The 144,179-nt window shown below is 36.5% G+C and overlaps 1 protein-coding gene across 14 annotated transcripts; it reads right to left on the bottom strand.

Moving 5' to 3' along the window:
* Window positions 1-56,349: 56,349 nt before the first annotated feature.
* LOC18443577 (CwfJ-like family protein / zinc finger (CCCH-type) family protein) lies at window positions 56,350-134,556 on the bottom strand. Of its 14 annotated transcripts, none has more exons than XR_016056027.1 (11): window positions 134,398-134,556; window positions 134,008-134,272; window positions 110,300-110,427; window positions 99,543-99,664; window positions 93,904-94,021; window positions 84,890-85,133; window positions 84,712-84,795; window positions 84,070-84,409; window positions 65,434-65,620; window positions 63,777-63,922; window positions 56,350-56,652 (listed from the first exon to the last, which is right to left on the bottom strand). XR_016056027.1 is itself a non-coding variant. In XM_088867509.1 (10 exons), exons 1-10 carry the CDS (start codon window positions 134,470-134,472, stop codon window positions 56,527-56,529), a joined length of 1,899 nt encoding a protein of 632 aa, XP_088723635.1. In that variant the 5' UTR covers window positions 134,473-134,556; the 3' UTR covers window positions 56,350-56,526. The 14 variants fall into 14 exon arrangements, 7 of the variants coding, with proteins under 7 accessions (XP_088723635.1, XP_088723636.1, XP_088723639.1 ...); XR_016056026.1 differs by having other exon boundaries at window positions 65,434-65,530; XR_016056025.1 differs by having other exon boundaries at window positions 65,374-65,620; window positions 84,712-85,133.
* Between the last annotated feature and the right edge of the window lie 9,623 nt (window positions 134,557-144,179).

Below are 144,179 nucleotides of genomic sequence, written 5' to 3'. Positions count from 1 at the left end.
TGCCATTACAAAAATACAATTTAGTGTTTTTAATACTATATTAGAGTAGATAACCACCAAGGGTAAATGGGAAAGAAGTAATTTGCAAAACTTGTACATGTGAAGATATTCTACTTTATCAAAGCCAATCACTTTGTAGATCTAAAATTCCAAACCAATCAATTTAAAGATAATATTCTCTTCACACATATGTGTGAATATATTTTTCAACTCAAATTTGAAAATCTATTTTCTCTTTAATATCAAATATATAAATTAATTAAACTTCACACATGTCAAGCACGGCCCACGTTTGAGTTAATTAAGACGTGATAAAAATGAGGTGCTAAGTTATAACACTATATAACAATATATAACAAGACACCATAACACAACCCCTTTTAAAACAAGCAACCAAATACCAATCTGGTCCCTCTCGCCAAGGGATTAGCGCCCAGTTAGGCAATGATCTTGAGAGAGGCGTGGGGTGCCACATTTCAGCCCTATGGCGACTCGAATGCCACATGACACTACCAGCTCAGGACTACAGTGGAACTTGAGTCAAACAATTTGAAAACCTCATTTTTTAATAAATAAAATTCCGTAAAAATTCTCTAAAACTCACAATAAATATTTAAAGTATTTTTGAGCAATTATTAGGTTTTTCTCATTGTTATAGAATCGGACAAAAGGTATAGTAAAATCTCAGGCTAATAACTCTAGGTATCGAAGTACGCCATTGGGCTAGTCCCTAATGATTGTTCCGCCGAGTCTCAGATCGACCCAATAGACCTATGTTCCGCAGTCTAAAGTAGGGACACATAATTGGCCATATCAAAGCCGCTGAGTCAGAACTTTCGATCATCCAGCTCTCAATGGATTACAGGTGTACCCTTGTGAGACATGATTTAACTCAATTACAAGGGTCCTTTCAAAGCACATGTGCACTGGCTCTTTCAAACTCGGACAATGCATTTGGAAGAGTGGCTTCTCATACGAAATGAAAATGCATATGTGATGTAATGGTCTCGTGTCAAGATACGGACTTATGTTCTATAAGTCTTGACCATTTCGTACAGGGCGAATACTTAATAAGTACTCGGGTTCTATTTTTTTTGTTTGGATTCTCCAAGCTCTGGACGATCGAAGCTAAACATAAGGCTAACCTATAAAATCCTGACTATGAGGTGACCCTCACACCTTCTTGAGGAATTACTTTCTCAACACGTGAACTCTCGATACCTCATGCGAACTAGGGGAAAAAGAATCTGGGCTCCATTTCGCAAGGCGCCAAGATTTCAATCTCTCAATCGCTCCCACTGAATGAGAGACCACTAGAATTTAGGCCATAATTGGCCATATTTCCAAAAAGAAGCATGAGAAAATGTAGGAGTTTTGGAGAGAGAAAATGTGGGTGGGGAAGGTCTTTGGTTGAGGGAGAGAAGATCTCGAAAAATTGAGGCTCCAAAAAATTTTCATTTTTTATTTTATAAAAATATACCCCTAAATAACTGAATCAAGATCTTTAAGAGATGGGTAATTTAGGCCAATTTAGTATTTACATCACTTTCTAAATATCACCTACTATTTTTCAAAGGATCTTTATATTGTTCTTGGTAGATTTTGCTTGAATTTCTTGTGTTATATATGTTTGTTGTAATTGTTGTTTTCCACTCTTTACACCCACATGCACGTGTACTCTTTTCTACACACAAGCACCTACAAAACGATTTCAAGCTTTCGAAAACCTTGACGTTGGCATTAAAGTCGAGAGGGGGCACCAAGCTCTTAGAGTTGGTACACTTAGGAATGTGTAACTTTAATGTGAGCCCATCTGCTATTCCTGCTTCTAAGAACACCCCGTATTGAGTAGAACCCCGTAGCACGGCCCATAAGGGTTCACTCGAGAACTACGTGGGATTTGTATATTTATTAATTTTTTATATTATCTCATCATAACTTAATAAACAATTTAAAAAAAAAAAAAATGGTTACTTTAAGAGCTACACCTAGCTACCCTTATGGATAACTACATTTTTAAAATAAAAAAGGAAAAAACTAAGATTTTTTTCCCAATTTCTTTCATGTGATTCTTCCCTAGCCCCAAGAGAATAAGTGAACTAGATTTAAGCAAAACCATTACCCCAAAGACCATATAAGTAGGGGAGGGCAGAGTGATGTAGCCATCTACCCAACGGCCCACCAAGTGCTTTTTCAAAAAAAATTTACTTTGTCCCTATCCATAATGAGCACACGCGTGATACCTAATGAGGCATGCCTTTGAAAATAACACCATCTACCTATTATTATTCATCAATAATAAGTGGAAAATGTTTATGTATGGCATCAACTATCAACTCTAAAAGTAAAACACAGCTCAAAACCTAACATAAAAGGTTCTAGTCCAATTGGTTATCTCAACCTCGAGATTTGAGGATAGGAGAGAAAAATGGATTTCAAAACCTAAGATTTGTACATCTTATAACAAATTATCCAGAAATAACAAGAATATTCTAGACTTCACTCATTCCCAATTCAAATTTGCATGCATTGCATGCTTTAGACTCCTCTCTCTCAATCTCGGTACTCCTTTCTCTCAATCTTGGAATTGTGGCTTTGGAACTCTACACAATTTTTTTACATCATTCCAAAATTACCCTTAACATAACTTTTCCAAAATATCCCTTACATTTAAATCTAATGCCCAATATACCCTTGAACATAATCAAGCTTATTTTCAACATGGCTGAGATGGAATGTCATGCCTCTATACTATTTAATTTTGTTAATTTTTTAATAAATATTTTGACCCCCAATTTTGGGCGTCCACTCCTCTCTTAAACTCACATCTACAAAAAAAGTATTCCTAATAAAATAAAATGGCCAAAATACCCATGTCAGTTTTAGGGATATCTGGTCTTTTTATTTTATCGAAATTATTTTTTTAACATTTTTTTTAGGAGTGCCCTATTAAGATGATGGCATGTACCAAATTTCATATTCATATAACATGTACAAAAAAATATAAATAAAATACTCTAAGGCGTTGGGTCTAGATCAAACGGTCAGTAACTCGCTTGATCTTGATCTAATTGGACAATTGGATGAGGAGAATATACAACTTGTATACAATAGAGGAAGTATACAAAGCTGAAAATGTAATGAATAAAGGTCGTTTATTTTAGCAAGAAGAAAAAATGGCATTAGATTTTGGCCGAAGGTGAATTTGTTCAACCCAACGTTTTGTCTAAGCCTTATCATCATTAAATGAACAATTCAATAAAAATCAAAATAAAAAAACTAAAAATAACAGATTTTGAGTTCTTAAAAGGGTTTCAACTGGCCACCACAGAAGTGGATGATCGATACAAAATTTCCAAATTCCAATGTTATCCTGAAAAATCTTTTCTATTGGCTACTTGTTCGTAGCCAAGAAGAAGTATGGCAAGTTTCAGGCTATATAATTGTCCCTCAAAACTCAAATAGGTCGGAGTGCAAACAATGTTTTTTTGAAAAGTATAGAATAAGGCATTTTAGTGTTATTTACCCCCAAAAAAAGAAGTCAATCTTTTGTATAAGGAGATCACATTTACTAATGGCCACTAGATTTAAAATCAGGTAATTGGAAATAGAGGATTTACAAACTCAAAGTTCAAAAAATATTTATTTTGATATTTACAATACATCCTAGGCTTTAGGATTTGACATCTGACCATTTTCAGTGATCCTGGCCTCCTTGTGCCAAAAACCAATGGTCATACAATGTATAATACCTTCATTTATAGAACTTTCAAAACCATATTTAGTACTTATAAAATGTGATTTTCCATTAACGTTTCCATTATTAACGAAAGCAACGGATGGAAGAAATCATATAGGTCCGTTGTATTTGATCGAATAGGTGTGCTCTCACAAAGCACAAAACTTCTATAAAAAGGTACTATGAGACTATTTAGTTTTTGTATAAAGAGGTCACAATTGTTTCTAGCCATTCGATGTGAAATCTGATAGATCAAAGTATGTCACAACAATTACAAAAAATTTGTTTTGAACTTTGTATCCAAATAATGATAAATCCTCAACTACCCGATTTTAAATCTAATGGTCAATAATAATTGTGGCCTACTTGTATCAAAACAAATAGCCTCGTTGTATACATTTCCGTTAATTATTGATTATAGTTACTATTACTAGTTTTTATTACCATCAAATCTCTAATCCAACGATTGTGCATCTCCAATATAACCCATGTAAACTCCTACTTGATCATTGCTCAAGGAAAATAATCCCTTTTTATTATGCAGAATAATGCCCTTTTACTATACAAGATTATCATAGAAAAAACCTGCTTGTCTCTTTAGATGGATCAAATTTGAGAAAAAGACATCCCGGACTCTACTGGATGCTTGTGCCTATCCTCCATGCCATGAAAATTTATGTCAAGCTTCATTTCTTGTATATCAGCAGCCACCACGGCCGCCGCCACCTGCGTTCACACCAGAGTCTCTGCGTTTTGTTGTACACTCTTGGTTTCCGTTGAGGGAAACTATAGTCAATTGTAGGTTATGCTACGATCTCGAGAGATTGTGGGTATGAAACCATAGATAGGTCCCACTTGTATATCTTTTCTCATCTCAGTTAATGGAACATGGTTAAATTTTATAATTGGCGAACCAAATTTTCAGCTATTAATCCGTTTAGGCTGCGTGGTGAAACTTCTCCAACATTCATGAATTCTTGTGGCCATAAATGAAAATAAAGAGAAAAAAAAACACCATCCTCTAGTGGTATTTGCGAGAGAGAGAGAGAGAGAGGCGAGAGAGAAGATGGAGAGCGGGAAACGTTTTGCAACTGTTTAGGAATTTGAGAGAGAGAGACGGAGTTTTGATATTGAGAGAGGGTGTTTTGACTTGGTTGTAGTTATCTTTGTATTCTCTCTTTTTATTAATAAAATATGTTACTCTTGTCAAAAAAAATAAAAAGAGAGACGGTGTTTTGAGAGAGAGGGAGACGACGTAGAAATGGGAACTTTATCCAATAGTTTGGGTATTTGAGATAGAGAAATGGAATTTTGAGAGAGAAAGAGAGAGATAGTGTTTTGGGTGTTTTGACAGAGAGAAACAATGTTTTGAGAGAGAAAGACGGTGAAGTTAACATAGAAAGAAAAAGGTAGTTGAGAGGGTGTCATTTTACTATTTCTTTGGGTCAAAAATATACAGTCAAGGGTCCAGGGGGTTAGAGGATAAAAAAAGACAGAGACACTATGATGCAAGTAATATTCTGAATCATTTGGTCTCATGAGAAATAGATACCAAAAATAGGGGGTGCAATGATTTTTTCCTTTCTTTTTTTCATTTGAACTTTAACAAAAGTTTCATCGAGTGAATGAATGGAAGCAAAGTATAAGTGTCTCTCCCCTCGACTCTCTTACTTTCTCTCTCTCCAACCAGCTTATCCAAGATCGCTTCTCTCATTTCTAGCTACATCCTCATTATTATTATTTTTCAATTCTTGACTGCTATGGGATGGTAATGTAGAAAACTTATCATGCTATGACCCAAGGAAACCAGGGGATTTCCATAGTATAATATCATATAGAGGTTACAATCACTGATTGTCATCAGATGTGAAATTTGACAGTTTAGGATGCATCACAAAATTCAAAAATATTGTTTTCTAACTTTGAGCCAATCAAACCACGCGATTTTACATAAATGGTAATGGTTGGTATGACCTCTTGCAGTAAAGATAAATAGGCTTATTATATACTTTTCTGTAAGTTATATATGTAAAAAACACATAAAAAGTTCCCTATTTGGAGTGACCTCTTTTTACTTTCCCTCATTTGAAGTTTCGCCAAAAACTACTCGAATTACAATTCAAAATATAAATAGGAAGAGTACCTAAATTATGGGAATTATTTTATTGCATAAATAATTATGAAAAATATTGCCACCAAATTTATATACAATTCACTGTATTTCTATTGAATTCAACCAACTTGTCTTCTTTTTGTATTACCCCCATATTTTACGTGAGAATACCAATATCATTCAAAGAGAATATCCTATTTTCATCTACTTTACACCTAAATAAAATAAAATTTCCCTACTTTGAGGAAAAATAATTAAAAAATAAATACCAGCCACAATTTTCAAATTCTTTCCCATGTTTTGGGTGGTAATTACAAGGAGAATCTATGCACCTACCAAAGCACCCATCTAAAAGATAGATAGAAAATGGGCAATCTCCTTTAAGAAAAGATATATATGAAATCTTGTCATTTGCTTAATTAGCCAAGTATTTTAAAATACTTATCTTAGGTTTAGAACCTGGAACAACCAAGGGTATTTAAATCATTTTGCATGTGCAATTTAAGGGGGTTAAATTTCAAAAGGGAAAGGTTTCTATACTTCCCCTATAGCATAGAAGATATATGCTTCCCCTACCATCCAGCAGTCCAATTTTGATCTAGAGAGCCACTCACCGTTTGATCTTTGATCCACCATCTTCTCATTGGTACGTGTCATCTTCTCATTGGGGCGAACCTATAAAAAATATTTAAAAAAAAATTTTGATAAAATATAAAGACCAAAATACCCCTTGAATCTTTCAAGGGTATTTTGATCATTTTATTTTATTGGAAATATTTGTTTTATATTTTTCACTAGTGCGAGCTTAATAGAAGATTGGACATACAAAATTCGGTGTAAAAATAGTTTATAGAAAAAAAATTAAAAAAAAAATAGTGTAGATAGGTGACATTGTCATTGGGGCAATCATAGCCCTCTATTCAGAATGGACGGTTGGATAAGGGGAAGTATATATGTTTTATGTTGTAGAGGTAGTATTGAAAGCTTGCCCATTTCAAAATTCCCTCACTTCTTCTAATTCCAAACTAGGAACAAAAGAAATTTGGGTATTTTTTAATAAAGCATGGAGGAAATACCCAAGATACAAATTTAAAAAAAGTAGCAACTCTACTTGGGAATAAGTCAAATAGCCTCTCTTATATACCTTAACAATTTTGAAAATACCAAAATTAACCTTATTACAGGATTGAAACATCAATAAGCAAGGAGAACTTGGTAATTTGACTCACTCAAGTTATTTGAGCTAAATGATCTAAATACCTTTGCTTTTTCGAGATTTCAAATCTAAAACTAGATTTTTTTTTTAAAAAAAAAAAAACTCTTCTTTTTTTTTAAGAACTAGGAACAAACAACAAAATTTTGTATTTGATCATATTTAAATAACCCAAGTAAATTGATGTAAATACTTGGGCTTTTACCAATTTCTAAAGTCATAATAAGTATTTCCATTTTAAAATACTTATCTTAGGTTTAAAACCTGGAACAAATTTCCCTCACTTCTTCTAGTTCAAAACTAAGAAAAAAAAAAGGTGATTGGGAATTTTTTAATAAAGTAGCCAATGAAATACCCAATATACAAAATTGTAAAAAAGGTAGTAACTTTGTTTCTGAAAAAGTTAAATTGTCTCTCTTATATACCTCAACAATTTTAAAAATACCTAAATTAGCCTTATTATGGGTTTGAAACATGAATAAGCAAGGTCATATTGGTAATTTGACTCACTTAAGTTATTTGAGCCAAATGATCTAAATACATTTGCTTTTTCGAGATTTCAAATCTAAAACTTGACTTTTAATTAAAAAAAACTCTTATTTTAATTTAAGAACTAGCAACAAACATGAAATTTTTGTATTTGGCCATTCTTAATTAACCCAAGTAAAATTATGTAAATATTCATTCTTGTTCCAATTTCAAAAGTCGAAATAAGTATTTTCATTTTAAAATACTTCTCTTGGGGTTAGAGCCTGGAACAAACAAAGGTATTTAGGTCATTTTGCATGTACAATTTAAGTAGGTTAAATTTCTAATTTGCCTCGCTTCTTCTAGTTCCAAACTAGGCAAAAAACGGAAATTTGGGCTTTTTTAATAAAGTAGCAGTGGAAATATCGAATATATTAAATTTTAAAGAAAATAAAATTTATATAAATAATCAAATGAAAGAGCACCTGAAAAATTTATTAGAAGTGGTTGTTTTAATGCTAGAAAGCCCTCAATTAAATCATCTCGACCCCAAGATATATGGCTATGAGAAAAAATTGATTTCAAGCCTTGGAAATAGTGGATTTTGTAATGCATTATCTAATCCATCAATTTTCAAAGCTTTTAAGTGTTCATAGATCTGCTCGATCCAAACTATTTTTTAATTTAAAAATTTTATTATTAAACATAAAAATAAAGTTTTAGACCATCACAAAGATTTTTCACACTAAAACAACACTTTTCGACACTATGTAAAGGTGAGTCTTACTTTTATTGATTAGGGCCTCCGCCATATACAAACCACACCCCATTTTAAAAGGGTGAGATTTGTATAAGGTATCAACCTTAAACAATCACGATAAGGTACACCTTAATATCTCATTAAAAGACGTATTCGGTGCCAAAACTCTTACCATGACTTAAATATCTATTTTTAACCCCTATATTGAAACTGAAAGCTCCGAAAAAGTGACATTGTAGCAGATTTATCAGCGTTTGAAAATGGACGGTCTAGAAAATGTGTTACAAGATGCACTATTTTTAGGACTTGAAATTTATTTTTTGATCCCTATCCTAATATATCTAGATCAATATATTATAGTGGGTAATTTTCTAGTGATGAAACAACCTTTTTCGATGGGTTTTCGAAGTGCACCATAATTGTTAACACCTTATATGAACATTTTCCATTTTTAAAAAGTGACAACTTTGTCTGTCAATAAGTCTATTTAATTTTCAAAAATTATAACGATATAATAAAAAATTGATTTGCTTAAAAGTAATTATAAGAATTAATATGCCCTAGATGATAAGCGCAGCTTTCATTTTGATGCTCGAATTTGAAAGATCAATCTGAAATTGTTCTTAGTAGTTTGTCGTATAAATGCATGAAAGCATGAGGTGGGTCCAACAAAGCTTGAACCGACCGGGGCCCAGTCTGGCTCCAGCCTAGTCCCATTCATGTTGAATTGGATCCTGTCACTAGTAAAAAGACACATGCTTTGCACATGTGACAAGAGAGCATAATGCATATAATGTAAAATGAAAATTTTCAATTCCAAAAAAACCAAAAAAATAAGCTACGACGTAATGATTATTAAACTTCATGGTATCTTAAAAAAATTAAACTTAAATAGTAACGTGATGAGAAATCAATATACTTCATCTACGTATGGGGCCATTGATAATATATAGCAATCCTATACAATAATAATATTTTAGGTGATAAGAGGGTAGTTGAGATAAGGATGTTGAGATAGATGAATGGCAATACAAAAATGAAAGAATTCGAAAAAAATACATATAAGGGAATTTAGAGGTGACTCTAATAGGTGATAAGATGAGGCAAAGTAGACTTAGGTGGGCTAATCATATGCAAAATCAACCTAAAAGAATACCTCTCAAGAGGGGCAATTTAGTTGAAGTGGAAGGCTCTAAAATAGCACGAGGAAGGGCCAAAAGGATATAGATCGAAGCAGTGAGAAGAGATATGGTGATTTGACTGAGAGTATGACCCTTGATACAACAGAGTGGTGAAATAGGATTTATGTAGCTGACGCCAAATAGTTGGGATAATGCTCAGATGATTATGGTGATGAATATAAAATATATTAAAACTAAGAGAAAATTACTCCAATATCCTCCAATTTTCCATTAAAAATCCCCTCTTTCACAATTTTCATTCATACCCAAAAGCTTCATTTTTGCATTTTTGTTCGAAATTATCCTTTTTTCAAGCTTTCAAGATAAAAAATAGTCATATTCTGTATCTCAAGTATTTTCTTATTTTCAAAATTCAAAAATACAAATTAAGCTTCCAACTAATTTTTTGGATTTTCAATATCTGAAAAACAGCCATGTTCAATATTTACTTGCGTTTACATTTTTTTTGGATTTTTAGAATCTGAAAATAAAATTTTAACGTTTTGTGGCTAATTTTAGAAATTTACTAGTCTTAAGATTTTAAGGCTATTCTATAACAAAATATTTTACTAAGTTATAGTAAAAAATAAACAATAAATCATTTTTTAAATATACTGAATGTATTCTATGACACTAGATATTAGAGCAAGATATCCTAAGTTCATTTAGATCTCTTAACCGCCCTGACCTAGCCAAGCTGGAGTTGACCTGACCTAGCCGATTTTGCAGCCCCACATTGTATACACGGCCATATGCCGGAAGGGAACTTACATTGGAGGCTCATAGCTTTTTCTTTTTTGTTTTTATCAGTTTTGGTACTTCACAGGTAGAAATCCAACTTGAGATATAGCGTTGCTAAGGTAGGATTACTAATCACTTAAGCCCAAGACCGGTTCCTAAAAAATTGTGCTTTGGTGCTTGCAACTCTGTTGATTTTAAATTGGGGTTAAAAAAACGTTCTTAGCATCATGTGAATAGTGGTCCATTGTGTTAAAATATTTCCCACTGCTCAATAAGCATATTCTACATGCTCACACATTGCTCAATAATCTCCGCCAGCAACTCCCCTTTTACAGAGCCCATCATTGCCACCTCCATGGTGGTTCCAGCGTTGGGACAAACTCGATGCATGCACCACCTTCTCCTACTATGTTGCCGCTGCCTCCTCCTCCTCCTGCTCTCGCTGCTGCTTACTCTTTGCCATGATTCTTGGAGGATCTAATGGACCAACAACAACAAAAAGATTTTTCTAGTGCATGGCTAACAGCGATGGTTGCAGAGACTCCGGTGTCAACTCATACGGCAGCGGCAGCCGCGGTATACATGAAATGAAGCTTTCCATAAACTTTCATGCCATGGAGGATAGGCACAAGCATCCGATAGAATCTGGAAAGTCTGTTTCTCAAATTTGATCCATCTAAACAGGCTGGCAAGTTTTTTCTATGATAATCTTGTATGGTAATTATTCTGCATAATAAATTGAGATTATTTTAAATGGGATGGTAGTAAGTATATCATTGACTAAACTCAAAGTTCAAAAATAAAATTTTTGAACTTAATGACGTTCTAAGCCATCAAATTTGATATCCAGTGGCTATGATTGATCGTGACCTACTTGCACTATTGGTAAATAGTCTCATAGTATGCAATCCCTAATTAAAAATGGAAAATTAAATGGTACAACCCAAGCATCACTAAAATCCTTGGCCCTTGGCAGATTGAGTACCCAAACCCCTTGTAAACATTGAAATGACCATTTCCATCACCAAATAGGGAATCGAAGCTCCTAAAATGGTGCAAATGGGTGGATCTAGTGTCCATTAAAATGCCGGTTCACATCTTATCACTCAAGATGGAATACCTTGAGTTGTTATTTAATATTAGAGAAAGTTATATAAATCATGTCTCATTTTTTAAATTTAAAAATAACTTTTTATATTTCTTATTTTTCTCTCAAGTTCCACTTTTTGAAAGGATACAATCTATTTGGTAGAGATAAATCTTCCCCACCAATAATTGTAATTTTGGTGCTAGTGTGTTGGTTTATTAAAACTATTCTTGCTTCCTGACCATGAAACCCAAAACATAAAAATGGTGTATAGATTAGATGGATATGACCTTCAACACCCCTTGAAAAATAATAGGTGACGTTTAGAAATGAGTGTGAATGTAAAATTGACTAAAACTTCTCCCTCTACGATGGTTATAACACAATTTTAGAGTGCATTTCAATAATTATAAAATATATATTTTAATAGAGTAAAACTTTTTATATCATAACGAGAGGTTGCCACAGGTTTTCATTGGACGAAAAACCCCAAAATTCCACTTTTTCTCTCTACTAGCGGTTGTAAATTCAATGGAGTTTATCTTGATAAATGTGCTTATGAGAAAAAAATTCAATGGAGTTTACAGTGATAAATGTACACTTATGCATAGAAAGGACAACCACCATCAAGATCACCATCAATGGAACTCTAAAAGCCTTAAAAAAAACGTTGAGTCTGTCTCTCTCTTCAATTTTATCTCACAAAGCTCTAGAAAAACGGGGCACCCATTTTCTAAAATAGTTCAAGAGTTTAGATAGTTAGGGTTTGAGATCTCATGATGTGCTTTTATAACATGGGTGTAACCTTTTACTCTATCAACACCCTTGATGTACTAATCCAAAGGCACATGAGAGGCTAATGTACCTAGCCACCCATCCCCATCCAACCACTAGAAAGAAGGGATGGGATTTCACACTATTATCACTCATCCTAACTCTAAGTTATGTCACTTTACCATTTTGTCCATGACCTATGCTTTTTTTCCAATTGTATCCAATATGCCAATACAAATTCACCCTTAGTTCTTTTAATAATGTATTAGAGTAGATAACCACTAAGGGTAAAGTACAAAGAAGTAATTGGTAAAGCTCACACATGTTCAGATATTCTACTTTATCAAAGCCAACTACTTTGTAGATCTAAAATTTCAAACCAATCAATTTAAAGATAATGTCCCCTTCACACATGTGTGTAAAGATAGTTTTCACTCAAATTTGAAAATCTATTTTCTCTTTAATATCAAATAAATAAATTAATTAGACTTCACACTTGTCATGCATGGCCCATGTGTGAGTTAATTAAGACAAATGATAAAAATGGGGCCCTAAGTTATAACACAATATAACAAAATATAACAATATATAACAAGACACCACAAAACAACCCCCTATAAAACAAACAATCAAATGCCAATCTGGTCCTCCTGCTTAAGGATCAGTGCCCAACTGAGTGGTCATCCTAGAGTGAGGCGTGGGGTGCTACATGGTAGCCCTATGGCCACTTGAATGCCACATGGCACTACCAGGTCATGACTAAAGTAAAATTTGAGTCAAACAATTCGAAAAAACTCATTTTTTTAGCAAATAAATTTCTTAAAAATTCACTAAAATTCACAATAAATATTTAAAGTATTTTCGAGTACTTATTAGTTTTTTGTCATCATTATAAAATCAGACAAAAGGTATAGTGAGATCTCAGGCTAATAACTCTAGGTATCAGATTACTCCAATGGGTTAGTCCCAAATGATGTTCTCACGAGTCTTAAATCAACCCAATAAACCTATGTTCCACAATCTAAAGCAGGGACACATAATTGTCCACATCAAAACAGCTGAGCCAGAACTTCCGATCATCCGGCTCTCAATGGATTACATGGGTACACCTGTGGGACATAATCTAACTCAATTACTTGGGCCCTCTCAAAGCACTTGTGCACTAGCTCTTCCAAACACGGATAATGCATTTGGAAGAGTGGTTTCCCGTATGAAATGAAAATGCACATGCCATGTAATGGTCTCGTGTCAGGATACAGACTTATGTCCCATAAGTCTTGACCATTCCATATAGGGAAAATCCTCAATAAGTACTCGGGTTTTAATTTTCTCTTTTGGATTCTCCAAGCCCTGACCGATCACAGCTAAACATGAGGCTAACCTAAAAAATCATGACTAGGAGGTGACCCTCACACTTCCTTGAGAAATTGATTTCTCAACACGTGAACTCTCGAGGCCTCAGGCGTACTCGGGGTAAATGAATCTAAGCTCCATTTTGCAAGGCGTCAGGATTTCATTCTCTCAATCGCACCCATTGAATGAGAGACTATTGGAATTTAAGCCTTAATAGGCTATATTTTCAACATTCTCCCACTTGGCCATTTGAGGTCGGAATATATCTTTCTCTCTCATTATCGTTCATAACAAATCAAAGCATTCATACTCATCCTTGGATTTATCATTCACAAGCAATAGACAAAGTAATAACAACTATGTCAACCTCCTTAAACCCATCCCATGAACATGCCTCATAAAATCACTTGCCCCCAAGCCCTTAGTTAATGGATTTGCATGCATAGCCTAAGATGAAATATACCAACTTCTACTTCACCAGCTGCTATATCTTCCCTTACTCTATGATATTGGGCTTTAATGTTCCTTCACTTTTTATGGAACCTTGGTTCAACTACCACTGCTATTGCAGCTTGATTGTCACACATGATTCTAATAATTCCATGCTTTAGAGGGTTGAAGTTACGATGATTCAAAAACTTCTTATTCCAAATGACTTCTAAAGTTGCGGAACTTAAAGCCATATACTCGGATTCCATCGTTGATAGGGCTAAAGTATCTTACTTCTTGGTGCGCCAAGAAAAGGCACCACCCCCATAAAGAAATAGATAACCTGAAGTGGATCTTGAGTCATCCAGGTCTCCTTGATAGTCGAAGTTTTTGAATCCCAAAACTTTAAGCTCATTTACATTGTCATAGGTTAATCCATAGTCAAATGTTCCTTTCAAATACTTCATGATTCTTTTCTGACTTTCCAATGTTCTAATCCAAGATCACTTTGAAATCTACCAATCAAGCTTTGAGAAAATGCTAGATCGGGTTTAGTTCCCAAGGTTAAATACATTAGTGATCCTACGACACTCTTGGAATTCTTTCCATTTTATTTCTCTCAAGATCAATGTTTGGTTTCATATTAACATTTAATTTTCCTCTCCTTTCCACAGGTGTATCTATAGGCTTGGATTCACTCATATCAAATCTCTCAAGAACTTTCTTGGAATATGTAGATTGAGATAATTGAATAATGTGGGCTGCTTTAGCTCTTATAATATGAATCCCTAAAACATACGAAGCCTCTCCCATATCTTTCATATCAAAGTTACTTGATAGCATTGCCTTTGCTACTAGCTATTAGAATATCATCCACATATACAGACATGAAAGTAATGTCAGTCCCACTAATCTTACCATACACACAACGGTCATCCTCATTTTGTTTGAATCCATATCTAATCAGGGTTTGGTGGAACTTGAGGAATCATCTTCTTGAAGCTTGTTTGAAACCATAAAGTGATTTGTTGAGTTTGAACACGAACTTTTCCTTTCTTTTCACAATGAGTTAGTTCATGTATATATCCTCTTCCAGGTCACCATTTAAGAAGGCGGTTTTCATAACCATTTGATGCAATCTGGGTCAACGTAGGCTGCTAAGGATATGATCATCCTAATTGAAGGCATTTTTGGCAACAGGTGAATAAGTGTCAAAAAAATATACCCCTTCCTTTTGAGTAAAACCTTTTGCTACAAGTCTTGCCTTGTATTTCTCAATACGCCCTTCGGAGTTAAGTTTCTTTTTGAATATCCACTTGCATCCAATGGATCTAAAGTTAGGTTGCAATCAGACTAACTGTAATATATGGTTCTTTATGATTGAATTTATCTCATCTTGTATGGCTTCCTTCCATAACTTATGACCCGAACAAAACATAGCATGTAGGTAAGAATAAGGTTCATCATCGGGTTCCTCACTAATCCTCTCATAGTCCTCCTCAAGGTAAGGGAAAAATGTAGGTGGTATCCTAATTCTCTCACTTCACTTAAGTGGGATGGTTTCAATTTTTTTGTTACGCTAAAGCTCACGAAAGTCTACTCTCTTTGGGTTAATTCTCTCTTAGGGAATTCATCCTCAAAGAAATGGGGGTCAAGGCATTCAATCATATTACGATTAAAGAGGTTATAAAACCTAAATCCCTTCCCATGGCATGGGTATCCTTTGAAAACACATTTTTATGGTTTTATGATCAAGTTTGGACCTATTTTGGGACGGTATGAGAACATGGGCTGAACATCCCCAAACCTTGATGTGCTTTATTGAGGGAGGTCGGCCCATGAAGAGTTGGTAAGGAGTTGATTGAATTGCTTTCGTGGGAGTCCGATTAAGGACATATGTGGCGGTTAGAATCATATCCCCCCAAAACTCTAATCCAAGATTAGCGATATTCATCAAACATTGCACCATCTCATCTAGGGTCCTATTCTTTCTCTCGATAACCCCATTTTGTTCAAGTGAGTAAGGCATGGTGGTTTGGTGGACAATCTTATATTGGACACAAAGATCTTGGAAGGCTTGGGAGGTGTATTCCCCACCCCTATCCGATCTAATGTTTCTGATGGTTCAACCTAACTTCTGTTTTATATTGTTGGAATATGGTTATGGCATCACTTTTGTTTTTCAAGAGATAGGTGTGACAAAAACGGGAGTGATCATCAATGAATGTTATGACGTACCTCATGTGCCCCATGGTAGGCACACTCATAGGTCCACACACATCCGAGTGGATCAGTTCTAAAAGACTAGAGACCCTTTCAACCTTATGGTGGGACTTCTTTACCATCATTCCTTTAAGGCAAGCCCCGCATCCATTGTGAGAATCGATATTCATTTTATCAAGCAATCTTTCTTTAATCATAATATGCATTCTAGGTAGATTAATGTGACCTAACATTAAATGACATAAACTAAAATTTGTAAATCATCACCCATGTAAGCAAACTCCTTTTTCATTTTAATTTCATAAAGCCCTTGAACCAAGTGGGTTACAACAACAAGTTCTCTATTAATAAAGCCATCATGCACATAGACTCTATCCTCCTTGAACAAGAGCACAAACCCGGCTTTACTCATCTTGAAAACCGAGATGAGATTCTTCCTCATCCCTAGTGTATAGAGGGTGTCCTTAAGCATGAGAGTCTCACCACTAGCGAGCTCTAACACATAGTCCCTTTTTCCTAAGTCCCTTTCCCTTTGATTTCCACCGATATAAAGAATATGGGTGATGGGTTTGATATCATAAAACCTTCTAAATCCCTTCATAGAATTTGCCACATGGATAGTAGCCCCTGAGTCAATAACCCACACGTCCGCCTCCTCATTGGTAATCAAAGACTCATGGACCACGCAAACTCTCTCTTTCCTTGGTCCTCCATCAGTATTAGCTTGAGGCTTACCGGTATTAGGCTTAGAAGTAAAATGAGGATTTTGTGGATGAGGAGGACACCTACAAAACTTTTGGGTATTCCCGTATTTCTTGCATCTATAACACTACACCTTCAATAATCTTCGCTTGAGGGCCAAACCAAACTCCCACCTATCATCAAAGGTGTGGGTGGTGGTTTAGGACTAAAAGGCATGGGGCTAGCATGATTTGGGGGGTAGGCATGGGTTTTAGGAGGGTAAGGTCTAAATGGATAATGGGAGTAGCATTTTCCCTTTTGCTTCCCCTTCCCTTTCCATTTTCCTTTTCCCTTTCTTTTCTTGTTCTTAGCATTATCACTCCCACTCACTATCACATTACATGTATTTTCCATAGAAGGGTTAAGAAGAGAAGAAGAGATAGGAGTAATGAGTAAGCGAATAGAAGAAAATGAGGGTAGAAGAGATTTTACAATATATAGACCATGGACTATGGTCCATCCATTGTCATTCTTCTTTGTTCTTCTCCTTCTATGAAAAATGCAATCTCCTCCACTGTTGTAAGTGCATCTTTGGCCATCAAATTGGCCACAAAGGTATCCCATGAGGGTAAGATCGAAAGCACAAACATCGTCTTTTGTGTTACCTCATCATATGAGTGACCGAATCTCTCACTCTCTTTTATACAACTCTTGAACCCTCTTAGATAATCACCCACTTTGGTGTGATCATCTATTTTGCAACACATGAGATTTCTCATTCTAATGATCCATTGAGCAACATTCGGTGTGTCATATTTTTTTTCATGCTCTCCATAACATCTTTGACACACACAAAATTCTCATACTCATTAACCAAGGGATCACTCATGATTGCAAAAATAATGTTCATGGCACTTTGGTTTTTGTTATGTCATGTCTCATATGCATCCTTAACAACTTGAGGAGCATTGATCGAGGGAGGATTAGGTAGTCTAAAAGTCAATAATGGCAATAGACCTTCTTCATAAAACACAACCAATTTTCCTTTTCCATTCAAAGAAATTGGTTCTATTGAACCTCTCCTCCTTAACAAATTCGGTGAGTATCGAACGGGCTGTCATGGGTTCCTATTTGGATCTCTATTGTCCCTGTAAAGACCCCAAAAGAGGTTGTCAATGAGCCTAGCTCTAATACCAATTGATAGTGGATACAAAGACTAGATCAAATTTTCCAATCGAAAAACAAGGCAAAATGGACCTTCAACAAGCCACTTGCTTAAAACCAAGCTAAGTGAATAAGTTACAATCATTTAAATAAATATACAATCATTTCTAGCCATGTAAAACCACTGTAAACAAACTCAAATACCAACCCCTTATGGAGCTATTACATATAAAGCAAGACTAGCTTATGAATTACACTTTCATAACACAAATTACAAAACTATGTCCCAAACCTTAAATACAACATACAACTAATCTAAAAAAATATATAAGAAATAAAATCAACTAAATAGGGAATAATAATTCAAAATTAAAGTTGAGAAGCCATGTGTTGAACCCCTTGTGACGGGGCCACGCAATCGGACCCTATAAGGACTTAATTTTGTCCCTTTAGATTACACAAAAGTGGTTCAATCTCACAAGAGTGTCTAATTCAAATGGGAAAAAATTACACACCTTAAAATCACATCTTAATAACTCAACACACTGGCGTTATAATCCAAAATAGGATGCAAAACGTTTGAATCGAATCGGATAAAGAAGAAGAGAGTTATAGCCAAACTACATACGGTTGTCGCTCGAACCACCTAAACAGTCTTGTATGAAAAGATTATGAACCCCCAATAGGTAAAAAACGAGACGAAAAGTTTTTGAAAATTCAGTGACACACTGAGACTAAAGTAGTTGATGGATTTGCAGCAAAGAAATCAATGGATACTATGCATGATGGTGGATTTTCATGCATATAAACAATAACTCATGAAGGACCACACTAAGAATAAGCATGATGAAAAAGATGATCAAATGATAATTCTAAGATCAATGAAATTTTTGTAAATTCAAAACTCCATCAACTATGGATGCCAAGAATATGAACTTATGAGAAAAAAAACTCAATAGAGTTTACCTTGATTAATATACATTATGGACTTAAGCATAAGAAATGATGATCACCATCAATGGAACTCTAAAAGCCTTTAAAAAAAACATGGAGTATCTCTCTCTTCAATTTTATCTCACAAAGCTCTAGAAAAAGGAGGCACGCATTTTTCAAAATGGTTCAAGAGTTGAGATAGTTAGGGTTTGAGATCTCATGATGTGTTTTTATAATATTGGTGTAACCTTGGACTCAATCAGCACCCCTGATGCACGAATCCAAATGCACATGAGAGGCTAATGTACCAAGCCACCCATCCCCATCCAACCACTAGGATGAAAGGATGGGATTTTACATCTTTATCACTCACCCTAACTCAAAGTCATGCCACTTTACCATTTTTTCTTTGACCCATGTTTTCATTCCAATTGTATCCAATATGCCATTACAAAAATACAATTTAGTGTTTTTAATACTATACTAGAGTAGATAACCACCAAGGGTAAATGGAAAAGCAGTAATTTGCAAAACTTATACATGTGAAGATATTCTACTTTAACAAAGCCAATCACTTTGCAGATCTAAAAATCCAAACCAATCAATTTAAAGATAATATTCTCTTCACACATGTGTGTGAATATATTTTTCAACTCAAATTTGAAAATCTATTTTCTCTTTAATATCAAATATAAAAATTAATTAAACTTCACACATGTCAAGCACGGCCCATGTTTGAGTTAATTAAGACGTGATAAAAATGAGGTGCTAAGTTATAACACTATATAACAATATATAACAAGACACCATAACACAACCCCTTATAAAACAAGCAACCAAATGCCAATCTGGTCCCTCTCACCAAGGGATTAGCGCCCAGCTGGGAAATGATCCTGAGAGAGGCGTGGGGTGCCACATGGCAACCCTATGGCCACTCGGATGCCACATGACACTACCAGCTCAGGACTACAGTGGAACTTGAGTCAAACAAATTGAAAACCTCATTTTTTAGCAAATAAAATTTCGTAAAAATTCTCTAAAATTCACAATAAATATTTAAAGTATTTTTGAGGAATTATTATGTTTTTCTCATTGTTATAGAATCGGACAAAAGGTATAGTGAAATCTCAGGCTAATAACTCTAGGTATCGAAGTACGCCATTAGGCTAGTCCCTAATGATTGTTCCGTCGAGTCTCAGATCTACCCAATAGACTTATGTTCCACAGTCTAAAGTAGGGACACATAATTGGTCATATCAAAGCCGCTGAGTCAGAACTTTCGATCATCCAGCTCTCAATGGATTACAGGTGTACCCTTGTGAGACATGATTTAACTCAATTACAGGGGTTCCTTCAAAGCACATGTGCACTGGCTCTTTCAAACTCGAACAATGCATTTGGAAGAGTGGCTTCTCATACGAAATGAAAATGCATATTTCATGTAATAGTCTCGTGTCAGGATACGGACTTATGTCCTATAAGTCTTGACCATTTCGTACAGGGCGAATATTCAATAAGTACTCGGGTTCTATTTTTTTCTTTTGGATTCTCCAAGCCCCGGCCAATCGCAGCTAAACATTGGGCTAACCTATAAAATCCTGACTATGAGGTGACTCTCACACCTTATTGAGGAATTACTTTCTCAACACGTGAACTCTCGCTGCCTCATGCGTACTAGGGGAAAAAGAATCTGGGCTCCATTTCGCAAGGAGCCAAGATTTCAATCTCTCAATCGCTCCCACTGAATGAGAAACCACTAGAATTTAGGCCATAATTGGCCATATTTCCAACAAGAAGCATGAGAAAATGTAGGAATTTTGGAGAGAGAAAATTGGGGTGGGGAAGGTCTTTGGTTCAGGGATAGAAGATCTGGAAAAATTAGGGCTGCAAATATTTGTCAATTTTTATTTTACAAAAATATACCCCTATAACTGAATCAAGATCTTTAATAGATGGGTAATTTAGGCCAATCTACTATTTACATCACTTTCTAAATATCACCTACTATTTTTCAAAGGATCTTTATATTGTTCTTGGTAGATTTTGCTTGAATTTCTTGTGTTATATAAGTTTGTTGTAATTATTGTTTTCCACTCTTTACACCCACATGCACGTGTACTCTTTTCTACACACAAGCACCTACAAAACGATTTCTAGCTTTCGAAAACCTTGACGTTGGCATTAAAGTCGAGAGGGGGCACCAAGCTCTTAGAGTTGGTACACTTAGGAATGTGTAACTTTAATGTGAGCCCATCTGCTATTCCTGCTTCTAAGAACACCCCGTATAGAGTAGAACCCCTAGCACGGCCCATAAGGGTTCACTCGAGAACTACGTGGGATTTGTTTATTTATTAAATTTTTATATTATCTCATCATAACTTAATAAACAATTTAAAAAAAAAAAAATGGTTACTTTAAGAGCTACACCTAGCTACCCTTATGGATAACTACATTTTTAAAATAAAAAAAGAAAAATGTAAGATTTTATTCCCAATTTCTTTCATGTGATTCTTCCCTAGCCCCAAGAGAATAAGTGAACCAAATTTAGGCAAAAACCATTACCCCAAAGACCATATAAGTAGGGGAGGGCAGAGTGATGTAGCCATCTACCCAACGGCCCACCAAGTGCTTTTTCAAAAAAAATTTACTTTGTCCCTATCCATAATGAGCACACGCGTGATACCTAATGAGGCATGCCTTTGAAAATAACACCATCTACCTATTATTATTCATCAATAATAAGTGGAAAATGTTTATGTATCGCATCAACTATCAACTATAAAAGAAAACACAGCTAAAAAACCTAACATAAAAGGTTCTAGTACAATTGGTTATCTCAACCTCGAGATTTGAGGATAGGAGAGAAAAATGGATTTCAAAACCTAAGATTTGTACATTTTATAACAAATTATCCAGAAATAACAAGAATATTCTAGACTTCACTCATTCCCAATTCAAATTTGCATGCATTGCATGCTTTAGACTCCTCTCTCTCAATCTCGGTACTCCTTTCTCTCAATCTTGGAATTGTGGCTTTGGAACTCTACACAATTTTTTTACATCATTCCAAAATTAGCCTTAACATAACTTTCCCAAATATCCCTTACATTAAAATCTAATGCCCAATATACCCTTGAACATAATCAAGCTTATTTTCAACATGGCTGAGATGGAATGTCATGCCTCTATACTATTTTATTTTATTAATTTTTTAATAAACATTTTGACATCCAATTTTGGGCATCCACCCCTCTCTTAAACTCACATCTACAAAAAAATAAAATAAAATGGCCAAAATACCCATGTCAGTTATAGGGATATCTGGTCCTTTTATTTTATCGAAATTATTTTTTTAACATTTTTTTTAGGTGTGCCCCATTAAGATGATGGCATGTACCAAATTTCATATTCATATAATATGTACAAAAAAATATAAATAAAATACTCTAAGGCGTTGGATCTAGAACAAACAGTCAGTAACTCAATTGATCTTGATCTAAATGGACAATTGGATGAGGAGAATATACAACTTGTATACAATAGAGGAAGTATACGAAGCTGAAAATGTAATGAATAAAGGTCGTTTATTTTAGCAAGAAGAATAAATGGCTATAGATTTTGGCCGAAGGTGAATTTGTTCAACCCAACTTTTTGTCTAACCCTTATCATCATTAAATGAACAATTCAATAAAAATCAAAATAAAAAAACTAAAAATAACAGATTTTGAGTTCTTAAAAGGGTTTCAACTGGCCACCACAGAAATGGATGATCGATACAAAATTTCTAAATTCCAATGTTATCCTGAAAAAATTTTGCTATTGGCTACTTGTTCGTAGCCAAGAAGATGTGTGGCAAGTTTCAGGCTATATAATTGTCCCTCAAAACTCAAATAGGTCGGGGTGCAAACAATATTTTTTTGAAAAGTATAGAATAAGGCATTTTAGTGTTATTTACCCCCAAAAAAAGAAGTCAATCTTTTGTATAAGGAGATCACAATTACTAATGGCCACTAGATTTAAAATCAGGTAATTGGAAATAGAGGATTTACAAACTCAAAGTTCAAAAAATATTTATTTTGATATTTACAATACATCCTAGGCTTTAGGATTTGACATCTGACCATTTTCAATGATCCTGGCCTCCTTGTGCCAAAAACCAATGGTCATACAATGTATAATACCTTCATTTATAGAACTTTCAAAACCATATTTAGTATTTATAAAATGTGAATTTCCATTAACGTTTCCATTATTAACGAAAGCAAAGGATGGAAGAAATCATATAGGTCCGTTGTATTTGATCGAATAGGTGTGCTTTCACAAAGCATAAAACTTCTATAAAAAGGTACTATGAGACTATTTAGTTTTTGTATAAAGAGGTCACAATTGTTTCTAGCCATTCGATGTGAAATCTGATTGATCGAAGTATGTCACAACATTTGCAAACAATTTGTGCCCAAATAGAGATAAATCCTCAACTGCCCGATTTTAAATCTAATGGTCAATAATAATTGTGGACTACTTGTATCAAAATAAATGGCCTCGTTGTATACATTTCCGTTAGTTATTGATTATAGTTACTATTACTAGTTTTCATCACCATCAAATCTCTAATCCAACAATTGTGCATCTCCAATATAACCCATGTAAACTCCTACTTGATCAATGCTCAAGGAAAATAATCCCTTTTTATTATGCAGAATAATGCCCTTTTACTATACAAGATTATCACAGAAAAAACCTGCCTACCTCTTTAGATGGATCAAATTTGAGAAACAGACATCCCGGATTCTACTGGATGCTTGTGCCTATCCTCCATGCCATGAAAATTTACGTCAAGCTTCATTTCTTGTATATCAGCAGCCACCACGGCCGTCGCCACCTGCGTTCACACCAGTGTCTCTGCGTTTTGTTGTACACTCTTGGTTTCCGTTGAGGGAAACTATAGTCAATTGTAGGTTATGCTACGATCTCGAGAGATTGTGGGTATGAAACCATAGATAGGTCCCACTTGTATATCATTTTCTCATCTCAGTTAATGGAACATGGTTAAATTTTATAATTGTCGAACCAAATTTTCAGTTATTAAACCATTTAGGCTGCGTGGTGAAACTTCTCCAACATTCATGGATTCTTGTGGCCATAAACGAAAATAAAGAGAAAAGAAAACACCATCCTCTAGTGGTATTTTGCGAGAGAGAGAGAGAGAGAGAAAGAAAGGCGAGAGAGAAGATGGAGAGCGGGAAACTTTTTGCAACTGTTTAGGAATTTGAGAGAGAGAGAGACCGAGTTTTGATATTGAGAGAGATGGTGTTTTTACTTCGTTGTAGTTATCTTTGTATTCTCTCTTCTTATTAATAAAATATGTTACTCTTGTCAAAAAAATAAAAAGAGAGACGGTGTTTTGAGAGAGAGGGAGACGAGGTAGAAATGGGAACTTTATCCAATAGTTTGTGTATTTGAGATAGAGAAATGGAATTTTGAGAGAGAAAGAGAGAGATAGTGTTTTGGGTGTTTGAGAGAGAGAAACAATGTTTTGAGAGAGAAAGACGGTGAAGTTAACATAGAAAGAAAAAGGTAGTTGAGAGGGTGTCATTTTACTATTTCTTTGGGTCAAAAATATATAGTCAAGGGTCCAAGGGGTTAGAGGATAAAAAAAAGACAGAGACACTATGATGCAAGTAATATTCTGAATCATTCGGTCTCATGAGAAATAGATACCAAAAATAGGGGGTGCAGTGATTTTTTCCTTTCTTTTTTTCATTTGAACTTTAACAAAAGTTTCATCGAGTGAATGAATGGAAGCAAAGTATAAGTGTCTCTCCCCTCGACTCTCTTACTCTCTCTCTCTCCAACCAGCTTATCCAAGATCGCTTCTCTCATTTCTAGCTACATCCTCATTATTATTATTTTTCAATTCTTGACTGGTATGGGATGGTAATGTAGAAAACTTATCATGCTATGACCCAAGGAAACCAGGGGATTTCCATAGTATAATATCATATAGAGGTTACAATCACTGATAGCCATCAGATGTGAAATTTGACAGTTTAGGGTGTATCTCAAAATTCAAAAATATTGTTTTCTAACTTTGAGCCAATCAAACCACGCGATTTTACATAAATGGTAATGGTTGGTATGACCTCTTGCAGTAAAGATAAATAGGCTTATAATATACTTTTCTGTAAGTTATATATGTAAAAAACACATAAAAAGTTCCCTATTTGGAGTGACCTCTTTTTACTTTCCCTCGTTTAAAGTTTCGCCAAAAATTACTCCAATTACAATTCAAAATATAAATAGGAAGAGTACCTAAATTATGGGAATTATTTTATTGCATAAATAATTATGAAAAATATTGCCACCAAATTTATATACAATTCACTGTATTTCTATTGAATTCAACCAACTTGTCTTCTTTTTGTATTACCCCCATATTAGGTGAGAATACCAATATCATTCAAAGAGAATATCCTATTTTTATCTACTTTACACCTAAATAAAATAAAATTTCCCTATTTTGAAGAAAAATTATTAAAAAATAAATACCAGCCACAATTTTCAAATTCTTTCCCATGTTTTGGGTGGTAATTACAAGGAGAATCTATGCTCCTACCAAAGCACCCATCAAAAAGATAGATAGAAAATTGGCAATCTCCTTTAGGAAAAGATATATATGAAATCTTGTCGTTTGCTATTATTGTCAAAAATGAAACGAGTGTGGGTTGGCAGCCTAAAAATCTTTGGTTGCTTATTAGAGAAATTAATGGTGCTGAATCATCCTAATTAAGAAATTAATGGTGTTGAGTCATCCTTATTAAGAATCCTTAGCCCTAACATAATAATTTCAAAGTTGCCCTCCAACAAATAAATTCCCGAATTTTATACAGTAAATATATATAATTTGCTTGCAAGTTTATACTGTATGCACATAGCTCTCTGTCTAGCTCTCTCTTCCTCTCTATATATATATATATACTGTATACACATAGCTCTCTGTCTAGCTCTCTCTTCCTCTATATATATATATATATATATATATATATATATATATATATATACTACAAGTATACTAGAATGGTTTACACTAATGTAACTATACACTTTATCTCTGGTTTTCCTCTATATATAGCTAGACATTTCTCTCTAGTTGAAGCACATAAATCATTTGGAAGGTGCTCTCTCAACTATGACTTGCATTGTCATAGTTGAGAGAGCACCTTCCAAGTCACAGCCTTCCATTATCAATGATGAGTAGTGGTGATCGATGTTATGTTTGTCGAACCCCGCACAAAGCGGACTCAATTGGTATGTCACAATAAGTTTGTTGTCCGATTGCCAAAATACAATTAGTTCAATCCGATCACGAAAAATACGAGTCTACATTTATACTTCACTTCTTATTTCAATTTTTTGGCTTTTTTTGCACAGGGTACTACAAATCGGAGACACCATTTCCACCGTTGACACCATTTCCACCGTTGACAGCCAACAATAGCTTCATCAAGACAACTACTTATGGTATAATATGTTTCTTCATACGGTAAACCCTAAACAACATCTGGGCTCGCTTCCTGCAATTTGTTTCGTGCAGGCTTTGCGTAGTATATGTCCCATGAAGAAAAAATCTGCATGTCTACATGCAAGTCTAAACAAACACAAACACAATCATACACGCATTTATACATGCCTCCCTCTCTATGTGCACAAATTGCATATGCAGTACCATAATGGGACCAACAAGTCCACACCCTATGAGGATCGGAACCAAACTGGTTTGATCTAGGAAAAATTGAATCCTAAAAACAAAGCGTTTTTTTTTTTTGTGTGCAGTTTGTATAGGGTTGCAACCGTATTTGTATAAATAACGTTGCGACGCTCCATATTGTCTATTTTAGTTTGACAGTGTAGATCTGGCACATCTTTTAAGGCAATGTCAAAATGTAGCATGTTTTTTAAAACAATGTTAGATCTATACTTTTCCAAATAAAATAGACAGTGTGGATTGTTTTACAACCTTGTATAAACTTTCAATTGCAATTTTATTTGATTTTAAGGATTTTATCTTATTCTAATTAGAAAAGCCTAAACAAACGCTTCTAATTTCAGTGTTTAATCTCCTAGTTGGGAATTTTAGAATTATTTGCATTGCAATTTTACTAGAGTTTTTGGATAATGAATGTTTCCGTAGTTTAGTCCATAGCTCTTTGCTATAAACTGCTTGGAGATGATATATTTATCTGTTATAAATAGAAGATGTTTCCTTAACTATGTTTAGAAAGATGATATGTGGCCTCTTTCTAGTTATTCTCTAACCATTGATAAGCGACAAATCAGTGAACTTAACCTTGAGCTACAATTTAAAAAATACTTAGTTTGTTTATTATGACAGATGTAATACACAAACAACGTGTTACATGTATCTGAGCCCCATGTTATTAGCAACCAATGGTTGAGAATTTAAAATGAGACATTCTTTTACTCGAGCCCATCAAAATGGAGAAATGTGTTCTACTAAAAATTTGTGGTCGTGGCACATGTAAGATATTGTTTGTATGTTATGCGTATTACAACACTTTGTCTGTTTAATTTGATAGAGAAAATTAAGGGAAAATTTTCATATGTGGTGCCACCCACATAATAAACATAGATCAAACTACGTACGGATACTTTAGAGGGGGCAATTATCAAATGGAATGTCATTTGCTCGAAATTACCAGCACCACCCCCTTTCTCAACGGTTTTTTATTTTTCCTAAGTTACCCCCTGCAATGCAAACATCGGATAAGGGTTTATTTTTTCCCCATGCTATTCGGCATTCTCAATACTGGACAGCAATCTGCTATGTCCCAAATTAGCGAGCCCTCTTTGAAGGTAGCCGGCTCATCCATGGCACCTCACCCTGCAAATCTTGAGCGCAGAGGAAAGCTTTCGCACTCATCAATTAATCTCTATATTTCTCTCTCTACCTCTCAATCTGTTGTCCCCAAATAGAGACTTTTGTTGCCTTCCGCCTACAACCCACACAGTCCAAATTTTTGGTATCCCACTCAGAAGGTCAGGGATGTCAATTTTGGGATCCTTGGCTCTGTAGGAAAAAAGCTTCTGATTCTTGGATGTTTTTCAGAGGCATAGGGTGTTTTTCACTACATAAAGTAGTTATTATGACAAATTGTTTCTCTTATATACCACAAAACTATTGAAAAATACCTAAAGTGCCTCTATTATGGATTTGAAACATGAATGAACAAGGACATATTAGTAATTTGACTCACTTAAGATTTTTGAGCCAAATAATCTCAATACCCTTGCTTTTTCGAAATTTCAAATCTAAAACTTGATTTTTAATAAAAAAAAACTCTTATTTTTGTATAAGAACTAGGAACAAACATGAAATTTTTGTATTTGGCCACACTTAAGTAACCAAAGTAAAATGATGTAAATGCTTATGCTTGTTCCAATTTTTGAACTCATAATAAGCATTTTAATTTTAAACTACATAACTTGGGTTTAGAACCTGGAACAAGCAAAAGTATTTAGGTCATTTTGCATGTTCAATTTAAGTGGATTAAATTTCAAAATTCCCCCACTTCTTCTAGTTCCAAACTATGAACAAAGAAAATTTGGGCATTTTTTAATAAGGTAGCTGAGGAAATACCCAAGATACAAAATTTAAAAAATGTAGCAACTTTCTTTGTGAATAAGTTAAACCGTCTACCTTATATACCTCAACAATTTTGAAAATACCTAAATTGGTCTTATTACAGGTTTGAAACATGAATAAGCAAGGACATATCGGTAATTTGACTCACTTAAGTTATTTGAGCCAAATGATCTAAATACTCTAGTTTTTTCTAGATTTCAAATCGTAAACTTGATATTTAATAAACGAAAAAATAATAATCATAAAAAAAAAACTCTTATTTCCATTTAAGAACTAGGAACAAACAGAAAATTTTTGTATTTGGCCATATTTAAGTAACCCAAGTAAAATGATGTAAATACTCATGCTTGTTCCAATTTCTAAGCTTGTAATAAGTATTTTAAAATTAAATACGTATCTTGGATTTAGAATATGGAACAAGAAAGTGTATTTAGGTCATTTAGCATGTGCAATTTAAGTGGGTTAAGTTTCAAAATTCCATCACTTCTTCTAGTTTCAAACTAGGAACAAAGGAAATTTGGGCATTTTTTATTAAGATAGCTAAGGATATACCCAACATAAAAAAAATTTAAAATCATAGCAACTTTGTTTCTGAATGAGTTAATTCGTCTCTCTTATATACCTCAATAATTTTGAAAATACCTAAATTGGTCTCATTATGGGTTCAAACATGAATAAGCAAGGACACAATGGTAATTTGACTCACTGAAGTTATTTGAGCTAAATGATCCAAAATAATCTTGCTTGTTTGATATTTCAAATTTAAAACTAGATTTTTAATATAAAAAAAAAAACACTCTTATTTATGTTTAAGAACTAGAAACAAAAATGAAATTTTTGTGTAAAGCTATACTTAAATAGCCCAAGTAAGTATTTTAAAATACTTATCTTAGGTTTAGAACCTGGAACAAACAAGGGTATTTAGGCCATTTGGTATATGCAATTTAAGTACGTTAAATTTCAAAAGAAATTTGGGCATTTTTTAATAAAGCACTGAGGAAATACTCAAGATACAAAATTTTAAAAAGGTAGCAACTTTATTTGGGGATAAGTCAAAAAGTCTCTCTTATATACCTCAACAATTTTGAAAATACCAAAATTAACCTTATTACGAGTTTGAAACATGAATAAGCAAGGACAAATTGGTAATTTGACTCACTTAAGTTATTTGAGCCAAATGATCTAAATGCCTTTGTTTTTTTTAGATTTCAAATCTAAAAGTTGATTTTTAATAAAAAAAAAACACTTATTTTCATTTAAGAACTAGAAACAAACAATAAACTTTTGTATTTGGCCATATTTAATTAACCCAAGTAAAAGGATGTAAATACTTGTGCTTTTTCCAATTTCTAAAGTCGTTATAAGTATTTTCATTTTAAAATACTTATCTGAGGTTTGGAGCCTGGAACAAATTAGGGTATTTAGATCATTTTACATATATAATTTAAGTGGGTTAAATTTCAAATTTCCCTCACTTCTTCTAATTCAAAACTAGGAAAAAAAAAAAAAAAGGTAATTGGGGATTTTTTAATAAAGTAGCCAATGAAATACCCAATATACAAAATTTTAAAAAATGTAGCAACTTTGTTTGTGAGTAAGTTAAATTGTCTCTCTTATGTACCTCAACAATTTTGAAAATACCTAAATTCGCCTTATTATGGGTTTGAAACATGAATAAGGAAGGACATATTGGTAATTTCACCTACTTAAGTTATTTGAGCCAAATGATCTAAATACATTGCTTTTTCGGGATTTCAAATCTAAAACTTGATTTTTAATTAAAAAAAAAAAATTCTTATTTTCATTTAAGAACTAGGAACAAACAAGAAATTTTTATATTTGGCCATACTTAATTAACCGAAGTAAAACTTTGTAAATATTAATTCTTGTTCCAATTTCTAAAGTCGAAATGGCTATTTTCATTTTAAAATACTTATCTTTGGGTTAGAGCCTGGAACAAACAAGGGTATTTAGGCCATTTTGCATATACAATTTAAGTAGGTTAAATTTCTAATTTGCCTCACTTCTTCTAGTTCCAAACTAGGTTAAAAAGGAAATTTGGGCATTTGTAATAAAGTAGCTGAGGAAATACCCAATATACCAAATTTTAAAGAAAATATAATTTATATAAGGGTGAGGCCCTAAACAATCAAATGAAAGAGCACCTCAAAAATTTATTAGAAGAGGTTGTTTCAATGCTAAAAAGCCCTCAATTAGGTCATCTCGACCTCAAGATATATAGATATGAGAAAAAATTGATTTCAAACCTTGGAAATAGTACTTCTTGTAATGTATTATCTAAACCATCAATTTTCAAAGCTTTCAAGTATTCATCGATCTGCTCGATCTACACTAGTTTTTAATTTTAAATTTTTATAATTAGATATGAAAATAAGTTTTTCGACCATCACAAGGATTTTTCACACTAAAACAACACTTTTTGACACTATTTAATGGTGAGTCTTACTTTGATTGATTAGCCCTCCGCCATATACAAACCACACCCCATTTTAAAAGGGGATAAGGTACACCTTAAAATCTCATTAAAAGATGTATTTTTTGTGCCAAAACTCTTATCATGACTTAAAAATCTATTTTTATCCCCTAAAATGAAATTGAAAGCTCCGAAAATGGTACAAATCTAGCAGATTTATGAGCACTTGAAAAACTTGAAAATGGAAGGTCTAGATAATGTGTTACAAGATGCACTATTTTTAGGACTTAAAATTTATTTTTTCTTTCATATCCAAATATATCTAGGTCAAGATAATATAGTAGGTAGTTTTCTAGTGATGAAACAACCTTTTTCGATAGATTTTTTAGATGCATCTTACTTGTTAACACCTTATATGAACATTTTCCATACCTTATATGAACATTTTCCATTTTTAAAACGTGACAACTTTGTCTTTCAAGAAGTCTATTTATAATTGTCTGTCAATTATAACGATATAATAGAAAACTGGTTTGCTTAAAAGTAAATATAAGAATTAATATGCCCTAGATGATAAGGGAAGCTTTCATTTTGATGCTCGTGAATTTGAACTATCAATCTGAAATTATTTTTAGTAGTTTGTCATATAAATGCATGAAAGCATGAGGTGGGTCCAACAAAGCTTGAACCGACTGGGGCCCAGTCTGGCTCCAGCCTAGTCCCATTCACGTTGGATTGGATCCCATCGCTAGAAAAAAGACGCGTGCTTTGCGCATGTGACAAGAGAGCATAATGCATATAATGTAAAATGAAAATTTTCAATTTCAAAAAAGAAAAAAGACAGGCTATGACGTAATGATTATTAAACTTCATGGTATCTTAAATAAATTAAACGTATATAGGAACGTGATGAGAAATCGATATACTTCATCTACTTATGGGGCCATTGATAATATACGGCAATAGTATATAGTAATAATATTTTAGTTTACAAGAGGGTAGCTGAGATAAGGATCTTGAGATAGATGATTGGCACTACAAAATGATAGAATTCGGAATAAATACATCTAAGGGAACTTAGAGGTGGCTCTAATAGGTGATAAGGTAAAGTAAACTTAGGTGGGCTAGTCATATGCCAAATCAACCTAGAACAACACTTCTTAGGAGGAGCGATTTAGTTGAAGTGGAAGGCTCTAAAATGGCACGAGGAAGGGCCAAAAGGACATAGATAGAAGCAGTGAGAAGAGCTATGGTGATTTGATAGAAAGTATGACCCTTGATACGACAGAGTAGTGAAATAGGATTTATGTAGCCGACGCCAAATAGTTGGGATAATGCTCAGAAGATGATGGTGATAAGAGTAAATTACACAACTATCCTCCAATTTTCCATTATTATAAAAATCCCCTCTTTCACAATTTTCATTCATACCCAAAAGCTTCATTTTTTCCTTTTTGTTCCAAATTATCCTTTTTTTAAGCTTTCAAGATAAAAAATAGCCATATTCTGTATCTGAAGTATTTTCATATTTTCAAATTCAAAAATACAAATTTAAGCTTCCAATTAATTTTTTGAATTTTCAATATCCTAAAAATAGCCATGTTCAATATTTAGTGTGTTTACATTTTTTTTGGATTTATAGAATCTGAAAAAAAAAATTTAAGGTTTTATGTCTAATTTTAGGAATTTAATGGTTTGAAATTGTAAGGCTATTCTATGACAAAATATTTGACTAAGTTATAGTAAAAAAAGAAGTCATTTTTTTAAATATATTAAATGTATTCTATGACAATAAATATCAGAGCAAGATATCCTAAGTTCATCATTTAGATCTCTTAACCACCCTAACCTAGCCAAGCCGGAGTTGACCTGACCTAGCTGATTTTGCAGCCCCACATGGTATAGACGGCCTTATGCCGGAAGGGTACATACATTGAAGGGTCATAGCTTTTTCTTCTTTTTTTTGTCTTTTTTGGTACTTCACTGGTAGAAATCGAACTTGAAATGTAGCGTTGCTAATGTAGGACTACTAATCACTTAAGCCCAAGACCGATTCCTAATAAATTGTGCTTAGGTGCTTGCAACTCTGTTGATCTTAAAATTGGGGTTAAAAAAACGTTCTTAGCATCATGTGAATAGTGGTCCATTGTGTTAAAATATTTATTACTTTCCAATTTTCTGTCATTTTATTTTAGTAAAATTATCAAAAATACCTTTTTTTAGGTTAATACAAATAAACCTCAAATTTTCTAAAACCTCATCCATAACCCTTTTCACCACTTTGTACGAATTTTTACTAAGATACCTTAAGAGAAATGTTAGTTCCGTGAAGGCATCACGGTTAACCAAGATTTGAGATGGTCGTGGAGGGTTCAAACACTGTTGGTATGGAGCTTAAGCCATCACGGTTCTATTAGAACTGTGACGATGGGGTAGCATTAGAACCAGCACGGTACCACAGATCTCACACCAATGTGACACTATCAAGGTTTAATTAAAACCATGATAGTTAAACAACCATCACGGTGCTTTAAGTGGTTATAGCTACAAAGTTACTTAGAAACGCAATGACCATCACAGTTCTAGGTTATTCATGATGCCTTTATTGACCTAAGATTATTGTGAAGGGTATTTTTGTCAAAAGAACACAGACAATGGTGAAAAGGGGTATGAATAAAGTTTTGAAAATTTTGGAGGTTTATTTTTAATAAAAAAAAAAAAAGGATATTTGTGTTAATTTCCATTTATAAACTTTCATAAAGCTCATATTCATGAGGCCCACATTAGAGGTTGTTATTCGCAGGGAAATGTTATAGGACTTTCTATAGCAGTCACCTGTTATTCAAGCTTCAAAAAAAATGTTATATCACAGATATTTGGGAGTACATCAAGGAATTGGACAATATCTAAACCTATATATATCTGCATTTACCAATATTAACTGAGAGATCCTATATATTGGGTTTTATATTGGTATATGGACTCATCCCATACTAACCTTTCAAAACTTTCTAGAATGTATAAATGTATTTGGTAAGTCATGGCACTATAAAGGTGCACTTCATTTCTCACCTGAAATGTAGTCTTAGCACCTAAAATCTTACAAATTGATCATCTTGACCTCAACAATTGTGGCTTTAAAAAGCAGGGGTCTCAACTTTTGAAAATATCTATCTTATAGCATGTTCTTTGGACGGTCTGCTTTAGGTGCTCACATATCCACCTAATCTACACCATTTTTTATGTTTTGGGTTTCATGGTCAGGAAGAAAGAATAGATTTTGGTAACCAACACACTAGCATCAAAATTACAATTATTGGTGAGGAAGATATATCCTTATAAAATACATTATATCCTTTCAAAAAGTGGGACTTGTGTGAAAATATGAAAAAGAAGAAATTATTTTAAAATTTTAAAAATAAGACATGATTTTATGTAACTTTCTCTAATATTAAATAATAACTCAGGGTATTCCATCTTGAGTGATAAGATGTGAACGGCGTTTTAATGGACACTAGATCCACCCATTTGCACCATTTTAGAAGCTTTGATTCCATATTTGGTGATGGAAATGGTCTTTCCAATGTTTATGAGGGGTTTGGGTACTCAATCTGACAAGGGTCAAGGATTTTAGTGAAGCTCGGGTTGTACCATTTAATTTTTTAGGTTTAATTAGGGATTGCAAACTAGGAGACTATTTACTATTAGTACAAGGAGGTCACAATCAATCATAGCCACTCAATGTCAAATTTGATGGCTTGGTTTCTCACTAAGTTCGAAAATTTTATTTTTTAACTTTGAGTCTAGCCATTGATATACTTACAACCATTCGATTTAAAATAATCTCAATTTATTATGCAGAGTAATGCCCTTTTATAATACAAGATTATCATAGAAAAAACATGTTTGCCTCTTTAGATGGATCAAATTTGAGAAACTGACCTTCCGGATTCTATCGGATGCTTGTGCCTATCCTCCATGCCATAAAAATTTATGGCAAGCTTCATTTCTTGTATACCGCCACCGCCGCCGCTGCCGCCACCGCCGCTACCTGAGTTGACACTAGAGTATATGCAACCATCATTGTTAGCCATGCATTTAGAAAATCCTTTTGCTGTTGTTGCTCCATCGGATCCTCCACCATCCATGGCAAAGAGTAAGCAGCAGGAGGAGCAGGAGTAGGAGGAGGCAGCGACAACAGAGGAGGACGAGGTGGTGCATGCATCGAGTTTGTCCCAAAGCTGGAACCACCATGGAGGTGGCGATGATGTTGGGCTCTGCAAAAGGTGAGTTGCTGGTGGAGATTATTGAGCAGTGTGCGAGCCTACAGAATATGCTTGTTGAGCTCGAGGACGATGCCGTAGCTTCCGAGGATGGGGTCTCTTGCTCGTACATTTGCTTCTTGTTCAATGGATATCATGGCGGCAACCCTTTCGCCAGGCTTTTCGAACTTAGAGATGAGCTTTATGACGTTGCTGACACCAAACAAGTGTTGGACATGAGGAAGTTGCTCATGCGGTCGGGTGGGAAGAAGGGGGCCATGGGGCAATCCGGTATGCACTTGCGCCACTGGTAGCGGCACGATGCACATTCCGGGTTCTGGTTCAAGAACGACATGATCTTGCAGTCCTTGTGGATTAATCACTGAGTTAATATCGGTCACCATAGACACAGATTATGAGCCATGCGATAAATGCCTTCCTCTGCAAAGAAAGATCAAGAGAGGGGGAGGGGTAAGCTTGGCTTAGGTTGTCTCGCAAACATCATGTAGACGCACAACAATATTATTTACTTTTGGTATAAGGAGATCACAATCATTATTGATGATTACATGTAAAAACAGATGTTTTGGTAAGGGTGGCAATGTAACCAGACCCGACGTCTAGACCTGACACATGTCTGGGTAGGGGTCTAAGAATTACACCTGGCGGGTCGGGTTCAAGTCCAATATTTGTACACGAACACTATTCAAATTTGGGTCTAGGTCCATGTGGATCCAATCCAAATAGTGCTACTATATAAATAGCATTTAATATGTAATGTTTTAATAATATTTAATTAATATTTAAATAAATATAATTATATATTTTAATCATAATATTTAAATGAGGGTGTGGTTTCTATAAGGTTGCAACTTTAAATAATAAAGCGCACCTCCAAATGTTATCATAACATGTAATTTTGGTGTAAAACATTTTTAGGATTATCTCAAAATCGATTTTTATCTGACTCCAAAAACTTCACACACTCCCTCTTCATCTCAATAATCAATCCCCAAAAATATATAATGTAATTTACACCCTAGATATGGTCAAAATGAGCCCTCCTCCAACAATGAATCTGGACTATCCATTTGGTGAATTTCAATATTTAGACCTTTACAAATCCAAAAATCATTTTTTCTTTTTTAACATTGTTCATCTAATGATAATAAAGCCATTAAAAAAATATGGAAAAGGAAAAAAAAACTTATGACCTAGATCTAAGCATACCACTAAAATGGATGACCTCTGTTAAAAGAGCTAAAAAAATACTTTCTTGGGTATGTACTCAAATTTGGTTTATTTGGTATACAATAAAAAGATTATATGCTTAAAAAATAGAATCAAACAAATGGTCGTAACATCACTTTTTAACATAGTTTCATTATATATATATATATATGGGAGTCAATGCTATACGCCCATACGCGAATGGCTCAGATTGAATCGGGGCCATTCTATGGCTAATCTAACGATCACGGATATCCGATAGTGTTTGAATTTTAATTTTTTTCTACAAATCCAAATTAATGAAATTTTAAGGTGTGCGCTCTTCTCATCAAGGTGAACCTAATAAAAATATTTAAAAATAATTCACAAAAAAATAATTGACCAAAATATCCCTCAAAATGTTTTAGCATTTTTTGATCAATTTATTTCAAGTAAAATTTTATTTTGATATTTTTTATAGATTCGTATATTTTTTAAAAACACTTATCCAAAATTTCAAGTTATTTAGATTTGAAGAAAAAATATTAAAATTCAAAAATTATCGGACATTTATGATGGTCAAATCGGCCCAGATTCAATCTGGGCCATGGGCATTTATTGTAGTAGTATGCACCTGAGCGCACAAGATCTTTTTCCTACCTATATATATAAATGTTGAGGTTAGCCCACTAGCTCATATCTACATATGGGCCCAACGACCCAGATTGAATCTGGGCTGATCTGACGGTCACAACATCATTTAATATTTTAATTTTAATTTTTTTTCTACAAATCCAAATCACTTAAAATTTTAGGTGTCCATTCATCTCATCAATTTGCTCCTTATAAAAATATTTAAAAAATAATTCATAAAAAATAAATAGATCAAAATACCCCCAAAACTGCTCCTTTAGGTTATCAGGGAAGGGATTGTATACTATGAGATCATTTATCTTTAGTACAAAGAGGTCGCAATTACTCATAGATATTAGATGTCGAATTGGATGGCTTTGGGTGTGTCACAATGTTTGAGAAAAAAAAATTAACTTTCAGTCAAGTCAATGACTCACTCACAACCACTTGATTTTAAATTTTATAGATAAGAGTGCTTGTGACGTCCTTATACTAGACACAAATAATCTCTTTATGCAATTTTCTATTAGGGAATAGTTTTATTTTTTTTGTTTATTTCCTAAGGGTTTGGACTACAGTTTAGTAGTCCTAGGGATCACTAGGTTAGTGTAGTCCAGGAGTTAAGTTTTGGGAGGGGAGTGATTTATTATCACCAAATCATTGTAATAAAATGAAACCACACTTTTCAAAAATCATAAATGTGGCATTTGTATGATGCCAAAAACTTCACACACTCCCTCTTCATCTCAATAATCAATCCCCAAAAATATATAATTTAAATTACACCCTAGATATGGTCAAAATGAGCCATCTTCCTACAATGAATCTAGACTATCCATTTGGTGAATTTCAAGATTTAGACCTTTACAAACCCAAAAATAATTTTTTCTTTTTTAACATTGTTCATCTAATGATAATAAAGCCATTTAAAAAATATGGGAAAGGAAAAAAAAAATTTATGGCCTAGATCTAAGCATATCACCAATATGGATCACCTATGTTAAAAGGGCTAAAAAAATATTGTCTTGGGTATGTACTCAAGTTTGGTTTTTTTTGTGATTGGTCATTAGAATAAAAAGATTATATGTTTGAAAAATAGGATCAAACAAATGGTTGTAACATCATTTTTCAAAATTGTTTCATTACATATATATATATATATATATGGGTGTCACTTTTCTACGCCCATACGCGAATGGCCTAGATTGAATCTGGGCCATTCTATGGCCGATCTGACGCTCACAGATGTCCGATAGTATTTAAATTTTAATTGTTTTTTTACAAAACCAAATCACTTGAAATTTGAGGTGTGTGTTCTTCTCATCAAGGTGAACCTAATAAAAATATAAAAATAATAATTCGGGAGAAAATAATTGACCAAAATACTCCCCAAAATTTTTGACTGTATTTTGGTCAATTTATTTCATGTGAAATTTTATTTTGATATTTTTTGTAGATTCGCATATTTTTTAAGAACACACTTCCAAAATTTCAAGTGATTTGAATTTGTAAAAAAAAATTTAAATTTAAACAATATCGGACATCCGTGATCATCTGATCGGCTCAAATTCAATCGGAGCCATGGACGTTTACTGTAGCAGTACGCACATATATATATATATATATATATATATATATATATATATATATATATATATATATATATATATATATATATATATATCCTACAAATCTAAATCAAGTCGTACCTAATAAAAATATTAAAAAATAATTCATAAAAAATAAATTGATCAAAATACCCCCAAGACTTTTCGGAGGTATTTTGGTCAATTTATTCTTGTAAATTATTATTTTGATATTTTTATTACATTCTACTATTTTTAAAAAATACACGCCTAAATTTTCAAGTGATTTGGGTATGTAGAAAAAACATTAAAATTCAAATACGAATAAAGTCGTGACCGCCAAATTGGCCCAGATTCAATCTGAGCTGTTAGGCTCATATGTTGATATGAGCTAGTGGTCTAACCTCCGCATTTTTCATATATATATATATATGGGTGCGGTTTGTATAGAGCCGAGGCTCTAAACAATCAAATTAGAGCCCACTTACAAATAGTGTCGAGAAATATGGTTTCATTATTGGAATGTTTTGTGATAGCCTTAAATTATATTTTCATATTTAGTTATAGAATTTAAAGTTTAAAAAATAGTGTATATCAAGCAGATCTACGAAAACTTGAAAGTTGACAGTCGAAAATTGTGTTACAAGATGCGTTATTTCCAAAACTTGAAATCTTTTTTTTTCTCATGTCCATGCATGTTGATATCGTGATTATCAATTTGATGATATTTGGGCATCAAAACAACTTCTTCTAGTGAAAGTTTTGAGGCAGGCTCTAATTTGATTGCCTAGAGCCTAGGCTCTATATAAACTTTTCCCTATATATATATATATATATATATATATATATATATATATATATATATATATATATATATATATATATATATATATATAGAGAGAGAGAGAGAGAGAGAGAGAGAGAGCAATGATCCAATGCAACGGTTGTGTCATAGTATAATGCAACGACACTTCTAGAAAACCATGTTTGTGATATTTGTATGACTCCAAATTTTGCGCACATTCTCTTTCATCTCAATAATCAATTCCCAAACAAAAAAAAGCTCAATTTGAACCCTAGATATGGTCAAAATGAGTTTTCTCCAAAAATGAATCTAGACCATTCATTTTGTAAATTTGAAGATCTTAGCCTCTATAAACTCAAAATCATTTTTTCATTTGTAAAAATTTCCATCTAATGATAATAAAGCCATCCAAAAAAATTGGAAATGAAAAAAATCCTTCTAAGTCTTAGATCTAAGCATTTCACCAAAATGAACGATCTACGTTAATTGGGCAAAAAAATATTTTCTAAGTTGTGTTTTCAATTTTTTCTTTTTTTGTGATTGTTCATTAGAATGAAAAGACTGTATATTTCAAAATTTGGATCAAACAAAATGGCCATAAGATGGTTTTTTAAGGTTGTTGCATCATATTAGTATACAACGGTTGCATGAAATCATTGCTTGTTGCATCATATTAGTATACAATATATATATATATATATATATATATATATATATATATATATATATATATATATATATATATATATATATATATATATATATATATATATATATGTACATATTTGAAAAATACTATGCAATGCCTATAGGCGAAAATGAACAGTGATTTCGCCTATGCTCGTCACCATCCAAAGTTGATCGCACGATCACAGTTATTTGGTAGTGTTTTATTTTTTATTTTTTTTCTTATATCATTCTTTAACCCTATAAAATAAGGCTTTTGTACACATATTTTATGGGTTCAAGGGTTCTGTAATACAGTTATCGTGGGTTCTGTAATGTGTGTTTTGTGATACATCTTTTATGGGGTTTAAGGCACAAAAATACAAAAAACGCATAAATTTTTCATATGGTATCAAAGTCAGTTTAATCTGTGAGCCTAAAGCCCCTCTGTTATTCTGCCATGTTGATCTGATCTACAAGTGTTGCCTTCAGCTACTCGTCCAGCCACACAAATCTCCTCAGCCACTCACATAGATCTTCAACAGCTTGGATCCTATTCTAGCTCTCTTGGATTTGCTCCTTCAATCTCGTCCAGCCACATGAGACAAATCTGTCAAAACCCACCTCTATAAAAACCCTTTGAAAACCACCCAGATCTATGCCCTCTTGCTCCTTTGACATTCAACAAACCACCCAGTGAACCCATTTATGCCGCCTCTAAATCGACCCTCTTTGAAACCCGCTCTAAATCTCTAATCTTCTTCATCCATGTCCGAATATGAAAATCTCACAGAAGTTATTGGTTGAACACATTTTTCTACGCCTTGGGTCCCGATGCGAAATAAAAGAGAAGCCGGTCAATAAAGCCCTGAGATGTAGTGTAATTTTTTACGATTATAGAATTGCCCCATAATGGGTTAAAATCTTCCTAAGCACTTCAAAATGCCACCTGTCAAGTTTCGTCATAACTCGACATGTCTAAGAAAGCACAAACAAAGAAACAATTTTGGAAAAATCAGCCTCTAACACCCTAAAATGGACCCCATAACTAGAACTCTATTTACGGTGCGTCAAACAGTTGTGGGACCACCGCCATTGGATCCGACATGGTCGAAAACCCTTAGGGGTCAAGTTTCGGCTTAAATGGATGTTTCAGGACAAAGTTATAGGAGAAACATTAAAAATGGGTAAGCCGCACGCTATTCCCGTGCAGCCTCCCTGCACCAATCTCCATTAAAGGAGACTGGCTTACACAGTCGCAAGTAGCAACTTCGAACACTCGTATCTCTCTCGTCATGAGTCGGATCACGTTCAAATTTTGCGAGCGTGTTTGTTTCGTCAAGACGAGCGTTTTGAGATATTTGCACGCTCTGTGACAATGCCCAAGCAAGGAGAAAAGCTAGAGAGAATATGACAATTCGCAAAGACAGTTGCAGGAAAATCCGTAGTGGCACGACCCACTCGAGCAGCCATATCATGACGCTCGCATATCGGATCGAAGCGAAACCTGTTCCATTGCATGCGTATGGTCCGAGGCTAAATCTAGATCGAACCCCTTACGTGATGAACAGTCGGATTTCACATGCAAAGCCGATAAAGTTGTTGTAAATTCCGGCCGTCGGAATTCAAGATCTTGCCAAAAAACCAAGATGACGAAATCTTCGTCCAGGCACAAAGTCAAGTTGCGTTGTGCAATGCGATCCTGATGGCTTGCTTAATGCAATCCAGCGAAGAAATCACAGAAAAAAAATCAAGAAACGAGCACACTGTCGATCGGAAGTTTCCAAGATTCATGCAATTTTCAAGTTGTGTGATCGTGGTCTTAAAACGCGATCTGTGGCTCGAAAGTAATCATCTTTCAGCCAAACGAGCGCCGGAGCAACCCTAAATTATCCATGGAAGAACACGCACGTTCTAGGGCAGCAGCAGGGACTGTTTTGAAATTTCATGTATTGTTGGGCAGTGGAAAAACCGTCATTTTGCACCCATTTTTAGATTCTTTTTTAATTCAAATAACTTGTAATTATCATCAATTAAGCTAGATTTTGGGCATCCACCCATGTTTTAGGCTCAATTCTACAAATATATGCTAAACCTAATTGTAAAGGGCTTCCCTCTGTCTTCGATTTCATGAATAAAATTTGAGAGTTTTGCATTGAGATTGCGGGCACGTCTTGGAGAGAGAGAGAGGAAAGAGAAGAAAAAGTTAAGTACCTTTCAATAAGGTAACTTTCCCTCTCCTCCTCTCTTCTCTCTCTTTCTCTCCTCCTCTCTTCTCTCTCTTTCTCTCTCCTCATCTCTTCTCTCCCTTCCTCTTCTTTCTTTCTCTCTCCTTTGTTTTTGCTCTCTATCTCTCTCCTCTCTACCTCAAACATGCACGATAGTAACCATCACTGTGTGTATCTCTCTCGTTCTCTCTCATCTTCTTTTTCCTTCTTTCTCTCTCCTCTTTTTCTCTCTGTCTCTCTCTCTTTCTCTTTCTTTCTCTCTCTTCACTCAACATTCACAGCAAGGGGCCATCGTCGTGCATGTTTTTCATTCCCTTCTTTCTTCTTTTTCTATGCTTTCTTTCCTTAATGATCCCCCTTTCTTTCCTAATCTTTCCTCTCTTTCCTGACATTCTTTTCACTTTCCTTATCTCTCTTCTTTCCTTCCTTTCTCTTCTTTCCTTCCTTTCTCTTTCCTCTCTTTCCTAATCTCTCTCTTCTTTCTTTCTCCATATTCTCTCCTTTCACTCTCTTCTTCATTCATGCATGGCAGAGCTTATCGCCAGGCATGATATTCTCCCTCTCCGATAGCATGTACGGTGAGTCAGGTCTTAACCCGAGTGGCAGGTCGGGCCTCTGTTAAAGTTCCTCTTGCCTCATGTCACACGCGACGATGCACATCACTGTGCATGACACTCCTTTTCCTAAACTCTGATAAGGATATTGGACCAAGCCCTTTCTCGAGGGGCGGGCTGGGTCGTGTCTGGGTCCCTCTCGACACACACGGCAATGCCTATCATCGCGCATGTCTTCTTCTTTTCTCCTCTCTCTCTTGTCTCTACCCCTTGTCATGGATGGCAGAACCCCATCGTCATCCATGTCTTCTTCTTTCTCTCTCCTCCGTCATAGACGGCGGAACTCCATCGTCGTCCATGTCTTCTTCTTCTTTCCCTCTCTTCCGTCATGGACAGTGGAGCCCCATCGTCGTCCATGTCTTCTTCCTCTTTCTCTCTCCTCCGTCATGGACAGCGGAACCCCAATGTCGTCCATGTCTTCATCTTCTTTCTCTCTCCTCCATCATGGACAACAGAACCCCATCGCTGTCCATGTCTTCTTCTTCTTTCTCTCTCTTTCATCATGGACGGCGGAACCCCATCGCCGTCCATGTCTTTGTCTTCTTTCTCTCTCCTCCGTCATGGATGATGGAACCCCATCGTCGTCTATGTTTCTTTTCCCTTTCTCTATCCTCTGTCATAGACGGTGGAACCCCATCGTCGCCCATGTTTCTTTTCCCCTTCCTCTCTTCTCTGCCATAGACGGCCGAACCCCATCGTCATCCATGTTTCTTTTCCCTTTCTCTCTCCTCTGTCATGGACGGTGGAACCTCATCGTTGTCCATATTTATCTTCCTTCATCTCTCTTTCTCTTCTTACTTCTCCTTTCTCTTCCTTCTACCCTCTTCTTCCCTTCTTCAGCTTCTTCTCACTTTTTGTCTATTTTCTCCCTTCTTCTCTTCTTATCCCCTCTCTTATGTTTTCTCTCTTATTTTCTCATCCTTTTCGCTCTCTTCTCTTAGCTTTTTTTTTCTTTTTTTCTCTTCTTTCTTTTTCTTTCTTCTCTCATATCTCTCCTCCTTTCTTCTTCCCTTTTCTTCTCCTTCTTTCTTTCCCTCTTATTTGACCAAGGAAGGTTAAGATTAGCATTATCATGATTGTCCCATAGTCGAGCAATATTGTCGTTGTGTCAGTCTGAGTTATTGTGTCCGTCTTGCTACCACGACAGACGAGTCATTGTGTCGGGCTGGTTGGTGTTCATTATGTCGTCGAATAGTATTGTTGTCGTGCCAGTCTGAGTTACCGTGCCTATCTTGCTATCACACCGGGTCAATCACTTACTGGTCTAACCACTGTGTCAGTCTAGCCACTTGATCAAACTCTTCTCTTCCCTTTCCTCTATTTTATCTCTTTCTTCTCCTTTCATCACCCCAATCTCTATCCTCTTATCTTTTTTTCTTCTTCTTTTGAATGCGCATGCCAGTGTGCATTCGCCCAAAGACAAGGTGGGATCCCTTGGCCCACTTGTCTTATAAGATTAACCATGTGTGTGTGGTCGCAAAAACATAAGAGTACAGGTTAAGGAGGCGATTTTGAATCAGTTGAAGGACTAGGAGGCTTTCTACCATGATCTAAGAAGGCGCCCACGGAGTCAGCCTGAGTGAGTCACGGACCCAAGTGAGGTGTGTCCCGCCTCACATCAAATTCCTCTCTCATCAGTTGGGGTACCTACCCTTGTTTCTTAACAAGGTTCTCGAGAGAGAGGTCTCAAGTCCCAGGTTTTCTTTGAAACTTGAAACACATGCCACCAGGTTAACCAGACCAGGGGGGCAAGATCAAGGCATCTAACCAGCTACATCTTCTTCCTCAAGTCCCTCTCTCCCCTCAGATTTGAGTGATCTCAATCGCCTAGAGCTCCTCTCTGAGTCATTTTTTCTCTTATGTTTTTCTTCTCTAGATCTTTTATCAGTCGACGGGCTTTCTCTCCACAATTTCTTTTGATCGGAATCAATTACACCTCTGTTGGTCTTCCTCTTTTGTTGGGTTTCATGTGAGACCTTTGAAAAAGTTGTGATATTACCTACCTCTAGGGCTCTTGCAAGAGGAGAGAGTGAGGGGTGGCGTACAAAAGGGAAGAAGTGAGGAGTGGGTGAGAAAGAATAGTGACAGTAGGGCCTCATTAAAAGGAAGAGAGGTTTCCTTATTCCCCACTTCATGATTTGAAAAAAAAAAAAAGAGGGGGAGAGAGATTTGTTATCTTTTGGAGAGAGAAGGAGCGAGCATCCACTGTTTATAATAGTGATGGACCAATGGTGTAGTGATGGATCATCAAGATATGAGTTTATCTTTGCTCTGCCTGTTCTTGTCGATAAGATCAAGTTTGTAACTCTATTACTTGATCCTGATCATTTCTATATGATCAAGTTTGTTGTTTTTTACTCCATCATGTCTAATTATCTGCAGGTTGTATCGCTCTCGAATTTGCACCGAGTTTTGTTGGCTTTTCCAAGTGTCATTCTATTTTCTCATTTGTCTCAACTATTTTTTTGTCTCTAACGAAGATTTAAAGTATTTGTTTGACTGCTTGAGCCCCTTCTGATCTGACTGTCTGCTCTTGATGCCTACTGATATGTTGTTACTCAAACATGCTTTGTTTGAGGCTTCTATTTTTGGGGATTGTTGATTTGCCACTACTCGAGCTTCTTTTGTTCCTACGATGTTTCTGAGGCTTGCCTTCTGTTGTCCGAACTCCAACTGCTCTTTCTTAAAGGATCTTGAGTTTCAGGGGGAGTGTGAAAATATACAATATTGTTTTGCTACAGCTGTACTACTTTCGACTTGTATAGCATGCCACCTTTGATAGACAATTGTCTTTGTTGACTAAATTGTCTGTATAGGTTGTATACCATTCTTGTAACCTACAAAATAGTTATCTTATACACATATTTTGTGCGTTTTAGGGTTCTATAATATGGGGGTTCTGTAATACAATTATCGTGGGTTCTATAATACATATTGTATGGAGGATTAAGGCCAGAAAAACAAAAAACACAAAAAAAAATTCACAATTGCGAACTATATAAACAAACAGTGCGACGGGATAGTTGAAGCGTGAAAAAATGTAGGGATTTTGGAGAGAGAAAATTGGGGTGGGGAAGGTCTTTGTTTGAAGGAGAGAATATCTGGAAATTTTGGGGCTCATAAATTTCTATTTTATAAAAATATACCCCTAAATAACTGAATCAAAATCTTTAAGAGATGGGTAATTTGGGCCAATTTTCTATTTACATCAATTTCTAAATATCACCTCCTTTTTTTCTAAGGATCTTTCTATTGTTCTTCCTAGATTTTGCTTGCATTTCTTGTCTTATATATGTTTGTTGTAATTGTGGTTTGCCACTCTTTACACCCACATGCGCGTGTATTCTTTTCTCATACAAGCACCTACAAAACCATTTCAAGTTTTCAAAAACCTCGAAGTTGGCATTAAAGTCGAGAGGGGCTCCAAGCTCCTAGAGTTGGTGCACTTGGGAATGTGCACCTTAATGTGAGCCCATCTGCTATTCCTGCCTCTAAGAATACCCCGTATTGAGTAGGACCCCATAGCATGGCCCATAAGGGTTCACTCGAGACCTATGTGGGATTTGTTTATTTATTAATTTTTATATTATCTCATCATCACCTGATAAATAATTTTAAAAAAAAAAATGGTTACTTTAAGAGCTACACCTAGCTACCTTTATTGATAACTACAGTTATAAAATAAATAACGGGAAATCTAATATTTTTTTCCTAATTTCTCTCATGTGATTGTTCCCTAGCCCCGAGAGAATATATAAACCAGATTAACGCAGAAACCATTTCCCCAAAGACCCTATGAGGGCAGCCATCCACCCAACAGCCCACAATATGCTTTTTCAAAGAAAAATTACTTTGTCCCTATCCACAACGAGCACACGTGTGATACCTAATGAGGCATGCCCTTGAAAATAACACCATCTACCTAATATTATACATCAATAATAAGTGGAAAATGTTTATGTATCGCATCAACTATCAACTATCAACTATGAAAGTAAAACACACCTCAAAACCCTAACAGAAAAGGTTTTGGTGCTGAAAAACCCTCCAATTGGTTATCTCGACCTCAAAATTTGAGGATAGGAGGAAAAATGGATTTCAAAAACTAAGACTAGTACAGCTTATAACAAATTATCCAGAACATCTATTTTCAAGATTTTCAACTCTTTATGTATCTTCGTGATCAGGACAATTTTTAGAGCTTCAAATTTGGTACTTCGGGGTAAAAATAGATGCTCAGACCATAATAAGAGTTTCCAACACTAAAACTACATCTTTCAATAAAGTTTTAAAGTGCATATTATTTTGTTTGTTTAAGGTTGATGCTTGATGTAAACTACAATGATAAATACTTTGGTTTTATCTGCCACTTCTTTTCTTTTCCTTTTTTTTTTAAAAAAAAAACTCCTTCAATAGTTTTACTTTTCCATTAAAACTTATCCTTTGCATTTTCCATGTTAGAGGGTTTAGCTCCAAAGGGTACACGAAAAATAAATCCCAAGGAAGCATTTTGATTTTCTTCTATGCAACGCGATCCTAACCCATAGATTACAGATCCTTCCCTAAGGACAAGTCCAAACCTCATTCTAGTCAATACCTTATAAGTCCTTCCAACACAGTCCAGTGTTGCAAGGAGACATCTTTTCGGCATATGTGCATGACACACTCTCACCAGAGGGCCGATTCTCGGATGGTTATCTAGTGCACCTATTATGAAATGGTATAATGACTTGGCCCTTGTTGTCTGCAACCAACCATCGCACATAAGGGTCACTCACATTCCCCTGGTCAGCCACCCTGGGCACAACTCTAACCTGATCAAGGGATGACCCCACATCGAAACTCATATCAGTTGTGCACAAATGCTCAGGACTACGGATTTGAGACATCATCATGAGAGTAGCTAGTGAAAACTAGGGTGAGTCACGACATTTATGATGCCTCACAGTCCACCCTGGACTACACTCCCAGTGGAGCTAGCATATCATTATATAAATAATTGTAGTGTGTGCTCTCATAAGGCCTTTAAATGGTCATATATGTTAAACATCTCCCATTTGGCTTTGAATGCCATAGAATTACTCTCCCTCACTCTCTCATCACCATCTCATGTATATGTTTGACAAATACATTCGCCACCAACCTTCTGGTCAAATGATCTCCAAGCAGAGCCTCTATGGGAAGATACATGACCTCTGTCTCTCCGAGGCGGCCCTTGTTCTGAATGTAGTAATAATCTATCTTGATATGCTTTGAATTCTTGTGAAAAAGGGCCTCGGGCTCCTTAGTCACATAAATGGCATACTAGTTGTCACAAAAGATTCTCGCAAGCAAACTTCTCACAGGCCCAAACCTGAGTTGATTGAGAAATTTATTTATCCACACACCCTCCTTGGTTGCCAAACAACACACCACGTACTCAGCTCTATGTGGAAAGGGCTACAACATCCTGCTTTTTAGACATCTAAGCAATTGCCTGACCACCTAGCACAAAGACATAGGCTGATGTCAACTTCATGTCATTGGGGTCTCCTTGATAATCTGCATCTAAATGACCCTGTATGATGTGTCCGACCTTCCTCCATACATTAGTACATAATTCACAACCCCTTTTAGGTATCTCAACACTCAATTAACCACCTTCCAATGTTATAGTTGTGCAAGCTCAACAGATACAAAAAGATACTTGTAGCTAACCAAATTAGCTGCCATAGTAATAGGTTGATCTCCTCTGCTAAGAACCTGTTCTTGCACCATATTTATCCATTTCAAACTTTTTTAATATTATTTTACATTAGGTTTCTTAGGAAAGTTGAACAGTCTAGTTTTGTCTATTTCTTGTTATCTTTATGCCCAGTACATATGAAGCTTCCTCTAAGTCTTTCACATCGAAGTGTTGCAAAAGGATTGCCGTGGTCTCCAACATGAGAGCCATCGAGCTACTGACTATCAACATATCATCCATACAGAAAGAGATGAACACCACATTGCTCCCACTTATCTTGACATAAATGCAATATAATCTTCCTTGCTAGAGGTAAAACTTACTTTAGATAAAGTTGCTTGTAATTTGATGTACTGTTGTCGTTAAACTTACTTAAGGCCATAAAAGGATTTACGAAGCCTACAAACCAAGTCCTTTGTTTCCTTTCTTTACAAAGCCCTATGGTGTTTCATATAGATTTCCTCCTTAAGCTCCCCATGTAGAGAGGTTGTTTTCACATCCATTTAGTGGAGCACAAAGTTAAAATGGGCTGCTATGGCAATTAAGGTCCTAATGGATGGAAACTTAGCAACTAGAGAAAAGGTTTTATTGTAGTCTACCCCCTCCCTTTAGGTGAAACCTTTGGCTATAAGTCTAACTTTGTATTTCTCAAGTTTCCCTCAAAGTTCAATTTCTTCTTGAACACCCACTTGGATCCTATAGGTTTTCGGTCATGAGGTAGAGGTTTTAGTTCCCAAAACTAGTTTTCAATGATAGAGCATGCATGGCATCTCTACCCATTGGGTTTTCTTAGGATAGGACAAAGCTTTTTTATATGTTGCAGTTTCATTATCTGGTTCATCCCCAATTCTCTCATAGTACTCCCCCAGGTAGGTCAAGAACTCAGGTGGTCTTATAGTTAGGTTGCTTCTCTTAAAGGGTTGTGGCTCAGGTTCTCGAGTCTGAACCATGTCACTAGCTATCTCAAAGAGATTGAATTTCTTGTGATTGCGCTTTGCTTCGAAAAACTCAGCCTCGAAGAAGTAGGCATCCTTACTCTCCAGGACCACCCCTTCTCTAGGTTGAAGAAATAATAGCCCTTACCATGATCCTATAAAGATATATTTCACGGTTTTGGGATCATGTTTTGGTTCTATTTAAATATGGGATGAGGACATGGACTGAACACCTCTTCACTGTTACATGGTCAAGGGACAGAGCACGACCAATCAATATCACCTGTGGAGTAAATAGGGATACTTTAGTGGAAGTACAGTTGAGGATATATACTCCCTCCTATACTGCTTCTCCCATAAATCTAGGGAGAGGTTTGCATGCCCCATCATGCTCTGCACCATTACTACCAAGGTTTTATTTCATCTCTCGGTGAGTCTATTTAGTTGTGGTGTGAACTACTGGAGAGTTTTGAGTGAGCATATAGCAGATATCTTCATCATAGATGATATATGTCATCTTCTGCTTCGAGGAAGAGTAGTTGGCTCCATCGAATCTCTCCGATCTTAAGAGTTCGGCCATGAAACTCTTTGCCGTCATGTTTCTTGGTGCAAATTAAAAAATATATATGAAAAATAAGATATAGATGGCATCAAGAAGTCCTAGCTCTGATACCAATGAAAGGACCATGTGACCTAGGTAAGTATATATCGATTAAAAGTTCTCTTTCTTTTCTTTAATTTTACTACCCGGATCACTTACATGTGTCCAAATACAACTTTAAAATCAAGTACCAAAGTATGCGAAGGATTTTCACTTGCATGCCATTAATATTTTCATTCAATATATAAATCTGAAAAATTACATAAACCTTTATATTAGTTCAAGAAAACATGGCAGAAGTCAATACCAAATACCTTGCATCGAGTTACCCCCCAAAGACTTCGTACACCCCACACCAAGTCTCCTCCACTAATGGCATACAAGATTTTGATCCGAATATTATCTCATAATTTGAGAAGCCTAGGCAAAACCTCTTGAGAGCATGATATGGGATAGAAAAAGATCTCAAAGCACAAACACAATCACATGCACTCTCTCTAGTCTAGGGCGTGGCCCCCCTAGTGACTAGGGCATACCTCTTAGGGTTTCACCACACACACAATACTTTGGAAATCCTAAAACAAAGAGAATAAGAGAGAGAGAGAGAGGGAGAGAGAGAGAGGGAGAGAGAGGGAGAGAGAGAGAGAGAGAGAGATACTAAGATACCTACTTAGAAGGGAGAGGGAGGCCAACCTTTTGTCCATGTAGAGAATACACCCCCATAGATAGTATTTATATAGAGGAGACTACGGTTTTGGGACTAGGGTCTTGTTATCATTATGAGACTTAATCTTGACCGTAAGTCTTGAAGAACCATGGGGCAAAAAGATCTTAGCACTTCATTCCTTATATTAGCCATCATGATTAAAATAATGAGCTAGAATCATTATCCCTTAGTTTCAATAACTGTATTCCCATCAAATATTTTTTTGGAAAAAATACTAGATATATCTTATTTAATTTTCATCAAGGTCTACACTTTCCTCTTTTAAAAAAATCAACCTTATTTCACAACACTTTCTTACTTTTAAAACCATTTAGAATGCTTACTTAATAAGCTACACAATGAGGAAAGAAAGATGTGGGCCATGCCACCTTGTGTGGCCCTATGTGGGCCCTATGCCCCCACCAAATGGGCTCTTATGTGGTGGGCCCAAGGCTCTAATAGGCCCCACACCCTCAAATAACTTTTACATCAATAAAAATGATTTCTAGAGATCAATAAATATTTTTTCTTTCTCTCTGAAATAAATAAATCCAAAAAATTAATTTTAGCTTATTTAAAAAACCATTTCACTAAAATAAAGTATCCAAAGAGATCTAAAAATTTATTCTAATAGTATAAAATATAATTAAACATATTAAAATAAATTTGACGGGAAATTGATCCAAAGAGTTAGGAATATCACAAATATATTGAGGACTTCATCCCTTCTAGAAATCGCATCTCACTATCGTCTTCTCAAACTGATCTAACAATTCCTATGACCCACAGCCCATCATAGGGGTTCATGCTTGGACTATTAAAGTCAGCCAATAAATGAAGGAGACATGATCCTAGCCCATGAATTATAGGTCTTTCCCTGATGACAAGTCTTGCCATTCTAACACAATACCTCATAGGTCCTTCCAACACAATTTAGTGTTGTAGGGATACATCTCTTCGGCACATATGCATGACACACCCTCACCCAGAGGGTTGTTTCTCATACGGCTATCTAATGCATATGTTGTATGATGGTAATGATGAGGATTTTCCCATTGTCCTCTCTGACTAACCACTGCACACAGGGATCACTTGCCAACTACCCTGGGTACAATTCTAACCTCATCAAGTAAATGATCCCACATTGAAATCCTAATTAGTTATGACAAATACCCAAAGCTACGGATTTTGGACATCATCTTGTGTCTAACCAATCAAAACTCAGGTCAGTCAACATCAGTGATGCCTCACAGTCCGCCCTAGACAACACTCCCACTAGAGCCATCATATCACTATGTGAATAATTTCAATACATGATCTCGTAAGGCCTTTGAATGGCCACATAACCCCAATTGTTGTATCCCATTGGGAACTTGTTCATCTTTCATTCTGTAGATGACATGGAGGTTTTATTCTCAGATATCCACGAATCTTCTTAGCCCCTAAGCGGATATCTACCACCTCCTCAACAATGGTTGTTGAATTCCTATTGAACACTCTCTTTGAAGAACCTGAATTGTAAAACCTAGAATCATTCTTAGCTTCCTAATCCTTTACTTATTTGCTTAAGTTGGCTAAACTCTTGCTTAAGTCGGCTAAACTCATAATGGTTTTCCCTATGAACGACTGGCTTTTATTCATGAATCCTTGGACCGTTGAAAGGGGCGCCTAAGCGAGATGTGATACCCCACTTGGCTATTGAAAGGGGTGAGTAAGCGATCACCCTAATCTTTTTTGTGGTCTTTTTCATTAAGAACTTCATGTTGGTCTAAAGAAATTGATGTCCTTGTGGACTGTTCGAGCCATCAGATAAGCGTGAGCCTCACTAAGTGTCTATATTATATTATTTTCATTTTCACAGTAGGCTGCCCCTATCAAGTGGTTAGGTGGGACTGCAATTATAGGGTTTTCTTCATTGAATGAAGTTGTCCTTATCAAGTCGATAGATGGGATTACCCCTATTGCATTTTCATCGGATGGGACAATCCCTATCAAGTTGGTGGATGGGATTGCACTAGTTGGAACTACTTCATTGGTGGGCACTTGCATGCCACTAAGTGAATCATTTTGAATATAGGGTGCCCCGATTAATGGACCCATGCCACTGCCCCTGTTGATTTCTAGAGAATTTTTCTGTCTAGGGGATGACATGATTAGGCCTTCAATGTCTGGCTCTTCATCCCAGACGAGTGAATCATACGGGAAATCTTGTGAAAGCAGTTCTGGCGATCCCCTTAGAATTTCTAAGGGTTGGACTTCTTCGACTAGTTGTTTAGGGGATGAGTCCTCCTTTTAACTCTAAGTCTTCTTCCCCTTCTTCAATCTTTTCAACTACCAGTCAAACTTAAGAAAAAAACATGTCTGGCCCTTTTGGATTTGATAGATTGCCCCCAAATATGTGGGTTGCCTATTACATTTACTTGAAAGGCTGACATGATTGGGCCCTTGACCTTTGTACTGCCATGTCTGCCAGGGACATCCTAGGTCCCCTATAGGCTTGTATCTTCGATAATAATTAAGGTCCTTCGTGAATTGCATTAATTTTCCATTGTTTTTTTATTCATGGAACTTGGGCTGTGATTTTGAGGAACCCAATCCATAGAATCTTACATGAGCTTGAGCTCTGGTCTACCTTCTTCTGGATGGATGGATTGGACTTCCATAGGATTATATGTTTAATTTCATTAAAATAAGTATGTGATTCATCTGTCACATCCTCTTGAAAGAATGGACTAATCGGTTTATTTGCCCCTATCCTATTATCGATGATGGGACATCACAACTCTCTTGTGGATTCAAAGTTTCAATCAAGCTTGGAATTCTTTGTAGGTTAGTTTGTGTTCTCCGCTTCTCTTGGATTGTGGATTCTGGGCTAAAATCACCCTTATCATATTTTGAGGATCCAACCCCAAGATCTTGAGTGAACTCATGCGCATCTTGTACTTTTTTCCATTGGGTGAATTATTTGATCCATTTGGGCATTGCACTTTTAGCACTTTCTGCTTCCTCTTTTGGGTGATGAATGCTATTTGGATGCGAACTTTGTAGGATCCTTGTGCCAATTTTTATTATAGAGGTAGTGTGCTCCTTTTGTATGTTGGTCTCTTCCAAAACTAAACTAGCCCCCGAAGGTTTCATTGTGTACTACAAACTCAGAGCTAAAGTAATTCTCATCATTTGTCTTTAAGAATCCCTATCCACTAGGGCTTGGATAAAGTTATCATTTTGATCTACACTTGAGTTTATTGGTCGGCTTCTTCCCGTGACCCAAGGTCATATTAGGTGATCTTCAGGCTTGGACACGGATCTTCACTTGTTGACCTTTATCATATTAATATCCACCACAACTCTCTTTATGTTGCTTGGTGGTATCATCTAGTATCATCTGGCTTCCCTGAGTTTGCCATGAATGAGCCCTATCTACATCCCTGGGCCATTTCGAAGGTGATTCCGAGTTAGTGAGGGCTTCTGGCTCTCCAATCATCAACTCATCAAGGTATTATCAAGTAAAGCTTCATCACGGTCGAGCTCTTACCCTAATATCGCTAGTGACTGGTCTCTAGCCTTATCCTTTGCTCTCTCGTAGCACTGCATTGATTCAAACGAGAAGGGCAGAGCGCTCTTGTTGAAGAAGAGATCATATTCAGGAAATGCACTCTCCATGGCCATGCTGATCTTGGAAGATTCAGAGAGCAGTCAACAATCCGTATTGTCACATTCTTGAATCTGATGGCAAAGTAAATGAATGATTCATCAGGATTTTGCCAGGTAGCAATGAACTCGTCGAGGATCATCAACTTGAGCTTGGCCCTACGATATTGTATAACAAATTGTCACAATAGGTTGTCGCGGGTCTGGTTTGGGAAATTGTTCATGACCTCGCGACAACCCCAAAATGTATTAGCCCATCGCCTAAGTTGGAGAGGCCAATTTTCTAAGGAGCTACGGAGGGAAGAATCATGAGGTAAGTGGTGACATGACTCTGCGTCACCCTGTCCATTGGACTTTTGAATTCAGGGAACATGAACCTCGGTAGGAGACTCTCAACATCTCCTAAAGAGTCCTTTAACATAGGACTTCAAGGGATGAATATCTAGAATGCCCCTCCTTGCGACGTTATATTTAAAGCTCTTTAAATCAACTTTAAGCTCGCTAACTCAGCTGACTGGCTGGTAGGAGTTTCACCAGCAGGCTGGTTACCTAAAGCTATTTGGCTAGGTTGCCGAAGTGGGCTAAACCGTAGAAGGGGGATTGGGTGGAACAGCTTTGACCGACACAGGATATGGACCTGGGGAGCAATCAGGATTGGCTGGACCTAGGTTCGTGGCACAACTAGATGGGCTGCACCAAGGAATTATATGGGTAAGCCTGCAGCACAGCCTAAGGTGGCAAAGCTGGAGGCTAGTAGGCCGGACCCGATCAAAGCCAATTGGACTGGTTGGTAAGGTTGCGCCACCGGGGGCAGCCTAGATTAGCTGAACCGGTTGGTAGTAAGTTTGGGCTGGTGGGACAATATGAGCCGACTGAAGATAGGTCTCGACTAGTGGCGTAGCCTGAACTGCCTGAGTCAGAGTGTCGTAGACTTAAGCCTGTGGTGCTGGGGTAGGCTGCATCAGAGACTGGTAGGCTTGTGTTTGTTATACTGACCTGGGTAAGTTCCCCACCCGACCCCCAACAAAAAAAATCGTCCACCTACGGACCACGTTTGGGGCCCATGGGCATCAAATCCCCATATGATCCCGCTAAAAATGGTAAATATGGAAGATGATACAATACCACGTGGCCAGAGTATGAAAAAAATGTTAAAAATGGAACCCTTAATAAAAAAATTCAAGGAAAAAATTTATATAGAGCCGAGGCACTAAACAATCAAATTAGAGTGCACCTCAAAATTTTTACTAGTAATGCTCAAATATCCTCAAATTGATCATCTCGACATCAAGATGCATGAACAATAAACAAAAAATAGATTTCAAGTTTTGGAAATAGTATCTTGAAATGAATATTTGGATCATCAATTTTTTAAATTTTCAAGTTTTCATAGATTTGCTCAATCTACACTATTGTTTAATCTTTAAATTTTATAATTAGAGATGAATATATATTTTAAAGCTATCACAAAGATTTCCAATATTGAAACCACATTTCTCAACACTATTTGAAGGTGGGCTCTACTTTGATTGTTAGGGCCACAGCTCTATTCAAACTGCACCCAATTTTTAATGTGCATGTAGTATTTTTAAACCTGCTCTGTATTTTTAGATAGCCAGAAAACTATTTTTAAGACTATAAAAATCTATTTTGAGAAAAGAAAATATACAAAGTATTTTAAAAATTTGCTTTGATGCTCTATAATTTAAATAAAACATCATTAAACAAAATTAAAAGGAAATTGGATCTATCGGGTAAAAAAACATGCCAATTAACTGAGGTACTATACCTCATGCAAATAAAGACTTGACATTTTCATGAAAGTACTTGTAATAGATGATACGACACAAGAGAAGGGACCAAAGCATGATATAAATAACATCTTTCTATGACTGCGTGAAGCACAACTTTTAAAGGTGCATCTTGAATCAGTTTTGTAAAGAGGTCATCACATAGGATCAAAAGATTCAAATTTCTTCTTAAATTCTTCCACCATCCGAATTTCGTCTTCCTTGCTGTCTTTACATTTCCTCCAGTCAACTCTATCCATCTGATCAAGCAAGCTGGCTAGAACCTGTATAGCAACCATAGTGCTAAAATCAAATCGTACAGAGTACCCCCATACAATGAGAAAAAACAAGCTAGGACTCTAGCATCCCATGGTGATCTCTACAGGAGCACTAATACAAATGCTCTCGTTTATCTACAGTGAATATAATGCTTTGACATAAGTTTGCCCACAGTGACCACGATGTTCGGAGAAAATTAATAAGCACGAAAAACTGACAGAACTTGTATTGCCAAATATAGTCAGAACTACCAACTAAATTGGAACTTAATAGCTCTAATTAGAGATAATGGGTAAAGAATATGTAAAAATTTGTAAGAAACAAGAAAGTCTATCAAAGATTCATAATTTCCTAGTTGTAAATGCCAAAGATTGAAAAGGTGTAAGGGGTCATCAAGGAGGCTAGATCATCATCATCATTAGAGCCTTTTTCCAACTATTTGGGATCGGCTATATGAATTGGTCCACCACTCTGCTTTATCAAAAGTCATACCCAAGTGAGACCATAAGTCTCCATATCTTCTCTCAGTACTTCCAAACATGTCCTTTTGGACCTTTTCTTTGCCTTTTTTTTAGCCTTCCACTTGCACTAACTAGAAGGTGTTGTACAGGATCTGCACCACACACGGCCAGTCCACATAAGTCTACATTCTCTCATCATATCGCCAATTGGTGTCACACCTAAATTCTCATTAATATATTCATTTCAAATTTTATCCCTTCTTGTCTTATTACTCATCCTTCTCAACATCCTCATCTTAGCTACATTCATCCTATGGGTATGTTGTTTCTTGATCGCCCAACATTCCGCCCCATAAAGCAGATCCAGTCTCACAACTATCTTATAGAACCTCCCTTTCAACTTCATTGATATGCAGCGATCACATAGAACTTTAGTTGCACATTTCCACCTTCCCCCCAGCTCTAATTCTATATGCGATATCTTCCTCAATCTCTCAATTTTTTTGGATTAAGAACCCAAGATATCATCTAGGAGACCGGATCATATCATTAAAGCCCCCATTCTCCTACACACCCCCGAACTCATACACAAATACGCGGCAGTTCACATGCATATGCACACACGCACCCACCTCCTACCCATAAGCACACGTGCCTGCACACACACATACATAGCAAAACAGTTGATTGATTGAAGAGAAGGTAATAAAACACCCACAAAACCCCCTTTCCTTTTTCAATAGATAAAGAATGGTTGGAGAGAGAGAGAGAGAGAGGAATAGAATCAATGTTCCAAAAAACACCGGGCAGCACCTACGCAGCCAGGGGCGCGGCCCAAGTGGAACAGCAAGGGAGGGAGGTTTCTGAAAAAACTGTTTCAGGTCCAAATTGTGTGTAAATAATGCATATTGAGGGATTTTCAGTACATTTTTATGTTCAATCAATCCAAACTTAAACCAAAATATTTGAGATTTAGACAATTAGTTAATAACACACAGTGATTCAAAAAGCAAACCGCCCAACGCCTAGGTGGCCGCCTAGGTGGTCCAAAAGGCCTGGGCGATGCGGCCAAACTAGGCGGGCAACCGTCTAAGCGGTACAGAACCCGCCTAGGCAAGCGGCCAAACTAGGCGGGCGACCGCCTAGGTACTACGGAACCCGCCTAGGCGGGTGCCCAAGGCCTACCTCCCACCCAGGGGCAGAAATGGATTTTTTTTTAAGGGTTGTTTTGGGGTTTTTTTGAAAAAAAAAATGGTTTTAAATGTGGGTTTAGGTTCACTTAAAACCTAAACCCACAAGAACCCATTTTAGAGAGAGAAAAACCTCAAAAAAAATTTAAATTTTGTGATTTTCATTGAATCGAAGTGTTTCTCAAAGTTACGGGAAATGGATCCAAACATCACCCATCAATATTAAATTTAGTTTTGAAGTTTTTTTATTCCTATTAGAGGGTGTTTTTTAATATTTTAGCACTAAAAAACCTCTCAGAGGTGGAAGTTTGGAGTTCGAGCAATAAAAGTAAGTGCAAAACTTTTTTTTTTAGATTGCTTGTATTATTTTGAGATGTCTTCTTCAGGATCTAGTCGAAGTGGTGATCCGGGTTGAAAATATAGATATAACCCGAATCCGAATGACAAAAATTGCATAAGATACAATTATTGTAAAAAGGATACAAAAAGGCGCATAAACCGGTTTAAGAAACATCTTACCGGTGGGAATGTTGCCCCTTGTAAAAATGCTTCTAAAGCTATCAGAGAGGAGATTAACCAATATATGAGTTCAATAAAACACAAACATGAACAAAATCCTTGTCATTTGGATAGGTCTATTTCTGGTTTTGCTAGAATAAGTGATCTGGGTTGGAAGTATGGTCATAACCCGAAACCAAACAATAAAAATCATATAAAGGTGTAATTTTTGTGAAAAAGATACCAATTGAGGTATTAATCGATTCAAGAAACACCTTGCAGGTATTAAAGTGAATGTTGTTTCTTATAAAAATGTTCCTGAAGCTATTCAAGATGAAATTAGACAATATTTGAATTTAATAGAACCAAAAAAGGATGAAAATAAACCTTGTTCTATAGAAATATCTTCTCCAGGTTCTTCTAAAAGTGGTGATATGGGTTGGAAGTATCGTCATAACCGAATCCAAATGGCAAAAATTGTATTAAATATAATTATTGTGGAAATGATATTAATGGAGGTATTTACAGGTTCAAAAAATCCTTGCTGGTATTAAGGAGGATGGTGCCCCGTGTAAAACTGTTCCTGAGGCTACCAGGTAGGAGATTTTACAATATTTGAGTTCAGGGAAGCACAAAAAGATAAAAAAAGGTCAAGCAACCAAGACTCTTCGGGCCTCATCTACACAGAGTAAGAGGGAGGTAGAAAAGGAGGAAGAGGCAAATTCAGAAAAAACAAAGTAGGACGAGCATTATGTTGAAGAGGGAGATGACTCTGATGATAATGGCCTCGAATCTGATGCATATGATGAGGCTTACCCTACTCCTTCTGATGATGATGATGATGACTGAAGAATGAAGAGTTGAAAACACTTGACTCTTGGTGTTAAGTATTGAGTCCTAGTCTCCTAGACTGTATATTTTTTTAATTTTTGTATTTTTTTTTCTTATTTTTAGTTTCTAGTTTCGACTATCCAACTCTTATGTGTATCAGTGTATGCTTGTATGGTTTTAGCATTGTATGAAAATATGGATTATGGACTACCAAAATTCTCCTCATTCATGAAAATATCAAATATAGTTATATTGTTATATTTAGCATATAGTTATGGATAAAATCATAAAAATTCTAATATTTTCCTTTCTATAGGACCGCCCAGGTTCTGGGCTCCCGCTCAAGCGTTGGGCGACCTAGACCCCCACAGCCTCCTAGGTGCCGCAAGCGCTTTTTGAAACACTTATAACACATTAAGAAAAATAGGAAAATATAATCCAACATTCAATTTTAGTATTAGACTACTAAGTACTACCACAATCACAATGAAAATATAATAATTCTATAATCAAGACTCACAAGTAACAATTCACAATCATAAATTATAATCCAATTAATTTATACAGCATAGTCCAAAGCCCAAACCTAGGCCTAGTGATACGCCCAGGTCCCCCTAGCCCACCTATGTGGCCGCCTAGGCATTAGGCAGGCTGTTTTTTGGAACAATGGATAGAACACACACACAAACACCCAAACACTAAGAACAGCACACATGCATACACAACAAAATGGGGGATTATATAGAGAGAAATTTGTTAAAGCCCCAAGAGAGGAAAAAACAAAATTCAAGAGAGGACTGGCTCGATAGAGAGAATGGTTGAAAAGTGAAAGATAGAGGACACACACACACACATAACACCACAAACATACATGCTCTCTCTCTCTCTCTCTCTCTCTCTCTCTCTCTCTCTCTCTCTCTCTCCACACCCTCTAGGTTTCCATCATTTGGATGGTTGGCATGCCGGCTAGTGTATTAACGGTTGATTACCCTCGAAGGCAAAGCATGCAGATTCCCCATATGTGTATTTTATGTCGAACTAAGGAGAAAATGACATGTCTAAAGAAGGAAATAAGGAATAGTTCCAATATGAGATAAAATAAGAAAAATAAGCTTAGGTGGTCTAGTCATGTTCAATGTCAACCTAGAACAACAGTAGTTAGGAGGGGTGATTTGGTTCAAGTGGAAGGCTTTAAAAAGGCAAAGGAAAAGCCCCAAAAAATATGGATGGAAGCAATGAGAAAATATATGGTGACTAGAGGTATAGACCTTGATGGAGTGGAATGGCTGAACAGGATTCGTACAGCAAACACAATATAGTTCGGGGTAAGGCTTGGATGACGATGATGACAATGGAGAAAATGACAAACCACCCTTCCTATTCATTTTAGGTATGCCATGACCATATGGACCCACATTCTTAACCTCTATGGCATGCAATGGGTGACGCACCTTCAATGGAGGACCTTATGGTGAAGTGTCTATAGCAATCCCACCAAGGGTCGGTGCTCTAGCAATTAAGCATTGCGGCTATTACTTTCTGAATTTGAAGAGAGTAGAACAGTCATATTTTTTGGGGATTAAAGGGTGCATGAGTTGGTCCTTAAGGAGTGAATTAGGAATATGGAGATATTCTAGGATTTGCTTGAACGAGAAATTCAAGGTCTCAAGGTCATTGACTTGTTCAAGGAGTCGAAGATTTTGGCCTTACGGATCTACCCATGCCTCAACCCAAGGCAAATTGGGTTGCTTAGTTGGAGGCTACCATGAAGCTAACTATCAATGAATGGTCACAGATAATCTAAGGCCAACATGTTCGGTGGGATTCTTAGAGATGAAGGTAGGAAGCTCAAAAGCTACCAGAACCCACTTTAGATATGTGATTCTACAACTGTGGAGGCTCATGCATTACTTACAAGTCGTGGATCTGTTCCTTCCATTTATCTTGCTATGCATCAAATCTTGGGTATGCAAATTTTAATACATGGAAAATCTGGATTCAAGAACAATGGCATTTGGATAGCTTCTAGATGAACCCAGTACATAACAAATCTATCTGCTCATCAAAATGTAAAATTAAGTTTTGGCAGTTTGCTAATAAGCCAGTTTAGCTGTTGATGCATAATTTGATAATCACACATTGGTATCTCACCATTTGAAATGATTTCTTGGAAATAAGTTATCTATAATATGAGAACAAATTAGACGATTCAAATCTTATTTTGTAGAATATTTTCTCTCGAATACTTTCAAAAATATTGCTTAAGCGAACAAAACCTTTGCGAGCAAATTTTGTGAAATATGTAATTCTTAAATAACAATATTAAAATTATGAGTACCACATAAATTATGAGTACCACATGACCAAAAGAATATATTCTACTCATAATGTTATTATTTATAATAGATATTTATTTAAGCAACTATTTATATGATCATTGTTCCAATAATAAATATTTTAACTAATAACAAAAATATTACATAAAAATATTATAATAAATATAATAACAACATTATTATAATAATTATGTTATAGTTTAATATCATATTATCAGTAATTTGGTATTAATATAGTATTACAATAATAAAATATCATAAAATGCACAATATTTTAATATTAATATAATATGATATTAATTTATTAAGATAATACCATAACATTATAATAATATAATGCCATTGTATGTTCTTAATATAGTATAATATATTATACTATAATACCATATTATAACTTAATAATCTAATATTAATGATGTTGATGATATTTCATAATAAATATATAAATAAATATTATTAATAAAAATATAAAATATGAATATTATGACTGTAGCATAATATCATTACTAAACTTATTAGCGGATGTTATAATATCATAATGTTAAGAATAAGGGGAAGAGGAGTAAGAAAGAGGCGCACACGCACTTTGATGCACAAGGCTAGTTCTACCAAAAGCTTGCTTTTGCTCTTTCCAAGTTTTTTTTGGAATGAACAAATACGACAGGTATTGAGCATATAGATATCCTCAATATAATCTCCAAAATTAAACCTAAAATATCTTCATCATCATCAAAGCCTTTTCCCAACTAATTGGGGTTGGCTACATGAATACTAGTTTGTCATTCTACATTATTAATATCCATACCCTCAGTCAGACCATAAGTCCCCAAACATTTTCTCAATACTTTCGACCATCTCCTTTTGGGCCTACCCCTTACCCTTTTTTAGCCGTCCACTTGAACTAACTCACACATCCTAACATGTGTTGTACAAGACCTGCGCCATACATGGACAGCCTACCTAAGTCTACTTTCTCTCATCTTATCGCCTATTGTGCCGTACTTAAATTTTTCTGAATGTATTCATTTCAAATTCTATCCCTTCTTGTCTTGTCACTCATCCACCTCAACATCCTCATCTCAGCTATACTCATTCTATGAGTATATTGTTTTTTGACCGCCCAACATTCCGCCCCATAAAGTAGGGCTGGTCTTACAGCTGCCTTATAGAACCTGCCCTTCAACTTCATTGGCATGCAGCGATCATATAAAACTCCGGTTGCACATCTCCACTCTGCCCCCTAGCTCTAATTCTATATGCAACATCTTGCTCAACCTCTCCATTTTCCTGGATTATCGACCCTAAGTATCGAAAGAACATAGGCCATCAAAACTTCGATATGCATAAGAAGGATTTGCATGTGGAAGTATCCCAAACAACTCATTAAGGAGTCCATTAGTAGTGGGAAGGTATTATGTTAATGCCATAAGATGAAGCCCGTAAAGAGTCCCTGTTTTGTTCAGGAGGACTATGATATTTGGTGAAATTTTTTATGACTGTAAAATGTAACTTTTGTGCACATTCTGAGCCATGCAAATGAAGGGATCATCGACAATCACTACGCTGACAAAATTTTAATGTTAGTATCCTGAGATGTTGATTGCCATCTCTTGACCTTTGCTTTATGTCTTTTATTTTTATCAACGAGAATGTGCCTCATTGTCAAGATATATGTGCCCTATCTTTGGTCTAGAACCGATATTCCAGAATAAATAAATTTGCTTTTGCAGTCCTCCCTCTATATTCTTCTATGAACAAAGTCCAAACTGTAACAATAAACATAATAACACAAGTACAGGCAACAGTGGTATACCTCGCGTCCAAAATGAGGAGATATTCCTTTCTCATCCTCAACAGAATGTGCCAGTATGGTACCTTCTGGAAGTTCCACATAGAAAAAACTGAATTTCTCATCAAATGATCTTTTCAGATCCTTCCATGCATCATTGCCATGATCATCTACAAAAGCAACAAAACACAAAAATTACTAAAATGAAACCAAATGAAAGCATATCAACTGATTAACATTAAAATTTTACTCTAAGAAATTAAACATAGCCATAAAAAGATACGCTTAGGCTCTGTTTCGACATCCTCAGAGTCATAGCCAAAGCTATTTTTAGCTATCTAGGAAAAATCTTAAACGATCAGAGTCGTATGAAGAAACCCCACTTTTACGAAATCAGGAAAAACAGGTTTTCTTCCTTGTACAGTAAGGAAGTGTCAGAAGCATTTTGGACAAAAACGAGGTTTGAAAGCATAAACTTCAACACGAATTGTGGCATGCCATGCTGACAGGCCTCTTATTTTTTTATAGTAATACAAAATATTTCGCGCTAAAATAAGTGCACCCAAACAGGGCTTCAATGTGTACTCATGCAAACCAAGTGTAAGAGGAGAGATATCCAGTTTTTGTCCATCATAAGGAGCGTCTAATGCCCAAAAGCATAACTTCTACAAGTTGTAAAATCAACTCATCCAGAGAATCTGGAATAGAAATAAATAATATTTCACTAGAAGCATTACACTCAAATAAATAAAAATTGAAGGCACTCAATGATTAGGTGGCATGCATGTTCTGATAGCTGGTGTGAGTTTGAGACGGTTGCACAAGAAGATGAAACATGCATGGATAAGCACAAGTTTTTAACAAGAGGAAAGCAAGGAAGCAAGAGCCATGTCGGAATCTTGAATATGGCATAAGTTCACGATTGCTGAGTACACTAGCAAGGAATTGCTCTAGACGGCTAAAGCTTGAGACGATAAAGAGCTGGCATACTTCTAAGTACCCTGTCATGATTTGAAGTTGCCAGAAATGAACTGATAGCTCACTGTCTACCTAACGTCACATTCTGCACTCATTTTAGACTATAAACCACAAGTAATGAAACATGAAATCTACATATGTTAAGCACAAGTTTTTAACAAGAGGAAAGCAAGGAAGCAAGAGCCATGTCGGATTCTTGAATATGGCATAAGTTCACGATTGCTGAGTACACTAGCAAGGAATTGCTCTAGACGGCTAAAGCTTGAGACAATAAAGAGCTGGCATACTTCTAAGTACCCTATCATGATTTGAAGTTGCCAGAAATGAACTGATAGCTCACTGTCTACCTAACGTCACATTCTGCACTCATTTTAGACTATAAACCACAAGTAATGAAACATGAAATCTACATATGTTCAGTATAAAATAGAAAAGGCAATAACAATCAGTCAAGAGTCCAACAATGTAACTAACAGCTAAGTAAATAGAAGAGACTCAAAAGAAAAACCAAGAAATAAATTAGTACATCCCTGACAGTACAGTTCACACCAGTTACAAACCAAGTAGCTCATAGACCCTCACAATTGCAACCCTTTCAATATTATAGCCCCTGAAAAACAAGTTCTAAAAAGTAATAACTTACCTGCACTATAAACCGATATAGCCATACACAAGAATGGTTTCGTAAATGTTATAAACTCACCAGGCCTAATTACTTCAAACTCAAATCCACTCTTTCTTGCAGCAGAAATAAAATGCCCTCGGAGGTACGAAGCTTTAGACAATGGCACGGGAACAACCTGCAGAGAGATGTAAAAATTCCTATTTACTCGAAGTTCAGCAAACTGGCCCTTAGCCTATAGCAAGAACCAAAAAGTTCACTTGAGGACCTGCTATCAAATAGATTCCCAGTATGGATTAAATTATCAATAGAATAACAAACAAATGCAGAAACTGTGTATGATCAGTCACAGATAACAAAACCACTCAAAAGATGACATTGAAATGCAAAAAAAATGAATTATGTTGAACTACACAATCGACTTAATTTTTGTGGAAAATAGAATCAAGGGCATAACAGCAGACATTAGAAGTGAAAAGAAATGGAAATCAGATTCAAAAATACAGCCCATCTATATAATGAAGCTAGGGGGAAAGTTCAAAATTGCATACAAATTTACGATAGGAAACTCTGTGGGTCTGCAACTACAGCCACTTATTTACTTATCGAAGTTCAAGCACCTCTATTGGACTGCCTTAGTAACAACTTATTTAGCCTCAAGGTCAACCCCAAAACATACATCAAACGAATCCTCGAAACAAAAGGCTAAGAAACTATGTATTAGCACCTTAACTTATCACTGTCCTTAACTAATTAGCGTCAAGTGTCATTTAGGTCAATGCAAACATCCATAATGGTGCAAGAAGCTGCACTACTAAAAACTTATTTATTGAGCCAAAAGTCATTCAAAGGTGGACAAACCACAAATTGGAGATAGACAGAAAATTCCAGGCATAACTCTAGAAGACCCAGTATTAGTCATTACAAGCATGTAAAGTTCATCGTCGTTTTAGCCATTACAAACAAATCAAGTATAAGGAACAAATCTCCAACAAGAATCAAGTTAACTATTGTAACTGCGGTTCCGCATGTCTGTAACTGGTATCAGAGCTTGTAAATGTTTTGTTGTTAGAGCTCAGAGCTTGTAGTCACTATTCAAATATATAAAGTGAAATTTGACATCTCTTCTAGTAAGATTTTAATTTCTATTATCTTTATAATGTTTATGTTCAGTTTTAATTTGATTTACATTATTTCTTCAGCAAGGCATCCTTATTTCTTTCGGTTTTTCTAAAACCCATGCGCATGTATGTGGTTTCTCAAACTGTGAGGCCGTTTAGCCAAGAGCGCGTTTAGGCCGTTTTGTTCAAAGGAAACTATTTTATCACAAAAGGCCTTAGGTGCCAAGAAAAACAACATGGGAGAAATAGACCGCTTAGCTAAAGAAAATAAATTAGATCAAAATAATTTTGAGCATCTATATCAATTGGATAAAAATGAAGAAAAAGATATTTCAAGCATTAGTAGGAGTGTAAATGGACTTTTTGATTTCTGCAATCAATGGTTTAAAAATATTTCAAAAAAACAACAAAACATTTCAGAAGGGATTTCTAAAGTAGAAAATAAAGTAGGTAGCTTAGGAAAAATAAATAGTATAGACTTAAACCCTGAGTCAAAAAATTTGCTAAAACGTTTTGAACCATCTTTAAATGAAAATAATGTTTTCAATGAGACTTACGAACCACGTAAGTCACTCTACTTCGGGACTGAAATCCTGACCCTTGAAGAAGAGTATAATGATTTCAAAGCCATCAAAGAAATCCTTTAATACTGGAAATCCTGGTATATCAAAGAAACTAATTTTGAAGAAAGATCAAAGCTTCAAAGAAGTATGCAAGAATTGTTTTTTAAAAATGAAAAACTCGTGATCAAAAACAATTACCATCTCGTCTTAAACATAGATGAAGATGAGTCGTTCTCAGTTTTTAAAGTTACGATCGAGTCTAATACAGAATCAGATTCTGAAGAAAAAGTTGAAAACCAGATCCAGAACTTAAAGGAAAAAGAAAGGTTCAATTGCCAGATCACCTAGATTCCTACCCCGAATCTAAAAGGCATTCGGCCCAAGAATGGGAAGACTACCTAAGGAGTTTCAAAAAGAAAATTTTGAAAATTTTCAAAAATATAAAGAAGCTTCTAACAAAGAAGATTTTTGCCAGACCACCGAGGAAAAACCTCAAATGTCTGCAGCATCTGAAAGACCAATTCCCACTATAAACAACAGACGGGAAGATCTAAACAAAATATACGTTTCGGTCACTAGAACATATTTGGATCTTAAAAATATTCCCTTCTCTGAATACAAACAAGTAATCAACGAGTGGGTACAATCCATGACTATTGTTATAACAAACAATCCTACATAGACCACTGATAGATTTTTCGACTATCTAGCGAGAACTATGCAAGGTGATGCTTTACAATATCTTCGAAATTGGGAGGAAACTATAAAAGGATCCGTTCGCAAAAAGAACTTTTTGACAAGAAAAAAGAAGACCTTTTGAAAGAAGTAACAAAACTTCTAAGAGAGGAATTATGTGGCACTGCTTTAGATCTGAATCTAAAAGAAGATTCTGATTACTGTCTCACAAAGCTAAAACCTTGCAAAATCCAAAGTTTTAAGCGCTTTGCAAAATAATTTCAAAAATGGTACCAAATGTTAGATGAAATCAAATATGAATTTTGGAAAAAAATCAGTTTTTCAACAAACTACCTTCTCCATCGGATGAGATTTATACCGAAATATACGAAAAGTATGTTACTGATACCGCACCAGTAGATACTCTCGAAAATAGAATCAGATTTGTTTTCTACATGATAAAAAATCACTGCATCGAAGTAAAAGCAACCAAGCAAGTCAAAAAAGGACTTAAGCATAAACGACTGCACCAAACTTCTAAAAAAAAATTTTGAATTTCGGAGTGATGCAAAAGGAAAGAAAACGAAATTTTTCAAAAAGAGAAGATTTCGTTGGAAAAAGTGGAAAAAAGGAAAGAAGTTCAACAAGAAGAAAGGAATGTTGTTAGAAAAAATAACAGCAGACCTAAGAGTTCATGCCGTTGCTACATCTGCAATGAAGAAGGTCACATAGCACCAAACTGCCCCCAAAAAGGGCAAAATGCCAAAAATATGATCAAAATGCTCGATGAAAACAATTTCAAAATATGCTTTGGAAAACAAATCTCTAAAGATGAAATTGAATTTGAAGTTGCCTCTAAATCTGACAGCTAGTCGGAAGAAGAGGATGAATATGTTTTCATGATGCATCCTGAAGAAAACTCGAAGAACAACTCTGAGATTTTTGAACAAGTCGTAAAACTCGGTGATGTAATTCAAGAAGAATTCTTCATCGACAAAGAAAAAGTTGAGAAATTGAAAAATCTCAAAAAGGAAGAAATCTACAGAATGGCGAAGCTCCAATTCTGGAACATCAGACACTTTGAGCGCTTCAGTGGAAACACCACTGCAAGAGCAACTGAAATTGGATCTGTAGAAATTCCTATTTTTGACAAAAGCAAGATTTCCAAAATGATCAAAAAATTTCCAAGATTGAGATACATGCACATACGAATCATTTTGATTGAAATCACTACACTTTTCAGACAGGGCATTGACACACCAATCCTCGTCGTTGTTTTGGACAAAAGATTCATTGACCCTATTAAAGCGATAATAGGAGGCATGCAATCTAATCTTGTCACTAGAAAATTTGGTTTAAAATAAAACTGAATTATTACATTTCTATCCATGATAAAAACATCCAGGATGGTGTGAGGATTCTGATTCAGACCAAAAACATTCGTATGAAGAACAACAGTTTCAACCTTGCAATTGAGTGGAAAACCATCCACGAACTTACAAGCGAAACTAGAACCTCAACAAAAAATATTGATAACAGGTTTGTCGAAATTTTCAAACCACGAAATTTTGATAATGAAAACCAGCCCCGGTTAATCAACTAGAAGGATTTGGAAATTCCCAGAAATTCCCAGAAATTGGTTGGTTGATAGTATTTCTGAAAATTACGGCCAAGACCTGCAGCCGATAATTTTTCAAGCATCTGGTAAAAATTTGTACTTTTCTGACAAAAGAACTTTAACCAAAAGTCTTAGTCAATCAGTACCAAGCAGTCCAGCACCAAGATTTTTTGAAATAAAAGATTTATCTAAAACAAAAGATATATCTTTAAACAGAAAACAAAAACTTCTCAAAAACATTTCTTTTCCTGGACTGTCTAGCAATTTTGAAACTGGAAACACCAATAATTCAAAAGATGATGAAAAAGAAGATCTTCAAACTATTGTTTTGTTTTCAAAAATCGAATTTCAAGATGGGGAAGAAATAATCTTTTCTCATAACCAAAGTAAGAAAAAATATTTGTTCGTTTTGGGTTCATTTAATTTTTAGGGTTATAAACCATATCACCTTGATATTCTGGTTGACACAGGAGCTACCACATGCGCCTGTTGCCCAACAGTGTTACCATTAGAAAAATGGGAAGGAATGCAAAGCCCATTCCATGCAACTGGCATCGATGGGAACAATATTCTCATAGAGTACAAAGCCAAAAACATTGTTGTCTGGCTGGGAAATTAAAAAATTTTCATCCCTAAGATACTATGTTTTCCATTCATGCATGGAGATTTTATTTTGGGAAACAACTTTTTGCAAAATCATTACCCGATTGAGATCTTATCAAACAAAATAACGTTGACCCAAAAAGGAGAAAAAGTTGTTATACCTATACTTATAGAACATAAATATAGATGTCAGTTTGGATTCTCACCTCAAAAAGGACTTAACATAAACGACTGCACCAAACTTCTAAAAAACAATTTAGAATTTGGGTGTGATGCAAAAGGAAAGAAAAATAAATTTTTCAAAAAGAAAAGATTTCGTTGGAAAAAGTGGAAAAAGGGAAAGAAGTTCAACAAGAAGAAAATGTATCTTGTTAGAAAAAATAACAGCAAACCTAAGAGTTCATGTCGTTGCTACATCTGCAATGAAGACGGTCACATAGCACCAAACTGCCCCCAAAAAGGGCAAAATGCCAAAAAGATGATCAAAATGCTTGATGAAAACAATTTCAAAATATGCTTTGGAGAACAAATCTCTGAAGATGAAATTGAATTTGAAGTTGTCTCTGAATCTGCCAACGAGTCGGAAGAAGAGGACGAATATGTTTTCATGATGCACCCTGAAGAAAACTCGAAGAACAACTCTGAGATTTTTGAACAAGTTGTAAACTCGGTGATGTAATTCAAGAATAATTCTTCATCGACGAAGAAACAGTTGAGAAATTGAAAAATCTCAAAAAGGAAGAAATCTCCAGACATGCGGAATAGCTGCAGCAGCAGATGAAGAGGACTAGCGAATTACAACATGACAGAAATATGAAGATGAAAAAGAAGGTGAAAAAGAAGGAGAATTTGTTGTATCTATAAAGGAAAGAAGTAGAGGAACTGAGCAAACAGCTTATATGAGAAAGCAGAAAACTAAGACTAAAACCCTAAAGCTCGAACTCAGAGTAAAGCTCTGAATTTCAATGTCTCCAACAACTAAACTGAGCCCCTATTTATAGAGGCCGGACTTCAAATTTTTACAAACAACATTTGAGTTCCACAATTAATGCCCTGATTGCTCCATTATTGAGGAAAGTACAAAGGTACTGACGTGGCCAGTAAAAGCTAGCTGAGATGTTCAGAAAAAGTAGATGAGGTGTCCAGGGGACAATAATTGTTGTGGTTGAGGTGTCGGGGCTTTATTATTGCGATTGATGAGTCAACCGATGAGGTGTCCTGGGCTTCATTATTGCGACTGATGAGTCATCTTGGCAGCAATAATTTTGGCTAGTGAGGTGTCAGATGAGGTGGCATTGATCATGTCAACGCCTACATCGTAGCTTGCACCATTAATGACATCATGTTTTGCGTCATCCCTGCATCATCGGGACATGTGTGCTGGATAATTTTGCAGTCGGTCTGTCCCAAAAAAGATTATTTTAATCTTCCATCATATTGGCAATGTTGCGTCTTCCAACACTATCCATACTGCCACTGCTGGCAAAGGACAGGTTTTCCCATTAGTCAGCAATGTATTTTGGAAATCTTGAGTCTCTCATTAGCTTGGTTAGCTAGATCAGAGGGGAGATCCATCAGTACTTTCGTCAGATAGAGAATTAGATATTTTTCTAAATCTATATCTAATTCTTCTTTAGCTGTGTAGGCTATCGGAAGGTCTCTAAGTAGCACTCTGCCGTTACAACTGACTCAAAGGGCCTTATATAGGCACCGGACTTGAAATCCGGATTCCAAACCATAATAAAATAAAACAGCTAGCCTGGACAAGTGGCCATTATAAACAGTAAAAAGTGGATGTACAGTGGGCAGGTGGCCGACATTAACAGTGAACAGTCTTCCTTATCTTGAACAGTGATATCTACAGTGGCTTTGAGCAGTGCTACCGACATAACAGTGATATCCACAGTGATATTTAACAGTGCTGCCGACATAACAGCGATATCTACAGTGATATTGAACAGTGCTGCCGACATAACAGTGATATCCACAGTGATATTGAACAGTGCTGCCTCGATCAGTGTCATAATTGAGGGAGTAACCATCAAAATCGTAGCTTGGTGAGGAAGGATTGGACGGGCTGTGTTAGGGTCCAATGTATGTCTCATCACTGGAACTATCTGTTTGTGTTTCAGCAGGAGGAGGGTGATCAGCAAGCCATATGTGTAGTTGATGTAGCAGTGCAGCTCCTTGGGGAGTCTCATCATTTCAAACTGTGGTTCCTGTAATTTGTAATCGGACTTTGAAAGCAGAACTCAAATGGGGGTCTTTGATTGGGATATTAAAGTTTGGGAAATAGGTAACAAAAATGGTGCCAGCCTTTAAGGTTGTTTGCACAATTCCGATACAGCCATTGGGGAAAAAGATTTCTGGGTAAGGTGATAGTGATGTATTGTTCAACTTGGGTAGCAGGGATTTGGTATTGATCAAAGGAAGAGGCTTGAACATATGCCTTGATGGTTTCAGGATTCTTTTTTCCACAAAGTTTTTTTATTCTTTTGGTCCAATTTAAGCTAGATTCATCATAAACATGATAAGGATTAATTAACTGAGAACTAGTTTCAGAAAACCTTTCAGGAGTATAAGTTATTTCGAAAAGATGTTCTTGTTTAGAAATCATGGGACCTAAATCTGGAGTAGAATAGGAAACACTATCTAAAGAGATATCTGAGACACTTTCTTCTGTCATTTTTGAAATAATCTACTGTGTTGACTGTAAATTTTTAAAATAAAGGTTAAGGCCAACTTTCCTTTTCTAGTTAACAATGTATGAACTCCTTCCACAGCCTTCTTGCCTCAACAGAACTCCTATTATGTTAACTTTCAAAAAGTATTGACAGTGTTCAACACTCTAAATTAACCCTTGATTGATATTATGTTTTCTGATGCGAGAGATCCTAGTTCAACTAAGCAGACGCAGAGCATACTAATCTCAGTATGAACTTCTGATTAACCCAGTCAACAAAGTAACTACTGAAAATAATCTCATGACACATATAAGGCTCTGATACCAATAAAGATGTGCATAAGGAAGAGGAAACAACATAATAAGGAGGAAGGGGAAACAATATCATAACAAGATATAAGGTAGAACAGAATGACAAACATGCACACCGAAGGTCTATAAGCAAATATAAGGATCAAACTTACAAGAGCAAGCAGAAGTAACAAGCTTTCAAGCACAAGCAGAAGTAAGAAAGAAGCACACCAAAAGAAAGAAACTAGGCTGAGATGCTCTAAACAGCACTCTGTCGTTACAACTGACTCAAAGGGCCTTATATAGGCACCGAACTTGAAATCCGGATTCCAAACCATAATAAAATAAAACAGCTGGCCTGGACAAGTGGCCATTATAAACAGTAAAAAGTGGATGTACAGTGGGCAGGTGGCAGACATGAACAGTGAACAGTGGACAGGTGGCCAACATGAACAGTGGACAGTCTTCCTTATCTTGAACAGTGATATCTACAGAGGCTTTGAACAGTGTTGCCAACATAACAGTGATATTTAACAGTGTTGCCAACATAACAGTGATATCTACAATGCTATTGAACAGTGCTGCCGACATAACAGTGATATCCACAGTGATATTGAACAGTGCTGCCTCGATCAGTGTCATAATTGAGGGGGTAACCATCAGAATCGTAGCTTAGTGAGGAAGGATTGGACGGGCTGTGTTAGGGTCCAATGTATGTATCATCACTGGAACTATCTGTTTGTGTTTCAGCAGGAGGAGGGTGATCAACAAGCCATATGTGTAGTTGATGTAGCAATGCAGCTCTTCGGGGAGTCTCATCATTCCAAACTGTGGTTCCTGTATAGACATCCAAAGGAATCCATTATGGCTGGATTCTATTAATGTAGCACATGAGAATTTTTAACTCTTTCCATAATTCTGTCTGAAATATCCAAAAATTCAAGAGATTAGAATCATAGCATCCAATGGTTTGGATTTGAGGATGTTGGGTAAAATATGTATATTCAGGATAAATTTGGGGTCTAAGTTCTTGATGGAAGGCTACAATGATATAAGGTCGGCGAGAATAACCAAAGGATTCAATCCATTGATTATAATGGTAATGCTTTAAAAGGAATTTATAGAAGTTGAATGCTCTGGGATTCGGGTGGATGTAATGATTCTATTGTAGGAAATGACAGTGTCTAAGATAGGATAACATTTTCCTTACATGGAAATTAAAACATATATGATGGTTTTGGGTAAGATACCAGAGGAAACAAATTGCTTATTTTGGCATATTATAATAATGTCTGGTTTGGAATATGGATAAAAAAGGATATGTAGGATGGCATCGAATTCCTTGAAAGCATTCTCCATGATTTCTGATTAATATTTCATGCATCTTTTGTTGCATATTCTCATTTCTTGATTTCATGGTTTTACAGAGAATGATGTCATATATTTCATTAGGAACAACTTTTATTTCTTCATCTATTCTGATTATTGCTCCTATGAAAGGAACAACTGCAAGACTTGTTTCTTCAGAAAATTTTCTTCGAGAAAACATATCTGCCAGAATATTGTTCTTTCCAGAAACATGCTCATACTCAAAATTCCATTAAGAAAACCAATTTGCCCATCTAAATAATTGAGGATTAGGAAGAATCTTATTTTTGAATTTGAGCATATTTGGAAAAGCAGATAAGTCCATTTCAACCAGGAAAATATGTCCTACCAGATGAAATTGGAATTTTTCAATTCCTCTTTTTACTGCAAGGATTTGTTTGAATGTTGAATGGTAATGAAGTTCAGAATCTTTGAACTTTCCACTTTTGTATCCACAAATCATTCTGTCCTTTTCTTTTTCTTCAAGCAAAATGCATGCTCAAAATTCATCAGAAGCATCTGTTTACAAAATTCTTTTACATGTAGATGGGATTTTTAAAGAAGGTAAATTTTGAGATAATCTTTTGAACTCTAGAACGCACTCAGTCTGTTTTCTTGTCCATGGTGGTGCTTTTTTCTTTAGTAAAAGGTAAAGAGGACTAGTAAACAGAGAAAGTTTGGGATTAAAAGGGGACATGTAATTTACAATTCCTAAAAATTGTTGGATTTGTTTTACAGAAGATAAAGTATCCGAAAACTCTAGCAAGTGTTTGGCTATATGGGGCGGGAGTTTGTACATTCCATTGTGAAAATGCCTACCAAGGAAATCTATTTCTGTAATAGCAAAGACACATTTCTTTTCAGAAAGCATAATACCATTTTTACAACAGAGGGAGTGGAATTTTTCTAATAATAGAATATGACTATCTAGATCAGAAGAAAAGAGGAGTATGTCATCTATATAGATCAGTGCCTGTGTTGAGATTGGTTCAAAAATGGTGGTTAAAGCATTTTCAAAATATGTGGGTGCATTTTTCAAACCAAAAGGCATAACCGTCCATTGAAAATGGTAATTTGGTAAACAGAAGGTTGTTTTAGGACGATCATCTGGATGAATTCCTATTTGCCAAAATCCTGATTTTAAATCAAATTTGGAAAATATATGAGCATGAGAAATCTGAGAGAATAGTGCAATTTGATTTGGCAAAGGGAATTTATCATCTGCAAGGAAAGTATTCAAAGGTTGGTAATTGATCACTAGCCTGAGTTTTCCTCGAATTTGTTCAGCTCTCTTATTTACATAAAAGGCTTCACAAGCCCAAGGAGAACTGGTAGGCTCAATTAACTGTTCCTTCATCAAGTCTTGTATTTCTAGCTTAGCTTGTTCCAACAGATCTGGGTTTAAACCTCTGTGAGAAGCCTTTGTAGGATTTATGTCTTCATTTTTCTTAAAAGGCAGTTTAACATAAAAATTCTGATTTCTCCATAATGGGTTGGTACATTTTTTGAGAAACTCAGAGTGGGAATTGGCACAACAATCTGATATGATTTTTTGTTTCACAGCTTCTAAGGTGTAAGGTTGGTCTATACAGGCTATCCAGGGCAATGTTAGGCTCCTATAATGTAATCCTTTGGAAGTCCATTGAAGTTTTACTTGATGCAAGACATCAAATCCAAGTAAAAGTTCTTTGTTGGGTAAATAGGATCCTAAGAGTTTATGTTGGATAACTAATTTTGGAAACAGTTTTATCAAAATAGGTTTGCTAATTTGGGTTATGGTAAATTTCTCTCCATTAGCAGCTCTAAAAGTCTGGTTACATGTTTCCCAAAATTGTTTTGGTAATAAATCAGGTTTTAAAATACTAGCCGATGCTCCTGTATCAAAAAATGCTGGTATGGTCAAAGGCTTGGAATAGTGTTCTTGGAGTATCTGAACAAGGGCTATTGGAGTAGGCTGATAGGGTAAACTGTTTATGTCTGAAATTTCATCCTGTGGAGACAATATCTCTGGAACAAGGGTGTTGCTTATCTCATTTAACTCATTTCCATCAGAATAAGAAATAGATAGTAAGGTACTGGACTTTGCTCATCATCAAGAGAAAACACAGATTCTAAATCATCATCAACTTCTTCATCTAAAATCTGTGATAAAAGATGTATTATCTTTTTCTTCTTTTTCTGATTTGGGCAGTCTTTTGCAAAATGACCTTTCTTTCCACAGACATAGCAACTATCACCTTTCTTGTGTCTAGTACCTCGAAATCTTGATCTTCTAAGATATTTGAATATTTAGAATTTCTTCTTTTTTCTTTTTTGTTCAACCTTCTTTCTTCCTTTCAAGGTAGGTCGACATGAACACTATTTTTCTACATCACATTTAATCTTGAGATATGGTATATCACACGATTTTCCCAGTAAAGACTTATTGTTTTCCATTTGTTTCACAAATTCAACTTGGTTGCAAAGTCTTTCTAAAGCATGGAGAACAAACTGGTATAATTCACCAAAACTGGTGTTTTGAATAGTCAGTCCTTGATTTTCTATTGTCTTTGTTGCTTCTTTACCAAGAGTAGGAGGTATGGATTCAAGATAAAATAGTTTCAAATTTATATCATCAATTCCTCCTATTTTATGATATCTTTTGTTCATCTTTGAAAAATATTTTTCAAGATCTTGTCTCTTGAAAGAACAACATTTAAGCTGAAAAAATTCTTCTCTGACAACAATCTGTTCGTGCTTAACCGGGCCAGAGAATTCAGAGACTAAATAATTAAGAAACTCAACAATGGACTGACTATTTCTTAACTGTGTTTGCATATATTCTCCAAGATTTATGTACCAATCAAAAAGGCGTCCTCTTAGCCTTACAATGACCTTAGAAATTGTACTGGCTAATGTATTTGCAAGATTTAGCATTTATGAATGCATCCATCCTTGAATCTCTCTGAATCTGTCATTCCAACATGATGGTGGAATATCATCAATAGTAAATCCTTTAGATGAAACTCCATAGGTTGGGGTAGGTTGAGGTTCTTGTTGGTCAGGAGGTCTAAATTCTTCTTCCATGACAGGGTCAGGGTCTGGTACTTGAGGTGGTTCAGGGGGGTTCATCATTAATAAAGAGTCTGAATCCAGGGAAGAAGTTAAGGATTTATCTTCAAAGGTTTCAGAAGTATCAGACATATCTTCTGAGGATTGTGTTTCAGTTTAAAGGTTTACTTCAAGTTGTTTTGTCAAGTTTTTGAGGAATGAACTTATATTGTTCATGGGTTTGGAGGGAATCAATATCTGGGTTGGGACTGAAGAGGCTATGACATCAGGTTCAGTATCAAATGACTGAAACATTTGGGTTTCATTTTTAGGTTTTTGGGGAGGAGTATGTGGTTGACTGGTTACAGGTGTAGAGGTAACTGAGGGTTTAAGTATTGGATTTTGTGACGAGCTGGGTATTGAGATATTTGGTTTTTCTCTTAATTGAGGAAAGAACATTTCTTCAGGAAAACGTCTTTCATCTTCAAAAGAACTTAATGCTCTAAAACCAAAATGTCTGAGTGGTATTAAACCTGTAGGTGAATAAAGTGTTCTTGTAGGTGGGAAAGGGTCTGGACTTCTTAAGGTTGGGTAATTTTGAGTGTATGGGTTTGCAAGCAAAGGTTGAAATTGGGAATGGTATTGTGGTTGAGGGTAATGAGATTTCATCCAAATATCTTTTTCAAGGCTTTGTAACTGTTTTTCTAAAAAAGCTTTTTCCTTTCCTTTTTGATTCAGTAAATAAGATTGCTCATGAATATCCTTTACTGTATATAAGATCTGCATCAACTCTTCATGCAACAATTGAATCTTTTCTTTTAATTGAACAATTATTCCAGCAAATCCCTGTAACTGAGAAGACATAACATTCTGTTTTTCTTCTATTCGAAGTAAAGCTAAATTCTATGATTTAGCATTTTCAGCTTGCCAATTGAGGCTTGCTTCAGCTGGAGATATGGACTTTTGTGCTCCAGTTACATCTCTTGTACTGGGATTTTTTATTTTCCATACATGTTTCTCATTTTCTTGAGTCTTTTCATAATCATGTAATGGAGGAAAATTTGAGGCATAACTTGAACTTTGAGGATCAAAGGCTAAGCATTTTGAAATGTGATTTTTTCTTTCATCATTTTCATTTCGATCATCCCATCCTGTAGGGACAATTTTCGAAACAGTGTGTTTGGGTTTTTGACTACCACAGGTCACATAATAATCCCATTTTCCTGAACTTTCTCCAAGTAATCCAACCGATGGAACACCTTCAATATATGTCTGATGAAGCTTCTGTTGAGATGAATTTTTCTTTTTGTTTTTCTTTTTTGGTATTTCATCAAAATCATCTCTAGGACAACTAGAACAATTGCAAGTGTCAAACCAATTATGACCATCAGAAGTTTTTTGTTCATAAATAGGTTTTCCTGTTTTGTCAAAAGCAACTATTGGGACTTTTTCAAGCAGCCCTTGAAATTGAGTAGGGAAAACTTCTCTGGTGTGATTTTCAACTGCTCTTGGAGTCTGAAAACTTATCTGTACTGTTCCATCAGACATTCTTGTCATCCTGGAAACTGATTGCATCACTGGTTGACTTTGATTTTGAAAATTTTCATAATTTGTAATCCATGTGAATGGAATCAATTCAAACAACCTATCTCGAGATATTTGTCTAGGAATGTAATGACAGACAGACTGGGAATTATTGTCAACTTTGATGAACAAGGCAATATTTTCATGTTCAAAGGGCAAAAGGGTAACTATATCAAAAGCATGATTTTGTAATCTATACACCATTTGATAACGGAGTGTAGCTACAGTGGCTGTTTCAATTTGCTTGGTTCCTGTAATTTGTAATTGGACTTTGAAAGCAGAACTCAAATGGGGGTCTTTGATTGGGATATTAAAGTTTGGGATAAAGGTAACAAAACTAGTGCCAGCGTTTAAGGTTGTTTGCACAGTTCCGATACAGGCATGCTGGTATTCTAAAATCTGGAATCTAACAAAGCAATCCGGGAAACTGCTTCCATACCTTTTCTTCCATGAAATGTTAAGGCTAATTTTATGGCTCCAAAATGAATATGAGTATACCCATCTTTAAGCCATTGGGGAAAAAGATTTCTGGGTAAGGTGATAGTGATGTATTGTTCAGCTTGGGTAGCAGGGATTTGGTATTGATCAAAGGAAGCTTGGGTAGCAGGGATTTGGTATTGATCAAAGGAAGAGGCTTGAACATATTCCTTGATGGTTTCAGGGTTCTTTTTTCCACAAAGTGTTCTTATTCTTTTGGTCCAATTTAAGCTAGATTTATCATAAACATGATAAGGATTAATTATCTGAGAACTAGTTTCAGAAAACCTGTCAGGCGTATAAGTTATTTCGAAAAGATGTTCTTGTTTAGAAAACATGGGACCTAAATCTGGAGTAGAAGAGGAAACACTATCTAAAGAGATATCTGAGACACTTTCTTCTGTCATTTTTGAAATAATCTACTGTGTTGACTGTAAATTTTTAAAATAAAGGTTAACGCCAACTTTCCTTTTCTAGTTAACAATGTATGAACTCCTTCCACGGCCTTCTTTCCTCAACAAAGCTCCTGTTATGTTAACTTTCATAAAGTATTGACAGTGGAATAACATCAACACTCTAAATTAACCTTTGATTCATACTATGTTTTCTGATGCGGGAGACCCCGTGGTACTAGTTATTTCAAAGGTCAAGTGGTCATTATGAGTCCATGATTTGGAGACTTTGTAGACCATGCTTTGGATAAAATTAGGCATGAATTTGAGGGATAGTGATTGAAGGTGCTCAAATATAATTCTTTCAACTAATCCCCATTCCACAATCTCACCATAATCATAGTTTTGATAATAGTCGAGATACAAGACAACTGTCATACTCTAGTGCAGGTCGAGGTACAGGTATCCAAACTGGTTTTCCAAGAGTTCTGGAATTTTTGAAAAATAACCTTTGTCCATCATTTGGGATATTTTAGAAAATGTCGCTAAGTAAGACTTGTTTAGCCTTTTCATAGAGACAGATTCTTTTGATTTTTTCGAAAACTGGATCATCTGTTTGATGATTGAGGAGTTGTGAAATCTCAAGAAAGGAATTTAATTATCCAAAGGAGAAGTCCTCATTCCAGTCCATTTGTTTAATGGATAGAAATATTTTCTCTTCGATTTTTCGAAATTTCGACTCTGATTGTTTATCAGGTTTGAGAGTGAACTCATATGTTTTCGAAATTGGGCTTTGTTTCCCAAGATATGGTTTTTCCATTCCTGGTCTAGCTCTTCATAATATTGTTTGGAATGTCAGGTTTTTTGAAAAAACTAGAAACTTGTTTAGTTTCTACTGAGAAGTTTTGGTGAAGGTCCTTTTGAAATTCTAAAGCTTCTTTGTAAGAAATATCTCTCGAATTCTGCGTTTGCGAAAATTGGTTATTCGCTCTAGACGATTCGCTTCCCTCATTGTTTATGAGTGGCCGCTTTCCTTTGTTGACAAATCCTTGTTCAGGATTTCGTCTCTGACTGTTGACGGATCCTTGGTTAGGATTTCATCTTTGACTGTTGACAGATCCTTGGTTAGGATTTCGTCTGTCCATCCTCCCTGCTCAGAAAATCAGCTAAAACATTGTTAGAACCTTTTGATGAACTCAACAAAGAATGAGTACATCTGTAAAAGATTCATCCATCTTATGCATCGAGGGTTTTTCCCCCGCTTTTTATTGGACAATAAGTCTTTGACAGCTTTGTTATCTGTTTTGATAACAAAGTTTTCTGGCGCAAGATATATGTGAAAGCCTTTTACTCCACGTATAACTGTCAGTAGTTCTCTTTTGTAGATCATGTAATTCCGCTCGTTTAGTTTAAACTTACCGGAATTATATCCACAAACCAACTCTTTTCCTTCAATATCAGCCTTTAAGACGGCTCTCCAATTTTCATTTGAGGCGTCAGTTTCAATGATAAGTTTATCTCCTTGTTTAGGAAAATAAACCGAAAGAATATTTTTCAATTCTTCTTTAATACGTTTGACAGTGTTTGTGTCATCCGTGTTCCAAGAAAATTTTTTGTCCTTTTTCAGTTTTTCCAAAAGAGGTATCTCCTTTTTAGAGAGGTTTGCAATAAAATTCCTACAATAATTAAGAATTCCTAAAAAGCTTTGAAGATGTTTTTTGTCTACAAGCTCATTTGAAAAATTCCTAATTTTGGAAATGATATGCTCCTGAAGTCTTATACCTGTTTCGTCTAAGACGATGCCTAGAAATTCGATTGAGATCTTCTCAATCTCCATTTTCTTGGGATTCAAAATGATTCCATGTTCAAGGAATTTTTTGGAAAGGATTTTGAGATGATTTTGGTGTGGTTTTAGTAAACACTAAAATGTCATCAATGTATACAGCACAAAAATCTTTTAAATCAGAAAAAATACCATCCATCCATCTCTGAAATATCTGTGGTGCATTGCAGAGTCTGAATGGCATTACTTTCCATTAATAATGCTTGACGGAGAACTGAAAGTTGTTAAAGGTCTAGATTCTTCTGTTGGCATGATCTGTCAGTATCCCGACAAGCAGTAAAATTTACTGAAACACTTTGCTCCCTTGGTTTGATGAATCAAAACATCTTTCCAAGGTATAAAGTATCCATCAAACTCAATGTTCTAGTTAAGCCTTTGATAGTTGATTACCATCCTGGCTTTACCTCTTTTTTCTTCATTATGGTTTCTTACCATGAATGCTGGGCTAGAGTGGGGACTTGTTGTTGGTTCAATCAAGCCTTTTTGTAGTAGCTCTTTCAACTGAATAGCAAACTCGTCTATATCTTTTTTGAGATAGACCATGGGTTTTACTCTTATGATCCTGTTTGGGTCAGAGAGTTTCAGGCTACAATATCTTGGACTTTTGGACCATAATTTCAAAGGGTTGTCAGAGAAATATGGTTCGAGCATTTTGTAAATCCAATGAGTAGCATCTAACTACATAAAAAGGTTAGTCTGAGATTTTTGTATGGTTCCTCCCCGTTTTTGAGGTGAGAATCCAAACTGACATCTATACTTACATTCTATACGTATAGGTATAACAATTTTTTCTCCTTATTGGGTCAAAGTTATTTTGTTTGATAAGATCTCAATCGGGTAATGATTTTGCAAAAAGTTGTTTCCCAAAATAAAATCTCCATGCATGAATGGAAAACATAGTATCGTAAGGATAGAAAATTTTTTATTTCCCAGCTAGACAGCAATGTTTTTGGCTTTGTACTCTATGAGAGTATTGTTCCCATCGATGCCGGTTGCATGTAATGGGCTTTTCATTCGTTCCCATTTTTCTAATGGTAACGCTGTTGGGCAACAGGCGCATGTGGAAGCTCCTGTGTCAACCAGAATATCAAGGTGATATGGTATATAACCCTGAAAATTAAATTCACCCAAAACGAACAAATATTTTTTCCTGTTTTGGTTATGAGAAAAGATTATTTCTTCCCCATTGTGAAATTGGATTTTTGAAAACAAAACAGTATTTTGAAGCTCTTCTTTTCATCATCTTTTGAATTACTGGTGTTTCCAGTTTCAAAATTGCTAGACAGTCCAGGAAAAAATGGTATTGAAATGTTTTTGAGAGGTTTTGGTTTTTGTTTAAAGATAGATCTTTTGTTTTAGATAAATCTTTTATTTCAGAAAATCTCGGTGCCAGACTGCTTGGTACTAATTGACTGAGACTTTTGGTTAAAGTTCTTCGGTCAGAAAAGTACAAGTTTTTCCCAAATGCTTGAAAAGTTACAGGCTACAGGTCTTGGCTGTAATTTTCAGAAAAACTATCAACCAACCAATTTCTGGGAATTTCCATATCCTTCCAGTTGATTAACCGAGGCTGGATTTCATTATCAAAATTTCGTGGTTCGAAAATTTCGACAAACCTGTTATCAATATTTTTTGTTGAGGTTCTAGTTTCGCTTGTAAGTTCGTGGATGGCTTTTCACTCAATTGCAAGGTTGAAACTGTTGTTCTTCATACCAATGTTTTTTGTCTGAATCAAAATCCTCACACTATCCTGGATGATTTTATCATGGATAGAAATGAAATAATTCGGTTTTAGTTTAAACCAAATTTTTCCAGTGACAAGATTAGATTGAATGCCTCCTATTATTGCTTTAATAGGGTCATTGAATCTTTTGGCCAAAACAACGACAAGGATTGGTGTGTCAATGCCCTGTCTGAAAAGTGCAGTGATTTCAATCAAAATGATTCCTATGTGCATGTATCTCAATCTTAGAAATTTTTTGATCATTTTGGAAATCTTGCTTTTGTCAAAAATAGGAATTTCTACAGATCCATTTTCAGTTGCTCTTGCAGTGGTGTTTCCACTGAAGCGCTCAAAGTGTCTGATGTTCCAGAATTGGAGCTTCGACATTCTTATCTATCAGGCCCATGGTCAAAGCTTGACAAAACATAAATTGGAGACAGATGGACAGATAATGCCTATCATAACTCTAGATGACTCGGTCTTATGCATTTATAAGAATGCTAGAGTTCATTATCGTTTTAGGCATTACAAACAAATCCAGTATAAGGAATAAAGTTCCAACAAGAATGCAAATAATATAACCCTCAAATAATCAAGACTATACTGCAAGCAAGAATGCAATGACATAACTCGCAAATCAACTAAAAAGAACAAAGTTCCAATCATAGAATACAAATTTTTTATCTTCGAAAATAGAATGGAGGATAATATAACTTTTGAAAAGGAATGCAATGGCATCAACTCACCTGAAGATTAGCATGAATTGATTTACTATGGTTGAAAACCCACTCATAGATGACAGTTGCCTTCTTTTGACTCTTAAAATATGCCTTCAGGGAATTTTTATATTTCTGCATCTCAATCACCGAACTGGATGGAAGAGATAAAGTACTAGGGAAATGTTCAGTTGGTACAATCAGGACATGATCTAAAACTAATGGACCTTTTGCTAGCGTACAGTAACAGGTTTCTCCAACACTCAGTATGAGATGTGATTCTATGTTGGGACTTGATAAACAAAACCAACAATGTTTCCTCCGACCAGTGCTTCCCTCGCTAGATGCAACTCCAGTATTGTCGTTTGGCCTGCAACTCAAGCACAAATGTAAAATTTAGACATCTGAAAACAAAAGAACAGTAGAAACAGATCTATACAGTACACACAACAGTGCCTTCTACACGAAGATGTGGTGTAGTATCAGACATGAAACATGCATGTAAGAGGACATTCTAACATTACTTTATGAAGAAAAAAAAAAGCATTGATAGTTTTTAGGATTCATATACTAATCAATATCTTTTCAAGTACTATCAATAATATTAGCAAGAAATAAAAAGGTAAAATAAAATAAGTCAAAGAAACCAAAAGGAATCTTGACAGCCCCCACCTGTTCAAATTTATGCCACTGCCATCATCTTCGAAACTTAAACTGTGACGAAATTTGCATCCAGAACCTCGTTCACATTTCCCTCTGTTTATGAAATCAAAACAAGCACCTTTCAAATATTTCTCCCTGAACGCATCGTCATGTACAAACTGACATTTTTCAGCTCGTGAACAAGAACCTGTAGAAATGAAACTGAAGCACAATCTTCCACCATCCTCACTTTGATCCCTTTGGCGCTTCCGAGATGTATCATAACGCCAATATTGCACATCCAATGATAACCCAGTTTGTTTTGTTGATTCATTCATATGAACGTCCTTGACTATCAAATAGGGGGATGGTGTAGTATCTAATGGCTTTAAGGCAATATCAGTAGCAGACATTGAACATGCTGGGGTGGGTGAAATTGCATGAATAAACTTCTGGAATGCATGCAGGAAACATGAAAAGTTAATGCCCATTAAGTCACTACATCAAGTAAAATACATAACAGTTCAACCAAGAGATATAAATACTAAAGAAGTAGAGGGAAAAATTGATGCAGATACATTCCATACACACCAAAGTCAAATCAGCATCAAAACACTACTCAATAATAACAGAGTATCATATCTTTATGAGAAGACACCCTGACCGAAACGCCACAAACCAATAAATATCTAAAACAAAACTGCCAAAACATGCCATGAACTTTGACAGCCAATCCTTGCATACAGAAACAGAAATTTATTTTCTGTACCCCCCCCAACAAACACAATAACAAACATAAAAATTTTCCACATGATGAGTATTATCTAATATTTCAAAAGCATAAACCCGCTTTCATTTCATCATCATTTCAGCCTTTTCCCAATTAATTGGGGTTGGCTATACGAATCCTGGTTCTCCATTTTGCTTTATGAAAGGCCATATCCTCAATGAGGCCATAAGCACCCATATCTTTTCGGACTACTTCCAACCACATCCTTTTTGGCCATAAACCTGCTTTCATTTACTATAAGAAAATTATTTACTATATGTGGCTTTAAAAAACTAAATCAAATACAAGCAAAGCAGCATTTGAATTTCAACATATAAGGTAAAACTATAAAAACTTATCCTAAAGTTATTTGAACAAATTTTAATCGAAACCTGCCCATCAAATAAAAGGTTCAAGCAAAATAAGGATTAAAACAAATAAATTATCATGGTAGCATCAAGTCCACTAGATACTGTGTTTTGCACCTAAAGACATAGATTTATGATATATATTGCTTTGATGTGTAGCATCTTTGCATTTCCTGTGCTAGGCAGCCAAGTCTTTTCAAAGCCAATGTTCCAGGTCGTCCTAGCTGGGCGGCCAGCCAGATTTTTGGGTGGCCCAGGTGGAAGAACAGAGGTGTGAGGCGTCCGAAAAAACTGTTTAGGTCTAAATTATGCCTTAAAAAAATGCATATTGAGGCATTTTTAATACAATTTTTGTGATCACGAAATCCAAACTTGATGCAAGGAGAAATTAAAAACAAAATAAAGAAAACCGTTGAGAGAATAAACCCTATCTCAAGGTCTGCAAGGGAATCCACCCCAAAAAGAAAGGTCTCCAAAGGAATCCACCCCAAAAACATGGTCTGCAAGGAAACCCACCCCAAAAGATCTTATCACAAGATCAACTTTATTCAACTCCCATTCTCTGATCATTCTCTGATCTCTTTACAATGAGGGATATCTTTCCTTTAAATAAACTTCAAAGCAAATAAATAAATAAATAAAAACCCTCTAAACCTTTCCCTAATCTCTCTCTCCCTATTTTCTCTTTCCCCCAATTTTCTCTCTAATCCCTATTTTCCTAAATCCTCACGCACCAAAATTTCCCAATCTTTATCTTGCCCATAAATCTATCTCTATCTAAATATCCTATAAATCTCTAGGTAAATCTCCCAAATCCATCAAAATAGGAGATCTAGATCACTTTGCCCAATATTAAAATTGGGCATATCCCCAATCCTACTAAAACTCCCGCCCCACCTTATCTATGAGCACTTCCTAAAAAAAATAATTTTTTATTACAATTTTGAATTTTCCCAATTTTATCTGCATCAAAACTCCAAAGACAAACCAAAGTAGTTGAGATTATTAAGAAAAATAGGAAAATATAATCCAACATTCAAATTCAGTACTAGACTACTACTAGACTAGACTATAATACTAAGTAATAGCAAAATCACAAGAAAAATATAGTAATCATATAATCACAGACTCGCAAGTCACAATTCACAAATTATAGTTTATAATCCAATTAATTCATATACATATCCAAAGTCCATAGTCCATACCTTCCATACCATTATCAGTATTACCATCCTAGTCCATAGTCCATACTCCATACCCCATACACATAAGAGGGGTAAAAAAGGAAAGAAATTTCTACTTGAAGAGTGAGTCTTCAATCATCATCAAAAAAAGTTGGACCAGCAACATCATATGCATCAAAGTCAAGCCAAAAAAACCTAAACCCTCCTCACCCCTCTTTCACTAAGGGAACAAAACTACAAAAATGTGCCTGCTCTGAGCTAGGCAATGGAAGCCCGCCTAAGTGGGGGCCCACAGACCCAGCGCCCAGGAGGGCCGCCTAGGCCTGGGCGATGCGCCGAGGCCTCCGTGGCCCGCTTAGGCGGACGCGTAGCTGCTAGGCAGGCCATTTTTTGGAATATTGGTCAAAGCCCTATTAAAAGAGTGATTTTATTGATGCAAATAAAGCACTTTAAACAATTGAAAGTTTCAAACCTATTGCATGCTTTGCATATGAGATACATAAAATTGCTCCTTAGAGGGCCTATCCCTTGCATTGCTCATTGGCTCCCGTAACCACTTTTGTGCTTTGACTAAACGGGTTCATACAAGGAATCAAAGGGGCCGGCTCCCTTCCAGCTGGCAGCACAGGTACTTGCAGGCACTCAATTGGTAGCAATGGCACATAACTCCTCAGCAAACTTTGATTGCCTCAACTTCCTTCTTAAGTGCATGTCATAGCAACAAAAACTCATTACCAGACTAGACAAACATGTCATGATACGAGCTGAGAACAGCCATGCAGCACTGTGTGGAAGTAAACTCCCATCCTGTTAAGGAAAGGCACACTTGTCCATATGTCGAGAGCTCGTAAGGTCTACGTAAGTCAAGTACATGTTCCACCATATGACAAGGCCTTAGTCAATTCCTTTGAGTTTCGGTGTCGCAACTGTACTCCCTAAGCAGAGGCCCCAATTCCCCGTAAGCCAAAGGGCAAACACTAATTATTTAGCATGGACTACAAGGGTACCTTATCCTGTTTGCTCTCCATGTTTGTGCAACCCAGCATCAATAGTGACCCAAAGAGCTGTTATCTTTACAAATCACTCACATTGCTCCCTTGCCACATCTTGAGCAGAGCCTATGTTTGCTTTGACTCTATTCCTATCTTTTCTTCCATCTATTCCTTATCCCTATTACTCGATTACAAGTAAATCTAGCATTGTTTATCCCTCCATTCCTTCCTAGTAATTACAACTAACGGACTCTAGAAATCTTCTATCTCCCATTCCTCTAAATCGTGTAAAAGAAAGTAGATTGGGAAGACGATAGCCTAGGTCTAAGATTAATAAGAGAATCTACTCCTTTGATTTAATTCCTTCCTTTGATCTCTATCCTTTAGAGTTTAGAATAAACATATGGAAATCTAGTACTATTACCTAAATATCTCATCCCCTAACCCTAAGAGAAGCACGATATATCATATGCAGTAAATCTAGTATATCAATTTATGCATATTACCATTCATCTCTGATGCGGGACAAAATTATTCCTATTTTTAATTTTTGTTTAATTTACTTTTTTACTATTCACGAGTGTTCATGGGTTACCATTCCTTGGGGTGTTTCTGGAAGTTTTAATATTGTTTAGGGTTCATTTAGGGTTTTAAATTTTTTTTGGGATTCTAGGATTTTTTTATATTTCTAAGATTTTTATGAGTTGTTTAGAAAAGTACTGTAAAATTGTTATCACAATTTTTTGTGAAGTTAGGTCTTTTTGCATTTTAATTATTGTATAAATATTCATGTCCTTAAACATTAAATATTATTATTTAAGAGATTTATTGGGGCTAGAGGGGTCATTCAATGTGATTTTTCAAAATTGAAAAAGAAAGCAAAGCTTAGGTTTCTTTAACCCTAGCTTGGGCTGAGGAGGGTTTCTCCAAGTTATAGCTTTTCTGGCCTGAAATTCTTGTTGATTTTAACATTTTCTTAAAATTCCCTACATCAATCTCATAGGGAAGCTTTAAAGAGAAAAATCAAATACATTAAACAAATAGTGAGCCATGGCATAGTTTACCATAAAAATGAAGTGAAGAATTTGCAAATTTGGTCAATAACGGGTTAAATTTAGTTATTGATTGGGCGATGACCCAGATTCAAGGTCATTCTCTGGAGTTTGTGTTTATCTTGGCAGAAACTTGATATCATGGAGAAATAAGAAATATAACAGTAGCCAAGTCAGCACCAAAGCTGAATATTGGGCATTGGAAAGTATGATATCGTAGATTGGTAGATGTTATGTATCTGCAATCATCATCATCATCGTCAAAGCCTTTTCCCAACTAATTGGGGAGTCAGTTACACAAATCCTAGTCCGCCATTATGCTCTATTAAGGGGCATATCCTCAATGAGGGCCATAAGTCACCATATCTTTTCTCACTACTTCCAACCATGTCCTTTTGGGCCTACCCGTTGCCTTTTTTTAGCCTTCCACTTGAACTAACTCATAGTTCCTAACAAATGTTGCACCGAGTCTGCACCACACATGGCCAGCCTACCAAAGTCTACTCTCTCTATCTTATCCCTATTGGTGCCACAGCCAAATTTTTATTAATGTATTCATTTCAAATTTTGTCCCTTCTTGTCTTGCTACTCATCCATCTCAATATCCTCATCTCAGCTACACTCATCCTATTGGTATATTGTTTTTTTATCATCTAATATTTCTCCCTATAAAGAAACACTAGTCTCACCGCTATCTTATAGAACTTGCCCCGTAAAACTCCGACCGCACATCTCCACTTCGCCCACCCAGCTCTAATTCTATGTGCAACATCTCCCTCAATCTCACCATTTTCCTAGATTATCACCCTAAGATATCAAAAGTCCACTTTTTTTCGTATTCTTGGCAATCAATCTTAACTACTTCATCGTCTGTACTCCTATTATTACTAAACTTGAACTCCATATGCGCTGCCTTAGTCCGGATAGTTTTAAAACTTTTAGATTCTAGACCACCCTCCAAAGTTATAACTCTGTGTTAACGCTAATCGAATCAAAACTATATCGTCCGCAAACAACATACACCATGGTACTTCATCTTGTAAGTGTCTAGTTAAGTCATCCATAACTAAGACAAAGGCATGAGCTCAACACTAACCCCTGATGTAGACCCATTGTCAATGAAAACTAACTCGTCTCTCCACATGCTAAATTGTTTCTAGATTTTTGGGGAGAAGTTGTTTTGACAACCAACTATATCCTTAATCAGACACCCATAAAAGCTGTCCCACTAACTCATGAGATTTTCATTGATTATGCTCTGTTCCTAGATCACCTTAGAGTGTGGGGATGCTCTACCCATGTCCTAATACCCCATCCAAATAGGACAAAATTAGACCCTAAAACTATTAAGTCCATCTTCCTAGGATACCCACCATATGGTAAGAGATATCATTTTTATAATCCTGACACAAGGGTTGTCCTTGACAGTAGGGATGCTCATTCCTTGAGGGAGAATTCCTCGAGGGCTGTGCCACTCTGAAACAAGCTAAGTTTCATGAGATAGAAAATGACACAAGTTAGGCCTTGGATCCCGAACCACCTCATTTGAGGAGAAGTAACCGAATTAAAAGAAAATCGGACTTCTTCACCTACCTAGGAGAATATTATGAGATAATTAAAGAAGAATCCCTACATGAACCTTGTTCCTACCAAGAAGCCATAACATGTCATGAAAAGGCACTACGGGAAGAAACCAAGAACGATGAACTAAACTCGATCAAACAAAACAATCGATCAAACAAAACAATGGTTGATAGTGAAACTACCTCTTGATAGAAACCCTAGAGGCTCCAAGTGGATTTATAAGAAGAAATTAAACTCATAAGGGAAATTGGAGAAATACAAAGCCAGATCAGTTGTTAAAGGCTTTACCTAGAAAGAAGGACTAGATTATAATGGACATTCTCCCTGTAGCAAAATTCCCTTCCTTTAGAATCCTAGCAGCCCATTTCAACTTCAAACTCCACTAGATGGATGTTAAGACTGCATTTCTAAATGGGGAGTTAGAAAAAAAAATTTATATGAGACAACCATAAGGCTTCATAGAAAAGGGTTAGGAAAACCTAGTGTGTAAACTAAATAAGTCCCTTTATGGCCTGAGACAAGCAACAAGGTCGTGGCAATACCTTGTCATCTGCTAGTTTTGTGCCAAACCAAGAGGACTACTGTATATATATCAAGGTCAGTGCAAGTGACATGGTTTTCATCACTCTATATGTAGATGACATGATTCTCTATATCTTGGAGAAGCATCATATGTTTTCGGAATCAAAATTAACCGAAACATAAAAGAGAGAACTATTCAACTTTCTCAAGAGACATATTGTAAGAAAAATTTTGAAAGATTTGAAAGGTAAAATTGTCAAACCATATTAACCCCCAATGATAAGAAGACCAAGCTTAGCCTAGCCATGTATCCCACTACTCCATAAGAAAAAGAAGCCATGTAGAGAATTCCATATAGAAGTGCAGTTGGGTCACTAATGTATGCTACTTTAGGAACAAAACAAGATCTATGTATCTCTCTCCTCCTTATTTGTGTCATGCCACTCTTTCTCCTTCTTTACGTGCATCACACCACCCAAAAATAAAAGAAAAGAGGTATCATATGAAATCCCAGAGCTAATGTTTGCTGATTTTTTAAGAAGAAGAGAGGTACAGCCAACCAAGAGAAAAATAAACCCTCTCACCTTGCCCTAGTTTGTTCACATAGGCATTCTACAAACCCTAGTTGATTTTTTAGCTCTCTAAAACCCTAGAAAAAGAAGTATTGCCTGAAATGCTTTCTATCTCAAAATTTCCAGCAACACCTAACACCTAAATGAGTAAAAATGCGCCATCAATAAGGGAATCGGGTGTGTGGTGTATCAAGACCAGTGAGGGTAACTCCGGGCAAATTCCAGTAAGTCTTCCCAATAATTTTAATTAATTTTTCAGTATTTTTTCTTATTTTATATGAATTTCAGGAACTTGTTTTGTATTAAAAACTATAGTGGAAGTTTGTTTAAAGCTCATGGATAGTTTCTATTTCTTTTGGCAGTAAAAATAAAGATCTTAGATTGTATCTAGAGTATTATTTTAATCTATAATTTACAACAACATGTAGTTGCCCATGTAAGTGGAATTCAGGGCATTTGGAATAAAAATAAAAGAAAAAATTTTGAAATTAATACTTTAAGTTCCACATAACCACTACTTTCAAAAAGTACTGAGAAAAGATATAGGGACTTAGGGCCTCACTGAGAATATCGTCCTTAATAGAGCAGAATGGAGGACTACGATTCGTGTAACCAACCTCAATTAATTAGGAAAAGGCTTTTATGATGATGATGATGTTCGTTGTAAAGGACAAGTATGTAATTTCAAGATTTAGTACCCTAACCATTAACTAATTTCGGTTAGAAACAATATAAATATACATCTTTGACTGTCACCCTTCACTCATGAAGGAATTAAGGGTTATGTCACTCTTCTCGCTGCTTCCTCTACATCTCTATCTATACCACAACTTATTCTTCTCCCTCCAATATTCAAGGCAATATTTTAACACCATGTTTGTGGCCGGATTAAAGTCTGGCTACATAACTAAATACGTTAGTGATGAAATTGCCCCAAGTAGGAGCAGATGCAAAATAAATTCAAAATGCCCACAAGTAGAAGCAGATGCAAAAAAAATTTGCTTTAAAATATCTTTCAAATAAATTATTTAAACAAATATCATAGTACTTCTTGATGAGTGACATACAATCGGCTGGGTTCCACATAAAAATTAAAGTGCCATATTGGCAATGGAAACTCACTTTGAAATAATACAGGACAGGCACCTTACTCTAACCATTAGCTTGTCCAGAGCCATCAAGAAACATCACTAAAGAAAGAGTACTCTTTCCACAAAACCATCACCCAATAACTACAGTCCTTCAATTCAATGATAGGGCTATAGGAAATCTTCTAATGCCAATATAAATAATTGAAATACTAATGAAAGCACCTGTAAATTCTTTCCACTTCAACACGTATAGGATTATTATACCATTAATTTGCATATAGAAGGAGCCATCAACCCCTAAAAATCAATATCAAACAGCTTTAATCATTCAATAATTTGGCCATGACTTTAATAAGTTCCACATACACAATTCACTGGTTCTCAATCATTAAGATATTTCCAAACCACATGAATTTATATTTTTCAAAAGCTGTTTTTACTTTGTTCAAAGAAATTTGCTAAAAATCACTTTTGGCCAAGGATAGTTAAAAATAGTGAGAAACCGCTGAAAAAGTTGAATAATTAAAATAAGGAAAACTATAAAATTAGACGATTTATCTTTGGTACAAGGTGGTTACAATTAATATTGACCATTGGATGTCAATTAGACAGCTGCATTTATTCCATTGACCAAGCTCAAACTTAAAAAAAAAAAATCTCAAAACTTTGTGACACACCCAAGCTATCAGATTCACATCGGATGGTTGTAAGTAATTGTGACTTCCTTGTATCAAAGGTAAATAGTCTCATTGTATACAATCTCTTAAAATAATATTGTAATTAGCTGGAAATTGCCAAAAAAATTAAATAATTAAAATAATATTGTAATAATACGAAGTACATAAACAAGTAACACAATACTATTTTGTAGAGTATATTAATTTTATATAAGATAGTCTATTCTCAATTAAATTAATTGTCAAACAGGCCCTTAGGATACAAATTCCAAGATTAAAGGTAATTGCTAATGAATAAGACCAAAAAGATAAGAACACTTAGTTAAAGGGAATCGACATCAGCAAACTTCATTCATGTGAAAAACTCAAAAAAACCTTCTTCGATTTTTATCGTCAATACCATCAACAAACCTGCTTAGTACTGTTCCCCACACATGCAAGACCAAGAAAACGTGTCACATGTACCGCATCATTGTTAGAATAAGGCTCTCGAGCATAAAATATCCCTTTAGCACCTGCAATATGATAACTATCCCAAACGAGATACCCATCACATCAAGCAGCCATTAAATTAAATATATTAAACAATGCAAATGGTTCCTTTTTTCTCTCTAGATGAAGCCAATGGTAAAAGAACTAAAATAGACAATAATAGCAGAGAAATGTGTACAGTTTGAGACACATTTATAAGTCAATAATAATACAACGTTGGGAGGAAGCAGTGCAATATGAAAAATTCACAAGATACTCAGGGCAGCAATTTCTTTCTTTTAATTGTTGATACTTTGTAACAGAAATAGCTAGCATGGTGGCAGAGATACTTAAAAGAAATGGGAGCTCAACACAGTGACTTCATTCTAATCTCTAGCATGAATAGGGGCAAAACAAAAATAGAAAACTGTAACGCAAACTATTGGAAATAGGAAATGTCAGCATAATAGCTTGGTGCCTGTCCTAATGTCATCTATATACATAGTTTTCAATTTCATATACATACATAGTGCCACTGAGCACACCAGTATTCGACAAGACATGCCCCTGTATTAGCATCCTTTTTTTGATAAATGTTAAACCTTGTATTGAAGAAAAGAGGGTAGAGACACGAGAAGGAAGTACATCCAAGAGTACCTTTAAACCGGTACTTCTGGTAAAAAATAAGGTCTTAGGACGCTATACAAAATGAGATTATAAATTATCCCCTTACACTGTAAGTAGAAAATGTACAAGAGAAAGAGCAAAGAAGACCGAACGAGTTGAACAAAAAAGCCTCGTCCGAGAGGAGAAAGAGTGAAGAGTGTGCTTCGTGCTCGACCCAAAAGAAGCTGCAGGAGTGGGTATTCATCTGCGTTGGCCATGGCTCCGTCCTTGGCCAGCTGATCGGCGAGCCCATTCGACGTCCTCGAGATATGCGCCCATAAGATTGGCATATCCCTGCAAAGATCCTCAATTTCATCAAAAATAGGCACAAGATACCAAGGGGGGGGCGGTCCTGGAAGCCCAAGAGATAATGTTTCTGGCGTCTCCCTCCACTAGAAGAGGCCGTCCCCTGTATTAGCATCCTTATAGACATAGAAAGTGACGGACATCAAGTCGTGACACAGATCAAAGACTTGCTCACAAAATAGTGGGTAGTCACCTAGGGATTGGCATTTCTTTCCATGCCCACTTAATCACTCTGAGACACTCTCCTCCCACCACAATTTGCACCTACACTCTCCTTAGGCACAGCTTGAGACCAATAACTAATGCCGTGTCCCCATTATAAGGAGCGGCAGAAATTCCAACCAGACACACACGATACTAGAATTGTCCCCCTCTCACATCCCAGGATACTGAAACCAGCAGACCCCAGGTTGACCCATGTACACCAATCAAAATTCGGCTTTGCCGATCTAGGAGTTGGCAGCAAACACGGGGGTTGCAGCCTATCAACATCAACAGTATGAATATCACATTCCTCTGCCCCCTTAGATGAAAATATGACGTGATTCTAAAACTCAGTTTGCAGCAAGGCCCAACCTAATAGCCCTATCTCAGGCCCTCACCTGGATGGACAAATACTCAACAAGGTAAATACATAGACTTCCAAAACCACTAATGCTCCTAGAAATATGCTCACGGTCAACACTTTCATAGTTTGTCTTATTTGTCATGGTAGTCAAAATTGAGCAAAGCAACACCCAACAACCACCTAGAGGGAACTGGCGTCCAAACGCATTTCTTTGTTCTTCATTTGTGCAATGCACTCAAATAAGGCTTTTCGCGTCACGACTAAGGACGTTCTTTCTAGGGAATTATCCACGAGTTGCATGCACATGTTCTAGTTCATTACTCCCCATGTCATATGCAAGCCAATGTTCCTATCCAGAATATCTATTTGAATGTTGATGTCTAGTAATGGACCATTGGAGTTAAAGGTGTGCTGATGAAACTAGTTCATCAACTTTAGTTGTCATAAAGAGATCATGGTTGTCAACTCCAATGATCTACCGTGAGCCAAGAGGGCGATGATGAATCTCTCCAGGAGTCTTTAATGGACTCTACACAGACAAGTCATATTTTCCATGGGAAACAGGAGAGCACGCTACCTAATGCACTCGTGTATACCAAGTGCATGTGATCTCAGCAATTGTGGTGTTGGACAGCATTCATGCAGCCCTACATCTAGGACTGGGTATTTATTAGGTTAAGCAAATCATTAGATTGAATTAATGCTCAAGGTTCAATGCTCACAGATGGCATTGGTCAGGTTTTGGATGACAGAATATTGAAACTAATGAAGTCTGGTTGATTGTTACTAGAGCACTTCACAGCCATCTAGTTCATGTATGTTCTACCACGGGCTTGCCAAATGGCTTTTTCATTTAAAAGAACATACATATAGATCATTTCAGGGTGTTGTTGTTCTCAAAAGTTGTTTCACATATGTTTAAACATCTTATGTTGTTTATCAACTGAACCCATAAACATAAACAACTTGATTTTGTTTCTTATAGTCAAAGGTCCCTGGAAATTTTGAGCCAATGGAAGTTCAATAATTGTTTTACCAGCACTAGGAGTTTTAGCTTTAATATAGTGATTTGGGAATATTGATCATCTTCATAGAGGCTTCTCAAAGGACTCCTGTTTCTATGCATGAGTGAGAAAAAGACAGACAATTGACATCTCTATCGGATGAAATTCTAATCAAAACATTTTGAAAGGAATCTAGCTTTTTATTTAATAAATACCTATTAAGGGGCCGTCACTTGGTGTGACGGTAAAAGGCACGGGCAGCCAACGCAAGAGCAAGGGATCGAGTCCTGAGAGCGGCCACTTTGTGCATTAAAAAAAAAGGCAAAGGATAGGACCGTTTCCAGCTCAGCCCTCCCAGGACCTTGCATAACCGGGTTTCAGCCCTTTTTTCTATTTATGTCTAATCGTCTCCTCAGTTATATAGTTTGGTGGCTACCATCATGGCCACAATCTGGAGAATGTCAATGTAGGAACAATGGGAGATTCCAGAGATATCAAACAAACAAAATGATGCTTGGGGCAGTGATAAGAGGGATTCAATGTTATTCACCAAAAAAAACAAGCATAAGGGGGATCTTCAATCCCTCATGAAGGGGCCAGTTTAAGGCAGTGAATCTACAAGAATCTGGATGAAAATCATCAGCAAATATCAGCACAGCATTGGAGCATTCAATTAAGATGAGTCCTCCAACACAGGGTTTAAAATTTAACAATAGCTCTAAAAGAAACGCCAGCGCAATAGCTTTCAGAGCTTTAATTCGTAAAAATGAAAATGGATAGTTCTAAAAAGCTATTGAAGACCGCTCAGTACTGCCATCCAAAATGAACTACGGAATTGTGCTTCCAATGAGAACACAAACTCTGATGCAATTTTTCAAAACATGCATTGTTAAGGTCAATTACTTCAAAATTTCACGTTTACAAAAGGGAATACTGCAGATTAACAAGGATCTTTGAAAAGATGCATGACCTGTGTTCTATAGTACCATCAGTTTCTTGGGCGTGCAACCAGAAGAGAGCAGTTCAGCAAAATTACGAGTGAATAGAGGGGGCATGGAGACGTGGAATTATTTATCTCTACATCTCTTTTCTGTTTCTCCCATGTAAGAAACTCTGCCTTGCTGCCTATATTTTTTTATTAAACTTACAAGCACTAATGAACTCCAAGTTATTTATTTTCACCATGTATGAATTTGTAAATGCCACGACCTAACCATACATTCGATGATTCAAACTATTTGACAGAATGTTCCTCATGCAAATTACTGTTTTGCATAAGTCTAATATCATACAAAAGTTTGTATGATTCAAGCCTCAATAACGTAAGTACAATATTATACAAAACTCCTCAGCTTGAAGCCCCAAAACTGAAAGAAATATGATCCCACAATCACATTAAGCACAATATTCTGCAAAACTCCTATGTTTGAAGCCCCACAATGAAAGACATATAAGTACCTAATATATGTTAATAAAAAATACCAGCCCACAACTCTATACAAATTCCACCTCACCCACCAACAGAGAAAAATGGCCACACACTTGAGATGCCTTAACAAGAGAAATGAAATGACTTGATTTAAGGGAAAAAGATTTATTCCCCCTCAGTGTATTTTTTATCCCAAGAAAATCCTCATGTCCACGAAATTCCTATCGAACTCCGCAAAGCTTGCAAAATAGGATGTCAAACCACCACCTATCCTCATTACCTGTTTGAATTACTTTTCTACCCCCACTCTTTTAGATAATCCCCCTTCCTTTGTAGCCCGAGACCTTCTCTCTTCCGCCTGTAAAACTCTCTCCCAAGGTTGTTGATATGAAACTCCCTCTCTTCCATCCCATGACTCTCTTTCTCTCTCTTCATTAACCTCCTCTAAGCCCTGCCTCCCTCTATTCATATGCAAACACTCCATCTCTACCCCATGCCGCACTATACCCCAGCGTTCAAGACTATTCCCTGCTATCTGTCGACCCCACCTTTCAAACACTCTCTCCTACAAAATTTTTAGGATAGGGAAGTTTTTATCTAATTTATTTAGTTTTAAACCAAGAGTAGTGTATGCATACAGAGCACCCTCCTACCAGTAATTTCCATGCTTGGATTCTTTTGTGATTCATAGAAGACCCAAAACTTCCCAACTCTTTATGGTGATAACACACTATACCCAAACCCTGCAACTCAGACAAATCCATCTTCCTCAATTCAAAAGCCCTAAATCTCCTGGAAATAGAGAAGAGATGCTTTAAATTGTAGAAGAAGAAAGCTCAAGAACGAAAAGAATCCCGAAAAGTATAGTAAGAGCGAGGAAGGGGGTAGAAAGAGATAGAGAAAGGGAGGCTCAACTGGAGGTTATAAAGGAAGAGAGAGAAGAGAGAGGCTGACAGATGCAGCGAGAGAGAGGGGGATTCATGGCTGCAAGAGAGGGGGAGTCAAGATTCACAACTACAAGAGAGAGTGGGGAGTCTTAAAGAGAGAGAGAGAAAGAGGTTGGCGACTGCCAATGAAAGGGGGCGACTGCCAAGGAAAGGGGGAAGTCATTGAGAGGGAGGTCGACGGCTGCAAGAGAGAGATGTGGGAGTCATTGAGAGAGAGAGAGAGAGAGGTCCAGAATTACAAAGGGGGGGAGTATTTGAGACAGAGCGAAAAAGGCTCAAGTGAGACAACAAAGTCACACACACACACACAGGCTCACAATTGCAAAAGAGATAAAGGAGTGTTTTTGAAAGAGAGAGAGAGAAAGAGAGGTTGACGGCTGCACGAGAGAGGAGGGGCATCCTTGAGAGAGAGAAGTTCATGGGTGGAAGAGAGAGAGAGAGGTTTTCATTGTGGGTTACAGATAGGGGAGGATTGTTTAAAAGAACAAGGGTAAAAATGAAGAGTAAACACAAACGAGGGGGTTTGAGGTCTACTTTTTGTAACTTTGGGGAGGTCCATGGGTTTTCCTTGAGGCCAAGGGCTTTCTTGGGACCAAATACATATGGGAGGCTACACATCTTTTTCCCTTGATTTAAAAGATCAAACTGGAAATGCTTACCGAGGCTTTAACTCAGCAGCCAACTCTGAGATGACAACATCACTACCAGAAGGGTCCAAAATTTCTGGCCGAGGATTGGATGTATAAGCCCGATTCGAAATTCCTTGTGGCCATTCATTAGTGATTACCAGTTAAGGCATCAAAACAAGCAATAATACATGATTAATGGAAAAATGAGCAGTAGTGACAAACATAAGAAGTAATGGTCAATCACTATAGGCACAAAATCATTTTGGCGAAATTTGCAGCACAACGAATAAAGTCTTCTTATTCATGTAGTGGACCCACTGAATCACCATTTTTTGGGTTATTACTTCATATAGACATGATTTGCTGGCTGCCTCATTAACTCCCCACTTCTTGGGAGCAGTTTTGTAAGCTTTCTATGAATATAATTATACACCAGTAATATGCATGTGTGATGCACGTGGCATGAAATATATGTAATATTGTAAAATATTCATGAAATATATGTAATATTGTAAAATATTTCCAATAAACATGGCCTTAGAGAGAGAATTCAGTGAATGTATCATCAAATTGAATATTTTACCAAATAATTATAAATTTGATATTAAATATTATTTTAATAAATAATTAATTAATACATATCTATTACATACAATTAAAACAAAAGGAATAATCTAAATAAATAATTTGATCTACAAAATTAAATGTGATAGAGAAATATATATATATATATATATATATATATATATATATATGGGAAAAGATGGGATTAGCCCACTAGCTCATATGAACATATGAGCCCAACCGCCCAAATTGAATCTGGCCCGATCTGACGATCACGGATGTCCAGTAGTGCTTAAATTTTTTTTTTTTCTACAGATCCAAATCACTTGAAATTTTTAAGTGTGTGTTTTTCTCATCAAGGCGCACTTAATAAATATATAAAAAAAAATTATTCGTGAAAACAAAATGACCAAAATACCCCTTGAAACTTTTTGGGGGTATTTTGGTCTATTTATTTCATGTAAAATATTTTTTTGATATTTTTCAAAGATTCACCTATTTTTTATGAACACACGCCTAAAATTTAAAGTGATTTGGATTTGTAAAAAAAAAAACTAAAATTCAAACACTACCGGACATCCGTGATCGTCAGATCGCCCCAGAATCAATCCGGGACATTGGGCTCATATGTTTATGTGAGCTAGTGGGCGAATCCCATCTTTTCCCTATATATATATAAATATATATATATATAAACGCGCGAAGATCTACCAGTTTAGATTAAACTAGATTAAAGAACAGAAATTACTACCTTAAATACATGAATAGAGCATAATTGTAGTTAATTAATTGTTGTAAAATTCCTATATAATAAATGAATAGAATAGTATGAAGACAGCAAAGATTACAGAAATATCTAAGACAATCCAAGAAGTATAAATTGAATTTCTAATTTTAATACTGAATACTAATTTAAATTGCATTAATCATAAACAGAGTGATCATAAACTATATATAGCAACTCACTGTTTACAAATAAAATAACTGGAGAAGATACTCCATTCGTAAGGACAGTAAGAGGGAAGAGAAGGGATATTACAATAACACATCTAAAATTACAGAGTAATAGAGGTTACCAACTTCATGTCGCTTACACAGGACTGTTATGAAAGCAAACTTACTGTATGAGAATTTACAGTATTAAAGAAAGGAGAAAGAGAAAGAGGAATGAGAGAGAGAGGTGACTCAGAGAAGCGATGAAGAAGGTCTTCTCGTATGGCTTCCTTGAAATTCGACCTGCCTTCTTTGTTGAGGGAAGCGGTATTTATAGGCGCAGGGATGTGCGACAGGTGGACGGTTGCCATGCTTTTGTGGTTTGTGCTTATCTTCAGAAAATCTGGTGGAGATAGGTTTAACAGTAAGTGTGTCGGTTGCTGACTCATGGCGATAGTGACAGTCGAAAGAGATGATGCTGCTTGGCGATGGTGCGATGATAATGGTCTAAGGAGAGGATAGTGACGCGTGGCGATAGGTATTATGCAAGCGAATCTCGTATACTGTAGTTGGGGTCTTTTCTCAACACGTGGCGATCGCTCAGGTAATGAAACACTATGTAAGAGAATATTTACTGTAGTTGGGGTCTTGTCATCTAAAAAGAAATATGCTTTTGGGTCATATCAAACGAAAGTAAAGATAAAGATGAGGTCATATCAGCTTTAGGTCATATCGGATGTGGTTGAGGTCTCTGTTTTCTGATGAGCAGGGTCTTCGGGTTTGGTTGTCAGCCTTCGGGTCTTTGGCTAAATTCTCCAAGGAGAGGATTACCAGACTGGACAGTCTCTTCTGATGTTGTAGGAACCGTAGAAAGATCGACAAAGATTGCAAAGAGTTGTTTTTCTATATCTTCGAGTGTAGCATGGAGATGAGCTTGTTTTATCTTTTGAATATAAGAAGAAAATGTATTCAGTGTAACAGTATTATTATCAGGAGTATTATGACAGAACTCTGAGGAAAGAGGAATCCTCTTGAGCGAAAGAGATTGTGGGTTAGTGCTAAATATATCTCACCAGTTGATTTTTATATTTTTCCCTAGGCGAGGAATGTATTCAAAGTTATTCGAAGTATTTTCATTAATAGCATATTCCCATTTGACAATCCATGGGATCTGATATATGGCCATAAAGTAAATATGGTAATCAATTTGGTCAGAACAAGTATTATGCTCACTGAATTTATTTTGGAAGGCTTTAAAGGAATCAGGTAGTATTTGGGTAGAAGATCCCCAAATAAAGAACTAAATGACGGAACCAACTAAGAAATCTCTCAAGAATGGGCATTTTAAATTGGATATACCATGAGTGAGAATTATTTGGATTTTGGTAAAAGAAGATTTTATGCCAAGCTTCAATATATTCTGCATATCGATAATATTTATATTGATATTCTGTATTTAATAATTTTTTTCCTTGCGTGGGGTTATTACCCCAATCTTCATATGCCAAGAACTTTTTGATTTGTAACTTGGAGTAAGCATATACATTCGTATTGCTTTGGAAGAAGTGGACAATTGAAACTGAACCTGTTTCCATTAAAACAGACTCATACCATTCTCTAGTTTTGATGCCATTAAGAGGACTTAAATGGTTTTGGAGATACAGGGGGGCTAATTTATTTGGGTTGATATGAACATGTTTGTCATCAACGATAATATCAGCAATAAAAGCATTGTCAATATATACTGACTTGGTAGAAGAGGAGGATGATTTATATGGGATTTGGGCTGGAGAAAAAGCAGGACTGGATGGTGTATTATGTTGTGGACTTTGGATAAAATATTCCGGTACATTGGTAGATCGTAATGGAGACATGGGTTGTAATGGTAAAAAAGGTTTGCTGAGCACTGGGAGCTTAGATAAACGTAAAGGAACTAAGTTCATAGAGGTTTTCCCTTTAGATTTTTGACATAAAGTTGGTAACCTCTATTACTCTGTAATTTTAGATGTGTGATTGTAATATCCCTTCTCTTCCCTCTTACTGTCCTTACGAATGAAGTATCTTCTCCAGTTATTGTATTTGTAAACAGTGAGTTGCTATAATCTACTGAAATATATGCTGAAGGATTAGCATTATGCACAGATATGAAATTAAAGAAACAACTTGATAAACAAAAAATGGCTGGTAGAAAAGAATTAGGTGATTTTTGTGAACAATTTGGCTACCATATAGAAAAAGATAAAATTCATAAATCTCATAAAAAAATACATAGATCTAACCAAAAAGAAAAATATCATTCTAAGAAATATAAACATAGAGAGAAAAGAGAAAAATTTATCAAACGATTTGCTCTTAAATATTCTGCCTTTAAGAAAAAGGGCAAAAGAGAATTACCTGTCTGCTATAAATGTGGTAAAATTGGCCATTATAAAAGCCAATGTAAGGTCAAAAAGAAAATCGAAACTCTTATATTAGTTGATTCCTTAAGAAATAATCTATTTGACCTAGTACAAATCTATAATTCCTCTACTAGTTCTGATACGGATTCTCAATCCAGTAGCGACATGTCACTACTAGGAAATATACAAGATGAAAATCTTATTTGGACAAATACATCAGATGAATCTGATAATGAGCAATGCGAACAATGCTCTGGCAAAACTCCAACTTGTTCTGGTAAAATTCCAACTCAATCTTCATACCCTGACAAAAGAAGATAATTCTAGATTTGATAGAGAAAATATTTGATCCAGATGACAAAAGGCAGTTATCATCACACAATTTATTAATTTAACTAAAGAAAAACCTAAACCAGTTAAGTTGATCAAACCTCCAGATGAATACATCTTCTCTACTATAATGAAAAGAATCAGTCAACATGAAGTTATTCATAAAGAACCCACTATTGCTGAACTCAAAACAGAGGTGAATAATATTAAAATTGAAGTATCCCAATTAAAAAATAGGATACAAATTCTAGAATTACAAAACAACGTTTCAGAAGCAGCAATTGAAAATGATGATATTGAATTTGATAATTTAGTCCATACTTCTAATCTTAAAAATAAACCTGAATCCTCAGAAGTCAAAATCAAAGAGGACGACACTACATCCTTAAATTTACTTAAAAAAGTGATTACTCAAAAATGGTTTGTATTAGTCAAAATTGTAGTCAATAATGCGTATGACTTCCAATCTTTAGCCTTAATTGACTCTGGAGCAGATTTAAACTGTCTAAATGAAAGATTAGTACCTACTAAATATTTTGATAAAACAACCCAAATTTTACACACTGCTGATGGAAGTAGATTATATATTAAATATAAATTATCAAATACTATGATCTGCAATAATGGACATTATATATATATATATATATAGGGTTATCCAATATATTAGTTCTTCAAGGCATGCTTCAAAAGTAATGACCATATTATACAAAAGAACGATAAGAACTTATATAAGTTGATCAACACCTAATTTCGAAAAGAAAAATTCCTTAAACCCGATATCCAAGAAGAGAACACTAAAATAAACAAATATAAAATAAAGAAGCAAAAAGAACAAAAAAAAAAAAAATACAAAGTTTTCATGGTAATCTACATTAAAGATATGGATATTTTACCAAAAAATACAGCTCACCTATATATGTATAATCAATGCAGTTATAATAATGGTAAACATTCATAAAATAAGTTCATTAATAATTTTTAATTGCTATTATATTGTTGTTTACATGATTAAGTAATATTTAGTACAATAATCATACTTATCATAAAATATAGTAGTCATAATACTGTTATCATGAACATAATAAAATGTACATGAGTATGATCTATTGATCAGTATAGTTCTAATTATAATTGTAATTTTTGTAATATTCATTACTTAATTACATTCATAGTATTTGTTAAAAATTATACAATTTATTTCTTATTGTTACAATAGTTACAAATGATATTTTTGTTACATTTAATATAATTAATTATCATTTGTTATTCTTATTGTAGGGGGTCGTCACTTGGTGTGACAGTAAAAGGCTCAGGTAGACAGCGCAAGATCGAGGGTTCGAGTCCTGAGAGCGGCCACTTTGTGCATAAAAAGCCAAAGGTTAAGACCGTTTCCATCTCACCCCTCCCGAGACCCTGTGTAGGCAGAACCAGCAATGGGTTACGACCCTTTTTGTTATTCTTATTGCATTATCATTACAAGATTAGAATTAAAATAATTGCATTTCTATTTATACATATAATTATTTAATTCTAGTAGTAATATAATCATAATAAATAATGACAGTGCATTATCTGGGTAATAATATTACATAAGTACTAATACAATCATATGAGGTTTACTTTTACAACAAATGGGAAAATGGATCTAGTCCAAAAATTCATTTGTATAGATTTAAAAGTTAATCAAAGCATAAAACTATGATAAATATTCGTAAATTATAGATTATGTTAACATATATATGCTAATATTAAGAAGCATAAGAATTACTTGATTAATACAAAATAGAATAAAATGTATCTAAGTGAAAAATGAGAATCATAATGCAATTCCCTATCACCAAAAAAAACTCATAAAGTTTTGTGGTGAGTAAAATTAAAAATTTATGAAAATTTAGAGAGAGAGAGAGGAGGGCGTGGGAAGAACCTAATGAGAGAAGTTATATTTATAATCCATCATAAGAGAGCCCATATATTGCAAGAATGAATTTCCTAATTACAAAAACATGAACATGATAATGGAGCCGACGTTATTAATATTAACATATCATAAAATATGTAGGTTGAGCATTGCTTCTCGCTCTTTTATCTTTTTTTTGTCTAATAGGGTTTGTAAAAGCCTCGCAACTAAGCAGATATCTTTTTTCTACTAGCCATGGATTTCTTTAGTAGGCAAATAGACCAGGCTATGTTGCAGGGATTGATACCCAGAGCCTTCCCCTCTGGGTGCAACAATGGGGTGTCCCACTTATTCTATGTTGATGATGCTATTATATTTTGTAGGGCATCCTATGCCTCTACCACTTCTATGAAGCCGATTATCACTACTTTTGAAAACACTGCTGGCCAAATGTTAAATTCTGTGAAAAGCAAGGTTTTCATATTTGGGGTACAACAAGGTAATCGAGCACAGATTTTGATAGAGCTAGGGTTCAATGAAGGCTACTTGCCGGTGCTATATCTAGGGTTACCACTGTTTCGTGGGCATCTACGACACAGTTACTGTCAGAGCTTGGTTGGAAAGATGATCGGTAAGATAGGTACATGGCAAACCTTATGCTTATCTTATGCAGCACGCCTTCAATTGCTCAAGTCAGTTCTTAACGCTTCTGCTATTTTCTGGATATTGTTGTTTATGCTGCCAAGGAAAACTTGTAATACGATAGAGAGGCTTCAACAGAATTTTCTATGAGCAAGAGTTGCAGAAAATAAGGGCGTCCATCTTGTTAAATGGAGGACAGTATGCCTTCCTTGAGAGGAGGGTGGGCTGGGGTTGAGAGATTTCATGGACTTCAATACTGCGGGTATGATGAAACTTGCCTAGAGAATTTTAGCAAATCCATCTTCTGTAGTTGCCTGTTTTTTCAAGCACAGATATTTCAGAGTGTGTTCCATTTGGGAGCTTGTAGCTAAGAGGGGTTGTTCTCATGCATGGAAGGGCATTCATTTCGGATTATCTCAACTCAGGGACAATGTTCAGTGGTGCATTGGTAATGGACAGATGGTGGATTTCTTGAAGGACCCATGGCTGTCAGTATAGTCGATTTGGGATTCTTTGGAAGATAATGTACATATGGATTTGGGAAATCTTAGAGGGCGAAAGGTTTCTGATTTTATTGATGGTAGCCCCCATTCGTGGGCATTGCCTTCATCTTCCTCCATTTTGTTGAACAGCATATGGAGAGATGTGGAACGTCATATCCTCCATTGCTGCATAAGAAGGATTCATTGGTATGGATCCATTCTGGTAGTGAAACCTTTCAATCAAAGAAGCATGGAACTTTATTCATTATAAAAGCTCACCTCAACCTGTATTTCGTGCTCTTTGGTCAGCCAAATGTCATCCACGGGCCAAGTGGTTCTCCTGGCTAGCTATGCACAATCGACTACTAACTACATCCATATTTCAGCAACGGGTTATTCATATGGCAAATATCTGTCTTTTTTGCATGAACAATGAAGAAAACCTATGTCATCTCCTGTTTCATTGCACTTTCTCGCAAGGTATTTGGCGGTTTTTAGCTTGGCAATGTGGTAAGAGGTTTGTGCTTGGAACTTGGGGCCAGAATACTCTTCGTAGTTGGCTAGCCTTCAGATTCAAATAAGAGGGGTTTCTTAACATCTGGACGGCTATCTTCTTCACGACAATCTGGTATCTGTGGGAGGAGCGAAACAGAAGAATCTTTCGAGCTAATGCATCAAGAAGAGAGCAGGTTGTCATTCGGATTGCTTCACATGTAAAGGTCATTGCATAAGTTAAAAAATGGGCCTTTCATCTAAGAAAAGGTGATTATTCACAATCTACAGATTAAGTGGCGCTAGCTGAAGCCAAAATGCAAGATCCCAGTCGCATGGTCACTTCCGGAAGCTCGTTGTTATAAGCTGAGCATTGATGGTGTGGCCTTGCACAACCCTGGTTTGGCAGGCGGTGGTGGGGACATAAGAAACTGCAATGGTGGATTTGTGGCGGCGTTTGCTAAATTCTTTGGTTTTGCGTCCAATAATTTTGCAGAATTCTAAGATCTAGAAGAAGGTATTCTTTTCGTTATTCAAAAGGGCTGCTTCCCGATAGAGATAGAGAGTGACTCATCTCTATTAGTAGATGGCATTAAAAATCAACATCGTGCCCCTTAGAGATTACAAACGATAGTTTACATTTGTCTAAAACGTTATCGCCTCACAGGTGGTCTATAGCTCATGCTTTTCACGAGGTGAATATGGTAGTTGATGCTCTCGCTAAGAGAGGATCGGTTTATACGAGAGCCACTATTTGCCGTAGTTTTCCACCTGACTATCTCTCTTCTTTTACTACATGATTTGGCACGGGCAAGGGGGCTTCTACTCCAATGACTTACCCAAAAAAACTAAGAAAATATAATTTTATAAAGTGGATGCAGTGGAAATGGGAAAATTTAATCTGTTTTTACAAAGAGAGCTTTAGTGCAATGCGCCATTTTCCTTTTAATTAATAAATTTATTTTATTTTTATAATTTTATTAAAATACATATTTAATTACTAATTCTTTTTTTTTTTAGTTACTAAATCCTAGATATCCCCTTAAAAAACAAAAAAAATAATTTTAAAAAAATTGGACAAAAAAAAAGTCTTCTATATTCAAGTCATTATAGAATACTAATTTATTATTTATAGAATTAAATTAGTATTTAATAAGGAACGCAAATTTCTTTGTTTTTAATTACTAAGTCTTGAAATTTTTTTATTCTAATTTTGAATGATAATACAATAACGAATGACAATTAATTCAATTAAATATAATAGTGTTATAATTTGTAATTGTTATAATAATACTTAAATTGACATTATTGTTAAAAATAATATCATTACTGTAATGAATATTACAATAAATTAGTATTCCTTTTTCTAATATAAAAATCAAAATTAGAATACTAATTATTATTTCAGAATACTAATTATTATTTCAGAATACCCAAAAAAAAATTGCAAGAGAAAGAAGGGATCTAGAGAGAAAGAGGGGGTGCAAATAGCAATTATCAAAATATATTATTAAATTTGGATAGCAATATTACTCGCCAAACTATATATAATTTGTATAATCAAAATCATGAAATATAATAATTTTATTTAGTATTGATAATTAACAATACATGATTTTCTCAACCAATCCCCTTCAAAAACCCATTAGTATTCACATATAATTCTTTACTCGTCAAAAATAATTTCTAGCATGAAACAGAGAGTTTCTTTGACCTACATGTGAAGCAAAATATGAAAGTTTTTAAAGAGAGAAAGGTAATCTACGTACTCTCAAAAACCATTAAAGAAAAGCAATAAAACATGAATTTGAATAGAAAACAATATAAGGAAAAGAAAAATAAACATACCTAATTAGAGAGAGAGCATATCTCCTGTAATGTAACATTTGAAGCAAGATTTATAGATGTTTTTAGTGCGAAAAAGGGACATCCCTGTTAGGGCTAAAAAGAACAAAGAAAACGAAAGCTCATAATGGTCATCTCTTCCTTGGTTTCTCCTCATTAAATGCACTAAAAAGAATTTGCATGCACATCTAATGAAGAGTCCTTTCCAAAAACTTTTCATGCACATCGAAAACTAATAAATAGGTGAGAGAGTTAAGAATGTTTAATTTTTCTTTGGGGGGAGAGAGAGAGAGAGAATCGGTTGAGAGAGAGAGGGAGTTGGTTGAGATAGAGATTAAAATATTCATAAATATAGGAGAGTAAGTAAAGATTGGGGGGAAGAGAGAGCAAGCAAGTCAGTTGAGAGAGAAGAAAGAGAGAGGGAGTTCGTTAAGAGAGAAAGAGAGTGAATAATCCATTGAGAGGGCAAAAAATAGATAGAGGAAATAGAGAGAATTGAAAGTTTGTCGAGAGAGAGGAGAGAAAACAAAACCTACATAAATAGATGAGAGAGTAAATAGAATGGGGGTAGAGAACAAATGAGAGGAGAGAGAGGAGAGAGGATAAAATCTCCATAGATATAGTCTGCAAGCATTTCTAATTACAATAAAGAGGTGAGAAAGCCAACAACCAAAGAGAGAGATCATTAAAGGCCAAAATAGAAATAATAGAGAATAAATAGAGCTCCTTAAATATAGTTCGCATGCATATCAAATTAATAAATAGGTGAGAGCGTAGAGATATATCATTAAAGATAAAAATAAAAATAACCGAGAGAATGAGTAAATAGAGTTCGAGAAGAGAGAGATAATATGTTGAGAGATGAGAGAGAAACAACTTGTTGAGAGAGAAGAGAGAGAGCGAGGTCATTGAGAGAGAATAAAATATAAAATCTCTAAATAGAGGAGAGAGACTCAATAAAAAGAATGAATACAAGGACAAAATAGAAATAATATAAAATTAAGGGAATTAAAATGGAAAATGAAAAAGACACTTGGCACCAGAATAAAAGGGGTCCTCCTCTCACTTTATATATAAAATAGTAATAGATAGACAGATGTTTCCATCATTTCCAAAAAAACAAATAAAGCCGAACCTATTGGAACTTTATCAAGATCCAAGCATGCAATAGATGTTGTGTTTGCATCAATAAGGATATGTTAGAAACAGATCAAATATCCCAGGTTCTTCAGCCAAAGCTCGCAATGCATCAATGTCATCACCATTAAATGCTCCGATTAGTTGATCATTTGATGAGCGTCGGCCAGATAAGTAAACTACAGACAAACCTACAAAGATACCAATGAATAAGTAACAAGGTCAACATATTGGAAAGCACAGTTCAGCATTTCTTTCCACAAAGCAAGAAATAACTGGATATATAGAAGGCATTTCAATTGCTGACAAATGTTATGCATGAATACAATGAATAAAAGAGATATCTGATATTTCATTTCGGATTATGGACAAGCAAATGCAAGGAAAAAGTATATAGAAGGCAAGTACTACAAATATCGAATATGGGACATATTTCTCTAAGAGTCATTGCAGGAGTTCCCCATATGCACTAGCACATCAATTCCTAATACAAGTAATTGATCTTCACTTTGGCATGCATCACGCTTATGCAGTATACGACCATTTTATGCCAAGAAATATCAATCCATTCTACACTGGGGTCATAAAACTTTAGAATGGTGATGAAATCCACATTTTCAATCTTATCAGAGCTTATTTCTATCATTGACAGGGACAGAAGTCTTAAGTATTAGCTGACCCAAAGACCATCAGTTTCTATGCAACCACTGAATGAAACTCTTTCTACAGACTTGAGAACCATGGGTCTAGCAAACATATCGATCACAGGCACCCTGAAATACCAGCCACCATTTCAAGTGGTAATCAGCAAGGAATTTTGAAAGGGAACTTCATTTGAGGTGACGGTTTTGATGGGTGGGTTACAGATAGTTCATATCAAAACTCCATGCGAACCATAATCAAGTGGTATTCAAAGTTCTGCTCGAAGTTTTCTGCGAATTACCTTTGAGAAAAACCCACTGGTTCAGTAAGTCAGTTACCAGAGACAACTGACTTAGAAGAACAAACTAATGCTACTATCTCCCAGTTTTTGGAGCCAGCCAAAAGAATTGAGCACACGATGAAACATAGAATGTACAGCTTCTGGTTGCACTTCCCTTCATCTTTTCAGAGAGGTTAAACTGGTTTGGAATGAAGTCCATGAAAAGTGTGCTCTAGAAGAGCAATTATGAATTTTGGAATAAGAGGAATCCATCCTTGGACAGGTTTAAGGTAGTGTGCTAGGGACATCATCATAGAAGTTGCCATCACAATGGGAATGGGCCCAATTACAGTTATACAAACAATTCATTTAATGGTGAATGGAATATCAAATGCATTTTACAAGTGCTGTGCCGTTATTAGATGATCAAAAGCACTGAAAATTAACTGCCCAAGTAGTATCAAAACCATCAGCCACCAATCAAAAAGTTCAAACAAATCAAGTTACATAGCAGGCCATTACATTGAAAAGGGAATTACTTTGGTCTTTGGCAAGAAAGACTTTTCTTGCTCATAGCATATAAATTCCATTCATCTGATCTATTCATGTCGATTTTATTGTCTTTATTAAGTCGCACGATTTCAACCATGTTGCCAAGCTTGATAAAATCATCTTTGCACTCCTCGTTTAGGTGTAAGTTACAATTGATTAACTTTCCAACAATCTCAAAATTATCCAAGAATTGGTCAAGATCTTCATTAGCACTTCGAGAGACTACCTGCCAAGTTTTATCACAATCAGACATGTCCAAGGCAGTGAACATAAAGAAACAATTTCGGCAAAATCGACCTCTAGCACCCTGAAATGGACCCTGCAACTAGAGTTATATTTTTGGTACATCAAACAGCATTGGGACAACCGTCATTGGATATGGCATGGTTTAAAACCCCTATGGGTCAAGTTTTGGCTTAATCGAGTGCTTCGGGACAAAGTTATGAGAAAAATACTGAAAAGGGGTAGGTCGCACACTACTCCCCGTGTGGCCACCTTATACCAAAACACCATTAAAAGTGGATGCTTTTACAGTCATGGGCCGTCACTTTCAAGGCCTATATCTCACTTGTTCAACATCGGATTGTGCTCAAAGTTGGTGAGCATGTTCGTCTCATCAAGACGAACGATTCAATATGTGTTATGCCCCGTGATGATGCTCGAGCAAGGAGAAAAACTAGAAGGAAGCTGCTGATACATGAAGAAAGTTACGAAAAATTCAGCAGTAGCATGCCTCACTCCGGTAGCCAAATCACGACGCCCGCATACCCGATCGGCACAAAACCAATTGTATTATGTGCGTAAGGTCTAGGGCCATTTCTACCCCGAACCTCATGTACGATGAACAGTTGGATTTCACACACGGAGGCTTCAAAGCTGCTGTAAATTTTGGTCATTGGATTTCAAGATTCCGATCAAAAACTCAAGATGACGAAATCTTCATCCAGACACGAAATAAAGCTGTGTTTGTTGCAACGTGACTGTGACGGCAGGCTCAGTGTGATTCAGTGAAGAAACCATGAAGAAACATCAAGAAACGAACACACAATAGATCCAAAGTTTTCAAGATTCATCCAAAATTCAAGTCTCATGATCATGGTTTAAAAACATGATTCATGGCTCGAAGTTGGTATCAAATCGATTGCCATGTCGAGCCTCACAAGAAAACAATTATCTTTCGATCAAATGGGCATCAGAACAACCCTGGATCCATCATGGAAGATCACACAAGTTCTGGAGGAGCAACACAGATTATTCTGAAATTCCACACATTGTTAGGCAGGGGCAAAACAATCCTTTTGCACCCATTTTTAGAATTTCTTTTACTTCAATTAAATTGAAATTATCTTCAATTCTAGGTAGTGTTTGGGCGTACACCCACGTTTTAGCTCAATTCTATATAAACAGGCAATTCCTCATTGTAAAAAGAGGGCCAATTCATTTTTCTTGGATCATTCAATAAAGTTCTGAATTTTTCTTGAGCTCGTGGGTATGTCTTGGAGAGAGAGAGAGGAGAGAAAAGAAAAGGGTCAGTTCCTTTCAGTAAGGTAACTTTCTCTCTCCTCCCCTCTTTCTCTCATATCTTTCTCTCTCCTCTTTTTTTCTCTCCAACCTTCTTTTTCTCATTTTTATCTATTTCTCTTTCTTCTTCTCATCTCTATCTCTCTTTCTCTCTCTTCTTCTCATCCCTATCTCTTTTCTCTCTTCTCTTCTTTTGACACAGTCGATGAAGCCTAGCACCGACTGTATCTTCTCTCTCCTCTTCTTCTGACACAGTAGGTGAAGCCTAGCACCGACTGCATCTTCCCTCTCCTCTTCTTTTGACACAGTCGATAAGGCCTAGCACCAACTACATATTCTCTCTCTTCTTTTGATACAGTCGGCGAAGCCTAACACCAACTGCATCTTCTCTCTCTTCTGTCTAACACAATCGATGAAGCCTAGCACCGACTGCGTCTTCTCCCTCTTCAGTCTAACACAGTCGACGAAGCCTAGAGCCGACTGCATCTTCTCTCTCTTTTATTTAACGCAGTCGGTGAAGCCTAGCATCAACTGCGTCTTCTCCCTCTTCAGTCTAACACAGTCGATGAAGCCTGGCGCCGACTGCGTCTTCTCTCGCTTTTGCCTAACACAGTTGGTGAAGCCTAGCGCCGATTGCATCTTCTCTCTTCTATCTAACACAGTCAGTGAATGCTAATGTCGACTGCATCTTCTCTCTCTTTTGTCTAACACATTTAGCGAAGCTTAACACTGACTATGTCTTCTCTCTCTTCAGTCTAACACAGTCGATGAAGCCTCACATCGATTGCACCTTCTCTCTCTTATGTCTAACACAGTTGGTGAAGCCTAGCGTTGATTGTGTCTTCTCTATCTTATCTGTGTAATATAATTAGAGAAGCCAAGCACCGACTACATCTTCTTTCTCTTCTTTGTCCAATATAGTCGGTGAAGCCTAACACCATCTGCATCCTCTCTCTCTTCTGTGTCCAGCACAATCGGTGAAGCCTAGCACCGATGACATCTTTTCTCTCTCTTCTCCTTCCAACCGAGCTGACGATACCCAACACCGACTGCCTCTTCTCTCTCCTCACTTCTTAAACATAGTCGACAAAGCCTAGCATCGACTGTGTCTGTTTCTCTCTTCTCTTTACAACCCAATCGGCGATGCCTAGCGCCGACTGTGTCTTTCACCCTCTTTTCTCCTTCCTTCTCTCTTCTCTCACACTCTTCTCCTTCTTTCTCTGTTCGTCTCTTTCTTTCTCTTCTCTTTCTTATTCTCGTACTTCTTACTCTCCCTTTATGACTTTCATTCTTTCTGTTATCCTTTCGTTTGATTAAGAAGGGTTGAGATTACCCTCTTATGATGGTCTTATCGTCTAGCCTTAATGTTGTTGTGCCAGAATTTATGTGCCCGCTTTATTGCCACAACAGACTAACAATCATGCCTAGCTAGTCCATATCGGTATTGACATCTAGTAGTAATCATGTGAGCCGGTTTGAGTTGCCGAGCCCATTTTATTACCACGTCAAGCCAATTATTCACCAATTTAGTCATTGTGCTGATCTCCTCGCTTAGTCAAAGTCTTCTCTCCCCCATCTTTCTTCTCTTATTCTTCTCTTCTTCTTTTGAATGTTCACCAAAGAGAAAAAGGTGAGGTCTGACCCACCTGTCTTATACCCTTTACCATATGTGTGTGATTGTAAAAAACAAGAGAATACAGGCCAAAGGAGGCGATTCCGAACCAGTTTTATTACTGGGGGGCTTTCTTCGTGATCTGAGGGCGTCCTTGTGAGCCAACCAGAGTAAGTACTGCACCTTAAATTCCTCTCTCACCGGTTGGTAACACTTGCCCTCGTTCTCAAACGAGGTTCCCGAGAGAGCAATCTTAAAAAGTCCTAGGTCTCCCTGAAACCAAGACGCGTTTCGTCCGATCCTCAAAAGATCGGGAGGGCGAGATCGAGGCACCTAACTAGTGGCGACTACCCTGAAATGGGTCGAGGTACTCTAAGGGGGAAAGGGATGGCAGTTGTAAAGGGGACACCTCCTGCTTATCAATCCGAGACCAGTAATGACTGTGTCTTTTTGGCCACATATTTGGCCTTATTTTTATGCAAGATCGTACTCCCTGGAGGGGCAAATGACATTCGTTCAGACACTTTATATGTAGCCTGTGACACGGCAAGAGGGCTTGAGTATGCCCTTGCTCAACCTGTTTTGTGCAATATATACCATGGCTTAGGGGGCATCTCCTGTGGAAAGGCTTACAAAGGTAAAGACAGAGGGAATGGCATTGTTGGAGGAGAGGCATTCCCTGGGGACTTTAAGACTCCATTCCCCATTAATTATGTATATGGGTGGCTAGGGGCCTATTTCCCTACCACCTATGTCAAGAGTCAGGGCTCAGGAGATAAACTGTGGTCTTGCTTGATGAGGATTGCTGGCCAAAAGCTATCTTTCATAGCCCAGGGCAAGCTCGGGGCTTATTTGAGAATGACTCCTTGAATATGTGGCGGGTCCCATTTCCGGATGGGGGCTTTACCGACCGTGCCTTTATTGATGAACTGGGGAAGGAGCTGGATGACGCTCTTACTACTATTAGGGAACTCATGTTCATCCTGAGCGTTAGAGGGGGAGTTTTACCCCACCGGACTCCTCACAATGCCAGATTGGAGGGGTATTTCCCTCATCGCTTTTCTCATTAGCATGGGCTTGATCAAAGCTACCCCTTCTCCATGCTTTTTGAAAAGTGTCGGGGCAAGGTAAACATGGGGAAGATGGAAGAGCTTGGGACTCTTTGTGAATGCTAATTGCTAGGACATATGCGGATTGCTTGATCCATATGTCTAAAGATGACAAAGATAAGCAAGTATGTGATACCTCACTTCGGCAGAAGGGCCAGAATGGCCGAGGTCTATGCAAACTGGTGGAGAATTACCAGTCTGGGATACTGGAATGAGGATCACCCCTGAAAAGGAGCGAATGGAAACTAGCACCAAGAGACTAGAGAGAGGAGAGTGGTGGATCCTTCAGCTCCTGGTGAGGTCTTTGTTTTGGGGTATCCCTCACACTGGCAAGCTTTCGGGATTCCCTGAGAGATAGCGGTCGATGACACCTCGCCGCAATTCCTCGTCATGAAACAGAGAACTGGGAGCATCTTCGATAAGCTTAGTTCTGTATTTGAATGGAGTGAGGGTCGAAAGGTCCCAAGTCATGAGGGGCATCCCATTCAGGACTTGAATGCGCTGATCGGGATTAGTCCTCATAGTAGACTGGTTGGAGGCCTTTCTTAAGGAGGAAGTTCTGAAGCGGCTGCTCCTCCTCCAACAGAGAGAAAGAAAAGGAAACGATCTGTCCTTACCGGCACTCATGCACCTGCTCAAGTTGGTGGGCATACCCGAAGACATAGAGGTGCCAAACTTCCTGTGATCTCGAAAACAGAAGGTAGCCCTTCCTCCTCTGATCATTTACCAACTCCCCTAGTATCATCTTCTGCACTTTCTCCAACATCTTCTATCTCTCCTGAATTGTTTTCTTCTTCTTTAGAGACTGAAGCAAACGACTCCGATCCTTCTGAGCCCATTATTATTGCTTTGACCGGGAAATGACTCGAGAACTTAGGGAGGTGCCCCTAAGTCCAAGGGTAGTTCCTGAGTCAGATCCAGTTCCCATGGAGACCAGTGAGGCTGAAGGCCCTGAAGCGGCTCCTCTAGGAAGGGAATCTAATGCTAGCGTGGCCTCTGTGCTTCAGGGGTTTAGTGCCCCGACTGAGGCAGGGATGATGATTCAAGAAGAAGGGCCTATGGTTTGTGATGCCTTTGAGTGTTAAGAGGCTGCTGCCCCCTCGAGGGCACAAATAGTGAAGATGAAGGGGTTGAGCTTTCTGTGACCGAGGTTCTGACTGTTGAGGGCACAGGCCAAATGGAAGGAACCATGGCTGAGGCTGGATCGATGATCGACGAAAGCCAAAGGGAAGAGGCAGTTCTTAAACTTACCAATGCTGATGAGGCATTTCAGAGAGGTGAGAAACTAGGGAAGGAAGCTTCTTTAGAGAATGCTGGGACAGAAGTGGAGGCCCCCATGAGCGCAGCAGAAGGCGACGAGGCTAGTAATTAAGAATATAGGCAGGTCAAGGCCGGGGCTGCCTCTAAGTCTGAGGTGCACGATGCTCAAGAGCTTGTCGTTATTTCAGAAGAGCAGGTAGCTCAGATGGCTATCACTTCAACAAGCCTAGTCCTTGAAGCTGAAATCTCTTCAGCACTAACAATCACAACAGCATCATCCAGGCCCATTTTTAGCAAGGTTTCTAGTCTGATTGCAGGCATGCTTCGTGCAAGCCTTCAGGGTTTAAGGGAGCTTCCTTTCAATGAGTTGGGAGAGGCTTCGGCCAAGCTTAAGGAATTTTCTATCACGACTATTGTGGTTAGAAGTGCGCCAAAGGCCTTTCCCATTTTGATGCAACCCTAAATGAGCTGGAGAGCTGACGGTCGAGAATACTGCATCGTGAGGCAGAAATCAGTAGGCTATCCTCATTGGAGGAGTCAATCTTGCGTTGCCACGAGGAGATAGATTCTTGCACTAAGAAGAAGGCCACCATGACTTGCCGTCAGCTGGATCTCAAGAGGAAGGCACAAGGTTGCTACAAGAGGATGATCAAAATAAGAGAGGAGACGCAAATATTTAGGCAGGAATTCGCTGAACTTGAGAAGGAGATGATTCAAAGAAGGGCAATGGAGGCCTCCTTGGCTGCAGATTTGTCCAAACTCGCTCACACCATTGAGTCAAAAACTATGGCAATGGAGGAGGACATTCAAATGGTGGTTGAACTGAAGGAACGTATCCAGGACACCGAGACTTGTCCTGTAACATGCAGAGCTGAGATCAATAAGATAACTGATCATTTTTTAAAATGTCTTTTCTCTTACCGTCACTTGTAAGAAGTATGAACTCATGAATAAAATGCTTCTTTCTCTTCTTCTGGCTGACTTTGCCAAATGATTTCATTCTCCTCTTACTCATGTGTTCTCTTTGGGTTTTAAACGCCTCTCGAAATGTTTTTTTTTTCAAAAGGGGATAATACACTAGGTCTTGTTTAGTCCCATGATGGGCTGTCGTGGCTTGGATAGCTTCGAAATGAGGAGTCATTGAATTTTCTCCTCTAAATGATTGATTGGCCAAGGGATCATAATTCATTTTCCTCATCATTTGGTGAGCCTGTTCACTATAGATAGTCCAATCAGGAGGGGCTTCGGCCTCCATTAGTGGTGCATTCACTTCAAACCCATCATAGTTTTTGGTCGCAGGCACGAACTCCTTGAGTTGAATAATGGGCATGGTGTACACTTGGTCAAGGGAATGGAACGAGTAAAAATGACAGACGGGCATGTTCGCAAAACCATGAGAAAGAGAGTTCTGTGAAAATAAAAACCCAGGCACGATGAAAACTCGAAAGGGAACCGTGAGTAAAAATGGAAGAAAATGGTGGATGTGGCCGAAAGGTCGTGAGTCAAAGAGCCCCGAATAAAAGGAGGCTGGTGAAAGTCATCCCTACAGCTCCACTGCCTAAGTTCAAGGGAAAACCCACAATGGGCACTTGGACCAATAAGCAGGTTGATGCAGCACATGCCTCCTAGGTGGCTTCAGCCCTCATTCTGAAGAAAAATCACTGGTGTTAGGATCCCTTGATATCAGGACCCTAAAATACGAGCTTCAAGAAGAATCTGACCGTTTGAGTTCCTTCATGAAAGGACCCGAAAGTCAAAAGAATCACTAAGGTGGCAAGTCAAGTCCCATGCTAAAGGACCATTGTTTGAACACATTTTTTAGCCCCTTAGTCCCCGATAAAAAATAAAAAGAGAAGCCTGTCGATAAGCCGGAATTACAGTGGAATTCTCGATAATCTCATAATTGTGCCAAAACAAGTCATAATGTTCTTAAGCATTTCAAAAGGCAACTTTCCATGTTTCGTTGCAATCTGACATGTCTAAGGCATTGCAAACAAAGAAACAATTTCAGAAAAATCAGTCTCTAGCACCCTAAAAGGGAACCTATAACTAGAGCTTTATTTTTAGTGAGTCAAATTGCTATTGGACAACTTCCATTGGATCCAGCACGATTGAACACCCCTATGGATCAAGTTTTGGCTTAATCGAACAATCCAGGATAAAGTTATGGGTAAAAAACCAAAAAGGGGTAGGCCGCACACTATTCTTGTGCACTCTACCTGCACCAAATCACCATTAAAGGTGGTTGTTTTTGCAGTCTTGAGCAGTGACTTTCGGGGCCACATCTCACTCGTTTCGAGTCAAATCATGCTCAAATTTTGTGAGTATGTTCGTCTCGTCAGGACAAGCGTTTTGAAATGTGGGACGTCCCCTGATAATGCCCGAACAAGGAGAAAATCTAGAGAGAAGTTGTCGATCCGTGAAGAAAGTTGCAGAAAAATCACCAGCGACATGCCTCGCTCAAGCGGTCAAAACACGACGCTCGTGCAACGGATTGACGAGAGACTAGTTCCATAGTATGCGTAAGGTCTAGGCTTATCTCCAGTCTGAACTTTGCACATGATGAACAGTCTAATTTTTCACACGAAGCCAATAAAATGACTGCAAATTTTGATATCGGAATTCCAAATTCCGGTAAAAACTCCAAAGTTGTGAAATGTTCGTCTAGGCACGAATCGAGCTGCGTTTGTTGCCACGCGATCGTGACAGCATGGTTAGTGTGATTCAATGACGAAATCATAGAAAGACATCAAGAAACAAGCACACTATCAATCCAAAGTTTTCAAGATTCACCCAAATTTCAAGTCGGATGATCGTGGCTTAAAAACACGATCCATGGCTCGAAGTTGGTATCAAATTGATCACCATGCCGAGCCCTACAAGAAAACAATCATCTTTCAAAAAAACGGGCACCAGAGCAACCCTAGATCATCCATGGAAGATCACGCACGTTCTAGGGCTGCAGTAGGGACTGTTTTGAAATTCCATGAATTGTTGGGGTAGGGGCAAAGCAGTCAATTTGCACCCATGTTTATAATTTATTTTAATTCAATTAAATTTTAATTATCATCAATTGAGATAGTTTTTGGGCATCCACACATGTTTGGGCTCAATTCTATAAATACATGCTTAACCTAATTGTAAAAGGCTGGCCAAATTCCCCCTCAAACTTTCAATTGATGAATAAAAGTTTATCTTCTTTGAGTTTGTGGGTGCATCTTGGAGAGAGAGAGAGGAGAGAGAAGAAAAGGGTTAGTAAGGTAGTAAGGTAAGTTTCTCCCCTCGTCTCGTGTTCTCTCTCCTCCTCTCATCTCTATCTCTTTCTCTCTCCTCCTCGTCTCTATCTTCCTCTCTTTTTTTCTTCCTTCTCTCTCTTGCTTCCTCTCTTTTTTCTTTCGTCTTCTTTTCTCGGCTTTTCTCTTCTTCTCTGTGAACATGCATGGCTGTTGCAGAGCCATGCATGTCATCTTCTTCCTTCTCTTTCTTTAACTCACATGATGATGGCGGTGTTGTATGTCCCATTCTCTCTCTTTCTTCTTCTTCTCGATATTTATCTTTGTTCCTCTCTGACTGAATGTGCATGGCAATGACAGTGCCATGCACGAACCCCTCTCTCTCTATTTTCTCTATCTCACACACACGGCGATGGCAACGCCGTGTGCATTTTCTTCTCCATCTTTTTCTCTATCTCACACACATGACGATGGTAACATCGTGTGCGTTTTTTTCTCTATCTTTTTCTCTATCTCACACACACAGCAATGGTAACACCATGTGCATTTTCTTCTCTCTCTTTTCTCTATCTCACACACATGGCGATGACAACGCCATGTGCGTTTTCTTCTCTCTTTTTCTCTATCTCTCACACATGGTGATGGTAATGCTGTGTGAATTTTCTTATCTCTTTTTTTCTATCTCACACACACGGTGATGACAACACCGTGTACATTTTCTTCTCTCTTTCTCTTTATCTCACACACATGGCGATGGCAACACCATGTGCATTTTCTTCTCACTCCTTTTCTCTATCTCACACACACGGCGATGGCAACGTCGTGTGCATTTTCATTTCTCTCTTTTTCTTTATCTCACACACATGGTGATGGCAATGACGTGTGCATTTTCTTCTCTCTCTTCTTCTCTATCTCACACGCGTGATGATGGTAATGTCATGTGCGTTTTCTTCTCTCTTCTTTTTCTTCATCTTCTCCTTCTTTCTTTATTCTCTCTCTACTCTGTCTTTTTCTCTGTCTGAACATGCATGATGATGGAAATGCCACATGCAAGTCTTTCTCTATTTTCTTCTCTCTACTCTATCTTTACTCTCTCCCCTCCAGTCGTTCACAGCGATGCTCATCGTCAGGTATGACGTTCTCAGTCTTCCTTTATCTTCTGGAAATATGCGCAGTGAGCCGAGCCTTAACCCAAGTGGCAGGCTGTGCTTTTGTTTCAATTTCCCCTTTCTCATGAGGTGCACGACGATGCTTATCACCGTGCATGACATTATTTCTCTCTCCTCTTTCTCTGTCATGGATGACGAAAGTCCATCAACATCCAAGTTCTTTCTCTCTCCTCTTTTCTCTATCATAAATGGTGGAAATTCAACATCATCCATATTCTTTCTCTCTCCTCTTTCCTTTATCTTGGACGGCAGAAGTCCATCGTCATCCATGTTCTTTTTCTCTCATCTTCTCTCCATCATGGAAGATGGAAGTCCATCGCAGTCCATGAACTCTCTCTCTTCTTTCTCTCTCTTCTCTCTCTTTTCTTTCTCTCTTCTTTTCTCTCTTCTTTTTCTCTCTTCTCTTCTCTCTCATCTCTTTTCTCTTCTTCTCTCTCTCTTTTTCTCTCTACTTTTCTTATCCCTTATCTCCCTCTTTTTTCTTCTTCTTCCTCTCTCATTTGACTAAGGGACAAGTATAGCACTGTCAGCATAGTCTCGTCATCGAGTACTATTACCGTCATGCCTATCTAAGTTATCGTGCCTGTCTTGCTATCATGTCGAACTAGCCATTGTGCCAGGCTGGTCGGTGTTGGTGTTTTGTCATCGAGTAGTATTGCCGTCATTCCAGTCTCGTTACTGTGCTTGTCTTACTACCACGTCAAGTCAATCATCATGCCAATCTAGCCACTATTCTAGGCTAGTCACCTAGTCAAATGTCTCTTTCTTTTCTTCTTCTTCTCACTTTTTCCTTCTCCTAACTCTCACTTCATCATTTCTTCTCTTTTCTCCTTTGAATATGCACACCCTGTGTATATTCACCCAAAGACAAGGGGGTGTCACACGACCCACTTATCTTGTAAAATTAACTATGTGTGTGTGATTGCAGAAACAGGAGAATACAGGCCAAGGGAAGCGATTCCGAACCAATTGTAGAACTGGGGGGCTTTCTTCGTAATCTAAGAGGGCGCCCACGCGAGCTAGCTCGAGTAAGTGTCGAACCCACCTTAAATTCCTCTCTCATCAGTTGGTATACCTGCCCTCGCTCCTAAGCAAGGTTCCCAAGAGAGCAATCTCAAAATCCCGAGTTCCCCCGAAACCCAAGACACGTGCCGTGAGATTATCTGGATCCGAAGGGCGAGTTCAAGGCACCTAACCAGCTTAGTGACTCCACTAGGAACTTACTACCCCTTCGTCGGATAGTCTTTGTTTAGCTAGTTTTTCCTTTGTTTTTCTGCTTGCACACACCACTTATGGCCTTCGGGTTCTCTAACCTGTTTATCCGAATTGGGGATTTTCTGATCCCCGCATTCATGAACATCTCCCGGGAACAAGTTCCCCGAACTTCTTTCCCAACCTTCCTTTTGAGCAAAGACCTAGTGTTTAGCTCCCAGGTCTTAACCTGGATAGGTGTGAGGAGGGGCTTAAAGGTCCCTAACTCCCCATCTCCTCGTCCTCGTGGAACTTCCATCAGGGCACCCTGTATTGGTAGCACGTCTGCTGCCACTCACAGCATGCACCCAGTCACCGGCAAGTCACTTGTCGGTCGTATTGCTGAGGTATGTCGGAAGGCCGCCCAGTCCCTTTTTGCAAAAGGTAAGGAAGTTGTCATTGCTTCTGTCGGTCTCCATAAGGCTTCCCCCCACATTCCTGCACCACCACGAGTCTCTATGTTTAGAGGCTCAACACAACGAGGAGGAGACCCTGCGGCCTCCACCTCACGTACACAGGTCATCCACTCGAGTCACACCTTGAGGCAGCCCTTGTGCTACCACGAGTAAGCATTCAGGATCAAGCCTCCTTGGGTCGAAACTTGTACGCATGCATATTCATCTCACTGCTCGGGGCAACGTCGTTGTTGCGCCAACCCAAGCACACGGGAGACGACCCCTTCCTTGAAGGTTTTCCCTAAGAGTACCATCATCAGCCAGCCTCATCAGATCCGCTATGATTCTGGAGCCCACAAAAGAGCTCGGGGCAAAGGCCTGATGGTTGATGAAGTTCTTCAACTTCCGAGGCAGTAGCCCAAACTGGCCCTCATCCAAGGTCCACATTCGCTACCCCATCTAATGGATACCGCCCTCTCATGCTCTAAGAAGGCAGGCCAACCTTGACCCCAGTCTCAGTTCTGGAGAGAGGTTTATCGCAGTCTAAAGCTCAAGCAAGATAAAGGACTGCATATTCTGATTAAGGAGCTGACCAAAAAAGCCGGGGCATCCTGCTCCAAGGTTCTCCTCCCTCAAAATCCCTTCTACCCTCGTCGAATCACAGAGACTAAAGAAGTGCGGGAATCCTTCACCGTGGTCAGAGTCATAGAAGACGACTTGACCACCCAGCAGCCATGGTCCCAAGACCCATCAAGAGCCGGTTCTCACACGGTCTGCATATAAGACTCGAGTCTAGTCAGGGCATGCTAATCCCTTACCGATCGATCTGCCACATGCGACCCGTTAAGCTCGGAAGCCCTCAAATGCACCTAAGGCTGACCTCCCTAGAGAAACAGTCAGCATAATGGTGGTAAACGAACCTGGAGACTCGCAGGAAGAGCGCATGAGTAAATTCGAAGACATGGTGCGTGCAATGATGAAGAAGATTGATAGCATAGATGCCGTGCGACACTCGACTAACCATGAGGTCAACTCCCATCACTCAGGAGATGCACCAAGGTAGCCTCTTTCCCCTGTCTCACAGGGTAATTTTGTCCCTCACCTCATCTCACAGGTAGACATCGATGCTACTATGGTGACTCACAGCCTAAAGAGCAGACAAATCCCGAAAATGTAGGGTGCAATGCTTTATCAAAAGTCGTACCCTTCATACATTGATCAGGTGTCGTTTCCCTCACACTACAAGAAAGGGATGTTTCCCTTGTTCAACGGTAACACATCCCTGCACCAGCATATCGCCCACTTCCAAGCGGCATGTCGAGAGACAACAACTGACGAGAGACTCCTACTCCATGAGTTCATTGAAACCCTTGATGGCTCGGCTTTTCAGTGGTATGCTCGGCTTCCCCCAAACTGAGTACATACTTGGAAGGAAATGGAGAAACTGTTCTATCAACGCTTCTATGAGGTTGAGAGAGAGGTTCAAACCATCGAGCTTCTCACCTTGACCCAAGATCCAGATGAACCTGTAGATCAATTCATAGCAAGGTTAAGAGATTTGGTCACTCGACATCCCAATCCCATGCTTGAGAAGGAAGCAATTCAAACCTGTGTGAGAAACCTACGATCTCGTCCTCTAGATCCTTACCAGTACCGACTAGCTAAGCACGATGGTTAGTCTGTTGTGAAAATAAACTGAGCTAAGTAATCTTGGCACAACAACATTAAGGCTAAACGACAGGATTACCATGAGAGGCTAACCTCAATCCCTCTTAGTCGAAGGAAAGAATAACAAAATGATGGTTATGAGGAAAGAATAAGAAATGAAATAAGAGAAGAAGGGAGCAAAAGGAAGGAGGGAGGAGAAAGGAAGAGAAAAGTATGAAAGGCGAGAGAATAAAAGAGAGAGATGGAAGGAAGACACAGTTGATGCTAGGCATTGCCGACTGTGTTAGAAGGAATAGAGAGAAAATGCAGTCGGTGTTAGGCTTCACCAACTTAACAAAATTAATTTTTTAATATCCTAAGTTTTTTTTGTAGTAGCACAGAAACTCTCCCTAACCCATGTGAGGTCAGGAAGCAAGGGGTTTGTTTTGGATTGGGTAGAAAGGGGTTAGTTTTGGATTGGGTGTCCTAATTATACTAGGCTATATGGCAGCACGGTATTTGGGGTAGATCAGTAATACAAGGTCTCAATGAAGTACATTTATGGTTACGGCCAATGGTTTAAAAAACGGATCGGTGACCCGGATCGGGCTTCCAAAAAAACGATCCGGATCGGCGAATCGGCGATCCGGATCGGGAATCGGGTGAATCGGTCATAATAAAGTTTAAAAAAAATTCGAAAAAATTATTAAAATTCATTATAAATATTGGTTTTCAGGAATTCAATAAAAAATGAGGGTACTCCATTAAGAATTTTCATGTTTTTGAATGAATATGCGAATATTGATATGTTCTTTCCCTGCATGAACCGCCATTCAGCATTTAATTTACAGTATTTTGTGCTCATCCCTACACTGTTGCTGTTGGGACTCGATATGTGAATAATATGGCTGGGATAGGGTGGCCTCAGAATCATCATCTCTCTCGTTTTCTCTTTGAATAATATAGATTAAAAAAAAAAAAAACAAATTTTCAAAAAAATCGATCATGGATTAAAAAAAAATCACAAATTTTAAAAAAATTCTATCATGGATTACAAAAAAAAATTCGATCCTGGATTAAACAAAAAAAATCACAAATTTTTAAAAAATTCAATCATGGATTACATAAAGTTCGATCATGGATTACATAAAATTCGATCATGGATTACAAAAAAAAACAAACAAAAAAAACAAAAAATTCAATCGTGGATTACAAAAAAAGAAAAAAATAGTTCGATCATGGATTACAAAAAATTCAATCATGGATTACAAAAAACTCTATCATGGGTTACAAAAAAAGTAAAAAACAAAAAATTCAATCATGGATTAAAAAAAAACAAACAAACATTTTGATCATGGATTACAAAAAAAAAACAAACATTTCGATCATGTATTACAAAACATTCGATCATGGATTACAAAAAATTCTGTCATGGGTTACAAAAAAAAAAAAAAAAAAAAAAATTCGATCATGGATTACAAGAAAAGAAAACAAACATTTCGATCATGGATTACAAAAAATTCTATTATGGGTTACAAAAAACCAAAAAATTCGATCATGGATTACAAAAAAACAAAAACAATTCGATCATGGATTACAAAAAAATCTATCATGGATTACCAAAAAAAAAAAAAAAAAATAATAATAATAATAATAATAATAATAATAATAATAATAATAATTCCGTACGGAATCGCCGATTCACTGTTCGGACTCGCCGATTCCGTACAGTGAATCGGCGATTCACTGTACAGAATCGTCCGGTTCTCTCTAGAACCGGACGATTTCCGATTTTTTGGCGATCCGGTTCCTTTTTCACTATTTCCGAGTCGAACCGGGCGAGTCCGGTTCGACTCGGCGTTTTTAAAACGCTGGTTACGGCTACAGGGAAGGGTTTATTGGGTTCTGACAACATTTAGGAAAGGTTTTAAGGTTTCTAGAGAGATTACACCGTCTAGAATTCCTAATTTATCAAGATACAAGAATGAAAGGAAGCTAACTTGGGTTGGTTGGGATACAAAAGACTAAGAATGTACCGCATATAGGTAAGTAAGGTTTGTTGGGGGTCAATTGTCCTAGGGTTTTGAAGAGCTTTTGAGATGACAAAGGGGTGCTTTCTAAGGGTTTTGGTGCAATGGTGTGATAGAAGGACAGAAGGACAGAAAACGAGTGAAATAATGCAAGAAAAGAAAGAAAAAGAAAAACTTCAATTGGACAAGGAAACATCATCTTATGGGAGGACTGCAATTGTTTAAGCATCAACACCAACCCAAAAACCAGGAATTACGAAATCAAGTCTCAAGACCATGGAAGGAGGCAGCGACACCAAATGATGGAATTAATACCAAAGGGAACTTCATTATCAACTCAATTTAATCTAGCCTAGGGTCTGACATGGTATTTATAAGGGTATGAATCCCTCTTTCTTTGACTTGACGCGGGTGGTCGGGGTGGCAAGGTGCCACAAGGTAATGTATGGAGTTTCATTCCTACCACTAAAATACTAGACGAACAAAAAAAAGGATTCCTCCAGAATTAGGTACTTAGTTCCTTTTATAATTTTAAGAAACTAAACCCTTATATGGAAAGACTCTTCTCTAGAACTGATTAACAAAATAAGAAACTAACATCAATTTGAAAATTTGGAAAGAAGAAAATCTTTAAAAAGCATTCCCTCTTTCCTGATTAAACTAAATAGACCTAATTAATGTCAAAATCCTAATTGAATTTCTCAACAGGCTTTTGACAATGATTGGAGATTGAAACCTTCTAATTAAGGGAAAAATATAGCAATACTAGTCGTAGATCTCAAAATTTTGAGATTTCATTCAAATAAAACAGGACATAAAGGTGAAAAATTACGTCTTTTTAAAGCTGACTGCATCATTCTCCTCTAGTTAAAAGGAATTCAACTCTCCTGATTTTGTTGAAATGTTAGTTCTTTCTTGGCCTTTCCACTTGACAAAGAACTAATGTTAATTGAAGTAATTTGGTGACGCTTGAAATTTGATGTGCTTGTAGAGTATGCAATAGAGGTGGTGGAAGGTGCAAGGGATTTTGGCATTGAAGTCGATTTTCCACACATCAGAAATATGTTGGATTAAGTCCACAATCAAGAGTTTTTCCAAAAGGCGTTTATCTCTATTTCTCTTTCATTAAGTTATTAGGACCTACATGTTTTATTTTCAATTTGTATGGCAATATTACCATTTTTCTACTTTCATTACTGTGAAAGCGATTTGAGAGGTGCAAGAGACCTAATTGGACTCTAACGTCACTCCCCCTTCTTCTCCGCCTTTTATTTTCATCTCTCTCTCTCTCTCTCTCTCTCTCTCTCTTCTTTGACACGGTATCAGAGCATCAATCCTTTCATCCCTCTTGCTCTTCATCCTTTCTTCCCTCTTGCCCTTCTCCTCTACCCTAAATATTTTTCTCAATTCCTGGATAGTTTTTTTACCGAAACCTAGAATCGATTCTTGGAATGTGTAATTCAAAAAATTAGGGCTACTTCATAGGGTTGTTTCATAGGGTTTTGTACACAGAAACCCATGTGGATCTATGTTTAGTGTGGTGATGCTATTGTTTGTGTGAATCCTCTTTAAGGTCGAGTTCCATAGAGAAACCATTGCCTAGTTTCAAGGTTTGTGGGCAACTATGAATCATTTGCCAAAGTTTTCTCTCAAAAACTTTAGATGCTTTGTGTGTATAAATGCTCCCTTAGTCTACTCAAAGAGTGGCAACATGGTGACGCTCAAATTTGGATACTCTGTGGTCTAGCCCAAGTTTATTCAAGTATGAGAAAGTGGCTTAGATCTGAATGATAAGTATCTCTCTCTCTCTCTTCTTTCAAAGTCGTTCCTAGCATTACACTAGGCTTGGCGTGGTGATTGTATTCGGTTGATCCCGGTTGTCTCCTTTATCTTTCATTTCACACAATCATGGATAAGGAAATTAAACCCAGAACCTACAGCTTTCCTGAACATGTGGGGACAAAAATTACTTCAGAAAAATTAAAAGAGTTCAATTATGTTGTATGGGCTTAATCTGTTAAGGTATACCTTGGTGCTGGGGGAAAATTGAATCTGATAGTAGGTATGAAGAGTGGATGAGACAGAACTATGTTATCACGAGTTCATGACTTGGTTATAAAGTAGTATGGAACCTCAGGAAATGGAGGTTTTGACTTGGTAGTGAAGTACTATGGAGCCTCAGGAAATGCAGGTTTGTCGACACTGCTAAAGAAATTTAGGATACTTTGAAAGAAACATATTCGCCATATAAGAATATCTCTCAGATATATGAACTGCTTAAGAAAATGTTCTGATTGCAATAGGGTAATAAGAGTGTGACTGCATGTTCTAGTGCCCTTAGAGATGTGGGAAAAGTTGAATCTAAATCAGCCTACATTTGGTGACGAGGAATAACAGAGGAAGAAGCGTGAAGAATTTAAAGTTACCAAATTTTTACTAGGCCTCAATCCTAAGTAACATTGTGTTAATGGACAAATTTTTGCAAGCAATGAGCTACTGCCCCTTAATAATGCATATGCACGCATTCAATATGTCAATATATTTATCTATCCTACGCCTTCTTCTAACTTGAGTTTTACTGATGGATCAGCATTGAATATATTTGCGGGGAGAGATGATGGAGATGGAGGTAGAGGTCAGGGGTGTGGTCCTGCTTAGGGAGAAGCCACAATAGAAGCAATGGAGGCAAGAGTCGTAGAACTCAAAGTGTATGCTTATGCATACAAATCATATGGTTGATAAGTTTTGAGATAAGGTTGATAAGCGTGCTTGGGAAAATCAGGCTTGTTATACATCTGAGGATGATAACTTCAACAATAGTAAAATTATGTTGGTGATTCTGTTGTGCTTTCAATAGAAGAATGTAATAAACTTGTTAAACTTATCCACCCTTTCACGTCCACTATGACCCTTGTTAACTCGGATATTTACGTGCTTCTTGCATCTCAAAAACTTGCTCCATAAGGTTAGGAGCTGCCGACCACATGACTAGTGAATCCTCTGCTTTTTGTACATCTAGATAAGTGTGTTCCCAATTCCTCTATTACATTTTGTATATCCAAAATTCTAAAAGATGAGATACGTAGAAGATCCCTTTCTAGGATCTTAGGATCGAGCTTCTGGAATGAATCACCAACTAAAGTAGGTGATCCCGGTAACTATGAGGCATCCAGATGCCAAACCATTGTGTGATGTGTCTACAAGATTAAACTATCACCATCTCTTTATGCACTATGGGTCTCTTTATGCACTATGGGTGGCCTCCGTAAAATGGTTCAACCACCTCCATGCTTTCGAGTGACATTGGGTCATCCCGACATCAATCCCCCAACTCTTTACTGTCTTCCTAACTGCGAGCTTCCCCAGAATAGGTGGATTCCAAAAGAAGGCCCCAGTAATGGCTACCTTATGGATTTTTTGGAAGGAGAGAAATTCCATGATCTTTCAAGCACAAGTAACCTTGTATCAACCGTTCAAGATGACATCAAAGCTGAGACAATCCTTTGCACTGAGGGTTTTAAAGGCCAAAGGGATTTAGGAACCTCTAACTTCATCAATCATTGAGATGGCATCCCTTACCTCAAATCAGACACACGGTCCGGGCCTCTCCTTCCATAGGGTCCCCAAATTAAACATGGACGGCTGCTCCCCTAAGAAACCCAATCGGTCAGGCTCTGGGGGTATTCGAAAGAGCACCCGATTCTTTCCTTCTCAGGATTTATTGGTCACACCGGATCCACAATGGTAGAGACGATTACTCTTTTAGAAGGCCTCAAGTGTACTCAGCAAGCCAATATCCATATAACCCACTTTATCATTGCAGGTGAGTGGGTGGCTCTAGAAATGTCATTGCATGGGCTTCAAGATGTGCTAAAAGCTCATGCCGATTAGGGCACCTCTATGATAATATGCACCTTTTATGTTACACTTTACAAGTCAGTTTCAGAAACATACTAAGAAAGGCCAATAATTTGACTGATGGTTGTTGTGCTTTCAATTGAAGAATGTAATAAACTTGTTAAAACAGTATAGCAGCCTACCATCCACCCTTCCACTTCCACTATGACCCTTGCTAACTCGGGTATTTATGTGCTCCTTGCATCTCAAAAAATTACTCCTTAAGGTTGGGAGCCTCCAACCACATGACAAGTGAGTCCTCTATTTTTGTATTTTTAAATCATCGCATTCCCAATTCCTCTATTACTTTTTGTATATCCAAAATTCTAAAAAATGAGATACATAGAAGATCCCTTTCTGGGATCTTATGATCGGGCTTCTGGAATGGACCACCAACTAATGAGTGATCCCGGTAACTATGAGGCATCCAATTGACAAACCATTGTGTGATGTGTCTACAAGAAGAAACTGTCACTATCTCATTATGCCTTATGGGGTGGCCTCCGTAGAATGGTCAAACCTCCTCCAAGATTTCGAGTGACATTGGGTCATCCTAGCATTAGTCCCCCAACTCTTCATCATCTTCCTAACTGCAATCTTCTCCAGAATAGGTGAATTCCAAAAGAAGGCCCCAATAACGACTATCTTATGGGTTATTTGGAAGGAGAGAAATTCCATGAACTTTCAAGCACAAGTATCCTTGTAACAACCATTTACGATGACATCAAAGCTAAGACAATCCTTTGGGTTTTAAAGGCTAAAGGAATTTGGAAACCTCTAACTTCCTCGATCATTGAGAAGGCATCCCTCACCCCAAATCAGATACACAGTCCAAGCGTATCCTTCCATAGGGTCCTCAAATTAAACATGGTCGGCTGCTCCCCAAGGAAACCCAGTCAGTCAGGCTCCAGATGTATCCTAAGCGCCCTATTCTCTCTTTCTCAGGATTTATTGGTCGCACCGAATCCACCATGGTAGAGACTATTACACTTTTAGAAGGCCTCAAATGTATTCAGCAAGCCAATATCCTTATAACCCACCTTATCATTGCAGGTGAGTGGGTGACTCTAGAAATGTCTTAGCATGGGCTTCAAAAAGTGTTCAAAACCCATGGAGATTGGGGGTACCTTTATGACAATATACGCCTTTTATGTCATTGCATGGGCTTCAAAAAGTGCTCAAAGCCCATGGTGACTAGGGTACCGTTATGAAATATCACCTTGTATGTCAGACTTTACAAGTCAGTTTCAGAAACATACTAAAGAGAGGCCAACCATTTGACTGATGGCCTGGAGAAGGAAGGGGCAGCAAGTGCACCTGCATCACAAAGCTCCCCTTCCTAGCTTCAAGACATTGGTTTGTGGAGTCACTTAGTTTGTGGGTTAGAGAGAGAGCTAGATTTGTGGAGTTAGAGAGAGCTAGTTTTGAGGCTAGGGGAGAGAATGAAACTAAAGTTGTGAATTAGAGAAGGAGAAAAAGATAGTTTTGTAAAAGGAGAAAAAGATAGTTTTGTAGCCAAGAGGGAGAGAATAAAGTTCTATATATGATTATTGATAGTTTATGGAATGCATATAGGCTGGGAACACTATATCGATTGTATAATTTAAAAGTAAAATAGTTTATAACTTGTAAGTTGGGTTTTTATTGGCTAGCTAATCAATATTACTTGGATATAAATTCAAACAGGTCGAGTTAGGCCTATGAGTCACGCCGGACCATGATTCCATTGCCCAGGATTGGTGCAACCCTGCGACCGAACTGGAATTCAAGACAAGGCCCAAGCACTAGGCCAAATTTAGTGGCGTCAGCCCGAGCTTTATAGGGATGGTTGCCAGTCCTAGTTTGAATCCCCATTTATTTGACTAAGCCTAGGACTCGAGCTATCCTTATTAGGGATGGTTGCCAATCGTAGTTTAAATCCCCATTTATTTGACTAAGCTTGGGACTCATACTATCTTCATTTTCCTAAACTTCCTAGGCTTCTCGATTGTTTCAATACTCAAGCTATCTTTATTTTCCTAGACTTCCAAGGCTTCCAGATTGTTTCAAATCAACTTATATATTATTTTAAAACTTCTTCATAAAACATTTTAGGTAGGGCTGGGCCTATGGGCCGAGCTTCAACATGGACCCTGGCACAAGCCAACCCCAGGCCTAGCATGCTGGACAAAGTTCGTGGCCAGCCCAAGCTTTATGAAGCTGGTTTGGTCGGGCTAGCCTGCCTTACCTATACTAGCCAAAATCCCTATTTATTTCATTTAACTTAGTCTTCAACTTATTTCCCAAACTTCATAGGCTTGTAGACTCTCTATATTTTCCAAAACTTCTTAGGCTTCCATAATCTTTAAATTAACTAGTTCATTCATAGTTTTATCCCTTTAAAGAAACTAGACTCTTACAAACCATGGAAAGTGTATTTTCTATAGCTTTTAAAGTTTAAACAAAAATAATAAGCTATCCTTGCAAATATGAAAGAGGAACAACATTCTAAAAGCTAAAACGGATTCTGACTTTCCTAAGTAAATCACATGACCTATTTATATGAATATTAGTATTTGAATTTTTCAACATGCTTTCAACCATGATTTGCTCAAGACAACGGATTTAGGGTAAACTGAAAACTTCTGGGAGAAAGTTTTTATTTGATATTTGAATCAATATCAGGGTGAAAAATTACACCCTCCAAACTGAATGTGCTACATGAACCCCTTGGAAAACAAACAAGAAAACAATTTGGGGGTCCACCATAGTAAAACTGATTAATTCAAGATACAATCACCAAGAAACAAGTAGATGAAATTCAAGAATATTATATTCAAGTGCAATTACAACCCGTTATAGAATGGACCCGGTTTCTATGCAGCCAAGCCCGCATATGTAGAAAGGAGGGTCTCTTAAAAAATCTATTTTTGAGATGGATTTTAAGACTTAAATTTTAAGGACATGTAATCTCTAACATGGAGATCATGAATATGAAGAAATAAATAAATTTTTAAAACTAAAAATAATAATTCTAATAAGAAAACATTTGAACCGTTATTTTCCCTTGTTTTTAGATGGAACCCCTACTTGCATCCATCTTTTATCCATTTTTAAGATGGATGCTTTACACTTCCTGGACCGCATTTCTACGTACCATGAAAGAATTTTCCTCATAGAATTCACATACATACCATGAAGGTTAAATCTCCCACTCCCCTTTAGCCAGAAAAGGTTTTCACAAATCTTTATCCCATCAGTTTTAAATCCATATTGGGAACCAGCAGATGACAAGAGCTTCAAGGCACCAGCTCCATAATCACCAATGAAATAGGTGGGAATTGGAACTGGTTCATCCCCACGTATATAACGCATCATCTCATCGACTTCTTCAGCGTTGTTGGGGAAGAACTGACCCACACAGAACAGGGCATCGAAAGGGCCATTAGACTTGCTCACCTGTGAGTATGGCGAAGCAAGTAACAGTGAGAAGCAGTATGAGTACAAAAGGGGGATGGGAGAAAAGGAATGGTAGAAGAGTGAGAAGAAGAAGAGATAGAAGTAAAAAGGGCTTTGGAGCTTACAGATGTGACTCGCTTGAAGACGATATTGAAGCGGCCTAAGACGTCGCCGCATAGAAGGATTCTGGGTGGTGCCATTATTGATTCTTAAACAACAATAAGGAGGAGAGAAGAGATGTTGCAGAGCGATGACGAAAAGTAGGGCATCCACCATGCAAGTTTGAGTTGTCTATACTCGTGCCTCACTCTTTTAAACATTGGATGATTTGTATTCAATCTTGAGATTTTATTTTTTGAAAAATGTTTATAAAAGGTTGAGCCCCTAAACAATCAGGTACATCTCGAAATTTTACTAGAGATTATTTCAGTGCCTCAAGTTCGATCATCTGATTGACCTCAACATGCAATATGAGAAAAAAAATTATTTTTAATTTAAAAAATAGTACATCTGGTAATGTATTATCTAAATGAAGATAAAAATAAATTCCCAAATTGTTGTAAAGATTGATTATATTGAAATAAAATATTTTGGTCATCGATTAACAATAATAAGTCCAACCGTTGTACTTTTGAACTACACTTTGAGCCCAAAAATAATTTAAATGTTTGAGCGGACTGACAATGCAACTTGATTGAGAATGCAACCTTTGTATTAAAGATGTTCGATCTACACTATGTTTTAATCTTAAAATTTTTTAATTAAAGATGAAAATAAATTCCCAAACTGTTGTAAAGATTGATTATATTGAAATAAAATATTTTGATCGTCGATTAACAATAATAAGTCCAACCGTTTAACAATAATAAGTCCAACCGTTGTACTTTTGAACTACACTTTGAGCCCAAAAATAAGTTAAATGTTTGGGCGGATTGACAATGCAACTTGATTGACAATGCAACTTTTGTATGGAGTTCAACTTTCAAACGACCCTTTATGCAATAAAAACTCAATTATGAGTTCTTGCTCTAGAACCAATGTTTTATTCAGAAAAATAAATAACAAGTTTGAAAGCTAGAATTTTAAATTTGATAAAAATGAATAAAACCCAACCTCATCATAAAATCTCTCAAAATATCGACCACTTTGTAATACCGAAAAAAGCTTTAGGTCACATAATAAGAATAAGTGAAATAAGTTTTTGTTCTAAATATCTTCAAAAAAGCATTCTATGTAACCCCACTCACATATCTACTATCTATGTATCTACTATATGTGAAGAGAAAATATATATTGTTTATCAGGTTAATATGGAAGGTGTATATTATAATTAGTATATATGGGAAGGGTAGGTACAATATATTGTATTTATGGTAAGTCTGGATATAGTATAGCTATATGTGATTTGTGAAACATGCACAACAATTGCTGCTGAAACATAGCTTGTTTTTTTTTTTTTGATGGCAGAATCATGTAACAAGCATTCATGTAGAGATAAAGTTTTAAAGACTTTGACCATAAATAGAAAGTCCATGAGAAACAAAGGAAGAGAGAGACCAAAATTGGAGACTGCGCGGTGAAAGTCGCGGCTTCATCAAAAGGGTAACATCCATGGTGTTTCTAAAGCTTATTGATTGGCTGCTAGTCAAACTTTTAATATTCTTTTTTTTGTTTATAAGGTTTGTTGATCTGTAATTGCTTTAGTCTGCCTGATCTGGTATTCCTCTGTGTTTGTGAATCAAATTGTGTTTTATTTATCAAGCAATCTGATTATGCACCTGAAGAACTTGAAGAATCCAGCAGCTCCTTTATGCAACTTAGTGTTCAAACTTCAGCTACTCTCTCTCATAGCATCTTGCGTTTGAGATGAGTGTTAATATGGAAGGTGTATATTGTAATCAGTATATATGGGTTTAGTAGGTACAATATCTTGTATTTATAATAAATCTGGATATAATATAGGTATCTATGATTTATTTCTATTTTTTTGTCATCTGTAATTGTCTCTGTATATTCATACAATTAATGAACACTAACTCTCTTTAGAAAAAATTGAGACTCTTCACACTACATCTACCTTATATTAAGCGAGAAGGGCCTCTGCACTCTCGCACTATTTTATGACACGTGTCCCTCTCCCTATTCTTTCTCTTTTATAAAAAATTGTCAACCCTTATCTCTCCTTTTTAAGTCAAAGATTCCAACCTCTTTAAATCTCTCCAACTCCTAAAAACTCTATATATATATATATATATATATATATATATATATATATATATATATCTTCCCTTTCACAAACACCATTTCACATATAGGTTGCTTCTTTCTCCATAAAGATCGCATTCTTATCTATCTCTACCCTCTTTTTGGTAATCATGTTCCTTCAAATTTCTAAATTTTGGAAAAAGCATGTGTCATGAATCTCACCTTCTTAAAATCTCTCATTCTTCCAACACCTACTCTCATTATGTATTTTTTCACTCTTCTACTTCTCTATTCCCTCATATCTCATAAAAATGTCATAAAATATCATAGGCAATTGTTGTAAAACCACCCCTTTCGAGCAGTCGTGGAACCCACTCTACTAACTGTAACAAACTATTCAAAAAGCATATGTCATGGTCTTCCTACTCTTCCTTATTATCTCTACTCTCGCTCTCTCTCTACCCTCACATTTACTCTTTCTACCTACTATTCCTTCATTCTTTTTCTACCTTTGCTACGTACATTCTCTACTCTCACTCATCCTCTTTATCTCCATACATTACTCTCCCCAGTATTTTCTCTCTCTAACCAAAGAAAAATTGTTTCATGCCGGCTGGACCACATGACTACATATGCGATCTAAAAAGTGCAAAGTATCAATCTTAAAGATGGATGCAAATAAGTGTTCCATCTAAAAACAATAGAAATTAATGGTCCAAATGTTTTTTTAGTATAATTATTATTTATAGTTTTCAAAATTTACTTATTTTTTCATGTGCATGATCTCCTTGTTAGAGATTACATGTCCTTAAAAATTAAGTAAAAAAATCCATTTCAAAAATAGATTTATTAATAAGCCCGCATTTCTACATATGCGGGCATGGCCACATAGAAACCAGATGATTATTGGTGTACCAATCATAATATTGGTGTCAAGGCAGGAAAGTTTTATTCGATTTTTGTGTTGTCTTCTATACATTTCTTTTTGTTTTTAGCTTTCTATTTTTATTTTCCTGCTTAGATTCATAAAATTGGACAAAAAGGAAAAACCTTACAAAAATGGAATGTTTGTTATTTTATTTTATTTTATTTTATTGTTTTTCATATTTCCTGTTTTTTGCACTTTCTGTTTCTTGTAATATTTTCCAGATATAATTGTTACATTTGACAACGACCATAAACGTTGTTGGTATTGACTATGCAACATACATAATCTTAGAGAGAGAGAGATAGATAAAGAGAGAGGGGGATGTGTTAGTTGTTAATCTGCATCCATAAACTTGGAGATAGATATTTTAGTTGGTCATGGAGATGTGCATTAGTCATCATTTTGAGAGAGATATATGTTTTAAAAGTTATCTAATTATTAACAAGCAAACATCTATGGTCACTGCTTTCTACAGGTAATGGGCAAAAAAAATCCTACAATTAATCATCTCTCAACCGAACCCAACTAAATAATATTTGATGACTGTGTTCACTAATATTGGTTTTGCTATTTGTGTCAAATATGTTAACGATAACATATTATATTATACCTTAGTAATATTTATGCATATTTCTAAACATCTAAGGATTTTGTAAATTTATTTGTTATTCATAACTAACAAATATATTAAATGCATGCTATTTAATATTTAACAAAAATATTGAATGAATGACATATCAAGTTATCTACCTCAAATAATACCTTCAAAACTTTGTACATCCTATTTCAAGAAGAGATTTATATTATCATAGTTGCATATTATTCATTCAATATTCTTACATATGAAACTAGAAAAAAAAAATCCATGGTTTTCTTTGATAGCAAACATATTTTTATACATTTCTCTATTCATAAATTATTATTCATTCAATGTCTTATGCCCCGTCTCTTTCCCCTAACAAATTATCTCTATCTCTTTCTCTCTTAAATGGCTCGTTATTTTTTAAATTTTTCACTACTTAAATTTTAACTCAATATTACTAATCCATTCTAATATTATAGTGATACTTATATAAACTTCATAAACCTATTCTATTTTTTTACATTATAATGTATTTATAATTGTTTAAATTAACTACTTTATTATAATAATTAATAATAATAGTAATTGTTATAATGTTAAAAAATCATGATAGATATAGATGCAATTAATTATAGCAAATATATAATTGAAATAAATTACCAAAATAATTAGAATCCTAATTAAATATTATAAATATCTCATAATCATATAAGTAAAATTTGTAATAATTTATTATAGTAAACATATTCTAATCATATATATAAAATTTAGGGATTGTATACTATGAGACCATTTGTTTTTTGTACAAGGAGGTCACAATCATTTTTTACCATTGTATGTGAAATCAAATAAATGAAATTACATCACAACATTCAAAAAATTTATTTTTGGACTTTGTGACCAAACAAGGACACACCCTCAACCACTCGATCTTCAATCTAATAATCGATGATAATTGTGACCTCCTTGTATAAAAAACAAATGGTTATTGTATACAATTCCTTGGTACTTTATGTCAATTAGTTTAGTTCCTAATTATAATTGAATTATAGAAAATACTCTCGTGAGCCAGCTCGCGCATAGGAAATAGGTGCGTCGAATGGCTCAGATGCTTTTAAAACAGAGCAACGGCTGGATGGAGCTTATTTCAAAAAACTAGGTTGTCAGTCCTAGAAGAAACGTTAAGGCCTGCTTGTTCTCTTTCTCATCTCACCCTCCCTGCACTTGTTCTCTCTCTCTCATCTCACCCTCCCTGCACTTGTTCTCTCTATCTCTCATCTCTCTCTCTCAGAGCACCCTGCTATCTCTCTCTCTTAGAGCACAAGCCAAACACAATAGCAACTCTGCCGTCTCTCTCTCAGAGCACCCACACGCAGTTCCTGACCCTACCGTCTCTCTCTCAGAGCAACCTCACGGAGCAGCAATGTCACGCCCCAGGAATTTACAATACTGATATTCCTGAGATGTGACAGTCAAAACATATATACATCTCTTTTTAGGACAAATTTACAATGCCGAATTCTTACAAAGTAACAAAAGAAAGTTTAAGCACAACTACAATATCTTCCAGAGTTGATCCTGACGAGCCCTCAAAATGAAACCGCAGTTATCCTGAAAAAAATGTTTACCATAATTTGATGAGTTTGGCTACTCAGTAAGTGATCATCATAATCCTAAAAATAATCATGGTTGAAAGATATCAATATTTTAAAAAAGGAGATCTATTAGCAGAAATGCATCAACAGTTTCACTTTAAAAAATGCATAATTAAGTATAATTCGAATAATTGAAATGCGTATAACAATTTAACGTTAGTGCATAATTCAAAAGATTTCACAAAATACCCTACTGGCATCCCAAGTAAGTCACCTATATACCCCGTCAGCATCCTGATGGGTCCACTTAATCCTATCGGCGTCCCAGATAGGTCCACTTAATCCCTACAGGTCCACTTATACCTCATCGACGTACCATATGAGTCTACTTAATCCCTACCGACGTACCGGATACGTCCACTTATACTTCACCAGCGAACCGGATGAGTTCACTTGCATACTTAAAGTATTTCTAAATCTCTTTAAACATTCGAAAGCAGCAATATCATGTACTCAACATATCATTAAAATTATTAATATGAATTTCACTGAAACCATTAATAACAGTCACTTTCAATAACATTTCCAAAATAACCAGTCAAATATTTTGGGCTCAAATTTAGAAAGGTAGCAGTTCGTAAAGACATTTTAGCATAATTGCCAATCTAATATGTATAAAAAAACTCTTATAGAAATTCAAGAATACAGAATTATCACAATTTATGGGATGTCAATTTGCAAATAAACATTTCACAGACAATGTTATAATCAAATGCAAAAATATAAACTTTCAAATAATAAGGCAGTCAATTGCACGTGAATTTTACAATGTCTAAATATTCAAAAACAGTAGAAAGAAATCTCACAATTTTACTAAAAAAAAAAATATCACATTTATTTCTAATAATTTTACAGTATCTAAAATTCTCTAACAATAGACAAGAAAAATAAATAAATTTATTTTTAAGAATTTACAGTATTTAAAATTTCTAACATAGATAAAATATCACAATTTTTATTAAAAAGACTTTTTTTCAAATTAATGAGGTCGCTTGCGCATAAAATTTATTGCGCCTAAAATTCATGATAATAAGCATAAGTAATTATTTCATTTCATTTTAAAAAAAGATCAATTTTTTTTCAAAATAATAAAGTCACTTACCTAAAATATTTGAGAAGGAGCTTCTGATAAAAATTTGGCTAAAGGGAAGAGCTCACTGTGTTTGTAAGAGGGAGAGCGAGAAAGGAGTTGTTAGGCGATGTCTTAGCTTTCGTCCTTATTAATTTCTTTAAAACGCCTCTATCATATGTATGAGGTGTCGCGTAATTAACCACTTTTAACATCTGAAAACCACGTCCACTAAAGGGTGTGGCAAGGCAGCAAAAGCTTAAGGTAAAAGCTTTTGAAAGTAGTGATATGGACCATCACTAATTAAAACTTTCTTTTGTTTTTTTTTTAAAAAAGTTTTTTTTAGGATTATTACATTTTTCCCCCCTTAAAAAAATTTAATCCTCTAAATTTATGTACCTGATTACTGAAAAAGATAGGGATATTTTTTTTAGAATTATTACATTCTTCCCCCCTTAAAAAAATTTAGTCCTCTAAATTTATATACCTGATTACTGAAAAAGATAGAGATATTTTTCTCTTATATTGTCTTCTCATTCCCAAGTCGACTCCTCTCTTGAATGGTACTGTAATAATATACGGACCAAAAGAATCTTCTTGTTGCGCAACACTTGTACCCTTCTATCCAGTATCAAAATTGGTTGCTCAATGAAGGATAAGTCCTTCCTGATCGATAAAGGTTCATATTTCAATATATGGGATGGGTCGGGTTGATATTTTCGTAGTGATGATACATGAAAGACATTATGGACGTTTACCAATTCCGATGGTAACGCAAGTCTATAAGCGACACCTCCGATTCTTTCCAGGATTTCAAATGGTCCGATGTAACGTGGGCTTAGCTTTCCTTTCTTGCCAAATCTCATAATGCCTTTTATTGGTGAAATCTTTAGGAAAACTTGATCACCTTCCTTAAATTCAAGATCTCTCTTTCGTTTATCGGCATAACTCTTTTGCCGACTCTGAACTGTCCTGAGCTTTTCTCGAATTAATGTTATCTTATATGTGGTTACCTGGACAATTTCTAGCCCCAAAAGCTATCTTTCACCAACCTCGTCCCAACAGATGGGTGACATGTATTTCCTTCCATACAGCGCTTCATATGGTGCCATCTGAATACTGGCTTGGAAGCTATTATTAAAAACAAACTCAATCAGGGGTAAATGGTTATCCCAGCTTCCCGTAAAGTCAATGACAAAGGCCCTCAACATATCTTCCAGGGTTTGGATGGTCCTCTCCGATTGTCCATCAGTTTGGGGGTGAAAGGCAGTGCTAAAGGTGAGTCTCGTCCCCATGGCTGACTGTAACCTAGCCCAAAATTTAGAAGTAAACCGAGTATCTTTGTCCGATATAATACTGACCGAAACTCCATGCAACCGCACTATTTCTTTAATGTACAACTGAGCCAGTCAATCCAAAGTGTACGTCGTATGAATCGGCATAAAGTGGGCAGGTTTGGTCAGCCGGTCTACAATGACTCAAATGCTATCATGTCTTGAATTTGTTCTTGACAAGCCAGAGACAAAATCCATAGAGATGTGCTCCCACTTCCACTCTGGCACGGGTAAAGGCTACAACAACCCAGCGGGCCTTTGATGCTCAGCTTTTACTTGCTTGCATGTTAGGCACTTAGACACAAATAGTGCTACCTCTTTTTTCATATTATTCCACCAAAAGGTTTTTTATAGATCCTGATACATTTTAATACTTTCGGGATGTATCGTATAACGAGAGTGATGTGCTTCTTCCAAAATAGCTTTCTTCACACTCTCATCATTCAAGACACAAACCCGACCGTTGAATCTTAGCAAATCCTCACTACATATAGAGATTTCTTCTCTCTTTCTCAGCTTCACCTCTTCCACAATTGTTATAAGCTGAGGGTCTTTCTTTTATGTCGATCGAATCTGTTGGATTAATTGGGGTTCTGTCGTAATGTTAGCAATCATACTTATCACACCATTAATGGATAGAGGCCGATGCCAATCCACTATTTCCTCCAACAATCTTATTTCTTAGGTCATTAGATGAGCTAAGACTCCCGTAGATTTTCTACTTACCGTTGGCCACAATGTTAGCTTTTCCTGAATGATAATGGATTGTACAATCATAATCTTTTAAGATATCCATCCATCTTATTTGTCGTATATTTAAATCCTTCTGAGAGAAGAGGTATTTCAAGCTCTTATGATCCGTGTATATTTCGAATTGCTCACCATATAAATAATGTCTCCACATTTTCAAAGCGAATACTATTGTAGTCAGCTCCAAGCCATGAATTGGATATTTTTTCTCGTATTCTTTCAACTGTCTGGATACATATGCCACTACAATCCCATATTGCATTAATACACAGCCTAAGCCTTTATATAAAGCATCACTATAAATCACAAATACCCTACTCCCCTCAAGAATTGTTAAAATAGGTGTCGAAGTTAATCGAACTTTTAGTTCTTGAAAACTCTCCTCACATTCACTTGTCTACTCAAATTTGATATTTTTCTGTGTCAATCGAGTCAATGGGGTTGCAATTCGAGAAAATCCTTTTACAAATTTTCTGTAATATCCTGTCAATCCCAAAAAGCTTCGAACTTCAGTCACAATTCTTGGTTGTTTCCAATTAACAACGACTTCAACCTTTGAAGGATCGACTGATAGACATTCTTTTGATATAACATGTCCTAAAAATGTCACTTGTTCAAGCCAAAATTCACATTTATTAAGTTTGGCATATAATTTCTTTTCTCTTCATGTTTGCAATACCATTCTTACATGCTGCTCATGTTCCTTCTGATTCTTAGAATAAATTAAAATATCATCGATGAATACCACAATAAATTTATCCAAAAAGGGCTTAAAGACCCGATTCATCAAATCCATAAATGCAGCTGGTGCATTGGTTAATCCTAAAGGCATGGCTAAAAATTCATAATGGTCATACCTTGTTCTGAAAGCTGTCTTGAGAACATCTTCACTTTTAATCTTAAGCTGATGGTATCCATATCTAAGATCAATTTTTTAAAACACTTGTGATCTTTGTAATTGATCAAATAAATCATCAATTCTAGGTAATGGATACTTATTTTTCACTGTCACTTGGTTCAACTGTCTATAATCGATATACAATCTCATGGTCCCGTCTTTCTTATTAACAAACAATACCGGAGCACCCCAAGGTGACACACTGGGCCTGATAAAACCTTTATCTAATAATTCTTCTAATTATTGTTTAAGTTCCTTAAGTTCTATAGGTGCCATTCTGTAAGGTGCCTTAGAAATTGGGGCTACCCCTGGCAATAACTCAATGCAGAATTCAATTTCCCTGTCAGGAGGTAATCCTGGCAATTATTCAGGGAAAATGTCGAGAAATTCTCGGATAACCGGAGTGGTATCCAAATTTATCTGTTCCTTCCTATCTTCTTTGATATAGGCAAGAAAGCCTTGACACCTTTTTCGAAGGAGGCGAT

This window comes from Amborella trichopoda, chromosome 5 (genome assembly GCF_054954075.1).
Source record: "Amborella trichopoda isolate Santa Cruz 75 chromosome 5, AtrichopodaSantaCruz75HAP2 v2.0, whole genome shotgun sequence".
NCBI classification, from domain to species: Eukaryota; Viridiplantae; Streptophyta; class Magnoliopsida; order Amborellales; family Amborellaceae; genus Amborella; species Amborella trichopoda.
The sequence above is the reverse complement of the archived record's forward strand: the minus strand, read 5'-3'. Positions and strand labels throughout refer to the sequence as shown.

Bases quoted from the DNA above. Each gene is read 5' to 3' on its own strand.
- LOC18443577 (XM_088867509.1), bottom strand. From the start codon at position 134,472: ATGGCACCACCCAGAATCCTTCTATGCGGCGACGTCTTAGGCCGCTTC. The intron at 94,022-99,542 runs GTAAGCATTTCC...CGTTTGGGATAG, and splicing joins GCTGCTGAGTTAAAGCCTCG to TTATCATATTGCAGGTGCTA. The intron at 85,134-93,903 runs GTTTGTTGATGG...CATGCATTCCAG, and splicing joins TGGGGAACAGTACTAAGCAG to AAGTTTATTCATGCAATTTC.